We start from the raw sequence: 144179 nt of genomic DNA on the forward strand, positions 1-144179 counted from the left end.
AATCATTACACAGCCTGCAATACCTTTGGCCTCTTAGTAATATTAAAGTTTGTTCTACTTTGAGTTGCACTATAAAAGGGCATCTTCTGTTATCCTACCAAGGTATATTCCTAGCCCAAGGAAAAGGGTGAATATGTGTTCATTTCTTACTAGGACAGCTGCAGTAGCTTTCTAACCTGTCTGCCTGTATCTCATTCTGTGCTCTTCACCCCCACTCCAGCCAATTGTCTTCATCAAAGTTAAGTAATCTTTTCAAAGTATGTATTAGATTATCTCACTCCCTTTGCTTAGAAAACTCCTGGGCGTCCCATTGCAGTTAGAATGAAAATCCAAGGTCTTTACCATGGCTTACCAAGTGGTACTTGACTTGGCCCCCAGCTACCTCTTCCATCTTCTTTCCTACCGTCTCTCATTTATCCACGGGGTTTCAATCACATTGCCCTTCTTTCTGCCCCACATATCCATCTCACTTTTCTCTCTCTCTCTGGATCTTATACTTGGGTCCCTTTGGATATCTTTTCTTTCATATGTTTTCTATGTTTTGGCTTTTCATTCTTTTTTTTTTTTGAGATGGAGTCTTGCTCTGTCACCCGGGCTAGAGTGCAGTGGCGTGATCTCGGCTCACTGCAACCTCCACCTCCCGGGTTCAAGGGATTCTCCTGCCTCAGCCTCCCGAGTAGAGGTTCTACAGGCAGGTGCCACCACGCCCGGCTAATTTTTTATTTTTGGTAGAGACAGGGTTTCACCATCTTGGCCAGGCTGGTCTCAAACTCCTGACCTTGTGATCCACCCGCCTCGGCCTCCCAAAGTCCTGGGATTACAGGCTTGAGCCACCGCGCCTGGCTTGGTTTTTCATTCTTTAGGTACAGCTCAAATGGCTACCCCCTCAGAGATGTCATTCAGACTTCCCAATGTAAAGTATAGCTTATCTGCTCCATCATTTTCTATCACATTACTTTTTATTTCCTTTATAACATTTATCATAATGTAAAATTATTTTATTTATGTGTTTAGTGCCTATCTTTATTCCCTAAATGTGGTATCCTTGAAGGAAGACATTGTATCTATACCTGACATTTCCTGAAACACATTAGGGACTCAATAAATGTGTGTGGCTGGCCCAAAACAGAAGTGAGGAGAGAAAGAAACCATCTTGTCACAGTTGGTTATAGATTTGCTTGATGTCAATATGCATGTCATTTGAGCCATATTTTATAATAAAGAATAAAAGAGTAACTCTACAAACAACTGAAGAAAGGAGTATTTTTTTATTTTATTTTAATGACCTTTAAATTTTTGGTGACTTTTACATTTGGAAAATTACATAAGGTAAATTATTTGTAGAGATTACAAAGTTAGCCATCCTTATGATTGCACTTTTACTATAAGGAGATGCCACACAGTTCTCCGCCCTTGATGACCTCATATTATTTTGCTGCAAGTGAAAGCAAATGACAAAAGATAAATATGAAGAAAATGTTGTATAAATAATTGCCACTCAAAAGTCATTCTTTAATTCCTGACAAATTTTGGATCTAAACTCAATGAGGACAAATTTGTGTAAGGATAAATTTATCAACTTATCACAGATGATGGAGAGTGACTTTAAGCAAATCATTTCTCTTCTCTGGTCTTCAGTTTCTTGATCTGTAAATTGAAAGACTCAGTCTAGTTGGACCTCTGATACTCCTTCTTCACTGCAAGATTGCATGATTTTATGAGGTACATTAATCATTTCACATATAAGTAAAAAATTAATTTACACTGTCGCACATATTCCAGTTTAACAAAATGAAATTATAATTTATATAATAAAAAGTAACTCATTTGATAAATCCCCTATATATGTTCTCATACTTTCAAAATTCATATTTTATTTTCTTTTGATTCTGGAAAACAAATTAAGGTCAATTCTGAATATAATGGTAAAATGAATCACAACTCAGCTATTAAGAAAAATTATATATTAGCCTTCTTTATTTTCTTCTCTCTCTCTATTTTTTTTTTTTTTTTTGAGACAGGGTCTCACTCTGTTGCCCAGGCTGGAGTGCAGTGGTGACGCAATCATAAATCATCACAGCCTCGACCTGCTGGGCTCAAGCAATCCTCCCACCTCAGCCTCCTGAATAGCTGGGACTACAGGTGCACGCCACCATGCCTAGCTAATTTTTGTATTTTTTTGAACACGGATTTAGTCATGTTTCCCAGGCTGCCCTCAAACTACTGGGCTCAAGCAATCCGCCTATCTTGGCCTCCCAAAGTGCTAGGATCATAGGCATAAGGCACTACACCCAGCCTCTTCTTATCTCTTACATTAATTTAAAAGATTAATATATGCAAGGACAGTGTTTTAGATATAACAAAATATTAATAAAGACATTTATATTTTTATATATAATAAAACAATTAGTTTACCAACAATCAAAATAAAAATATCCTGAAGCCACAGATAAGGATAACCTGCAGTTGTCTTTATGTTCCTTTGTATAATTCCTTTTCTTTCAGAGTCCAGTCTTGGATATAATCCAATTGTGATAAGAAGTCACTCGAGTATAGACACCTGGCTTATTCTTTTTACCACATTCATCACCCCAGCTTACTATTCCAACAAGATGCCAGATATTTCTGGAATCAGGGTAAGCTAGTGGTCCACCAGAATCATTCTAGAAGAAGAAAAGAAAAAAATGTTTCTTGTCTTAACAAAAACTTTCCTTTTACCTCTCCTGTGGAGTTGTCAATACCTCCTGGGCACCGAAACCAATTCACTCTCTTTGGGCTTAGAACTCTGAAACCCTTAGGATTTTTTTTTAAACGCAAGACAGCTACAAACCAGAGTATATGGCCTAAAACTGCCAAATGTTGACTTGAGCAAACCAGAGTTTGACTTATATAATGAGTGCAGCTTGAATATGGAGAAGGTGACTTAGCTGCTTGCACTGAGCTTAAGTCTCTATGATGAAGCCTCTGAGGAACGAGTAACATAGGCACATGCCCAGGCTCCTGATGCATTTCTGGATAAAGAGAAGACAACATTCTAGGTCTGCAGGTTGCCCAGAAAGTAGGACAAAATTCGTCTTGCAAACTTCTTCTAAGTATTATTCTTTGTGTGAATTCCTAGATTGGAAACTTCACGAGGGCAGGAGCGTGTTCACCTCCACATCCCTAGCATGTAGGCTAGTGTCTGGTACATAAATGGGATTAACATATTAATAGATTTTAGTGTATTGAAATACAAAACTACTATGTCAATATCATTAACACACAAAAAATATTTTATGTGGATAAAAGCTTCCATTTGATTAACTGTTTGGGAGAAAACAATTGGTTAATGTAACTAGACATACCTGACATGCATCAGCTTCTCCTGACATAAATCCAGCACATAACATTGTATCAGTCACAAAGCCAGAGTATGCATACGGGGCATTGCAAATTTTGTTGTCAATAATCTTCAAAAAGGCTTCTTGAAGTATCACTGGAAATGAACCTAAAAGCAATAAGTACTGCATATTATGCAGATCTTAGACTTTGCTGGGACAAAGAATATCTACAGCATAAAGCAGATTCTCTTGGTCACCAACAGTCAGGCCAGTCCCAGGTTAGATTAGTCTCTTTCAGGTGTTTGTAATTGTTGGCTGCCTAACATAATTTCAATTTTTCCAATTCCTATTCCTAGAGATATTTTAGGAAGTGAAGACAATTTGACATCATGCTTTTTGTCCTACCACTTGGTTTTCTTTTCAGTATATTTACTGATTGATTAATGGCATGAGGGGATGATTGATTGATTAAACAGTTATTCCCATGCAGCTATTATGATTTTATAAAAAAACTTACCATTCATGTTAAGTGTTCCCCATCCTGTAACAACAACACTGTCATTTTCTGAGAGCTTCATTTGGGCTTCAGGAAGACAAATCCTGCGAACGTACTTAGTAAAAGAAACTTCTTCAGCAAGCTGCACAAGGGCAATATCATCATGAAGCCCAGGACTGCTATAATTTTCATGAAAAATAATGTTTTGGACTTTCCGTGTCATATATGGTTTATTTACTACAATTCCAAAGTTGACAGTCCAATCTTTTGAATTATTTTTCCTAGAGGACACAATGTAATTAGAATACACTCAGTTTCTGGGTCACAACAGTGTTCGTAGTGGTGATTATCTCACAAATTTAAGGCATGAGATTTCCAAACAACACTATAACCCACTGAAATTCTATTTGGAAAAATATCTTTGACATGGAGCTGTTGTAAATGTTGCAGTCACATAAAAATAATGCTGAGGACTCTGACTTGTCAGCTTTCTGCAGATCCCTTCAAGTAGAGTCACTGATGTTTTCCCCTGCTTCTTCAGTTCCATCCAGTTTCTGAACATTTAATTTGGTCACGAATCACATGAGCATCCTCAGTCCCATAAGTGAATGGGGTCCAAAATTAGTCTTATTGCCACATACTCTCGGTTTCAATAGCTACTTTTTTGACCCTCACCCTTCTACCACCCTCAAGTAGGCACTAATGTCTATTGTTACCTTCCTTGTATCCATATGTACTCAATGTTTAGCTCTCACTTATAAGGGAGAACTGTGGTATTTAATTTTCTGTTCCAGCATTAATTCATTTAGTCAGGATAATAGCCTGAAACTGCATCCATGTTCCTGTAAAGTCCATGATTTTAGTCTTTTTATGGCTGCATAGTATTCCATGGGGTATATTATCCATATTTTCTTTATCCAGTTCACCATTGCTGGACATCTAGGTTGAATTAATGTTTTTGCTATTGTAAATACAGCTGTGGTGTACATACAAGTGCATATGACTTTTTCGTAGAACAATTTATCTTCCTTTGGATATACTCAATTTTGGGGTCCAGGTTAAATTTTACATCAGATGGATATGCTGTCTTTCTTCTTCAAATTTCCATAGTACTTACTATCTTTGTAATGCATGTCATGTTTACAACACTATGCAGCCTTGTACTTTTAATATATGACATTTAAATTTTTTCAACTAGATTATAAATTTCTGGATGGCAAGACAAGGAAGCACCTAGTAACTGGAGTCAGACATACTTGAATTCACATTCAATTTCTATTATTTAAGAACTAGGCTGGGCACGGCGGCTCATGCCTATAATCCCAGCAATTTGGGAGGCCAAGGCTGGCGGGTCACCCGAGGTCAGGAGTTCAAGACCAGTCTGACTAAAAAAAAAAAAACAAAAACAAAACAAAAACAAAACAAAACAAAAAAGACCAGTCCGACTAACATGGTAAAACCCCAGCTCTACTAAAAATACAAGAATTAGCTGGACACAGTGGCACGTGCCTGTAATCCCAGCTACTCGGGAGGCTGAGGCAGGAGAATCATTTGAACCCACGAGAGAGAGGTTGCAGTGAGCTGAGATCGCGCCATTGCACTCCAGCCTGGGCAACAGAGTGAGACTACATCTCAAAAAACAAACAAACAAACAAATAAACAAAAGAGCTGAGTGATCTTAGCCAAGATTTGTCACCTTTCCTGAGTGAGCCTTGGTTTCCTCGTCTTCAAATAGTTTAAACTATACCTTCCATACAGAATTGAATGTTGTGATTAAATGAAATGATGTTAAGTAAAGCACTTAACGTCAGGCCAAGGTACCTATTTGGAAAATGTTAATACTTCCATTCGATTTTCTCTCCTTTCCCTAATTTAAATGCTTTTCCTGCTCTTTAATTATGCAGGTGATCGTAAATGTTCTATGTGATTGTACATTTCATATGGTCTTGGTGAACCTTGACACATTAAGTTAACCCCTACATACTATCCAAAATACTTTTGCACCCAGCATCCTTCATTTAGTCAAATGTTCAAACTTACTTAGCAAAGCAGTGAGCTGCAGATAATAGCCACCTGCTGCTGATCAGAGAGGCTCCACAGTAGTGATGGCCTTTCCATTGCATGCTGGCCTGCCATGGCCATGCCCCCAACAGGGCATTTTTTCCATTCACAATTCTGTTGTCAGTTATGATACTGTTGGCTAGTTGTCTCCCACAACCTAGAGAAAGGATTAATTTACACAAGAGCAGGTATCTTTGATTATGCATTATAAAAAATATATCATTAAAAATTACTTGAAACCTTCAGTGATTATTCAACATCTTCTAATTGATGATGTTTCTTTCCTATAAGATATTCCTGTGTTGGTTCTGTATTCTATCTTGGTTTGAATGGTTCTTACTTATCCTCTTTTCCAGTCTCAAACATCTTTCAACCACTATCTTTTGTTGTGTCTATGTGTTATAACTCTTGTCTCTAAGCAGATTCTTGAAGGTGGAGACTTTGCCTCATTGGTGTCTACATCTTGCATAGTATATGCACTGCTGTCTGTAAGACACCATGTGAACAAAAGATACTCCATAAATATCCATGGAGTGAATGAATGCATGAATGTATCTTGTGGACAACATGATACTCTAAAGAGAATGTATTTAAAAGATGTAACCAGACAGTGATGTGCTCCCATTAGGCCCAGCTAATTGGGAGGTTGAGGCAGGAGGATTACTTGAGCCCAAGAGTTCCAGGCTGTAGTCCACTATAATTGCACCTGTGAATTGCACTATAGCCCACACAACATAGCAACATCCCACCTCTAAAGCAAAAAATAATAGTAATGTTTAAGATGCAGAACTGTTTTTATCTTTAATAAACATATTTTATATAGCCAGGTTTTATATTTTCTTCTTACCCTAAATTGTCATTTCCTTCAGTCTTTCTCATATTAACATATTTAAATACGATACTTTTCACTTACAATTTTATTATTTGGAATCAATTCTTATTTAACTTTTTATATATGTTTAAATAAATGTTAAAATTAATAGACCAGTGTTTTTCAAAGAGAAATTCTAAGTCAATATCTAGTATATCCAGTAATTCAGAAAGTGTGTTATGGGATTTCCACATGATATATTTCAAATATTTTTAATAGAAAAATAATGAGAAAATACCTGTGAGTTCATCAAATTTATAATAAAGAGGTCCTTAACTTACAGTTGTTGGTAAGCATTTCAGAAGCAGCCTTGCTGATTTCTGAAAGTGAAACACAAAACAAAATATAAAATTGACCAAATACCACCAAGCAATTGACTTCAACCTAAGAACATAAATGCTAACTTTCCTAACCCAATATTGTCCAACATTTAACTATTTGGAGTAGTTCAGGTATTTTCAGCCCCTCTGACTCTTATTTGTTATATTACAGCCATCTCTCCATATCTCTGCTAGGTAGCCTAGAAAAAGAGAAAAAGGAATAAAAAACAAAAATCAGTTTTATGATTATTGAAGTAAAATATTCAGTGCTGTAAGAAGCTGGCACCCTTACAAATATTTTTAAGAGATCTTGGCAGGGATTTCTTCCCCATGATAATTCTTTTTACTCTGAAATGCCGAGAATTATATATATTTTAAGGAAAAATGTCCCAATTAAAATTATACTTCATCGGGCCTATCCTGCTTTTTAGGGAAATCTCCTTACTAAGAATGAATCATGAAATTTTGAGAACTTAAATTTAAATCTTTGTCCTATTGATAAAAGACTTCAGAGAGAAGGAGAAGAGGAGGAAACTAAAGAAACATCAGAAAATGATGACTATACTCTATGGGACACAGAAAGAGAGTAAACAATGTATCCCTCTTTCCCAAAAGCTACTCACAGAAAAATTTTATTGCTCTTTTGAAAAGTTATACCTCAGATTCACTTCTTACTAGTGATTCACTGGTAACGGGATCTTTATTGTGTGGCAAAGGAGCAGTAACTGGCAGATGTTGCTGGCCTTTCAAGTCCTCAAGGACGCTAGGATTAATAGTCTGGCTGCAAGAACCATGAAACTGGACTCTGAAACCACGTGCTTATCACCTAGCTGGCCTTTTAACAATCCAAGTGACAGTTTCAAGACCTTTGCAGAATCTTCACGATCTTTACAAACTTCACTTTCTGTAAGGAGGCAAAATCTTATCATTTTCTTCCCTTGTTTTCTAGGGAATTTTCCAGACAATTTTTTTTCTTTAAAAGTGATATTACTCCAGTTTTCTCACAAGAATCGGTAAGAACTCACATCCCCAACATTGTTCTTACTCCTGCAGTCTCCTTACTGAAACACCAAGAAAGCCCTAAATCTGCTTTCTGTCATGAGATCCTGGCAAAAGTAGGGAGAAGAAAAGAAAAATACTTTGCCTGGGCTCCGTGGCTCACGCCTGTAATCCCAGCACTCTGGGAGGCCGAGGCGAGCGGATCACAAGGTCAAGAGATTGAGACCAGCCTGACTAACAAGATAAAACCCCCTCTCTACCAAAAATAAAAAAAAATTAGCCAGGCATGGTGGCAGACGCCTGTAGTACCAGACTGAGGTGGATAATTGTTTGAACCTGGGAGGCAGAGTTTGCAGGGAGCCGAGATCGTGTCGTTGCACTCCAGCCTGGGCAACAGAGCAAGACTCCATCTCAAAAAAAAAAAAAAAGATACTTCGGTTAGAACCCTTCACCCCCTTTCCCATGCATAATAGCCAAACCCTTCCAAACTTACATCTATGCTTGCAATGTAACCCTCATTCCTATCATTCTTGAGACAATGATTCCTTGGCACTGCCCTTTCCACTACCAAGTCATTGCTAGGGGTGACGGAGTTACGTACGCATATTTTTTTCCCAAATTACTAAAACTCTTAGTTCACTTTTTAGTAGTTTTTTAAAAATAATACAGAAAAAAACCTATGTAATAGAAAATAATGGAAATAAATCAAATACCCTTGAGTTTAATGGAAGCGGGAACTGCGTTCCAGGATGCCATGTCGTTTTTCAACATCTGATGTAATATAGCCTTGATTTGAGTCCTCATGCTAACTCTCTCTGCTGGAGGAAACTTGAATTTCAGCTGTAACTGTACATTTGAACCACTGGCATTAGGCCTAGAAACAACAGAAATTTTTTAATGTACTGTTTCTTGATCTTTTAGAGGTTTTGTGAACACATTAAATTTCACACATTTTAATTGTCACATTTTTTTACATATATTAAAGAAAAATATACAGATACTATCTAAACATGTATAAAATGCAAAGATACCTAAAAAATCTTCTAGTATGTCTAGTTCAGACATACTATTCAAGGAAGAAAATATAGACCACAAACTAAAATCAGAATATTTCAAACACATACAGGAAATGGAATACTGGCCAAGAAATGATTGGCATGAAGTCTTACTATAATACAATAAAAACCAGTGCTCTCATACAGAATTTCTCTAATAACTTCATTTTAGAGAAAGAGATCAATGAGAAAGTAAAGGTAGGGCAGGGAAGCATTCAAAATACAATTTCCAGCATGTGTTTAGAAGCCAGTGCTAAACTTCTTGCCATGGTTTTTTTATACATAACCAGTCTGCCCCCAACAGATCTATGCAATGAGAAAGCTCAGAAAGAGAATTCTAAAGCATGAAGAACATCTTGATTATATATTCAGTAAACTATTTTTATTAATCGGGAAAAGAGATTAATTCATTTTGGAAGACTTTCAAACCAAACCATATCAATCAGAATTTTTGAAAATATCCATAATTTCACTTTCAAATAGTCATGATCAATTATAGGGTCTTTGAAGGTTTTTGTTTGTCTGTAGATAAGTAGGTTGGTTAGATCAGCTGGATTTTTTGTTTGTTTTGTTTTGAGAGTTCAGAATTCCCCAGAATAGATATTAACAATTACCAATTACAAGTGAGCTCTACCCTCATTACTCTTCCCCCATACACCATACCTTCCTCCCTGCATCCCTCCCTACCACCACTATCTTCAGGCATCCTTCATAGGTATGTCTATACAGATGTTATCTTAAAATATTGTCTTTGTTCCACAGTCATTGCAAGAATGAAAATTATTAAGGAAACTAAATAGGATGTTTTTAGGGAAAGTATTGGCTAAAAACAAACCAGTTGAATTATTTGTTTTCCATGGAATTATAATTATCTTTCATCATAACAGTCAGTTAGGACTGACCACCACCAATTAACCTTATAATTCTTTTGCAGGTATGAAGATTAAAGATTTGTATATATCGACTCTTGCCTAGAACAGAAATTTGCTAGATACAGTGACACTTTCATTCATGGAGAACTTGATCTTTCTTTTTCTTTTTCTTTTTTCTGTTTCCTTCATTCCTTCCCTTCTTTCCGTTCCTTTGTTTCTGTTTTTCTTTATGTTTGTTTTTTGGTGTTACCGTTATCTAAAATCAAGGTTGTATGCTATATCACCTACTTTCCTTTCATAAAATCTTGAATGAACTTGTACTTACAGAAGTTTGATGACCTCAGATTTGATATATTCCTTATATATACTGGAATTTTGAAATGCATTTAACATCTGACAAGAGAAAAAAGAGTCACTATATGTATTTCAATCAAATTTATAATAAAATTAACTTTAAAAATCTCTGATTTACCTTAGTCTCAATATCTTTGCTTAGATTTGTGCTGGCTTGTGAAGCTGCGTTTTCACAACTGTCATTGTATGTGACTCCAGAAATATGAAAATCACCTTGATAATAGTAAGTCTTCTCTGCAAAATTCAGAAAAAAAAAAAAAAAAAACCTCAAAGAATTTTAAAGTGGAAAGTGACTTTAAAGCGATCTATATCTCTGCCTCAACATTCAACCCAGCTTTAGAAATAATCCATTTATACCTCTACCTCAACATTTATACCTCTGCCTTAACCATTTATACCTCTACCTCAACATTCAACCCAAGTTTAGAAAAAATCCAAGGGAGGGAGAAAAGTAAAAGGAGAGGAGTGAACAATAGTTTATTCCAGAAATGGCAACTCCGTATCATTCATTCAATGACCCCCCCTTTCCCTTAAAGTGATAATAGACATTACTGTCCTGCCAAGTCCAGATATACCCTCAGCACCCTTCTCAAAACAGCAATGCCCGCAATCACTAACAATCCACCTGAGTATGCACTAGAGATAAAACATCTTTTACATGTATAGTCTAAACTCAGCCTAGCAATTACCCAATTAATCTTTCTAAGCAATTTTAATACAGGAAACATACAAGCATCAGTCATCCTTCACTTTCTGGATGATATACACTGTCTTGCACCCTTTTGCATGCCCTTTGCCTGCTGGCCTGGTTTCTATTCCTTGATGTTATTCCTGGAGGACTTCATGGTGCCATTATCATTATCATTATTATTATTATTATTATTATTATTATATTTTAAATTCTGGGATACATGTGCAGAACGTGCAGATTTGTCACATAGGTTTACACGTGCCATGGTGGTTTGCTGCACCCATCAACCTGTCACATACATTAGGTATTTATCCTAATGCTAGACCCCCACCTCCTGACAGGCCCCAGTGTCTGATGTTCCCCTCCCTGTGTCCATGTGTTTTCATTGTTCAATTCCCACTTATGAGTGAGAACATGCGGTGTTTGATTTTCTGTTCCTGTGTTAGTTTGCTGAGAATGATGGTTTCCAGCTTCATCCATGTCCCTGCAAAGGATATGGACTCATCCTTTTTGTAGCTGACTAGTACTCCATGGTGTATACGTGCCATATTTTCTTTATCCAGTCTATCATTGATGGGCATTTGGGTTGGTTCCAAGCCTTTGCTATTGTGAACAGTGCTGCAATAAACATAAGGGTGCATGTATCTTTATAGGAGAATGATTTATAATCCTTTGGGTATATACCCAGTAATGGGATTGCTGGGTCAAATGGTATTTCTGGTTCTAGATCCTTGAGGAATCACCTCACTGTCTTCCACAATGGTTGAACTAACTTACTCTCCCACCAACAGTGTAAAAGCATGGTGCCCTTTTATTTCTCTACAGCATATGATGGGTGGTGCTTGCTGTGTGTCACAAGGTCTCATATCTCCATCTTTTTCCTTTCCCCAAATATAAACTGCTTCACCTGGTACATTAGGTCACCACAATTTAAAACAGGACAAATCTTTTAAAAATAGGAACTGCCCAGATGCGGTGGATTATACCTATAGTCCTAGCACTTTTTGAAGTCGAGGTGGGAGGATTGCTTGAGTCCAGGAGTTCAAGACCAGCCTGGGCAACATAGTGAGACCCTGTCTCTACAAAAAATTTTAAAAATTACCAGGCATGGTGGCACACGCCTATAGTCATGCTACTGAGGAGGCTAAAGTGGGAGAATTGCTTGAGCCCAGGAGTTCAAGGCTACAGTGAGCTGTGATTGCACCACTGCACTCCAGATTCGGTGACAGAGTGAGACCCCCATCTCAAAAAAAACAGGAACTAATATGAAACAATACCCTGTTTTGTTTAAGTAATTAGCCATTCCTGTATTTTGAGAGCACTTGTGCTTTTGATCCACCTTTACCATACACCACGTAGTCGCTAAGTGACTGAAAATTATGATCTCCTGAGCTGAAATAATTTGTTACCCTGTAAGTTAGAAATAACTTTAAAATAAAATAAAATAAAAACTGGTTTCCTGTATTCCCATTGATTCCTATATTTTTCCTTATGGTAACCAGTACATACAAAAGCCCCAATGCCAAAGTCTGTCTGAGAAGTTTCCTGAAAAGACAAATGCACATGAAGCTAGAGGAGCTAGTTCCAGCCCCATCACAAATCAGCTGTGCTGTCTTGGTGTATTTAACCCACTGGGATTTTCTTTATTAATCATAAAAACTAAATTGCAGCCTGGTGCGGTGGCTCGCGACTGTAATCCCAGAACTTTGGAACGCGAGGCGGAAGGATTACTTGAGGTCAGGAGTCCAAAACCAGCCTAGCCAACATGGTGAAACCCCATCTCTACTAAAAAAAAAAAAAAGAAAAAAAAAGAAAAGAAAAATTAACTGGGAGTGTTGGTGCATGCCTGTAGTCCCAGCTACTTGGGAGGCTGAGGCAGGAGAATCGTTTGAATCTGGGAGGTGGAGGTGGCAGTTAGCTGAGATCGTGCCACTGCATTCCAGCCTTGGCAATAGAGTGAGACTCCATCTCCAAAAAACAAAAAAAACCAAAAACTAAATTACAATAAACTCTAAGACCCTCTTCTTTCTACTATTTTATCATTTTCGTCTGTGAAGTTTGTCACCAAATGAACTAAAGTAAATAATTAGAATCTGCTAACTTTGTGTTACACCCAGAATGCTGAACCAGGGTATTTACAAGTAGTTAGATTAATTTGTCAAAAGTCTCATACATCATGCCCAGATTCCAAGAAACCATTATGTTTAGATTTCTGATTCCAGTTATGATTTTACTGGAGAAATCTATCAGTTCAAGGTACCATTTTACAATTAATTTTCACTTGATTATTATTATGGATTGAATTGTGTCCTCTCCAAAATTTGTATGTTGAAGCCCTAAACACCAATGTAACTGTATTTGGAGACATGATCTTTAAGGGGGAATTATGGTTAAATGACGTCATAAGGTTGAGACATGAATCCAATAGGACTAGTCTCCTTATAAGAAAAGAAAGAGAGACCACATCTCTCTCTCGTGCATGCTCTCTCTCTCTCTCTCTCTCACTCACTCACTTCATGCCATCTCCCAAAATACACACAGAGGAAAGGCCACAGGAAGGCACAGTAAGAATCCAGCTATTTGCAAGCCAGAAAAGAGGTCTCCTCGGAAACCAACCAGCATATTGGTCTTAAAAGTCCAGTCTCCAGGATTGTGAAAAAATGTCTGTTGTTTAACCCAGCCAGTCTGTGGATTTTGATATGGCAGCTTGAGCTAATATAATTATTTAGATAAACTGAATGGAAGTCTATTCCATATTCTATACTGTGGTCAGTGATTTTCAGTTTTACAGACATAGAAACAATAATCTTTACATGGTAAACTGCCTTCCATTTCAAAGTTTATAAAGTCTTTTTTCTTAAGATAGACATTATTTTATTACCTCTCTAAAACACTGTTTTATACTAATAGATTGTAACACCACCTATATATCATAATCACTACAGACTTTCCAAAAGGCATGCATGGGTAGGTCCTGCCCTGGTCCAGCTGAATCAGCTAACCTAAGGGTAGGCCCTAGGGAATAAACACTACTTCAAAAGCGCTTGACAGCTGATTCTGAGAAGAAGGTAGGGTTGGGAACTATTAGATAAACTATCTGAAGAATTATGAAATTGGTTATACATGTGTATATAATCTTTTGGAAATAACATTGTTAAGTAAAACGGTTGAGAAAGAGATGAACCAAAGTCATTCTAGAATAATGATCTTCATGAAATACTTATTTCTGAGTTAATCGAAAAAGTGGAAACTCAAAAGTTTAAAAAAATTGATTGAGAAATAATAGATGTATTTAGACAGGGAAACTAATTTCATACTACTTCAATGAGGGATTACAATAGCTGCCAATCAGCTAATTTCATACCACTTAAATGAAAGATTACAATATCTGTTATCCAGCTTAAGTTGTTCTCAGTATTAACAAATATTATATTCGTTCCTAAGCCAGAGTCCTAGAGCAAAAACCCATCTTTCAAACTGACTTCAAACAACTTTTACCACAGAGCTTGTATCCATTTTTACCTCACAAGGAGTGCAGTTCAAGTAATTCAACTTTAAGCAATTTAAGCTACTCTAGCCTTATATCTGAAATAGTAGGTGGTTGACCATATAGAGGCATTCAAGGGTGAATTCTCGTCCCATGCACCTCCTGTTCCAGCCAGGGTGCTGTAGTTCCCCTTTGCACCACTCCGTGCCATTAAGACACTGCTTCCCCAGGAAAGGGGACCTGTTAAGATGCAAAGTGTATATTGAAAAACTGGATTTATTCACAAGGGCTTGATTTTGAAAACTCAGAGCGCTGTCCTTAAGGAAATTTTGTGAAGAATGTTATTTTTTAATGAGTAGAGGGAAAGAGAGGACAGAAAGATATAGATTATGAAAATTTCATGGATAGATATGGCAGACAGGAGATTGAGCACTCATTATCCTTCTGAAAGACAAGTCTTAAGAGGACTGAGGAGAAACAAAGGAAAAGAAGCCAGGTTGAAAGAAAAAATGTCATTTTTGCTAAGTCAGCCAAAATTTGTCGATATTGCATTATTGTATAGGGTTACATATTTCAGAGATATAAAGCTCAGAAAAATCATGATAAAGTAGTATAATTACTCAAACTATTAAGTATATTAATATGCTACTTAAAAGCCTGTGATATCAAGCAAGTCATTTTACTTTTCTGAGCCCCAGTGTACTGTATGTGAAAATAAGGATAGTAGTAAAATCTGTCATCCCTAGCTCACAAGATTATTGGGAAGATAAAGTGGAACAATGGATGTCAAGTTTATTTTCAAACGTTAAATAACTACACAAGTTTAAGGACTTATTTTTCAGAAAGGTAAAAATAAATTGGAAACTAAGCTTTGTGAGTATACTGTTAATAAAAGTTTTAAAACTAAAACCATGTTTGTGCAAACATTTAGCCATTCAACCATGGTTGACTATCTACTATTAAAAGAGTTATTTGTAGATTTGTAGATTTTTCATTGCTACTTATTCATCATATCTTAATAACCAATAACAGAATTGAGCCAAGAAGAGAAGGAATCTCTAACGTGTGAGATGTATTTACTACAGGATGTAACAATTCAACTACAAGCCTACTACAAGCTCCTTTAATGGCAATGAATATTGACATCAAAGCATTGAACATTTGTCTTGCTCCTACCCCCATAGTTGGTGATATAATTTACAAGGAGGCCTCTGATTCAAAAAATTTTATAAACTTCTGTATTATAATAAACTGTGTTGAAATAAAATAGTAAGTAAATAAGAAAACTCCAAAGAAGAAATTTAATGTTCATATTTTTTTTTTCAATTTTTAAAACTAAAAGATTTATAGCAAGGATGAAAATTGAAAATAATCTATACTGACCAACTGCCAGAAAATGAACAAGAAGACCAATAGTTACTCCCAAGATTGCTGCCACTCCAAGAAAAGTAAAGATCGTAGTCCACAGTGGCCAAGATCTTTGGGAAGATATGCCGTGCCTATGAAAGAGGAAAGAATTGGTTCAAATCAGATAATAACAATCAAAATCTACCTGACTCTCCTTCAACTCATAGTACATGAATTGTAATTTATACATTGGTCCTTTATGTTACTTGAAAACCTAGAAACCTCAAATGCCTCAAAGAGGATAGACCATAATGCTCATTCACTTAACAAATCATTATTGAGCCCAGGTTAGCTACTGGAAATATATCAATAAGCAAAATAGACATGATTTCTGTCCTCATGTTGCCAAAGAGAAATTGACTTGCTTTTTTAAAACACAGAAGCGGGTTACAAAACATTAGTTGTAGTCTGATTGTATTTTTGTAAACTCCAGCCATATCATGCACAGGGACATATAAAGACTTATAGACACAATTAAATACATAATATAACAAGTTTTAATTATAGGTTTGATAAATGCGGATGGAAACACCATGATGTCAACTGCAGTAATCTCTAGGTAATAAAATTATAGATTTTTTGTTTACTGTTAACTATATTTTCTAATTTTTCTTTTTTTATTTTCTTTTTTTTCTTTTCTTTTCTTTTCTTTTTTTTTTTGAGACGGAGTCTCGCTCTGTCGCCCAGGCTGGAGTGCAGTGGCCGGATCTCAGCTCACTGCAAGCTCCGCCTCCCGGGTTCACGCCATTCTCCTGCCTCAGCCTCCCGAGTAGCTGGGACTACAGGCGCCGGCCACCTTGCCCGGCTAGTTTTTTGTATTTTTTAGTAGAGACGGGGTTTCACCGGGTTAGCCAGGATAGTCTCGATCTCCTGACCTCGTGATCCGCCCATCTCGGCCTCCCAAAGTGCTGGGATTACAGGCTTGAGCCACTGCGCCCAGCCTTTTTTTTTTTTTTCTTTTTTGAGACAGAGCCTCACTCTGTCACCCAGGCTGGAGTGCAGTAGTACAATCTCAGCTCACTGCAACCTCTGCCCCACTGGGTTCAAGTGATCCTCCCTCCTCAGCCTCCTGAGTATCTGGAACCACAGGGGTGCACCACCCTACCCAGCTATTTTTTTGTATCTTTTTAATAGAGTCAGTGGTCTCACCATGTTGCCCAGGCTAGTCTCAAACTGCTGAGCTCAAGTGATCTGCCCATCTTGGCCTCCCAAAGTGTTGGAATTACAAGCATGAGCCACCACCCCTGGCCTATTTTCTATAATGTTTCTCCAACAAATGTAAATTATTTGCATAATATAAATTAGTAGATCAGTTAGTTGTTTTATCATCAAAGCCAATCAATTAGATGAAAGAGAATTAGAAAATATGGTGGTTCTGCATCATACAGATAAAGCAGTGTATGGTTACAGTTACATTGTAAGGCCACACTAAGCTTAATCTACATGAAGTTTGAACCCTAGTTATTTTTCATATCTTGAGAGATTATGTCATATAATTGTCCATTGGAGGAAAGGCTGTAACATAAACATTCATGATTTCAAATTCAAAACATCCTCAGCTGCTTCTTCAATCTCTATTCTGTATCATTATAAATAAACCTTGCAAAAGAGAAGAGTTTGTAATCAGGGAACATATTTGGTGAATTACATATTTTCTGTGAATATGTGAACCTTTTCATTCTCATCCCATCCAGGACCAACTGACTTTTAGGTAGATACATCTTTGTTTCTGTTTTGTTAGCATTACCTTATACAACTGTGCAACTCCACCTAAACTTGTTTCCTCTTCACTCTGTTCTACATTCTTAATCCTACCTCTTCCTTATACGTCTTTGTCTCTTTTGATGACTTGTTAATTAGTGTTTCGCAGAACCAACATTGTCAAAGCTCTTCAAAGAAACTCCTTCTTTCAGACACATTTCATGTAGTTTTTCATACCAGAATTCTGTTGTTTAATATCAGCCTCAGATTAAAAAGCCTACTCAGGCATAGCATTTTTAATACAGTATTTATAACTTTATTAATATTTGATAACATGTTTCTTTTAATGACTATAAAAGTGCACTGTGACAGTAAGGTCTTAAGTTTGTTTTGGATTAGCTAGTTATAACAGTCTGGTAGCTCAGGCTTTCTGAGACATGCGTATTAGTCTAAGAGACTAAACATTAGGTAGACTAAAAAATTGTTCTAAGTTCTGAAATGGTTTCAGAATAATCACTGCTTTACCCAGCTTAAAAGAGATTTTTCTCTAAAAACCTGTTTTGGATGCTCTGAAAATTTCTGAAGAGTACATATTATTGACTATAGTTCTGATATGACTTTTTCCCCCTCCCATGGCTTTCTCTTTCAAAAATAATTTAAAATATTATTTTATATCTAAAAGAATACAGTAAGTTTGTGATTAACTCAACCCTTCCTCTAATAAATGTAGCCTCTAAGAATTTATTATTTTTGAAAAATAACTGCACTTTTAAAAATTATGTTCTAAATATCAAAAAATGTCCATTCATGAAATAATTTACTCTAATTTACCAAATTAATTTTTGGCAACAGATTTTTTCTAAAGGTAGGCATTTGCATTACAAGATGAATCCCTCATTTAACAAAGAAAATAGGTTAAAAATTAATCTTCAATGAATGTACCCAACTTCATGTACTTAACTAAACTATGATTGCCTCACTTTTAGAATGAATCTACTTCAAATAAGAGTTCATTGCTGGCTGCGCACAGTGACTCATGCCTGTAATCTCAGCACTTTGGGAGGCCAAGGCAGGAGGTTCACTTGAGGTCAGGGGTTTGAGACTAGCCTGGCCAACATGGTAAAACCCCATTTCTACCAAAAAATACAAAAATCGGCTGGGCGTGGTGGCGAGCACCTGTAACCCCAGCTACTCGGGAGGCTGAGGCATGAGAATCGCTTGAACCCAGCTCCATCACAGGGGAAAAGAATAAAAGAAAGCTCATTGCCATTGTGGCATAACCATTTGCCTTAGTCAACTTGCAATAATCATGTTAATCAAAATCATAGTAAGTACATTACTTACAATTTTAAAACATCAGTCTTGTTGTAATTGTACCCTTACAGTCCATGCCAAATATCAATTCCTAGGTTAGATTTCCTTTTAACCACTTTTGGGCATTGCTTTAGGAGTTAAACAGCAAAGCATTAAAAAATATATAGTTTTCATTTATTAGAACTTCATTTATAGACCATTTGAATTAGATGCACCTGAATTATCTCATATAATGAAATGTGTTAAAGCACAATTGTGGTGCAAAATTCTTCAAATTCTATAAAAATAAATCTTTTTCCATAGAAAACTTTAAATCATTAGGGTGAGAATTGTGCATAAGGAGCAGAGAAGTGTAATGATCAAACGGGTAATGGCCTCTATCTTCACTTTCTCCTGGAACTTTGGAAAAAAGAGAGTCTACAAAAGGAAGTCATTTGAAAATTTATGAAGTTTTGAGAACCTGCAGTTTGCTGGTTGCTAATTCAAAATCTATATTGGAAAGTACATTATTCCAAAATCTATAATGGCATTCATATTTTTCATTATTCCTAAGAAAACCTTTTAATATTAGAAAATTTGATTTCAATTACATTACTAGAGAACAAAAATGGTAGTGTTTATATGAGTGATTATAAAAGAAATCTTATGCCTCATTTCCTTAAGATTTCAGGTCAATTATATATTTATATTCTTTCCCAGTAAGCAAAATTTTGCTGAATTATTATTTTTCTTTTTAACTTTTGAAAACTTTCCCAGAGATGTCAAAGGGCCTGTAGACCTCAGACAATAGCGTGTTTCTTGACAGTGTCCAGAAATAAAAACTGAATTCTAAAAAGCAATCAATTAACAAAAAACTAGAACCCACTTAATGGCAACTTGCTAAACTTTGCAGACTTACTCTCCCCAGTGAAATCCCCTTTACCTGTACATAATGTTCTGATGTTGTGGCAGTATCAGGTATAATGGTGGTAATGATGATGATGATGATAACGATAACAGTGATGATGCTGGTAATAGTGATGATAAAAGTTAGAACCTTCTAATGTAGCTTTTGACTTATGTGCTACATCCAGTGTTGCAGCTTGGTTTTTATGGGCTGGGAAAGATGTAGCGAACAACTAAGATGAAACTTGTCTGACTAGTCTTAATGACAGTCATATTTCTATAGTTTTAAGATAGGAGTCACCCCAAGAATGACAAATTTCCTTGACTTGGCGATTTAGAAAAAATTACAGTCCAGTTTGGTCACCTAAGATGTACAACCAGGAAATAGCTTTGGAGTATATAGGGGTAATCCTAACTCTGTATTTTACTAATTCCATTATACTACTTGTCCCTTCTCAATTGAAACTATAACTAGTTAAAAGTTTCCAATAAATGTCTTTCTACAATATGTCAATTTTAATATGGCAAATATTGCCATCATTCTCATGCAGATGAAATTCTATTTCATTGTGGTTTGCATTTGCTTTTCATTAATTACCTGTGAGAATAGTCATTTCACATATTTTGAGGGAATTTGGATTTTCACTTTTGAGAATCCTGTTCATAAGTTTAGCTTTTCGTCAACAGGCAGCAGATGGTAAGGAAAAACAAAATGGGTTGCTAATCTTTTTTTCTTATACTTATAAGTTATATGTGATTTCATATAACTCACATATAACATTATAGTTATATGTGAGTTCCTTATATGATCTGGATATTAATGTATTATTATACTGGATATTAACCAGTTATGTTCACCTATTTATTAATTACCTGTCCCCAGGGTGCAGCTTGACATTTCATTATGTAAAGAGATTTCAGTTCTTTAAAAACTTTAAGAATCAATTTACTTTTGTAATGTCATGAAATGATAATTTAATTTTATATTGTATTAATTTGGAATTATTTTTTCTTACTAATGACCTGTTTTCCAAGACTTTTTTATGGCAGAGTTCTTCTTTTCTCTACAGATGTGTAAGGCCTCCTATGCCATATACAAAATCTGCATGTTTCTTAACTCTCTATTCTGTTCTATTGGTCTATTTACCTTATCTTCTGTCAATACTAAACAGTTTTAGTTACTATAGATCAGGAGTCAGCAAGCATTTTGTGTAAAGCACTAGACAGTAAATGTTTGAGGCTCTGTAGGCCATATGGTCTTCATTGCAACTGTTAAATTTTGCCACTGCAGCACAAAAACAGCCAAAAATGCTAAGTAAAAAAAAATGCAGGCCGGGCACAGTGGTTCACGCCTGTAATCCCAGCGCTTTGGGAGGCCGAGGCGGGTGGATCACGAAGTCAGGGGATCGAGACCATCCTGGTTAACACGGCGAAACCCCGTCTCTACTAAAAATACAAAAAATTAGCCGGGCGTGGTGGCCGGCGCCTGTAGTCCCAGCTACTCTTGAGGCTGGGGCGGGAGAATGGCGTGAACCCGGGAGGCGGAGCTTGCAGTGAGCTGAGATCCGGCCACTGCACTCCAGCCTGGGCCACAGAGCGAGACTCCATCTCAAAAAAAAAAAAAAGGCATGCAGGCATGGCTGTTTTCCAGTATTTACTTATGAAAGCAAGTGGTGAGCCAGGTCCATGCGTTGTAGTTTTCCAACCCCTGCTACAGATTACAGTAGGTCATGATTTCTGAGAGCATATGTTTTCTCAAACACTTCTTCAAATTTATATTGGTAATTCTTCACCTTCTATTCTGCCATATGCTTACTGGATCAGCTTATTAATTCCCATTATTAAGTCCCAAGAAGATATTTTGAGATTTTGAGATTTTAAGATTTCGATAGAAATTCTGTTTATCTCACAGAATAGTTTGGAAAGATTCAACATCTTATATTGTTAACCGTTTATCAGCATGACACATCTTTCTATTTATTCATTAATTTTGTTTTGTCATTTTACTCATAAAGTGATATAAGGCACATCTTTTTATATTTATTCCTCTGTTTGAAGTTTTTCTCATAGTCATTAATATTTTTCCTATTAAATTTTCTGATTATTTATTGCTAGTGTATAGGAACGTTACTGATTGGTATTAGTAGGTAGCATGCCCAGCAAATTTTAGTTACTTTTAAAATTAATAGCTGTCTTTAGATTCTTTGAATTTTCTATATGGATGATTATGTTGTCTATAAATATTAAGATTTCCAAATATCATTCAGCACAGTACCTTCCTTTCTTGGATTGGCTTTCCTTCAGTTTCTGATATTTTTTGTCACTCTCCACTGCCTTCATATGGTTAATTTTTATATTATTTTCCTAAGTTTATAATTATTAACTCTAGAAGGCCTCAATGTAAGGTAGTTTGCCATTACCGGAATGCTTTAACAGTAACTTTTAAAGAATGGAATTTATTAATTTTAATTTAAAATTTATCAATCTTTGCTTCTAAGTTTAGTGTTTTATGTATACCTGTAGGTGGTCTAAGAATTCTTTGCTTTTCACAAAGACATTCTCTCATGCTTTGTTCTAGAAACTTTAATGAGTTACCATTTGCACTTAGATTAATAATTCACATAGAATTTACTTTTGTGTACATGATGAAGTGGGAGTAAAGGTGTACTTATTTTTATTGGCTTTTAATTTTGCCATTATTTTGCCATATCACACTGCTTTAATTATTGAAGTTACAAAAGGTCTTGATGACTGGTAATATAAGTCCATATTTATTTTCCTTGTTCAATGTTGTCTTGGCTATTTTCAGTTCATTGCATCTACTTATAAACCTTAACACTATCTGATCAATTTCTAAAGAGAAATCTCTAGAATTTTGTTGATATTGCACTGAATGTACAGATAAATTAGAGGATAATTGGCTTCTTAAAATAGTAAAGTTTCTATCCATGAACTTGGTATACATTCGTTCATTTAGATTTTCTTTAATTTTTCTCAATATCTGGATAGAAGTCATATATGTTTCCCTAGAATAAATTTATGGGCTTCATGTTTTTCTGTCCTATTATAAATAGTATTATTCCTTGAATTTTGTGTTACATTTGTTGCCAGCATATTGAGATACAATTGATTTTTATATAACAATTGAAAATGGATTAATTTATTAATTTTTTTGTTTGGACATCTTTTCAAATTTTTCGTATACATGTACATCATCTTGTCATCTGCATAAAAACAGTGTTACTTCTTTTCCATTGTTTATATTTTTTATTTTGTTTTGTTTGATTAAATGATTTTTTTTTTTTTTTTTTTTTTGCTTATGGCATAGAATTCCAGTTCACTATTGAATAGAATGGTGATAGCAGGGATTCTTTTCTATTTTCCCAATTTCAGAGAAAGACTTTTAGTATTTCACAACTAAGTAGAATGTTTTCAGTCACTTTATCAAATTAAGGAAATTCTCTTGTTTTTTGTTTGCTAAGTTTTTATAATAAATAGAGTTTGAATTTGACCAAATCCTTTTGTCTGCATTTATAGTGATAATCATGTCTACTTTTATCTTATGAATGTCATGATCTACGTTGACTCATATTCAAATGTTAAACCAACCTCGCATTTCTGGAATAACCTCAAGTTGATTGCAATTTATGACACATTTTATATACCACTGGGTTTCAGATGCTAATATTTTGTTTAAGATTTTTTGATATATACTTCTGAGAGATAATGACATATAGTTTTCCTGTCTTTTATTTTCATTGTTAAGTTTCACAGTTGAGATTATGTTAGCCTTATAAAACAAACTGGAAAGTAACTATTTTATTGCAAATTATTTGAAAATGTACATATATATTAAAAAAAGTCAGGTTGCCAAAACTAATATGGTGCCATTATAAGGAGAGCTACCCGCCCTTCAGGGATACCACATTTTGGACTTTGCATAAACTTGAAATAAACTTTTCTTTTACAAGCCCATCAAGATTTGAGAATTTATCTGTTGAAACAGATAATACAAATATCTATAACTAATAAAGATCCTATTTGATGTTTATAGTCAATTAACTTTTTTAAACACCTTAAAAAAAACTTAAATATTTTAAACTGATATATAATGTGTTTGTATTAAATCTCAATCATTTCACACACATTCATTCTTCCTTTTGATTTGCTCTAATATCAGAAATAGCCACTGTGGACTGATGAGGTTCTCTAACTTTCCACGGGCGAGCAGGGTTGCTGCTGAAACAGGATGATTCTTTCTTCCGTCTTGAACAAAGCCTAAAATGTCAGTGTTTATGCCATTTTCTCCCCATGGCTTCGTAGCCACAAAAGATTTGTCAGTTATGAAGGAGAAGCACATACATCATGTTATGCTTATGGTCTCATTGAATCATCATTCTTTAAATGAGTGAGTTAGTAAACATACATTTGTTCCAAGGACACTCCCACAGACTGCATGTCTCAGTTTCAATTGAACCTGAAGTCTCGATGTCAGCTTGGGTAAGAATTAATCAAATGCTCTGTAGCAACTGGGATTATCCACCTCATGACAGCACTTCCTCTTCCTGGGTTTCTGTTTCTTTAAAAGCTTTACCATGTCATTCACATGTAGATATACTTCAAAATTATTCAAACCAACCTTAAGACTTACAACTGAATCTTCTACAGTAACCCTGGCCCACATCCATTTTATAGTTTCTGAGATCAAATTGCATATATCTCATAATAACTAATTATTACATATTCTTCTACTTGTGTCATATTTGTTTCCCCAAATAGATTATAAACTCTTGGAGTGTAGGGTTTATGTTTTATACTAGTTTCCATACCTTCCATGTTCTTAGTAAGCAGTGACAGGTTAATTATTCAATCTTTACAACATGGAAGAGAAAGAAAGACCCCTTCTCCTCCCCTGTTCATTTCTACATAGTATTTGGTTCTTATTAGCATTATTTTCTTTTCATTTGCAATAATATTTTGAGTTAGATTGGCTGGCAAAGTAACAGAAGCCTTTTTTCATCCTCAGACATCTTTTACTTATTTATTTATTTGCTTATTTATTCATTATATATAATAGACTTCATTGTGTAAAGCGGTTTTAGGTTCACTGCAAAGTTAAGTGGTAGATACAAAGATTTTCCATACATGCCCTCTGCCCCCACACATGCTTAGCCTCTCCGTTTATCAACATCCCCCATCAGAGTGGTACATTTTTTACAACTAATGAACCTAAATTGACATATCATTATCACCCATACTCCATAATTTACATTAAGGTTCACTCTTGGTATTGTACATTCTATGAGTTTGGACAAATGTATAATGGCATGTATCTACCATTATAGTATCATACGGAGTAGTTTCACTGCCTTAATAAATAACCAAGAGGCCGTTTTTACTACACTGTTCCTTGGTACACTCACTTCTAATAGGATCTACTTCTCAAAAGATCAAAATCAGAAGCTCAAACTTATCGGTACTGTTTATCATGACCCAGCTCTAGGGAATTACTTCACATTTTTCAGACTCATGAGACATATCTTGCTAACCAAGATGTCGTTTAGTTAAAATGGGAGGTACCTATTTCCTGCTTATGGAATGCATGATACATAAGAAGAAAACTCTCCAGGAACCTGGGTTTCCTTCTCAATAAGCATGAGATGTTACAAGTAATACATATATATCAAATCCAAGTATTCTGAAATGTAACTTCCCAATTCTATAATCCTTTTAGATTAAAACATCATTTTTACACATTGGTAATTTTTGTTACTGAAAATATAACTTGAATATATAATTTTTTTCTTTTTTTTACCAGTCACTTTAGCTTCAGATGATTGTATAAACTGCTCGTACTAAGGAAATTGAGGGAAGATTGACATGCTTTGAGAATCCTTGTAAATATAATGAACATTAATAAAAATCTTTTGATTGTAAGAGACTAAGTTGCTGTTTCATGAGTTTCAGTCTCTTTGTAAAATTAATTACCTCCTAAGGTACTAAGAATATTTACAAATGAAACTGCTGAAGTATTACAACTGTTTACAGAATTTTGATGATTATTTAAATGAGAGAAATATGAGAATGGAGATAATACTTTATTTTTTAACTTGGAAAAGTTAGTATTGAAAACCATAGGCCGGGCAAGGTGGCTCACACCTGTAATCCCAGCACTTTGGAAGGCCAAGGGGGATAGATCACCTGAGGTCAGAAGTTCGAGATCAGCCTGGTCAACATGGCGAAACCCCATCTCTACTAAAAATTTAAAAAAAATTAGCTGGGCATGGTGGCAGGTGGCTGTAATCCCAGCAACTTGTGAGGCTGAGGCAGAAGAAATGCTTGAATCTGGGAGGTGGAGGTTGCAGTGAGCCGAGATTGCGCCATTGCACTCCAGCCTGGGCAACAAGAGAGAAATTCCGTCTCAAAAAAAAAAAAAAAGAAAGAAAGAAAGAAAGAAAACCATTTGACACTGAGCCTGATATCGATTTTGAGGGGGAAAAAAGCCACAATAAATTCCTAAAAGTATGGCTGGGCAAATCTAAAAAGACTAAAAAAAAATCTAAAAAGACTGCAATTATTACTTTGAGCCAACATTGGTTCACTTAATAATTATTGTTTAAATAGATATCCTAATAACCTCTCAGAATTACCTCACTTAAAGCAGCAGGTTTTTCCTGGTTTAAGCTCTGATTTCCACATTAGTAGCACCATCGAGAATCCTACCTATATATTTTCCTATGGAAAGAGTCAATTTTTCATGGCACAAATGGAATTTATATAGTACTGCCTTCATATTTATTTTTAAATATAGAACTACTTTGTATAGAGAGTATCATTAATTTTAAAAAAATCAAAATAAAACAAAACTACTAAATTCATAGGGTATATATAAGTACTTACAATTGCAAAAGAACTTATTCTTTCCCATATAGTTTTAGTAAGGATTTGACTGAGTTTATCTGGATATTTTCCTACTTTGGTTCCTACATGCCTATATGCCTGGGAAGCTTCCCACCCTTCTTCCTGACATCCTACTCTCACAGAACCCCCACCACAACTTGCCTTGGAGGCCTTCAGGACAAATCCCATTTTGCCCTTTTTCTCTGTTCATATCACTTACCTCAGGAACCTCTACACTCCCACTTCATGGTAGTCCCATTCTTCAATATGAGACCTTCTCACTCCTTTCACTAGCTCTCTAAACCCTACTATATGACGGTCTCTGGAAGTCACAGTATGCTTTCTGCAACTTCTTTAGGACTTCAGTCTCTTCTCCAAACATCCACTCCATATTCTTGTTCAAACTAGAACCTGCCTTTCCTCCAGTATGCAGATTTCATCATCGCCCTCTTATAAGTTGCCTACTATTTACCCACCACTCCTTTTATTGCTGTCCCTATAGGTGGAGTGCATGCACTCCTCAGTCCTCAGTGCCACTTCCAGACCTCTGCTCTCTAAAATCAGATTGTACACTACTATGCCTTCACCTGGTGGGGTGTATTTTGGATTCACATGGAAGGTGTAGTATGCTACAAAAAAATTGGCCACCTATAGATACCCGGTCTTAATCCCTAGAACCTGTGTTATATATATATTTTTAAAAATCTTTGAAAATATGATTATGAATGTTGATGTAAAGAGAATTTTTTTAAAAATTTTAAATACAAGAGTACACATGCAGGTTTGTTACATGAGTATATTGAACCCAGGTAGTGAGCATAGTACCCAATAGGTAGTTTTTCAACCCACCATACCATCCTGCCCCCTCTAGTAGTCCACAGTGTCTATTGTTCCCATATTTATGTCTGTGTGTGCTCAATGTTTAGCTTCTACTTAAAAGTGAGAACATGGGGTATTTGGTTTTCTGTTCTTGTGTTAATTCACTTAAGATTTATGGCCTCCAGCTCCATCAATATTGCTTCAAATGACATGATTTCATTCTTTTTATGGCTGCATAGTATTCCATGATGTATATGTATCACGTTTTCTTTATCCAATCTACCACTGATGGGCACCTAGATTGATTCTATATCTTTGTTATCGTGAATACTGTGTATGTGCATCTTTTTGGTGTAATGATCAATTTTCCTTTGAATATATAACCAGTAGTGAGATTGCTGGGTCGAATGGTAGCTCTATTTAAGTTCTTTGTGAAATCTCCACACTGCTTTCTATAGAGGCTGAATAATTTATATTCCCACCAGCAACGTATTAGATTTCCTTTTTCTTCACATTCTTGTAAGCATCTGTCATCTAGACTTTTTAAAAATGGCCATTCTGACTGGTGTGAGATGGCATCTCATTGTAGTTTTGACAAAAGCAAGCAATGGGGAAAGGACTTCCTATTCAATAAATGACCCTGGGATAGCTGGCTAGCCATATGCAGAAGATTGAAGCTGGATCCTTACCTTTCACCACACAAAAATTAACTCAAAGTGATTATTCTTGATTGTTCTGGTAGGCTCTAAATCCAATCACAAGTGTCTTTATAAAGGAGAGGTAAAGAGACAATAAATAGATACTCAAAAGAGGAGCAGGCAGTGTAAACACAGAGATCGGAGTGATGTGACCACGGTACTTTAGTTTTGTTTAAGTTTTAAATTTTCTGTGTACATAGTAGTATATACTTATGGGGTATAAGAGATACTTCAATAGAAGCATACAACGCATAATAATCACATCAGGGTAAATGGGATATATCCATCACAGCAAGCATTTATCCTTTCTTTGTGTTACAAACAATCCAATTATCATCTTTTAGTTATTTGGAAATGCACAATAAACAATTCTTTTTTTTTTTTTTTTGAAACAGGGTCTCACACCTGTTACTCAGGCTGGAATGCAGTGGCGTGATCACAGCTTACTGCAGCCTCAATTTCCCAGGTTCAAGCTATCCTAGTCTGTCAACCACCTGAGTAGCTTGGACTACAGGCACACACCACCACACCCAGCTAATTTTTGTATTTTTTTGTAGAGACAGGTTTTTGCTATTTTGCCCAGGCTGGTCTTGAACTCCCGAGCTCAAGTGATTCTCCTGCCTTGGTCTCCCAAAATGCTGAGATTCAGGCATGAGCCACCATGTCTAACATATTTCCCACACTTTTGAAGTTCTGTTTGAAGGTGACTTTGTAGGAAGCCCTACTCAGGACAGATATGTTAATTGAGAAATGAGAGAACCCAAAAAATGCACTGTGAATAAGGTGTTGCAGGCCTAAGGGAAAAAGTATTTACTTTTACTTCACATAATATGATTGTGAACCATCATTTTCTAGATTTGCTTTTATCTGTACTTATAGCAGCTAACAGATAGTTCTCAAGTACCTTGTCTATTGGCTGGTGGTATAATATTTATCACCACAAGTTATTTATCACTAGAAAATATTCTGATACTTTCTTCAGTAAGCAAAACTTTTGTTTTTCCTCATAGGAGATAATTATATGTATAATTTCTCTAACATGTAAGTAAAAAATGCATTCAGTATGAGATCAGCAATTGATGACATGATTTCAAATTTAAAGGTTAAAGCTGAAAGATCAAATCTAGGTGGGACACTGTAGAAGGCCAACACAGGTGGATCACTTGAGCCCAGGAGTTTGAGACCAGCCTGGCAACATGACAAAACCCTGTGTCTACAAAAAAATACAAGAATTAGCTGGGCATGGTGTCATGCACTGGCAGTCCTGCGTACTCAGGAGGCTGAGGCAGGAGGATGGCTTGAGCCTGTGAGGTCGAGACTGCAGTGAACCATGATCATACCACTGCACTCCAGCCTGGGCAAGACCCTGTCTCAAAAAAAGAAGAAACAAAACAAAACAAAAACAGATTAATTGTAGAGTGTGGTACTTATTCTCAAGAGTCTAAATGCTGCCAGTCTAATGACATCCAGATAAAAGGTAGTGGGCACTAGAGCCAAAATCAAGTCAGGGAAAATAAGTGAAGTTTTAAAATGGTAAAATTTAACTTTAATAACTTGCTTCTATTTTAAGTCATTTTCATGCATCATTTTCTTTCTTAGTCTTTTTAATGTTTTAATTGCTTAACTGTTTCACTCTTTCAACTATTTTATTAGTTGTAATGCACTTGTCCACTTTCTCTTTGTCCAGATACTTTCTTCCTCAATTTTCTTAAGAACACATCTCTGGCAGCCATGAAGAAGAATTAGTTCATGTGCTTTGCAGGGACATGGATGAAGCTGGAAACCATCATTCTCAGCAAACTAACACAGGAACAGAAAACCAAACACCGCATGTTCTCACTCATAAGTGGGAGTCGATCGATGAGAACACATGGACACAGGGAGGGGAACATCACACACTGGCGCCAGTTGGGGGGCGGAGGACAAGGGGAGGGAGTGCATTAGGACAAGTACCTAATGCATGTGGGGCTTAAAACCCAGATGATGAGTTGATAGGTGCAGCAAACCACCATGGCACATGTATACCTATGTTACAAACTTACACGTTCCGCACATGTATCCCAGAACTTAAAATAAAATAAAAATAATAATAATACTAAAGAACACACCTATGGTCACTTCTTAATCTCCTTTACTTTTTCAAAAGAACTTTAAATTTTGTAGTTTTTAGGTTTAGTCCAGAGTTTTCTCTCTTCTCGCTGTACCATCTCTCTCTGCTGGAGCTTATCCGCTCACCCAGCTTAAAATACCACCTATATGGTAACAATAATAAAATGTATATCTTAAGATCAAACTGCAGTTCTTGGTACCAGATTTACTTGTTCAACTCCCCCTACTCACCTGCTGCTTTCACATTCTTCATGGACATCTCAAGCATATATCCAAGAGTAAGCTCATGATCTCTTCCCCAAAACAAGCCCTTCCTCTTTATTCATCTTTTCCTATCTCAGTAAACGGCTCCTTAGGGGTTTCATTTTGCATATCAGAAATGAGGGTCCATTCTTAAAGACTCCTCACTCATCCACTCCCATGAGCCACCAGTTGTCTGCATGGCCAAATTTTCTTGCTGAGTATTTTTAAAATTCATCTGCTTCCTTTTATTACCTCTACTACTACTCCTGTTGATATCACCATCATTTACTACCTGAACTTCTGCAAAAGGTTTGTACCTGAGCTCTCCACATCACACTTGGCGGCCCTGCATGTAACATCTCTTCTCTAGACAGGGTAGGATCCCTGAAACACAACCCTGACTGGGTCCTTCCCTTAATTCCAGTGGCCGTCAGGTTTAGGATGAAAGAATCCTCAACACAACCTACCAGGCCTAACAGAACCTAGTCCCTGACAACTTCTCAGTCTTATCTCAGGCTGTTGTTTCTCACTCTCCAAGCTAAAGTCACTGTGGCCTTCCTCACAATTTTCCTATGGTTAAGTTATGCACTTCTGGGCCTTCTCACATGCTAATCTCATAAGCTAATCTCTTGACCAGAACATTCTTCCCTTCATATCTCATCTTAAAGGCCACTTCTTCAGGGCCACTTCTTCCCTATATTCCAAGCTACGTTAAGTCCCCTTAGAGACCTTCTTTGCTTCAATTATGAGTTCAACAGTAATTTTATTCATGTGGTTTTTTTATTATTCAATGTCTGTCTTCCTTGCTAGATTGTAGGCAGGGAAGACAGAGAGATGTCTTATTTTTTTTTTTTTTTAAGTAGCTAGATTAGAGTACCTTCGTACCTGTTTGATCAATATATATTGAATGACTTAGGATATGTCACTTTTTCCTTGACTTATTTGGATTTTCTTTTTGGTATTTATTTGTATTTACTTTTTAAGTTACAATTTTTTTTCTTCTCTCTGACTTCTGATAGGCTATGATCCATTATGAGCAAAGAGTACTTCCCATCTTCTTCCTCCAATGTCACACTTTCTAAGCTATGTAACTTAAGAGATTCATAGGCCAACTTCTTATTTTGAGGATAATACTATGTTTTAACTTATATTAATACAACATTTGAACTACTAGATTGTGACCATCTTTTCAAGTATAAACCTTCTCACCTGTCCACAAAGATGACGTAATACCAACCCTTGGTCATTCTAAAAGACTCTTTAGGTCAGTATTTATTTCTCTGCCAATTACTCCTTTAAAATAAGTCAAAACAAAAATGTAGTATTTATTAAGCAGTCCAGAAATGTTTGGAGTACCAGAGTTTCTTGAGAAAGGATGCTTTCTAATTCTCTAGTGGTTAAAGAACGTGGCATGTAAGATTTCTCCTCTAGGGGATCAATTATAATTTTCTCAATGACTTATACCTGGCCCATTTTTGTTTTAGTGTGGCTCTCATGAACAGAATCTGGCTGTTTTGTTTTTTTTTTAAATCACAATCTCAGAGTGTACTGGATACTGTGATGTACTGCCCAGATTCCCCTTCAAGATCAAAGCAGTCATTCCTCTAGTTGCCAGGAATTGTACTAGGTAGTAGTTTACAGCTCATTCTCTACACAAAAATTGCACTCAACCAAAGCAACAGCCATCATTCAATGACTAATTACTGGGGAGGCAGGAAGTTGGTTATAAAACCTGAATGTCAAGTGAAATAACTCAGAAACTAAGTCGAATACCGCATATTCTCACTTATAAATTGGAGCTAAACAAGGACAATACAGAGCGGAATAATAAACACTGAAGACTACAAAAGGTGGGAGTGTAGGAGAGGCATAAGGGTTGAAAAATTACCTATTGGGTACAACATTCACTATTGAGGTGACGGGTATAATAAAAGCCCAGGCTTCACCACTGTACAATATATGCATGCAATAAAGCTGCACTTGTATCCTCTGAATACACAAAAAGTAAAAATTAAATTTTTTAAAGCTAGGGTCTTTGATTAGATTCCAGACATGTCTGAGAGGCCATCTCAGCTTCAGAGTTCTGTACGATATTGATTGAGGCCCTTGTGGCAACTTCTTCCTTTTCCAAATTTTGCTTCCTCACCTTTTTCTAGGTATTATTCCTGTGAGCATTGTTCAATAAACCCCTATATGCAAATGTCTTTCACAGAGTCTATTTGCTGGTAATTTATGACAGATTATCTCTGGCTTTTAAATGAATCTAACTCATTTATGTTTATTATGACTATACATATATTTAGACTTGTTTCTACCATTTATTTTATGACATGTTGATTTGTTTTTATTGTTATTTTCTTCTTTATAATGAATTAAAGATATTTCTTTATTTTTTTGTAATCTCTGGCAGTTGAAAAATTGCATATTCTTTCAATTTATATAATGATAACAATGTAATTATCTTATTTCAATGTATGCCTTCAGTTTCTACCAAAACTTTAAACATATTTGTCTATCATTATCTAGAGCTAATAGTATCTACAAGAGAAGAACTTTAGCATCCATTCCCTTCTTCTATTAAAATAATCTGGCATTTTAACTTTAGAATTTTTGTTTGTTTTCATGTTCTATGGGAAATATAATTGCAAGGTAAAAGTTTTTCTGGTACATTTTAATTTTTCTTACTTTGGTCTCAGGTATAGTTTTTCTAAAGTACATTAATTATTTTTAAACTACATATTTTTAACACTTGAATGCTAAATGTAAGCCACACTCACATCACAAATAATTTCCAAAAGCTAAGCATTAAAAACATAAAATAATATAAAGAATAGAAAAGAATGTTGAAAGCTTTTTATACATTATTGAGTGTGGACGAATTAGGACACAAAACCTATCAGTTTGACAACTTAAAAAATGTAAAACTGCAATATGATAAATGTCATTGATATAATGTTAAAAGCAAGTGACTAATTAGGGGGAAAAACTTACTAAATATGTAAGAGGATTAATATTAATAATATATAAAGAGACCCAACACATCAATATGAAAAAGAATTCTTCCTAGAAGAAATTCGTATGACTAATTCAAATTAGTCTTTACTGAGAAAAGAAAAATAGCTCAGAGTAGTCTGGGCTTTGTGAGGTCTGCAAAATATACTGAGATCAGAAAGACATGAGCATAGCAATTGTTTAAGGCATTTTGTTTCTGACTAACTGCCTCATCCATTATCTTCATGTTCTTGGAATTTGTGATACAAAGAGCAATATATAGCCACTCTGTAGCTTATATTAATGTAATATAAATTCTTAGTAAACAACTTAGGAACATCTTCTTTTTCTTTAAAAATCCACTTGTAACTGCTGCTAATCACAATGTATATTCAAGGCAACTTGAATCTATGTTCCCAGGTTGCAGTCCCCAAACTTTGTCCAAATAAAGTCCCTATTTATATTAAATTTGTCTCAGCTTTTTCCTTTGGACAGAGAGTACCATGGCATTCAGCACGTTATGAAAGCTTTGTCTTACTTTCTGGATGAGTTTACATTAGATTTCAGTATTATTAACCTTCATTTGTAGAGTTATCACTCTTCTGCTCAAAAGTTCCTCAGCTGCTGTGCCTATGGAGTAAGCATTCTTTTATTCCTTTACTTTCTTAAAAAACGTGCTTTCCCTTTAGTTTATGGATTTGCTCTGAATCCTTTCTTGCATGAGATCCAAGAACCCTCTCTTGAAATCTGGATTGGCACCCCTTCCTGGTAACACCTTCCTGGTGAACCGTGAAGAGACTACTCAGAGGAGACCCCCAACCCAAAGGAAATAGACTGCAGCACTAATTGGCTGATTTTGGGTAAGTGGGGTGCATATACCTGGGTAAAGGATGGATTAGGTTAGAGGCCCAACTTAGAGGAGTTAGAGTCCCTCCTAAGACAGAGAGTGTTAAAGGCCCTACTTAATAAAAGGCAAGTACGCTTGACTGAACTTAGGTTTGAGGCCCAACTTAGGAAGGTTAGAGTCCTTCCTAAGGCTTACGGGATTAAACGCCCATCTCAGTACAGTCCCTCCTGGCTAAGAATGACAGGAGCCATCTGGGGGAATGTTGGAGTCATGCCAGTTTGACATTGGGTGGTAAGCAGGGTGGCTACTGTAGCAAATCTGGTGTACCTTGTGCCATAAATTTGTCTTTCTGTATTGTTCTGTCATAAAGAGGGGTACCTTAGGATAGAACACGGGGCTGGGACCTTATACACCTGCTGTTCAAATTAACCCGGTAAACTGGTCAGTTACAAACTTTGCTGCAAATCCCTGGACAAAAAAAAAAAAATTGAATAAAGTTTTCATCTCATTTTGTTTCATGTCCTTAGAAGCTTGACCTTGTAAATACGTGGTGGTACTTTCTCTTGGTTTCCACTATCCAGCAGACAGGAATTTTGGAATTCATGTCATAGTTAGCCCTAAAAACTATCTTGAGCAGTTAAAAGCCTTTGCAAGCTCAAAACTGGCCACTCTAGGCTCCTTTTAGGAAGGGCAATGGGAACTGCCCAGTGCTGTAGCTTAGTAACTAAGGCTTTGTGTTTTCACAATGGCGGCACGTGTTCAGGGTTCGATTCCTGACTTAAAGCATGAGTCTTTTCTGTTTGATATCTGTGTGAACTTTGCCATTTATTTATTCTCTTCCCTTCCATGAACTATCTTGCTTTTTTTTTTTTTGCACTTGGGAGGATACCTTTGGAAAAGTTCAAAAGCCAGAAATGTTGGCAGTTTGGTGTGGCTAACCATGGGTAATAAAGAAATTCAAAAGCATTTATTTTCTTTAAAGAACACTGTATTAGCCTATTATCATGCTGCTATAAAAGAACTCATTTCTTACGTGGTGGCAGCCAAGAGGGCATGTGCAGGGGAACTTCCCTTTATAAAACCATCAGATCCCATGAGACTTATTCACTATCACAAGAACAGTGTGAGGGAAACTGCCCCCATGATTCAATAATCTTCACCTGGCCCTGTCCTTGACATGTAGGGATTATTACAATTCAAGGTGAGCTTTGGGTGGGGACACAGCCAAACTATATCAAGAACTTTGGTTAAAAGTCAGTTTAATTAAAAGTAGATAGATGCCTCTCAAAATGTAAGGCTCTGTTTTGCATTGCGTTATATGATGGTTTTTACTCTTGGGGGTATCTGAAACCACTTTGCATTTTGTTTAATAACTTTGATGTGTAATAACTAGGTAGAAAAAATAGTTTTGGAGATCCTCAGCTCTTTGCATGTTTGGATCAGAGAAGCATGCTCTTGGCTACCTGGAAGGTATGAAGATGTCCCAAATCCCCAATGAGAGAAAAGACTCCCATGTAGGATGGGCTAATCACAGAATGGGCTGATTGGATTTTGTTTCCTTTGCAATAAAATCATTGCACTGTATTGTTCTGTAGAGTTTCTCTGTTTTGGGATTTAAGTTATGATATAAAAAATGGGATCCTTAATTTTGGGAGATATGTTTTAACTTCCAGTTGTGCCTGCTTATAAGGCCATAGAAACTTCATGCTTTCCTGGCCCTGTTCCTCCAAGGGCTCCACCCTGAAGTCAATAATCCAGTTAAAGAACTAGGAAATGAAAGATCTTAAAACTACTTAAAACTACTGAATCTTCTTCTGTCTGTGTATTTATATGTCGTGTATGTGACATGAAAGGGCTTTGATTAATTGGTTTTAAAATAATAAGAGCTTAAATCAAATACTCTATCAGAAAATAAAAACTGTAAAATCTTTTAGTTCACAAGGCTTTAGCAATCTTTTGGAAATAAAAACAGTTTTACATGTAACATGTGTAAGGAAAGTAATATATACTTTTGGTACATATACGGTTCCTTTTTCAGGAAATCAAGGACAGTATTTTTCCACCACCCTGAATAGAGTGACCATATTTTCCATGGTTACTGGGACCCTTCCCTGTTTTGACAGGTCTACATCTAAGGTTCCTTTTTCAGGAGAGCAAAGACAGAATTTTACCACTGCCCTAAATAGAGTGGCCATATTTTCCATGGGCACTTGAATCATTCCCTGTTTTAACCGGAGTTTAATATAGAAAAGATAGGTATAATTTTTATACTCCGTGTGACCAATAGTTAACCCGGACCACACACAGACTACTCACCAGTCTTCAGGGAGTTGAACACGGGTATCTATGGACCATACCAATGCTGTTTCTCCACACCTACCAAAGGGAATCAGGTTCCCACATGCACTTAGGAAAAAAGAAAGAGCATGTTCGTGCCAGATATCGGGGAACCCCACCCCCGATATTTAACATGGGTTCTTTTCTATTCCCTAAGCGTCTCTGCTGGTTTGAAAAATAAAGGAAAAGAGTACAAAAGAGAGAAATTTTAAAGCTAGGTATCCGGGGTAGACATCACATGTAGGCAGGTTCCATGATGCTCCCTGAGCCGTAAAACCAGCAAGTCTTTATTAGCGATTTTCAAAAGGGGAGGGAGTGCACGAATAGGGTGTGGGTCACAGAGATCACATACTTCACAAGGTAATAAAATATCACAAAGCAAGTGGAGGCAGGGTGAGATTACAGGACCACAGGATGGGGTGAAATTAAAATTGCTGGTGAAGTTTCGGGCACGCATTGTCATTGATAACATCTTATCAGAAGACAGGGTTTGAGAGCAGGTAACCTGTCTGACCACAATTTATTAGGCAGGAATTTCCTCGTCCTAATAAACCTGGGAGCACTATGGGAGACTGGGGCTTATTGCATCCTTTCGGCTTTGACCGTAAAAGATGCCGCCCCAACAGGGGCTGTTCATAGGTCTACTCTCAGGGGTACATTCTCTTTCTCAGGGATGTTTCTTGCTGAGGAAAAGAATTCAGTGATATTTCTCCTATTTGCCTTTGAAAGAAAAGAAATATGGCTCTGTTCCTTCCAACTCACCAGCAGTCAGACTCCAAAGTCTTATCTCCCTTGTTCCCTGAAGATTGCTGTTCTCCTGTTCTTTTTTCAAGGTGCCCAGATTTCATATTGTTCAAACACACATGCTCTACAAACAATATGTGCAGTTAATGCAATCATCACGGAGTCGTGAGGCAACATACATCCTCCTCAGCTTAGGAAGATGACGGGATTAAGAGATTAAAGTAAAGACAGGCATAGGAAATCACAAGGGTATTGATTGGAGAACTGATAAGTGTCCATGAAATTTCCACAATTTATGTTCAGAGATTTCAGTAAAGACAGGCATAAGAAATTATAAAAGAAGATTTCATGGACATTTATTAGTTCCCCCAAATTAATACTTTATTAATACTTTATTAATTTGGGAAACTAATAAATGTCCATGAAATCTTTACAATTTATGTTCTACTGCCACAGCTTCAGCTGGTCCCTCCGTTCAGGGTCCCTGACTTCCTGCAACATATTGTAAGTCAAGAATGTCACTTTCTCACAGGCTCAGAAGCCCCATGTTACCTTGGGACCTCAAGAGGAGAGGAATTTACCTAACTCATGGGTATTTGAGGGTACAAACCCATGGCTGGGCTCGGTTTTAAAAGTCTTATCTGAGGTTACGTCTATGGAACAGATTTCCATCAAAGCAAATTTTTAAAAGCCTATGTAAAAAAAAAAAAGTATTTAGTGAACTTTATACAAATAATCAGGCCAAGGCCAGGCGCAGTGGCTCGCACCTGTAATCCTAGCACTTTGGGAGGCCGAGGTGGGAGGATCACGAGGTCAGGAGATTGAGACCATCCCTGGTTAACACGGTGAAACCCCATCTCTACTAAAAAAAAAATACAAAAACTTAGCTGGGCATGGTGGCGGGCACCTGTAGTCCCAGCTACTCAGGAGGCTGAGGCAGGAGAATGGCATGAACCCGGGAGGCAGAGCTTGCAATGAGCTGAGATGGTGCCACTGCACTCCAGCCTAGGCAACAGAGCCAGACTCCATCTCAAATAAATAAATAAATAAATAATCAGGCCAAGTATAATAAAGCAAATCAGTCTTACCGTGATGTGTCTTTAGTAAAAATGGGAAACTGGAGAGATAAAAAAATCATGTTTCAAAAATTGTGGTACATCTGTTACTAGATCCTAGTCTCATAAGTTGTTTTGGAGTTTTTCTTCTGAGATTTAAACTGACCCTACTTTTTCCTGTGAACCAACCAGTAATCTCTGGCGGCTGCTCAGGAGAAACAGGAGAGATGCATAATGTAAAAATCTGGATCAGTGTTCTAATTCCGGGCAGTTGGAATCAGCTAGCAACCCATATCAACTTGGTTTCAACAATTGCCCAGTTCATGAGAAGCCTTCTTATTTTATTTACTTGGGATAAGTTTACTTATTTTGCTTTACTATTGTGGAATATACTGCTGTTCTACTCTCTGTGTAGGAATGCAGGATAAGCCCACCAAATGTTTTCTTAAACTAAACACTTATTAATCTTCCAGATATCACCTTTTGTTAGAACTCAAGAGTTATGAGTGGCCCTTAACATACTGATGTTTTCTAGCTGAGTTGGTCTCTACCCTGAATACAAGAGACCTTAGTAGTTAGGTAGGAATATCATTGCCCCTGTTCACCGTGAAGAAGTTACAGAAGGTGAATCTTCATCCCTCTGCAACCCTTAGTATTAAGGATTCCCTTGTAAAAGGGAAGGGGGGAAATATGTCAGAGACATTTGAACCAGAGCAACTTCATCTTGAATAGGAGCTGTGTAAAATAAGGCTAAGAGACTTACTGGGCTGCATTCCCAGGAGGTTAAGACGTTCTAAGTCTCAGAATGAGATAGGAGGTCTGCTCAAGATACAGGTCATAAAGACTTTGCTGATAAAACAGGTTGCAATAAAGAAGCCAGCCAAAACCCACCAAAACCAAGATGGCAACGAGAGTGACCTCTGGTCATCCTCACTGCTCATTATACACATATGATAATGCATTGACATGCTAAAAGACACTCCCACCAGTGCCATGACAATTTCCAAATGTCATGGCAATATCAGGAAGTTACCCTATATGGTCTAAAAAGGGGAGAAAACCTCAATTCTGGGAATTGCCTACCTCTTTCTCAGAAAACTCACTAATAATACACCCCTTGTTTAGCAAATAATCAAGAAATAACTGTAAGTATCCTTAGTCTAATATCCCAAACTTCTGCTCTATGAAGTAGACATTCTTTTATTCCTTTACTTTCTTAATAAACTAGCTTTCACTTAAAAAAAGTTCCTCATATTCCAGAGGGTAAATGCATTAGGATAGCATTCAAGGTTCTCCATAACTGTCTACAACCTGCTTTATCTATCATGTTTATTAGTAGTTCTCCAACAAAAACCTACTTTACTTCATTAAAAGATGATATTTTTATTTAATGTCCCTAAGACATATGATACCGTTATTCTCCTTCACTTACTTTATATTTTACTTCTCATTGTTATAAGTTCTTATTATTTTTCTGTTAACAAGAAAATCAAACTCTAAAATATTTTAAAGAGGTTTATTCTGAGGTAATTTGAGTGACCATGAGCCCAGAGAAAACACAATCTCAAGAAGTCCTGAGAAAGTGCACCCAAGGTGGTTAAAGTTTGGTTTCATACATATTCAGGAAGCAGGAGTTACAGGCAAAGATATTAATCAATACATGGAAGGTATTCATTGGTTTCACCTAAAAATGGTGGGACATCTTGAAGGAGGAGCAGCTTACAGTTTATAGGTGGATTCAAAGATTCTTTAATTTGCAATTGATTAAAGGAGTAAGGCTCTGTCTAAAACTTAAAGTCAGCAGAACAGAGTGTTTTAAATGTTTTAAGTCAAGATAAAGATGTAGCAAGATAAGGATATGGCAAGACTGATGGCCTGCGGGTGAGGCTTCACACTTGCCTTGCATGGCGTTTGGTCTTGTTTATAATTTACTATCTTACTGCAGCAAAGTGTCTGTTATGTCAGTCTTAAGATCTCTATTATAACATTAATGCTAGTCAATTGTTACGCCTAAACTCCAAAAGGGAGAGAGTATAAGGTGGCATGTCTGACCTTCCTTCACGTCATAACCAGGAATTCAGTTTTGTCTTTTTTTTGTTTTGTTTTGTTTTGTTTTGATATTGGGATGGAGTCTCACTCTGTTGCCCAGGCTGGAGTGCAATGGTGTGATCTCGGCTCACTGCAACCTCCACCTCCTGGGTTCTAGCAATTCTCCTGCCTCAGCCTCCCAAGTAGCTGGGATTATAGGCTCCCGCCACCACACCTGGCTAATTTTTGTATTTTTAGTAGAGACAGGGTTTCACCTTGTTACCCAGGCTAGTCTCGAACTGTTGACCTCGTGATCCACCTGTGGAATTACAGGCATGAGTCACTGAGTCAGGCTAGGAATTCAGCTTTTAAGGTTTTCTTCCCCTCGGCCAAGGGAGTGGCTTAGGATATTACTTTTAGTTTACAGTTCTCATAAAACACCCTATTTTTTTCCTGCCAATGAATCCTACCCATTTTTCAAGATCTAGCTCAGATTTTAGCTTTTTAGAGAAACCTTTTTAAGCACCTTAACTTCCTGTGATTCTTCCATATATCAACTCAATTCTCACAGCAACCCTATGAGGTAGGTATTATTACCTGTTATTTTATAGATTGTTAAACTGAAGCATGAAGAGGTTAAATAACTTGCCAAGCATTTCATGATTAGTATGTGACAGGTGAAATTCAGACCCAGAAGATCTGCTCCAGAGTCCTTGCCATTGCCTGCTCTACTATTGTAATTATTCTAAATTCCTAGAGAAGAAGAAAATATGGTAAATTGGAAGAAGATACACTTTGAAAATCTGGTTGCAAATCTGAGCTGGGTTGTTTACATTCTATATGACCTTGAGCAAATTAAACTCTCAGAGTCTCGTTTTTCATTTTTAAAAAATAGACAATTGTGAGGATGAAGTTAAAAAGATATATCTAAATTTCCAGGCACATAAGTGTTACGTATTGTGTATTCAAAGAGAGCCAACAGCTTTTGCATAGATTATAATGGTGAGAAAATTATGACAGTGAAAGAAATCTAATCTAACTGACTCCATCTTGCCTGTAACCTCCAAGCTGCCTTTGTTCATTCTTGGGCATAGGCCAAACTAACTCTGGGAGGAATTTAGTTTATAATTTAACTTTGGAGCAAAGGTGATAATAGCGCTTCCCTAAACAAATTCCCTTCTTGCTCGGGGGACCAGACTGCCTTCATAAAGCAGACACAAGATTCATAAAATGAGACACAAGATAAGAAATTATGACTCAGAATTCATGCAGCTAGAGGCTACAAGATTCCTAACCTCCCCAGTTGTTCCTATAAATAACATAACTATTGTAAAACCGAACATTGGTGTTCAAGATATTTTTTAGACCCTATGTTCTGATAGATCAGCTGGCACCACCCAGACTGGTAAACTGGCTCATGTGATCTTGTGGCCCCTACCCAGGAACTGACTCAGCACAAGAGGACATCCCCAACCCAACTAATCAACATTCCCCATTTCTTAGTTCCTGCCTGCCAAAGTATCTGTAAAAAACCCTAGCATCTGAATTTGAGGGGAGGCTGATTTGAGTAATAAGAAAATTCTGCTCTCCTATTTAGCTGGCTCTATGTGTATTAAACTCTTTCTCTATTGCAATTCCCCTGTCTTGATAAATCAACTTTATCTGGGAAACAGGGAAGAAAAACCCACTGGGTGGTTACATCTTTACCTTCCTTCATCTTTTTTATAAAAACAAGTCAACATGTTTTATCTGCTCTTCCATTAAGAGGTCATTTGTGGAGGCCAAGACGGGCGGATCACGAGGTCAGGAGATCGAGCCCATCCTGGCTAACACGGTGAAACCCCGTCTCTACTAAAAAAATACAAAAAACTAGCCGGGCGAGGTAGTGGGTGCCTGTAGTCCCAGCTACTCGGGAGGCTGAGGCAGGAGAATGGCGTGAACCCGGGAGGCGGAGCTTGCAGTGAGCGGAGATCGCGCCACTGCACTCCAGCCTGGGCAACAGAGCGAGACTCCGTCTCAAAAAAAAAAAAAAAAAGAGGTCATTTGTGAATTTCATTTAACTCTAATTAACATTTAGCCTTTTAGCTTTAATACAACAGACAGAACTGGTTTGGGTTGACTACTGTTTAGGTTAATACTCAATGTTTCTGAACTTGAGCCAAGCTTATAAATTTACTCAAGAAAACAAGAAGCTACATTCACCAGCCACTGCCTGCTGATCAGAGAGGCTCCACAGTAGTGTTGGCTTCTTGGTCATATATTGGCCTGCCATGGCCATGGGCCCTGTACAGAACTCCTCCCAGTCAAAAGTCAGTCAGGTTTTCCAAAATTGGTGTCTGATGATGACTGTCACCTACAGGCTGGCAAAAAAAGTGGTTAGCTTGTCAACTCCAAGAGCAGACTTATCTATTTATATTACATATTCATGACTGCAAATCAGCACTTACATTAATAATGCAAAGTACTCTGATTAACATTTATATTAACCATAACTACTTGTGAGGTTTCTTCTGTTCAAATTTGGCCAAAGTCCCAAAAGCTGAGAGAACATTACAATAAATATTAGCCCCATATCCTAGTGTAAGGTGTGTAAGGACAAATAATAATTAAAAATAAGAGGCTTAATTCTCCCTGGAAAATGAAGAAATTTCCCTTTCTTCCTCTTTCAGCATTTATTTTAGAAAAACAGTAATTGTAAGTATTTTCATCTTTCTTTGAAATGTATGTAATCTTTATGAAGACTAAATAGCCGGGAATGTCTTTCTCAAGACCTGGGAGCCACCTCTTTGAAATGTAATTAATGGGAGATAGTGCCCCTGTCTCCCAATTTCTGTGCAAGGACATGAGCTTAACCTCAGTTGATACCTTGCTACAAGTTACAAAACTACCTCCTACCATAAAGGTGTGAGAAGTTTGATTTTTGTCTGAGTAAATCCAATTAGCTAAAACAGGTGCTCATATAATTACCAGGTAAAGTTAGAATGAACTAGGGTGGTGTCAAGTCCTCTTACTTGAGGATTAATCCTGAAAACTTGTATGCATGGGTTGTACCAGTTTGGCTCTATAAGACAGTGAAGTTCCTTTTTGTCTTTGAAACCTCTTAATGGTTGCCAACTCCTTAGTGATTGCTTGTGATACATGTCACATTCAATTTAATGCTAATTCAATTATAAAAATGTTTTCTTTCTCTGTTACCTTTGTGGAGAGATTTCTTGGTTGAGAGACAATTTGTTTTCTAATTATATTTCCCCAACATTTCTGGCAGACAGGATAGACTGAGATTGTCAGTTCCTGAACTGAGCAGACAACTAAAGGTCTGCAATTACCATGTGACATTAGGATGAACTATGCATAATAAACGGTGGTGTTAAGTTTACTTACTTCAGAACTAGTTACTATTTATCTTTAAAACTTGTATGTAATGGGTTGTATCAATTATATTAAACATTGAGATTTCTCTTGGTCTTTGCAACTTCTTAATTGATTGCCTGTGATGTGCATCACATTCTGGTTTAATACTTTTTAAATTTAAAAAAGTGTTTATTTATTTATTTATTTGTTTTTTTTGAGACAAAGTCTCGCTCTGTCACCCACACTGGGGTGCAGTGGCATGATCTGGGCTCACTGCAACCTCCACCTCCCAGGTTCAAGCAATTCTCCTGCCTCAGTCTCCCAAGTAGGTGGGACTACAGGTGCATGCCACCACACCCAGCTAATTTTTTGTATTTTTAGTAGAGACAGGGTTTCACCATGTTAGACAGGACTGTCTTGATCTCCTGGTCTTGTGATTCACCTGCCTTGGCCTCCCAAAGTGCTGGGAATACAGGCATGATCCACCGTGCCCAGCCTACTTTCTCTACTGCCTTTGTGGAGAGAATTTCTGGGCTGGGAGAGTTTTGTTGTTAGATTTCTTAAGCAGGTGCTACCTTTGCAATACGCTGAGTTGTTAACAACCAATTATTTTATCTTTCCTGATAGATTAATAATGTATTTAAGATTGGGGGCTTTATGCTATTCTGCTCGGTACCCCTATTTAGTGGTACACTAAGTAAGAATTACACATAGTACACATAGTGTCTTACACATAGTACAAATTGAGATGAATATATATCATGAGCAACATGATATTGTATAGGTAATTCATTATAAAATTACTAGTTTATTTTATTCTTTCTATAAAGAAAAGATTAGTTTTTATTTTCTTTGACTTCTCAATTCCTCTTTTGTTTCCTTATTTTATTTTATTCAGATATGACAGCTCTCACTTCTACTTCTCTTAACCATTGCTTTGTTTCTGTGTTATATGGAACAGTAACTGACTAAAGGATTCCAGAAATGTCTGTTGCACTATTTTAAAAGATATATGTATGTATTAGTCCATTTCACACTACTATAAAGAACTACCCAAGACTGAGTAATTTATAAACAAAAGAGGCTTAATTGACTTACAGTTCCACATGGCTGTGGAGGCCTCAAGAAATGTACAATCTTGGTGGAAGGAGAAGAGGAAGCAAGGCACATCTTACATGGTGTCAGGAGAGAGAGAGCATGCAGGGGAAACTGCCACTTTTAAACCATCAGATCTCTTGAGAACTCCCTCACTATCACAAGAACAGCATGGGGAAACTGACTCCATTAGCCAGTCACCTCCCATGAGGTTGCTCCCTTGACACGTGGGGATTACAATTTAAGATGAGATTTGGATGGGGACACAGAGCCAAACCATATCATTCTGACCCTGTCCCCCCACCAAATCTCATGTCCTCACATTTGAAAACTAATCATGCCTTCCCAACAGTCCCCCAAGTCTTAGCTCATTCCAGCATTAACTCAAAAGTCTAAGTTCAAAGTCTCATCTGAGACAAGGCAAGTCCCTTTCACCTATAATCCTATAAAATCAAAAGTAAGCTAGTTACTTCTAAGACACAATGGGGATACAGGCATTGGGTAAATGTTCCCGTTCCAAATGGGATAAATTGGCCAAAACAAAGAGGCCACAGGCCCCATGCTAGTCTGAAACCCAACTGGGCACTCATTAAATCTTAAAGCTCCAAAATCCCTTTTGACTCCATATTTCATATCCAGGGCACACTGGTGCAAGGGGTGAGCTCCCAGGGCCTTGAGTGGTGCTGGAGGGTACAGCTCCTGTGCCTGCTTTCACAGGCTGGTGTTGAGTGCCTGTGGTTTTTCCAAATGCACAATGCAAGTTGTCAGTGGATCTATCAGTCTGGGGTCTAGAGGACAGTGGCCTTCTTCTCACAGCTCCACTAGTCAGTGCCCCAGTGGGGACCCTGTGTGAGGGTTCCAACCCCATGTTTCCCCTCAGCATTGCATTAGTCGAGGTTCTCTATGAGGCCTCCGCCCCTGCAACAGACTTATGCATGGACATCCAGGTGTTTTCACACATTCTCTGAAATCTAGATGGAGGTTCCCAAACCTTGACTCTTGTCTTCTGTGCACCCACAGGCCCAACATCACATAGAAGCCACTAAGTCTTGGGGCCTGCACCCTCTCCAGCAATGGCCCAAGCTATATGATGGCTGGAGCAGCCGAGATCCAGGGCACTGTGTCCCAAGGCTGCACAGAGCAGTGGGACCCTAAGCCCAGTTCACATGAAACCATTTTCCTTCCTAGGCCTCCAGGCCTATGATGGAAGGGGCTGCTGTGAGGATCTTTGACATGCCCTGGAGACATTTTCCTCATTGTCTTGGCTCTTAACATTCAACTCCTTGTTACTTATGCAAATGTCTTCAGCCAGCTTAAACTCTTTCCCAGAAAATGGATTTTTCTTATCTACTTCATGGTCAGGCTGCAAATTTTTCAAACCTTTATGCTCTGCTTCCCTTTTAAAAATAGGTTCCAATTTCAAACCATCTCTTTGTGAACTCATATGACTGAACGCTTTCAGAATCAGCCAGGTCACATCTTGAATGCTTTGCTGCTTAGAAGTTTCTTCTGCCGGGTACCCTAAATCATCTCTCTCAAGTTCGAAGTTCCATAGATCTTTAGGGCAGGGACAAAATGCCACCTGTCTCTTTGCTAAAAAAAAAATAGTATGAGTGACCTGTGCTCCAGTTCCCAATATGCTTCTCATCTCCATCTGAGACCACCTTAAGCTTGGCTTTATTATCCATATCACTATCAACATTTTGGTTAAAACCATTCAACAAGTCTCGAGGAAGTTCCAGACTTTCCCACATCTTCCTATCTTCTTCTGACCCCTCCAAACTGTTCCAGCCTCTCCCCCTTACCCAGTTCCAAAGTTGCTTTCACATTTGCAAATATCTTTATAGTAGTACCTCACTCTTGGTACCAATTCTCTGTATTCATCCGTTTTCACACTGATATAAAGAACTACCTAAGATAAAGAAAAGAGGTTTAATTGACTCACAGTTCTTCCAGGAAACTACAATCCTGGTTGAAGGGAATCAAAACACGTCTCACATGGTGTCAGGAGAGACAGAGCATGCAGTGGAAACCCACTTTTAAACCATGAGATCTTGTGAGAACTCTCTCACAATCATGAGCACAGCATAGGGGAAACTGCCCCATGATCCAATCACCTCCACCAGGTTCTTCCCACCTCATGGGATTACAATTAGAGATGGGATTTGGGTAGGGACACAGAGCCAAACTATATCATTCTGCGCCTGTGCCCTCCCAAATCTCGTGTCCTTTTCACATTTCAAAACCAATCTTGCCTTCCCAACAGTCCGCCAGTGTCTTAACTCATTAACTCATTAACTCAAAAGTCCAAATCCATAAGTAAAGTCATGTGAACTAAAAGGTATTACAGTTTTTTTTTCTGAAAAATATTTTATTTAAACTTATTATTTTAAAACCAATTAATCAATGTACTATCATCTTTAGCAAAGGATGCACCTTGAGAAAATATTAGAGGATGTGTTACATTCATTACAAATTTCTCATTGTTGATTAAAATGTCAGCATTCCTCTCATTATGAAATTTGGGGAAAAAAGGGAACATATTTTAATCCAAACTAAGTAACTAATGGTCAGTTGTAAAAGCTTATTTGGATTATTTCATTACTCAAAAACTGGCTCACTGACGATTCAGGACTTTTTGCTCTTACCACTTACATTTTAGTCATTACCCCATGTATCCACTAGATGGTGTGTAAGGACAGAAAAAAAATAAATCAAAAAAAAAAAAAAAAAAAGAATTTAGAGGGATATGACTACAGTGTTTAAGTGAAGAGCTGAGAATTTTCTCTGGATTTTAACATTTGTAATTCCAGTTACTCTAAAACAACTGAGAAAGATCTATACTAAAGAAAACCTTTTTAATGTCATCCAGGCCAACATGGTGAAACCCCGTCTCTATTAAAAATACGCAAATTAGCTGGGCGTGATGGCGCACGCCTTTAGTCCCAGCTACTAGGGATGCTGAGGCAGTAGAATCTGAACCCGGGAGGCGGAGGTTGCAAAGAGCCGAGATCGCGACAGTGCACTCCAGCCTGGCAACAAAGCGAGACTCCATCTCAAAAAAGAAAAGAAAGAAAAAAAAAAAAATTATGGCATTTGCCTACCAAAATTACTTTTTGAAAAAGTTTTCGAGTCATTGAACATAAATGTCTTTTCTGTCAGAGGCATGCATAGAAATAGAGATGAGAAGGCAAAAGGAAGCAACACTAGCAACCTCTGAGAAAACTCTTGTGGGCAGACAGGGAAGAAAATGTGGGCTGCTGTTTTGACTAGCAACCATCTACAGAGGAATTTTATTGCTCTTTGAGAAACACTCAGTCCCTTCTAGGTCATGGCTCGCTGATGGCTGTGTCTGCCTTAAATGACAAAACGGTAAGGAACAGCTAGCTGTCGGTCATTCTACTCTTTGGAACTACCAGGATTCAGCTTCCACAAAATAGAGGTAGAAACAATGTAGGTGGTATTTGCTTGATATACTTATGCTGTTAATGCTTTTGGATCGTGTCACCTAACAAGAATTTTACTGACTTAACTGAGATGACTCTGTAATTGATTTTTGCAAAACTCCCTCGCTCAAAAAGTAAAACAAACAAACTGAGAGTTAGTATTTTATTTTCTTAGTTCCCCTGGGAATTCTAGAAACTTGTTTTTGCAGGAGTGGCATCTCCATATGCCCATATGGAATTTGTGCACCAAAGGAGGTTAAGGTTAACTATTGATATGTATTTGCATAGTACTTTATAAATGAATGGGGGCGAAAAGGGAAGATAAAGGGAAGATACAAACACTTTGGTGCTGTACTGACTGGGTAACTAAGGTCACTCAAATTACTCAGCCTCAGGAATCTAAGGAGCTCATTATGAATAACAAAAGAAACTTCTGTCACTCAGAAAATTCCAAGGGTTTTAAGAGCTTTTGTGCCTGGAACCAGAATGCCAAATATATTTCTTATTCTAACACAGCCAGATAAACTAGAATCTTTCAGTGTATCAGAGATTCATCAACAGAGAACAAAAATGAGCTTACATTGTCAGCCGTGGTGGTAACCTCATTTCAAAGCTATGTATACTTTTGAGTGATATAGATATGAATATAACAAAATTCTGATTTACAAGAATCTCAGTACATTTGCTCAGAGCTGTGCTAGGCTGTGATAGTTCTTTTTCACAACTACCATTGTAGGTGAATGCCAGATATATAATAATCACCTTCATACTAGTAAATTTTCTTTATGAAAAAATTTCAAAGAATTTTGTGTCAGTAAAGGGTTGTGACTTGAGAAATAAAAATAAAATTCTAAGCCCCCACGACTGACTGAATGGATTTCCTCTCGACCAAGGGAACCACAGAGAAAACCTGCATTCACAACCATAACGGGATGGGAGCTCAGTCATGCCTCATCATAACCCCTCCCTTGCTAACTGTCATTAGGTTTTCTTCCCTAAGTGTCACCAATAAATTCGGTAGTCCCCAAAGTGGGATCTTTCCTTGTTTGGTATTGCAGAGCCAATTCATGAAACCAAAAATGAGAACAAGCGGATCTAGCTTTATTTGATGGCCAAGGAAAGGAGAAACAGGAACATAGCTCACAGATCAATTTCTCACCTACTGAGAGATGAGATGTTAAAATGTAGGGTCTCTTTAAGGAAAGGCTTGGACGTTAAAAGTGAGGGGAGGAATATTCATATCCTTTCTGGAAATGGGCAGTGATATCAGAACCAGAGTCCAACATTGTTCTTGCTCTTTTATGGTTTCTTCTGGTCATTGTCATGGTGATTGTTAACTATCATGACTCTGCTGCAAGTGTCACTTAGCATGAAAATTGGATTATAATGAAGTCTGAGATCTCTTTAAGGCCACTCAGTCAGCCATCTTGATTCTAACTGGTTTTTGACTAATTCTCCTGAGGAGGAACTTCTGTCTGCATGCCTTCCTGTTTCTAAAAATAAGCAAAGTTACAGCAAGGTAGAAGTTCAGCTATGTCACAAAGGCATTATACTGGGTAATAAATCAACTAAAGAGAAATCAGCCTTTTCAAAAGATTGCTAACTCGTCTTCCCAGGTATAGAACAAAGGTAAGATGAGATTAATAATTCCTTCACCTTTCCCTGAGACATCTGCTCCCTCTATTCCCTTTTTTCCTCAAATGTTCACCTATCTTATGTGAACTGTTCATTTACTGGGCACTAAATAATGTCTCTCAAGTGTGTAATCATTTGTCTCACTGCCACTGTCATGCGTGTCCGTGTGCAGAGACCACCAAACAGGCTTTGTGTGAGCAACAAGGCTGTTTATTTCACCTGGGTGCAGGTGGGCTGAGTCCGAAAAAGGAGTCAGCGAAGGGAGATAGGGGTGGGGCCGTTTTACAGGATTTGGGTAGGTAGTGGAAAATTAAATCAAAGGGGGTTGTTCTCTGGTGGGCAGGGGCGGGGAGTCACAAGGTGCTCAGTGGGGGAGCTTCTGAGCCAAGAGATGGAATTTCACAAGGTAATGTCATCAGGTAAGGCAGAAACCCGCCATTTTCACTTCTTTTGTGATTCTTCAGTTACTTCAGGCCATCTGGATGTATAAGTGCAGGCTTAGGCTCAGAGGCCTGACCTTCACCATCCTTCCTTTTTTGAAGGAAAATTCATAAATACTAAACCTCCCAAGAACTTCTTTGGAAATGATTGATTTCTGTCAAATGTACTTCTCAGGTTATGTTTAACAGAGTAATCCACTAGCAAATGATTATTTAAAACAAAGAATCCAAGCTCCCCCCAGACCAATGTATTCGAGTCTGGGAATGGTGCCCAAGACATCGTATTTTTGACAGAATTATCAAATTCTGATAAATTTTACAAATATCACAGCTTGGAAACAATTTTTCTCTCTTCTTTTTCTCTCTCCTTTTTTTTTTTTTTTTTTTTTTTTTTTGAGACAGGGTCTTGTTTTATTGCCCAGGATGAAGTGTAGTGGCATAATCATTGCATAGCCTACTGCAGCCTCCACCTTCTGGACTCAAGCAATTCTTTTGTCTCAGCCTCCTGAGTAGCAGGGACTGCCGGCGTGTGCTACCATGCCCACCAAATTTTTTTTTCTTTTTTTTTTGAGATGGAGTCTCACTTTGTCGCCCAGGCTGGAGTGCAGTGGCGCGATCTTGGCTCACTGCAACCCCCACCTCCCGGTTCAAGCAATTCTCCTGCCTCAGCCTCCTGAGTAGTTGGGATTACAGGCACATGCCACCATGCCCGGCTAATTTTTTGCTATTTTAGTAGAGACAGTTTCACCATGTTAGCCAAGATCATCTCGATCTCCTGACCGTCCTCGATCATGGTCTCGATCCACCTGCCTCAAACTCCCAATATTTTGTTTTATTTTTTGTAGAAACAGGGTCTCCCTATGTTGCCCAAGCTGGTCTGAAACTCCTGGCCTCAAGCGATTCTCCTGCCTCAGCTTCTCAAAATGCTAGGATTGGCCAGGCTCGGTGACTCACGTCTGTAATCTCAGCACTTTGGGAGGCCGAGGCAAGCGGATCATGAGGGCAGCAGATCAAGACTATCCTGGCTAACATGGTGAAAACCTGTCTCTACTAAAAAAAAAAAAAAGAAAAAAAAAAAGAAAAAAAAAAAAGAAACAAAATAGCTGGGCATAGTAGTAGGCACCTGTAATCCCAGCTACTCCAGAGGCTGAGGCAGGAGAATGGCATGAACCCGGGGACCGAAGCTTTCACTGAGCCAAGATCGTGCCACTGTACTCCAGTCGGGGTGACAGAGTGAGACTCCATCTCAAAAAAAAAGAAAAAAAAAAAGTGCTAGGATTGCAGCTGTGAGCCATCACATCCAGGCATACACTATTTCTCTAGGAGTTCTGTTTTTTGTTTGTTTGTTTTTGCTTTGTATTGTTGCTGCTATTGTTCTTGTTTGAGACAGAGTCTCTCTATATCCCCCAGGCTGGAGTGCAGTGGCATGATCTTGGCTCACCGCAACCTCCACCTCCCAGGTTCCAGTGATTCTCCTGCCTCAGCTTCCCAAGTACCTGGGACTACAGGCACACTCCACCACACCTGTCTAATTTTCACATTTTTTAGTGGAGATGGAGTTTCATCATGTTGGCCAGGCTGGTCTCGGACTCCTGACCTCAAGTGATCCACCCACCTCGTCTTCCCAAAGTGCTAGGATTACAGGCATCAGCTTAGTTTTAGTAAAAGTAAACTCTAGGATGTAAAGAATAAGTGTCTTTCTTTTAAAACTTTAAAGAATTCTAATCCTCAAAGGATGAGATCAGTGGGTTTGGCCTATGTTGAAAATAGTGAAAGAAATTATTAGTACACCCTTGCATATCCAAGCACCAGATTTTTAATATTTCACATAAGTCCTACATTTTAATTACTAATATTGTACTAATGCTAATTTGCTGTTCTCAGTAACTATTCCATGGTTATACGAAACGTTTGTGTTAGAGGAAGTGGGGGGAAAAATATAAGGAAACCCCTTTTACTATTTTTGCAACATTTGTATAAGTCTGAAATTAGTTCAAAATAAGTTTTTTTAAGCTGCTTAAGTCTTTGAAAAATCCTTATTAGATCTTGTTGCAAATATAGTAAAATAGCCCAGTGTTTTGAACACCGTGACTTATGTTCTAGTTTCAGCTATATTATCTAACAACATTTTTCCTTATGGTGAAAGGAATCAAACACATTCCTCCATATAGCTCTCAACTTCCTGAGCCCAGCACAAACACATTCCTCCATATTTCTCTCAAACTTCAGAAAAACACCACCTGGGAAATCTCCGATAAGGGCACAGTGGGAACCAATAAAAAATGCTAAATGTGCTGTAACCGAGAGAATTACCTTGTTCCCCTGTAACTTTACATATCCTGTTTACATCGGGCTATAAAAAGCAAGCACTCGCATTGTTCGAGGCCCTCTTATATGCTGTGGAATGGAGGGACCAAGTTCGAACTTGTAGTAAAGATCCTTGCCGCTTGGCTTTGACTCTGGACTCTGGTGGTCTTCTTTGGGGAACAAACGGTCTGGGCATAACAATGGCTCAAAAGATTGGACTAAACTAGAGCTAGATCCACTATGACATTGCTTCTATCCCTAACATTATGTAATTCTATGATTCCAATTTATATATTCTGGATATAATATCCTCATCCAGTGTATATACTGCAAATATATATTTCCAGACTGTGGCCTTCTTTTTCATTCTCTTAACAGTGTCATTTCATAAACAGAAGTTCTTAATTTTAAGGAAGGCCAATTGTCACACTTCTCTTGAGGGTGAGTGCTTTTTATGTCCTGTTTAAGAAATGTTTGCCTACTACAAGGCCATGAAGCTATTCTCCTATGTTCTTATCCTCATGCTCATTGTTGATACGGTTTGGCTTTGTGTCCCCACCCAAATCTCATCTTGAATTGTAATCCCCAGGTGTTAAGGGAGGAACCTGGTAGCAGGTGATTGGATCATGGGGGCAGTGTTCTCCCCATGGTGTTTTCATGATAGTGAGTGAGTTCTCATGAGGTCTGATGGTTTTCTAAGTGTCAGTTTCCTCTACTCTCTCTTTTTCTGCCACTTTGTGAAGCAGATACTTGTTTCTCCTTTGCCTTCCACCATGATTGTAAGTTTTCTGAGGTCTCCCCAGCCATGTGGAACTGTGAGTCAATTAAACCTCTTTCCTTTACAAATTATCCAAATCATGGGTATTTCTTTATAATAGTGTGGAAATGAAATAATACAGGGAAGTGATACCAGGAGTGGGGCACTGCTATAAAGATAACTTAAATGTGGAAGCAACTTTGGAACTGGATATTGGGAAGAGTTTGGAACAGTTTGGAGGGATCAAAAGAAGACAGGAAGATATGAGAAAGTTTGGAACTTCCTAGAGACTTGTTGAGTGGTTTTAACCAAACTGCTGATAGTGATATGAACAATGAAGTCCACGCTGAGGTGGTCTTCAATGGAGATGAAGAAACCATTGGGAACAGGAGTAAAGATCACTCGTGCTATGCTTCGACAAACAGACAGGCAGCATTTGCCTTTGCCCTGGAGATCTGTGAAACTTTGAACTTCAGAGAGATAATTTAGGGCATCTGGCCGAAGAAATTTCTAAGCAGCAGGCATTCAAAAGGTGAACTGAATATTCCTGAAAGTGTACAGTTATATGCATTCACAAAGAGATGATTTGAAATTGGAACTTATGTTTATTAATACAAGGGAAGTAGAGCATCAAAGTTTGGAAACTTTGGAGCCTTACATTGAGGTAGAAAAGAAAAACCCATTTTCTAGGGAGAAATTCAAGCTGGCCACAGAAATTTGCATAAGTAATGAAGAACAAAATGTTAATAGCCAAGACAATAGGGAAAATACATCCAGGACGTGTCAGAGATCTTCACAGCAGCCCCTCCCATCACAGGCCCAGAGGCATAGCAGGGCAAAAAAAAATGGTTTCGTGGGCCAGGCTGAGGGCCCTGCTGCTCTGTGTAGCCTTAGGACTTGGTGCCCTGCATCCCAGCTGCACCAGCTCCAGCCATGTCTTAGAGGTGCCAAAATACAGCTTGGGCCACTGCTTCAGAGGGTGCAAGCCCCAAGCCTTGGCAGCTTCTATGTGGCATTGGGCCTATGGGTGCACAGAATATAAGAATTGAGGTTTGGGAACCTCTGCCTAGATTCCAGAGGATGTAAGGAAATGCCTGGATGTCCAGGCAGAAGACTGCTTTACAGGCAGAGTTTTTCCATAAGGAAACTGGAAAGGGGAAATGTGAAGTTGGAGCCCCCACACAGTCCGCACTAGAGTACTGCCTAGTGGAGCTGTGAGAAGAAGGCTACCATTCTCCAGACCCCAGAATGGAATATCACCAATAGCTTGCATTGTACACCGGAAAAAAACCACAGGTACTCAATGCCAGCCCATGAAGGAGACCACCATTTCATCCGTGTGCCCTGGTTGTTAGACATGGAGTCAAAGGAGATCTTTCCAGAGCTTTAAGATTTAATGACTGCTCCACTGTACTTTGGACTTGCATGATGCCTGTGACTCCCTAGTTTTTGTCAATTACTCCCACTGGAGTGGGAATATTTACCCAATGTCTGTACCCCCATTGTGTCTCGGAAGTAACTAACTTGCTTTTGTATTTACAGGCTCATAGAGGGAAGGAAGGGACTTGCCTTGACTCAGTTGTGACTTTGAACTTGGACCTTTGGGTTAATGCTGGAATAAGTTAAGACTTTGGGGGACTATTGAGAAGGCATGATACATTTTGAAATGTGAAAGGGACATTTGGGAGGGGCTAGGAACAGAATGATATGGTTTCGTTCTGTGTCCCCACCCAACTCTCATCTCCAATTATAATCCCCAGGTGTTGAGGGATTACAACTGGAGATGAGAGTTGGGTGGGGACACAGAATCAAACCATATCATCTCCCTCCTGGTGGGAGGTGACTGGTTCATAGGGGCAGCTTTTCCCCTGCTGTTCTTATGAAACAGAGTGAGTTCTCATGAGATCTGATGGTTTTACCAGTGGTAGTTTTTTCCTGCTTTCTCTCTTTTTCTGCGGCCTTATGAAGAAGATACTTGTTTCTCTTTCACCTTCTGCCATGAGTGTAAGTTTCCTGAGGCCTCCTCAGCCATGCAGAACTGTGAGTCAATTAAACCTCTTTCCTTTATAAATTACCCAATTTGGGTTAGTTCTTTATAGCAGTGTAAAAAGAGACTAATGCAATTATTTTGCCTTTCATAGTTAATTACCTACTGTAACCTGAATTGATTATACTGTATGATATAAGAAAGATAGGCCAAGTTTCACATTTTTCCATATGAATTATGAAAAAAAAAAATCTCAGAATTTCAAACTCACTATGCTAAAGGGAAAATTAATCTTGGCAACTGAGTCATGCAAAAATCACAAAAAGCAAAAAGACAGGAAAAAAACCCTACTTGCCTTTTGTTCCGAAACAGACAACTGTAATTTCATAGGCTTACTTTATCTTATGTAAAATGTAGATTTACTGAATAAAAGTCAAATAATTGACCTTTCCCCCACAGTCTTCCTTCCAAATGTAAAATGTATATTCACTAAGCATTAATCTGAGCTTCACAAGAATGTAACCCCTTGACTCATTGCCTATCCTCCCTCCTTTTTTTTTTCCTTCCCCTCCTGCTTGTTCTTTTCCCTTTAAATATTGAAGTTCCCAAAACCCTGTTTGAAAAAACTCAGGCCATAGATCCTACTGTAACTTGTATTTCTTTTTCCCAGGCATGTCCTCCACCTTTGTAAAATAGATCTCTGAATCCACTGAAATCTGCCTCAGTCACTTTTTGGATTGCAGGTGTATTAGTCTGTTTTCACACTGCTATAAAGAACTGCTGGGGACAGGGTAATTATAAACAAAAAAGGTTTAATTGACTCACATTTCCTCACGGCTGGGGAAGCCTCAGGAAACTTACAATCCTGGTGGAAGGTGAAGAAGAAGCAAGCACCTTCTTCACAAGGCAGCAGGAGAGAGAAAGGGAGAGAGGATGAACTGCCAAATACTTTTAAACCATCAGATCTCATGAGAACTCACTGAGTATCATAAGAACAGCATGGAGAAACTGCCCCCATGATCCAATCACCTCCCAGCAGATCCCTCTCTAGACATGCAGGAATTACAATTCAAGATGAGATTTGAGTGGGGATTCAGAGGCAAACCATATTAATAGGATATCCTATTAACTCGGAATCACTTGTTGAAAAACAAAGTTGTTTGCCCAATAAATTGTAGTTGTGTAGTTGTCATAATAAAATTAGGTGACTAGATGTATGTGTCAGTTTCTGGTCTCCACCCTCTTTTCTATAGATATATCTGTCTATCCTAAAAGTAATACCGCTGTAGTCTAGATGTCTGGAAGTATAACTTCCAGGTTTGACTTTCTTCAAGACTAATACAAGGTTCAAAAACAGTATCAAAATCCAGATGTAGAAGGCAAGTCTATGATGAGGTGCAGGGCCACATCCAAATAAGGCTGATCAGGAGTTGGTACTGACCAGGATTTGATGTTGACCTTATAACAGTGAATTAAGGTTTAAATATATGAAGGTGGGTTGTCTTGTTTTTTTTTTTATTGTCTCTGTTCCTCAGTTTTTTTAAGTGTAACATATAGGAAAAGTACCTTTCTTATTTGATTGTTGTGAGCAATAATATATTGATTCATAAAATACTTAAAATTATTCTTATTATATAGTAGAGTTCTATTATATAGTAGACTCTCACTTAATGTTTGGTATTGTAATTATTGTTTTTCTTGTTAGTATTCTTATTTTAGCATCTGTAAAGTGCTCAACATTTTACTTTGAGGCATTACAGTTGCATCTCTTTCTACTATTGAAATGACTATGGACTAACAGATAAGGAAAACAGGTGTATATAGGGATATGGCTTGCAAACATTGAACCCCAAAATGCTATAGCATGGCACTATAGCAATACCAATGGAGATCATTTCCTCTTATTTAAAAAACAGAGTGGGAGAACTGGGTTTTTGAGAATGGGTATTAATTCTGTTATATTTTTATAATTTAATGGGGAAATGAAGAAATTACTTAATACATTAAAAAACTAGTACAATATCTTTCATATTATAAATATTCAATATGTATCAGCTAGTAAAGAAATTATCAGCTGGTCATGGTGGCTCAGGCCTGTAATCCCGGCATTTTGGAAGGCCAAAGTGGGCAGATTACTTGTGTTCAGTAGTTGGAGACCAGCCTGAGCAACATGGCAAAACCTGTCTCTACAAAATTAAAAAATAATAAAACTTATTGTGACGTATGGCATGTGCCTGTAGTCTGAGCTACTCAGGAGGCTGGGGCGGGAAGATCGCTTGAGCCTAGGAGGCAGAGGTTGCAGTGAGCTGAGACTGCACCATTGCACTCCAGCTCGGGCAACAGAGAGAAAACTTGTCTCAAAAAAAATTATCTTCATTTTTGTATGCCAGCATTAGATTTATTAAAAAGCAACAAGTGTAGAAAGACATCTATGCTAAAGAGATGTACTTTTACATTAAACCACTAATTGAAAGATATATTTTTTTCTGAAAAACAAAAATAAAACATGCTTCTCATGGTACTCAGTAGGATGAACATCAGTTGTGCTAAAATTAAAGTAACATAGCTTTAAAAATATTTCATGTTCAGTGTATTATTATTGCCAATATATCCTCAAATAGAATGTTGTATTTTTATGTAGGTCATTATAAAACAGAAGGAAAATATATATATAACAATAAGATTAAAAATAATAATAGCAATATTATAACTCAAATTAATGTATATACTGAATAATTTGGAAACAAAATATTTTTGGTTTCAGAAATTTTGCCTTTTAACCAGGAAAATTCCAACTTATCTCTTCCAAGTAAAATACTTCTTAATTTTATAATTCTTCCAAATAAGACAAAAAACAACCACAACCAAAAGAGCTAAGAATATGCCTACATTTATAAGCAGTATCCTCTTTTTTCAATAGTTTTATTTGGGTAAATTTGAAATCCCTGGTTGTTTATTGCTTATCATTGAAGGAATCAAAATATTCACACAGGAGGTTCAGGATGCATCAAATGTAATGGGAATTAGTGATTGATTATGTTGTGTTCCTTTACTGGAACCTAAACCACTTTAGAAGACTTTAAAATATTTGGAAAGCTTTCATGCTGAAAGAAAATGATAACTCTGCAGATTAATAATTATAATATTCATGGTTCCCTTCTTCAACTTTGTTCTCAATGCTTTCTTGTAATCATTTAGTGACCAACTTCAGTGATTCCTCTCATTCTGCCTGTAACTATTTCAAAATTTGTCCACTATCCCTAAACCTCTTACAAATTTTTTCACTAAAACCACTGGAAAAAAACTTACTGACAAAAATTAAGCAAATTTGTACTAGTTACTGTATTCATTTTCAGCGATACCATTGCCACATTGGCCTTCCTGTAAAATATGTAAATAGAGTAAAAAAATTATAGTCATGAAGGGTTATATATGACTGTCTTCTGTATATCGAGCAGATCTGTACTTGACTTTGTGCTCAAGTCCAATATAACAGCTGCTCCCTTGGCCTTCATGTGAGCAATGTTATCCTGTTGGTCCACAAACAAAGGAATGTCCATGGAGGGACTCCATGGTAGGTCATCTCATATATGCTGTTGTTCCACCATAAGTTATAAAAGCTTTGGTTTGGAAATGATCTAGGATTGGGTGAGTTTTAGCAAGATTACTAATTGTATGTCTGAGGAATAAGATGAGAAATGCACAATTAAGGCAATGAAAGATAAAGTGTTTTCTATGTAACAGGGTATTGCATTCATGAAGCTGCCCTGAAATTGCTTTCAGATCTCAGAGGAAGAAGCACCTAAGCCCACTGGGGAGGTAAATGAAGACTACATGAAAAAGGTACTGTGTGACATGAGACTTGAGACTTGAAAAATGATGCTAGAAGGAGAAAATGAAAGAGCACATTCACAATAAATAAAGAGCAAGTGTGAGAAAGGGAGAGGGAAGCAAAATAAAAATGCATTATCTTAAAGAAACACTGATGTCACACTGAACGTGATATGTAGAGCAGGGCTACATGGAGTTGAGTGGGTATGCTGGAATCAGAGGAAGGACAGGCCACACTTTATCATGAAATATGTTACCATTTCATAATAAAGTTGTGAAGTATTTTCTCATAGAAAATGCAGTCACTCATAATAAAAGAGGTGTTGTTATTTTTCAGAGGCAGTAGGAGAGATAGGTGTAAGATTGCAGAACAAAGGACAATGTGACAATCCAGGAAGTTAGTGAAAACTCCTCTGTGAGATATAACTGCATTTGAAATAAGGTACTTTGGTTCTGGCCATAAAGAATGTGACTCTGGGTTAAAAAGTACCAACCCAGTCTGAGCACAGTGGTTCATTTCTGGAATCCCAATGCTTTGGGAGTCTGAGCCTAGATGATCTCTTGAGGCCTGGAGTTCAAGACCAGCCTGGGCAACATAGTGAGACCCTGTTACTACAAGAAAACTAGCCGGGCATGGTGGTGTGCACCTGTAGTCCCAGCCACTGGGGAGGCTGAGAAAGGAGGCTCGCTATAGTGATCTATGATTGTACTACTGTGCTTCAGCCTGGGCTACAGAGCAAGACCTTATCTCAAGAAACAACAACTACAACCCCTTAAAGTGTTTTTTTTTTTTTTTTTTTTGAGACGGAGTCTCGCTCTGTTGCCCAGGCTGGAGTGCAGTGGCTGGATCTCGGCTCCGGGTTCACGCCATTCTCCTGCCTCAGCCTCCCGAGTAGCTGGGACTACAGGCACCTGCCACCTGGCCCGGCTAGTTTTTTTTTTTTTAATTTTTTAGTAGAGACGGGGTTTCACCGGGTTAGCCAGGATGGTCTCGATCTCCTGACCTCGTGATCCGCCCGTCTCGGCCTCCCAAAGTGCTGGGATTACAGGCTTGAGCCACCGCATCCGGCCAAGTGTATCTTTTTCTCCCTAAAACTAGAAAATAAATATGAAGAAGTTAATTTTATTTTTAAATTTTTTATTAATAAGTGTTTAAAAAATTATTTCCTGTTTGACTACTATCACTCTGGCTGTTACTCATGCTTTCAGTATTTATTTTTTCACGTCTTATCAAGACATTCATTCTGTTGGATCCACCTATGCCAGTGAGTATTGGATCCTAAGGTATTTGGTTTCCTTCCAAAAATACCTTACTGAAAATACCTTATAGCATGCAGGAACTCTAAAGAAATTAAGAGATCGCATAGTTAAACACCTTTCATATGACAGACAAGGAAATGGGGACGAGAGAGGGTGAGTAATGAGAAGTATTAAAACACTGATGTAAATATAAATATTCACATTTCTTGTACGTACTTTTATATTCAATTAAGATATGAAATGTAACCTTGATGTTTCATAAATGGTGTCTTAAACAAATGAGATTATCAATGACAAATTTAAATATTTAAGAAAGAGTTAAACATCATTATAATTACAATGCAAAGAATTATAGCAAATTTCTAATGAGCTACACTTGTTTTATGTATCTGTTTTTTTATATTAGTCTCATTTTCCAACTTAATATAACCTCTTAATTTTGTTGAGTTGTGTTGAAGGGAATTGCAATGGTTTCTTAGATATGACACCAAAAGGAGAAACAACCAAATTAAAATGAACAAATTGGACTTCATAAAAATTAAAACTTATGTGCATCAAAGAATACCATCAAGAAAGTGAAATGAGGAGCCACAAAATTGGAGAATATATTTGCAAAGCATATATCTGATAAGTTACTTTTATCAAGAAAATGTAAAGAAAGCTTAAAATTCAAGAAGAAAACAACACAATAAAGAAGTGAGTTGAATTATTACTTTAGCTTTGAAAGTTATGGAAATGACGAGTTAATGGGTGCAGCACACCAGCATGGCACATATATACTTATGTAACAAACCTGTACGTTGTGCACATGTACCCTAGAACTTAAAGTATAATAATAAAAAAGAAAGAAAGTTATGGAAAAATGCTATTGTGGCCAATGAAATATAATCAATGGAGCAATTTAAAGACACTACCGAATGAACTTGCCTGGATAGTTGATGAGGATAGTTCATGAGGTTCTGACACCTTCCTGTTTCATTATCCTTGATCTCAATAAACTATTACTAAATTTGAAATTTTTCCTACATCTTATACTAGAGTTGAACTGGAATTTTTTTTTACAAAATGGGTCAGGAAATGGGTGTATAATTTGCCAAAAGACACATATTGAGCATATTTTCCATTACTGCAAAAATGTTTGGGGGTGAATGTTCTGATTACTTTGAAAAGCTCTATAGAGATGCAGTTCTGAACAAGAAACTTACACGACAAAACTACAAAAATCAAGGTTTGACATATACTATGGTTTAAATGTGTCCCCTTCAAAATTCAAAATGTTGAATTTCCATTTCAAAATTCAAATGTTGCCAATGTGATAGTATTGAGGTAGACCTTTTAAGAGGAGATTAGGCCATGAGGGCTTCTTCCTTGTGAATGGGACTAGGTGTCCTTATAACAGAACTTGACAGGGACAGTTTGCCCCTTTTTGCCTTTATGTCTTTTTTTTTTTTTTTTTTTGGAGACAGAGTCTCGCTCTGTCGCCCAAACTGGAGTGCAGTGGCCGGATCTCAGCTCACTGCAAGCTCCGCCCTTCAGGTTTACGCCATTCTTCTGCCTCAGCCTCCCGAGTAGCTGGAACTACAGGCGACCGCCACCTCGCCTGGCCAGTTTTCCGTATTTTTTAGTAGAGACGGGGTTTCACCGGGTTAGCCAGGATGGTCTCGATCTCCTGACCTCGTGATCCGCCCGTCTCGGCCTCCCAAAGTGCTGGGATCACAGGCTTGAGCCACCGCGCACGGCCGTCTTTATGTCTTTATGCCTTCTGCCAAGAGTGGACACAGCATTCTTCCCCTCCAGAAGACTCGATGTTCCAGGAGCCATCTTGGAAGCAGAGACCAGAGAGATCCTCACCAGACAATGAACCTGCTAGCCCCTTGATCTTGAACTTTCCAGCCTCCAGAACTGTGTGAAGCAAATTTCTGTTCTTTATAAATTATCCACTCTCAGGTATTTTGTTATAGCAGTGCAAATGGACTAAGACAATGTCCTTCTTGGAGATGCCAGCGGTCCCTGTGGTGAGTTGCTGTCTGAGATACTTGAAAAATGTCCTTTGTGTATAGTCTCTGCTTCTCTCTTGGCCATACATTGAAAAAATATGGGTGAGGACTTTGATTCCTTCCTTCCTATATATCTGTTGTTATACCTGAATTAAGTGGTCAAATTAAATTTATGGAGAAGGTAAAAATACAATATATGTGCTTTACTTTGACTTTTGGTTCCAAACGTTTTATGAAAAGAAATGAGATCAGTTTTACAGAGAAGCACTAAGTATGCTATGTTTTTTTGTTTTTGTTTTTTTTTTTTTTTTTTTTTTTATTTTTTTTGAGACGGAGTCTCGCGCTGTGTCACCCAGGCTGGAGTGCAGTGGCGCGATCTCGGCTCACTGCAAGCTCCGCCTCCCAGGTTCACGCCATTCTCCTGCCTCAGCCTCCGAGTAGCTGGGACTACAGGCGCCCGCCACCACGCCCGGCTAGTTTTTTTTTTTTTTGTATTTTTAGTAGAGACGGGGTTTCACCATGTTAGCCAGGATGGTCTCGATCTCCTGACCTCATGATCCACCCGCCTCGGCCTCCCAAAGTGCTGGGATTACAGGCTTGAGCCACCGCGCCCGGCCGCTATGTTTTTATATGGTAGCATAAACATTCCATTTTCTTTGTGCATTTGAAGGTGAGCTTCCATGAATATAAAAATCAAAGAAAGTTTTCTTTTATAGGTAAATAAGGAAATGAAAATATGGAATGATCTATCAATCTCATAAATATTCTGAAGGGGCTTACATTATAGGGTCAGTTAGAACCCTGTGGCCATCACTCATACAAGACACTCTAAGAAATCATGACTCTGAAACTTGAAGCACTTCAGATTTCTTTCAGAAATTACAGATTCATTTAATTATAGTTTTAGTTTTATCTCTAGATGAACGTAGATGCATTATTGAATTACAAACATATTTCTAGCACAACTGTCTATATAGTAATAAGATAATTGTTTTCTATCTCCCTATTTAGAAATAATAAATATCAAACACACAACACATAGAAGTATACAGACAGACAAAAAAGATCTAGTAATTGTAAGATTTATCATTTGCCAGTTTGTAAGTTTCTCTTTAAAGAATGCAGTTTCTAGTACCTAATAAGCAGGCACAGCTGGAAGGCAAAACAGATCCCCCAAAATTAAGGGTCCTATTTTTATACCAAAACTTGGATCCCCAAAAAGAGGGAATCAGTCCATCTCCCATAAGACTCTTGTCTCTCAGTGTGGGGTGAGGATATTTACATGCCTTCTAGGTGGCCAAGAGCATGCTTCTCTGATTTAAACGTGCAAAGAGTCATGTATTCTCAGATAATGGCTATTGCCTTTTCCCAAAAGGATATTTCCTACCTATTTATAAAACACCAAAGCTCTCTCATAATGTGAAGTAATGTCTTTTTTTTTTTTTTTTTTTTTTTGAGACGAAGTCTCGCTCTGTCGCCCAGGCTGGAGTCCAGTGGCCGGATCTCAGCTCACTGCAAGCTCCTCCTCCCGGGTTTGCGCCATTCTCCTGCCTCAGCCTCACCAGTAGCTGGGACTACAGGCGCCCGCCACCTCACCCGGCTAGTTTTTTGTATTTTTTAGTAGAGATGGGGTTTCACCGTGTTAGCCAGGATGGTCTCGATCTCCTGACCTCGTGATCCGCCCGTCTCGGCCTCCCAAAGTGCTGGGATTACAGGCTTGAGCCACCGCGCCCGGCGTATAATGTGAAGTAATTTCTGATACCCTCAAAAGTCAAAACTGTCAAATAATGCAATGTAAAGAGAGCAGAACCTTAGATTTTGAATGGAATCTATCCACTTCTAATTCCTGGGGTTTCATGAGGAAAAAAGAGATCTTTTTCCAAAGAGGGTCTTTGGTTCCTCCTCTGTTTTTCCCAAGGAGTCCTAGGCTGTTAGAGCTAGAATAAACTGACTTTTAGTCCTTTTAAATCTCTGATTACCAGATGTTAGCCATGCCAAATCACCAATATTTCTGGCTTTTAAATTTTACCAAAAGTAACCTCCCAGGTGCTCAGAGAAAAAACATTCAAGATGGTTCGTGGAGGGAAAGAGAATTAATGAATAGTAAAGGTCACACAGATAGCAACCCAGAAAGCACTCATTCCCTAAGCCAGGAATTGAACCCTGAACCCAGGCCACCACTGTGAAAAGACAAAGCCTTAGCTGCTGACTACAGCATTGGGTGGTTTCCATTGTCCTTCCCTAAAGGAACCTTTAGCAGCCAATTTTGAGCTTGCAGTGGCTTTTAATTGCACAAGATAGTTTTTAGGGCTAACTATGACATGAACCCCAAAATTACTGTTCCCTGGAAGGCGGAGACCAAGAGAAAGTATCGCCATGTGGCTACAAAGTCAAGCTCCCAAGGACATTTCCAACATGTGGTCTTTGGGCAAGATGAAGTGGTGGACTGTTGCCCCAAGTAACAGAAAAAAACAGAAAAAAGAAAGGGAGAAAAGCATTGGCTATGGCAAGGTGGGGAAGATGAGACACTCAGAGAGGCCAGAGGAAGACCCACCCACAGCAGTGTCACTGCATCTAAAGTTCAGGCGGACCTTGTCAGTAGTGAACGGATCTTTTCCAGTACTCCCATCAGCTCTGAAGTTTCTGCTTTTAGGGAGAAAAACCTCCCCATGTCTTTTGATCCGGCACATGCCTAATCCTGTCACCCACAGCCATCAGCAAAGAGTGCAAGACAGATTAATCCAAACAGAATAGTGGTTAACATCCCATAGTACCAAACCTGTTCTCAGCCAAGAGGGACTTTATCAAGAGAGGGGCCTCTAAACCTCTAAATCTTAGGAAGGACTCTAACCTTCCTAACTTGGGCCTCAAACCCAAGTTCGGTCAAGGCATCCTTGCCATTTATTAAGTGGGATCTTTAACCCTCTCTGTCTTAGGAGAAACTCTAACACCCCTAAGTTGGGCCTGTAACCCAGTCCCATCCTCTACCTGGGTAAATGCACCCCATTCATTCAAAGTTGGCCAATCGGTGCTGCAGTCTATTCCTTTGGGTTGGGGGATCTCCTCAGTATGGTCCCTTCATGGTTCGCCAGAAAGGGGTCCTGATCCAGACCCCAAGAGAAGGTTCTTGGCTCTCGCGCAAGGAAGAATTTGGGGTGAGTCCACACAGTAAGTGAAAACAAATGTATTGTGCAAGTAAGGGAATAAAGAATGGCTACTCCATAGGAGGAGCAGCCCTACACTTTTCCTTTTCTTTTCAACTTTTATTTTAGGTTCAAGCGTTACATGCTCAGGTTTGTTACATGGGTAAATTGTGTGTTGCGGTGGTTTGGTGTACAGATAATTTTGCCACTCGGGTAATATGCATAGTACCCAACAGATTGGTTTTTGATCCTCACCCTCCTCCGGCCCTCCACCCTCAAATAGGCCCCAGTGTCTGTTGTTCTCTTCTTTGTGTCCATGTGGATTCAATATTTAGTTCCCACTTATAAGTGAGAATATGCAGTATTTGATTTTTGCTTCTGGGTTAATTTGCTTAGGAAAATGGCCTTTAGCTCCATCCGTGTTGCTGCAAAGGATGTGATCTCATTCTTTTTTATGGCTGCATAGTGTTCCATAGTGTATATGTACCACATTTTCTTTATCCAGTCCACCATTGATGGGCATCTAGGTTTATTCTATGTCTTTGCTGTTGTGAATAGTGCTGCGATGAACATACATGAGCATGTGATTTTACAGTATAAAAATTATATTTCTTTGGGTATGTGCCCAGTGAGATTGCTGGGTTGAATGGTAGTTCTATTTTCAACTCTTTGAGAAATCTTCAGAATGCTTTCCACAGTGGCTGAGATGATTTACATTCCTACCACACTGGATAAGCATTCCCTTTTCTCTGCAATCTCCCCAGCATCTCTTATTTTTTGACTTTTTATAATAGCCATTCTGACTGGTGTGAGATGGTCTCTTATTACGGTTTTGATTTGCATTTTCATAATGATTAGTGATACTGAGCATTTTTATATGCTTCTAGGCCACATGTATTTCTTCTCTTGAGAAGTGTGTGTTCATGTCCTTTGCCCATTTTTTAAGGGGGTTGTTTTTTGTTAATTTGTTTAAGTTCCTTATAGATTCTGGATATTAAACCTTTGTCAGATGCTTAGTTTGCAAATATTTTCTTCCATTCTGTTGTTTGTCTGTTTACTCTGTTGATAGTTTTTTTTTTGCAGTGCAGAAGCTCTTTAGTTTAATTTGGTCCCATTGTCAATTTTTGTTTTTGTTGCAATTGCTTTTGGAGTCTTTGTCATGAAGTCTTTCCCAGGGCCTACGTCCATAATGGTATTTCCTAGGTTTGCTTCAAGAGTTTTAGTTTTAGGTTTTACACTTAAGTCTTTAATCCATCTTGAGTCAATTTTTGTATATGGTGAAAGGTAGGTGTCCAGTTTTAATCTACATATCACTAGCCAGTTATCTCAGCACTGTTTTTGTCAGTGTTATCAAAAATTAGATAGTTTTAGGTGTGCAGCTTTATTTCTATTTGGGCTTTTTTTGTTGTTGTTCCAAATGAATATTAGAATTTTTTTTCTAATTCTGTGAAAAATGTCATTGGTACTTTGATAGGAATAGCATTGAATCTGTAAATTGCTTTGGGCAATATGACCGACCATTTTAACAATATTACTTTTTCCTATCCATGATCATGGAATGTTTTTCCATTCGTTTGTGACACATCTAATTGGAAACACATCTTAAGTATTTCCTGAACTGAAACACTTAATATTTTATTAATGACAATACTGCCCCAAATGATATATAAATTCAATGCAATTCTTACAAAAACCACAGCTGACTTCATAGCATAAATTGACAAGATGATCCTAAAATTTATATTAGATATTTAAGGGGCCTAGAAATAACAAAACGGTCTTAAAAAGAACAAAGTTGGGGACTTATATGTCCTGATTTTGAAGTCAACTGCAAACCTACAGTAATAAAGAAAATGTGGCATAGGCCTACAGATAGATGTATAGATTGATGGAATAGGTTTTAGAATCCTGAAATATACCATATGTTAATGGTCAACTGATATTCGACAAGAGTGCCAAAACAGTTCAATAGGGAAAGAGCCTAGTAAACAAATGTTGTTTGTTTTGACAATTAATAACACGTGTTGTCAAGGATGTGGAGGAATTGGAATGCTCATACATTGCTAATGAGACTGGAAAATGGTATGACCACTTTGGAAAACAGTCTAGTAAGTCTTTAAAAGTTAAACATAAAGCTAATATGTGACCCAGCAATTCCATCTCTAGGTATATACCCAAGAGAAATGAAAATATGTCTACACAAAACTTGTACATGAACATTAATAAATAACATTATTCATGATAGCCAAAAATTGGAAAAAATTCAAATGTCCATTAACTGATGAATAATAAACAAAATGTGGTATATCCATACTACACAACGTTATTTGGAAATAAACATGAATGAAATATTGGTACTTTAAATAACATGAATGAGTCTTTAAAATATTATGAAAAGTGAAAGCCAGCCATAAAAGACCACATATTGTATGATTTCATTAGTGTGAAATATCCAGAAAAGGAAAACAAATAGAGACAGATAGTAGATTAGTGTGTGGTTGCCTAGGACTCTAGAGATGCAGAAATTGCACAGGGTGGGGGTTGACAGCGAATGGTAAAGTACTTCTTTTCGGGAGATGAACCTGTTCTAAAATTATTTTCTGATTTTACAAGTCTGTTAATATACAACAAAACATTCAATTGTACACTGATATGGTTTGGCTATGTCTCCACCCAAATCTCACCTTGAATTGTAATAATCCTCACGTTTCAAGGATGGGGCCAGGTGGAGATAATTGAATCATGGGGGTCGTTTCCTCCATACTGTTCTTGTGGTAGTGAATAAGTCACATGAGATATGATGGTTTTATAAATGGGAGTTCCCCTGCACAAGCTCTCTGTCTTGCCTGTTGCCATGGTTGTGAGGCCTCCCCAGCCATGTGGAACTGAGTCAATTAAACCTCTTTCCTTTATAAACTACCCAGTCTTGGATATGTCTTTACCAGCAGCATGAGAACAGACTAATATACATATATTAGATTGGTGAATTGCATAGCATGTGAATTATATGTCAAAAAATCATGACTAAAGTGTTTTTATAAAAATACTCTAAAAAATGCTGATTCATCCATATAATTATTTTATCTCTAGTTGTGTGTCAAGGAGACTGAAGACAAAAGAGCCTCTCTATTGCCACTACTTTTGGTAGTAGTCTAAAATATATTACATAAATGTGATGACGTGTTCATGCAAAATCATTGATCTCAGCTGGATGAAAGCACTTAAAAACATAAAGAGACATTAAATACATTTGTGTAAACACAGGGTCATCTACATTTTGTTTTTCCATTTGCCATTGACATGTTCAGACTACTTATATAATGTATTTACTTCAAGGGATAAGAATTATATTTTAACTTCCGGATTGATTTATCCTTGCATAAAAACAAAACGTAAGAATGGCAGAGGGAACAACAATTTTAAAAAAGGCATTGTATTTTATCAAGATGGCTATGAAATGGACTTCAGCTCTTCTACTGATACAGCTGAGCTATTACTCTAGCTCTGGGAGTTGTGGAAATGTGCTGGTGTGGCCCACAGAATATAGTCATTGGATGAATATAAAGACAATCCTGGATAAACTTATGCAGAGAGGTCATGAAGTGACTGTTCTAACATTGTCAGCTTCTATTCTTGTTTATCCCAACATAACATCCGTTACTAAATTTGAGGTTAATTCTATACCTGTAATTAAAGATTATTTTGCAGGGTTTTTCTCACACAACAGATTACTAAATGGATACATGACTTCCAAAACATATATTTTGAACATATTTTTCACTAATGCAAGAACTTCTTTGGGAATATTCTGGTTACACTGAGAAGTTCTTCAAAGATGTAGTTTTGAAAAAGAAACTTATGACAAACCTACAATAATCAAGATCTGATGTCGTTCATGCAAATACCATTGGTTCCCGTGGAGAGCTGCTGGCTGAGCTATTAAAAATATCTCCACGGGGACCAATGGCATTTGCATGTCGCTTCCTAAATTGTAGAAACTAGACTGAATACTCTGGAAAAACATGGCTATGGCTATGGTTGGATTAAGTGATGGTGGAGTACAAAGAGTTTTTAAATTTATAATGGTTACTTTTATATTTTAGAGAGAAAAACAAATCTATGTTTAATTCTACAGTGACTTGTGTTAATAATCATTCATGATTATGTATATACTAATGTGACATTAGAGTCTACCCACTTTATTTACATATGTATGAACAACATCTATAAAATATATAAATTATGTATAATATGCACATTTATATTTGCTTTAGCAAGACATAAACAATTTTGGCTACATTATTTCCAATGATTTTAGAAAATTACCTGGCATATTCATGTGACAATTTTATTTCTTTTGCCTTCCCCCTGCCCCGCTTCAGGAAAATGCACTACAATTATCTGAGATCATGGGAAAAGCTGAAATGTGGCTCATTCAAAACTACTGGTGTTTGGAATTTCCTCACCCACCCTTACCTAATTTTGAATTTGCTGTAGGACCCTACTGCAAACCTGTCAAACCCCTGTCTAAGGTAAACCTATTCCTAGTTGTTTTATTCTGTTTGCTTTGCATTTTCAGGGGGAATGACTGTATTCTTCGTTCAGAGTGTTTGTCTCATAGTGAGACCCATATGGAAAGTGGGGAAAGTGAACTGCCAATTAGAAACTGGTATATTTGTTTTCAGTACCATCATAAGTATGCGAATTGCATTACCATTACAGAATAACCTGAGATACCTGGGAGACTTTGAGAATACAGTCAGTTAACTTAAGGTCTTATTATTCAACACGTAAGAATCAATTTTTCATTTAAAGAATATAGTGACTAAAATATACCAGAAGTGCCAGATTTGCAAAGAAACAAAGTAGACATGGCTTCTGCACCCTATACATCTTATCTTCTACTGTGAAAGATAAAATATAAGCAAGTAATAAAAACTGCATGAAAAGTGTCATCTTAAGGAAAGACTACAATGCTAACGAAGCATTTAGAGGAGAGTACAGCAAGTATCTCTGAGTCATTAATAATTAACGTGAGCCCTAAACAAGGTGAAGGGATGAGAGGGAGAGGAAGAAACATAAAGAAAAGCAGGTAGAAAAGTAAGGACAGTTCCCAGAGACCCAAAGTTTAGTTCTGTAGGAAGAGGTTGAGTAATGAAGCAGATGATGCTGGTGAGGTAGTATAGAGCCAGATAATTATAGGAGTTTGAACATATGTTAAGGGCATGCTGAAGACAGTGAAAAAGAGTTAAACAAAAAAGGGATATTATCAGATTTCCTTTTTAAAAAAAATCTCAAGGTTTAGTAACTGGGTTGATTGTAGCGGGGCAGGACTATAGAAAGGGGAATCACGCTAAAGAGAACTTTTGTAAGAATGTTCTTGCAAGAATTCAGGCAACAAGTGACAGAAAACTAGACTAGAATGTTCAAAGAGGCAAGACGCAATGGCTTACATGTATAATTCCAGCACTTTGGGAGGGGGAGGCGGGAGGCAGGTTTGAGCCCAGGAGTTTGAGACCATCATGGGCAAAAACATGAGCCCTTGTTTCTAGAAAAAAAATGTTTAAAAGTCAGCTGGGTATGGTGGTACATGCCTGTGGTCCCAGCTACATGGGAGGCTGTGGCAGGAGAATCACTTCAGCCCACGAGATCAAGGCTGCAGTGAGTCATAATCATGCCACTGTATCCCAGCCTGGGCAACAGATGGAGACCCTGTCTTAAAAAAAAAAAAAAAAGAATGTTGATAGATATGACTATGCCTACTCATACAATAATAGGCCAACCTCATATTGTGTTGTGTGTGTGGAAAAAAATAGTTAATATAGATAAAACACTTGAAATATCTCTAGTACATAGTGATCCAGAGTAATATTGACTCTTGTCATTATTACTGTTTTGTTTATATTACTAATACTATTAACTAATTTGTGCCAGACACTTTAGATATTATTCCTCATTTTATAGAAACTGGTCTTCTTTTTTTTTTTTTTTTTTTTGAGACGGAGTCTCGCTCTGTCGCCCAGGCTGGAGTGCAGTGGCCGGATCTCAGCTCACGGCAAGCTCCGCCTCTCGGGTTTACGCCATTCTCCTGCCTCAGCCTCCCGAGTAGCTGGGACTACAGGCGCCCGCCACGTCGCCCGGCTAGTTTTTTGTATTTTTTTAGTAGAGACGGGGTTTCAACGTGTTAGCCAGGATGGTCTCGATCTCCTGACCTCGAGATCCGCCCGTCTCGGCCTCCCAAAGTGCTGGGATTACAGGCTTGAGCCACCGCGCCCGGCCAAATCTACTTTATAAAAGTCCGTAATACAATTTTATTAACTATAGTCCTCATCTTATACATTAGATCTCTAAACTTGTTCATTCTACATGTTTGCTAATTTGTATACTTTGACCTACATCTTCCCATTTCCTCTCACCGCCCACCACCCCTGTTGGTGGCGACCACTGTTTTGTTCTCTGTGTATCTGAGATCTTTTTAAAAATATATGTTCCACATGTAAGGGAAATCATGCAGTATTTTTGTTTCTATCTCCGGCTTATTTATCCTAGCATGAAGTCCTCTCTGTCCATCTGTGTGGTGGCAAATGTTAACATCTCCATCTTTTTAAGGCTGAATAATATTACACACACACACACACACAAATACATACATATATATATAAATATATATATACACACACACATTTTTAAATCCACTCATCAGTCAAAGGACACAAGTTGTTTCCCTATCTTGGCTATTGTGAATACTGTTGCAATGAACATGGGAGTGCAGCTGTCTTTACAAAGTGGTGATTTTCATTTTTTGTTTTATACCCATAAGAGAGATTGCTGAGTCACATGGTAGTTCTATTTTTAATTTCTTTAGGAACCTCCGTACTGTTTTTCATAATGATTGCACCATTCTGCACTCTTACAAATAGCGAACTAGGGTTCACTATTTTCTCCACACTCTCACCAGCATTTTTTGTTTCTTGTCTTTTTGATAACAGCTATTCTTATGGATATGAGATGATATCTCATAGTGGTTTCATTTGTATTTCCCTGATGATTAGTGATGCTGAGCAATTTTTAATATGCCTATTGGCTACTTTTGTTTCCTTTAGAGAAATTTCTGGTCGGGTTCTTTCCCCATTTTTTAATAGGGTTATTCTTTTTTTTTTTTTGGTATTGAGTTATAAGAGTTCTTTACAAATTTGGAGTATTAATCCCTTATCAGATATGTAATTTGCAAATATTTTTCCCAGTCTGGAGGCTGCGTTTTTATTTTGTTGACTGTTTCCTTTGCTGTGAAGAAACATTTTAATTTGATGTAATCCCATTTATATATTTTGCTTTTGTAATCTGAACTATTAGTATGATATCCAAAAAATCACTGCCAAGGCCAATGTTGAAGAGATTTTCCCTTATGTTTTCCTCTAGGAGTTTTATGGCTTCAGGTCTTACATTTAGGTGTTTTATTCATTTTGAGTTGATTTTTGTTGCGTATCTCACATGTATAGTGTGAGATAAGAGTTCATTTTCATTCTTTTGCAGGTAGAAATACAGTTTTCCTAGCGCTGTTTATTGGAGACTATATTTTCCCTTTCGTGTCCACTTGGTGCCCTGCTCAAAATTTAGTTGACCATATATGTTGCATTTATTTCTGTGCTTTCTATTGTCTTCCATTAGTCCATGTTTCTGTTTGTTACCAGTATAATTCTGTTTATTACACCTTTGTAACATAAGTTTAAATCAGGAAGTATGATGTCCCCAACTTTATCTTTCTCAGTATTTCTTTAGCTGTTCAGTTTGTGTGTGTGCGTTTGTCTATATGTATATGTGAGGTTCCATAAAAATTTTAGGATTTTTGTTCCTATTTCTGTAAAAAACGCCATTAAACTTTTGGTACAGATAGTGTTGAATCCATGTGTTGCCCTGTGTAGTATGGACATTTAAAAAATATTAATCCTATCAATAAATAAGATATATCATTCCATTTATTTGTGTCTTCAATTTCTTTCATCTGTATTTTGTAGTTTTCCTTGTACAAATCTTTTACCTTCTTGGTTAAATGTATTCTTTTGTTTTTGTGTGTGCTGTTATAAATGGGGTTGTTTTCTTGATTCCTTTTTTAGCTAGGTGATTATTTGTCTATAGAAATGTTACTTTTGTTTCTCTGTTGATTTGGTATCCTGCAAGTTTTCTGATTTACTCCAACAGTGTTTTTTAAGCATCTTTAAGCATTTTCAACATATAGGATCATATCATCTGCAAATAGGGATAGTTTTACCTCTGATTTAGATGTCCTTTATTTCACTTATTTAATTGCTCTTGCTAATATTTCAAGTACAATGTTTAATAGAAGTGATTAGCGTGAGAATCCTCACCTTATACCAGATCTTACTGGAAAAACTTTCAGTCATTCTCCACTGATATATTACCTGTGTGTGTTTTTTATAAATGACTTTTATTATTTTGAGAAACTTTACTTCTATACCTGAAAGTCTTTATTGGGAAAGATGCAGAACTTTATTAACTTCTTTTCCTGCATCATTTGAAAGGAACATGTGGTTTTTAATCTTTCATTCTGATAATTCATGTGTCACATTGGTTTGTATATGATAAACCAGTCTTGCATGCCAGGGTTAAACCTCACTTGCTCATGATGTACGTCCTTTTTGATGTGTGGTTTAGTTGTTTGTTAATATTTTATTAAAGAATTTTGTATAAATATTCATTAGAAATATTGTCCTATAGCTATCTTTTCTTACAGTGTCTTTGTCTGCCTTGGACATGAAGGGGATTCTGATGCCATAAAATGTTTGGAAGTATCTTCTCTATTTCTATTTTTTGACAGAGTTTAAGAAGTATTGATAAAAATTCTTTTTTGAACATTTGGTATAATTTGGCCATGAAACCTTCTGGTCCTGGGCTATTCTTGGTTGGAAGGGTTTTAATGACTTCTTCAACTGATTTGTCAAGGATTGGTTCAAGTTTTCTACTACTTCCTAACTCAATCTTCGTAGGTTATATTTTTCTAGGAATTTATCATTTTTTTTCTAGATTATCTAATTTGTTGCATTTATTTATTTATTTATTTTATTTATTTTGAGACAGAGTCTTGCTCTGTCCCCAGGCTGGAGTGGCATGATCTCGGCTCACTGCAAGCTCCACCTCCCGGGTTCACACCATTCTCCCGCCTCAGCCTCCCAAGGAGCTGGGACTACAGGCGCCTGCCACCACGTCCGGCTAATCTTTCGTATCTTTTAGTAGAGACGGGGTTTCACCGTGTTAGCCAGGACAGTCTCGATCTCCTGACCTCATGATCCACCCGCCTGGGCCTCCCAGTGCTGGGATTACAGGCGTGAGCCACCACGCCCGGCCTGTTGCATATATTTATAATAGGCCTTCATAATACTTTACTTCTGAGGCATCTGGTGTAATGTCTCCATTTTCTTGTTTTATTTATTTGAGTCTTCCCTCTTTTTGTCATAGTCTAGCTAGTGTTTTGCTGATCTTATTTTTTCAAAGATTACTTTTTGGCTTTTATTTTTTCTGTGTTTCTGTTCTCTATTTTACTGATTTGTATTATTTTCCTCCTTTTGCTAACTTTGGCTTTAGTTCTTTTTCTAGCTTTTTGAGGCATAATGTGGTATGTGCACTAGAAAAGAAATGTATACTCTGCTGCTCTTGGATTGTAAGTTCTATATGTCTGTTAGGTTCATTTGGTGTAGAATGCAGTTCAAATCCAGTATTTGCTTAATTTTCCGTTTAGTTGAGCTATTCAGTGTTTAATGCGGGCTATTAAGATCACTGAATATTATAGTATTGCTATCTATTTTTTTTCTTCATGTACATTAAATTATTATTTTGAGATGGAGTCTCACTGCTGCCCAGGCTGGAGTGCAATGGTGTGATCTCAGCTCACTGCAACCTCCGCATCCCGGGTTTAAGAGATTCTCCTGTCTTAGCCTCCTGAGTAGTTACAGGTGCCCACCACCAAGCCCAGCTAATTTTTGTTTTTAGTAGAGATGGGGTTTTGCCATGTTGGTCAGGCTGGTCTCGAACTCCTCACCTCAGGTGATCTGTCTGCCTCGGCCTCCCAAAGTGTTGAGATTACAGGAATGAGCCTTCGCGCCTGGCCAATACTTTCTATATCTATTTAGGTGCTCTGTTGTTGGGTGCATATATAATTCTTATGTCATCTTGATGAATTGGCCACTTTATCATTAATGACCATCTTTGTTTTTGTAACAGTTTTTACCTTGAAGTTTCTTTTATCTATTGTACATTATGCCACACCTGCTCTCTTTTGGTTACTATTTGTATGGAATATATTTTTCCATTCTTATACTTTCAACTTTTGTGTGTTCTGGAAGCTGAAGTGCGTCTCTTTTAGGCAGCCCGTAGTTATATTGTTTTTTAATCCATTCAATCACTGTTTATTGGATAATTTAATTCATTTACAATCAAGGTTATTACTGACAGGTAAAGACTTATTTTGCCATTTTAAAATTGTTTTGTTTTGTAGATTCTTTGTTCATTTCTTCCTCTGTTTACCTTTGTGATATGGTAATTTTCTGTAGTGCTAATAAGCTTTGTCCTTTATCGTTGTTTGTGTATCTGCTGTAATTTTTTGCTTTGTGGTTACCATGGGCTTACATAAAACATGTTATAGTTCTAATACACTATTTTAAGCTAGCAACAACACAGATCATATAGAATTATTCCAGATTTTTACCCTCTTCCCAATGTATATTTTTGTTGCCATAACTTTTTTTTTTTCTTTTTTTTTTAAGGACGACTTTGTCGCCCAGGCTGGAGGGCAATGGCACAATTTTGGCTCACTGCAACATCTGCCTCCTGGGTTCAAGCGATTTTCCTGCCTCAGCCTCGCGAGTAGGTGGGATTACAGGCATGCACCACCATGACTCACTAATTTTTGTATTTTTAGTACAGGAGTGGTGTCACCATGTTGGCCAGGCTGGTCTTGAATGCCTGACCTCAGGTGATCCACTCACCTCAGCCTCCCAAAGTGTTGGGATTACAGGCGTGAGCCACTGCACCCAGCCTGACATTTTTTTATGTTGTATATTCCTTAGCTTTTCAGAGCTATTATTTTTTTACTATCTTTCAAATCTCTAGTCAATAATCTACATTTAAGACACGGAAGAAACTGAAAGGGAAAGAAAAAGTGTAAGATTTAGAAACAAGAGAATCCCCACCCCAAAAAATTAGAGATTAAATGATCCATATGATAGATAACAGAATACTATGCATGGATTGCTTATACTCTAAGGATTCCTATTCCTACTATAAGGAACTTGCGGACTAAACTTGAGCCAGTTCTTTTCTATGTGCTTCAATGTTAGTATGTTTCAAACTGCATTTGGAATGTTTCCTATCCAAATAACAAAATCTTAAAACATCAGGATAAAATTATCCATGTGTGTCACAGTCACCTTTACATTGGGTCAGGGAACTAGCTTGGTCAGTTAAGTGCTGGCAACAGTTCCTTCTTCCTTTCAATTCCATACCCCTGACATGCCTGAGGACTCAATGTTTAACATTATAACAAGACAGGATGTACGTGACCCTCAGAAAGACCACGACATTCTACAGCAGAATACTGTAGGTATCTCCACGGGCAAGAGGCCAATACTCTGAAAAGTCAGACATTCAAGTGTTATAACTTGTATGAGATCCTGATTTAATGGACATCTGCTAGATTTTCTCTGTCCATGTGTTTTGGAAACTGTCCTTCCTGATGTAATCCTCACAGAGGTGACCATATCATCTGCCTCTCTTGCTTCCCATGCTGGGAGTCAAAGGACCCCATTTCCCTGGAAATACAGATTGGTTTAGGGCTTGCTCCAGGACCAACATGGCTGTTCAGTCCTTTGGGGGAATTGTCATGGACACTGGGAGGAAAATGGTCTCTCTCCTGCCACTGAAACTACATGGATAATGGAAGCTTGGAGATAATGGCCATTTTCTAAAAAATTAGACCATGCTTGATAAAAAGCCATTATGGGGGAAATCAAATCCAAAAATTACATGCTTGAATTGTTACTCCTTTGAACTATTACTCCAGCCAATAAAATCCTTGACTGGATTTCTAAACTCTGAATGACTGAATTTTCTGTTTTTCACCTGAACACATCATACTAATGTAGATTTTTAGAATCACAGCACTGTACAGTACATGAAAGAAACCATGTCTCCCATGGTGACAAAAAGCTGTCATAAATGTGTACGATTAAATAAAAAATTCTGATTTTTATATACTCTCCTGTATCTTGCATTTTTTATACAATGTTCCTGTAACTTTATTTAAAAAAAAAAGTCAGGAAAGGATAAAACAGTGATGATTACATGAGCCAACACAACTAAGAGTAACGCCAGACACCTGGTAAAAACTTGATGGCTTTTTAAAATAGATTGACTCAATACTAAGCTCTTTAACACTCAACACACAAAGCATAACTTAACATCTAACTGGATGGCACTTTAGAAAAACCCTCTGCTGCAAATTAAGCCTGAAGGAAATATTAATGTTTAAAAATCTCAGGCCAGGTGCAGTGGCTCACGCCTGTAATCTCAACACTTTGGGAGGTTGTGGTGGGTGGGTCACTTGAGGTAGAGTTCAAGTCGAGCCTGGCCAACATGGTGGAACCCTGTCTCTACTAAAATTACAAAAATAGCCGGGTGTGGTGGTGAGCACCTGTAGTCTTAGCTATTTGGGAGTCTGAGACAGGAGAACTGCTTGAACCTGGGAGGCGGAGGTTGTAGTGAGCCGAGATCGTGCCACTGCCCTCTAGCCTGGGCGACAGAGACTCCATCTCAATGATGCATATTTATATGCTATTTTTTCAAAAGTGATGAGGTGGCTTTAGAAACACCAAATAAAAACATAGATAAAATCTTGGCCCATCAATTATTACCTTTCTGATCTTTGGCAAGTTTACTAGCCTCTCTGAGCCCATTTAAATGAGTCTGTATATAAAAGCACAAAGTGTCTATTGCATACAAAGTGCTCAGTATTTATTATTATTTCAGGAAAATACCTTTAATATTACCTACCAGTTTTGTGTAACTGGTTACAGAAATTCTTAAAAAACTGTAGATATCATCTTGACTAGCTTACTGATGAATACAAAATGCCAATGAAGTGACTTACCGTATATCATCAACAGGTTTAATTAAAGACAATGACAAAACTAGAACACAGGTTTCCTTAAAAGTATTTTTTCCTCTCTACCACAATGCAGATTTAAAACAAATCCTTAGGCTTTAGTTTTGTCACTGTAAATAAAACTAGTGTGAATGCAGGGAAGATACTACATGCTGGTATGAATATGAATGCAGTAAAACTATAGTTTTAAATATCCTTTAAGAGTAAAGTGCCTGTGTTCTTCTTTTCAGGTCAATATAAATATAAAACAGTGCAAATTTGATACTATAAAAAAATTAGTCAAACATTCAAATATTCCTAATGTTTATAAAGGCCAAATTCCAAAGGCCAAAACTCCAGGTATAACTCAAGATTCAAAAAATTATTTCATAGATTGTTTTCTTGAGCGGCTCTATTTCTATGTTATAGCTGGTTACCACTGGAAGAGCTGGACAGTTAACTTAAAATACAGAACTAATATAAGAGGGTTAAAAGTCTATTTATGAAGTAAAGTAGAAAGCACGTACAAAGTAGTTCACTTACAGAAGACTAAAACAACAAATACAAAACCTAAATAAACGATTCTGTGATCTGAGTAGACTCAAAAATGTTATCAGGTGTATAAATACTTAACTACTAACATTACTCTGTGTATGTTAGAAATAGAAGGAAGTTTTTAATACAATAGGCCTAGGTCAATCATTTCTGCTAAAATGTGCCTCAAAAAAGGCAAATGGGGTTCCTAAAATTCCTCAACAAAAAGTATTTTTATGTCCATTATTGCATAATAAAACAAACCAGTAACTGGATAAGAAAAAAATACAAAAGATAACTGTCAATCTTTACCAATTTATTTTATACAAAACAGTAGCAATGTAGAATATGGGAATCGTCTTCCGCTGCCACGCACGCAAGTTGTGAACATTCCAAGCCAATGTATACAATTTGGAGGGGAAGGCTAAATAGCATCAACCACGCTACTGAACATAGGAATTTTTCATTTAAAAAGATTAAAAATTAGATAGCAATGTCTTCTTAATATTGCTCTCATCATTGAAGACTGAGGAAAAATAAAAAGTGACTTTATAAGTTTTTTAAAAAAGAGGCAATGGGGAAAAAAACAAGAGGCTGCTACAACACTGCCATACAGTCAAACCATCATACTTCAACATTTGCATACTTGATAGCAGCATTATTTTTACTGAACCGTGTGCAACTACATGTAGAAACACATCAAAGCAAAATATCATGGCAGTTATCAATCAAGATCCAAAAAGAAAAAAACAAACAAAAAAATAACTCTAGGATGAACACACTATAAGAACATTTATGGAGAAAGAATCAATATCTACATTCTTGGACTGTTCCATTCTGCCCCAATAAAAGTGTCAATTCAACTGTCAACTGTGGATTTTTGGCGGATTTGAGTTTTTCCAGTTCTTATGATACTGCATGCTTGGAACAAAGGGGGTCATAATAAATCCTTCTACACAATGAACTTTATAGGTAGACAGCTGAAAATAAATTTACTACTTGTAAACACACACAAAAAAAAATACAAGATTTTTTGTATCTTTAAACAATCAGTGCTTCCAAAAGCCCATTATCTTCTATATCGACCTCTCTCCCCTCGGTCTCTGTCTCGATCACATAATCGCTCTCTTTCTCTTTCTCTATCACGTCCTCTATCTCGCTCTCTGTCTCGTCTATTATCTCTAGGGCGGTCTCGCTCTCGTTCCCGATCTCTTTCACGGGGTCTACTTCTCCGGCCACTGACAACAGCTTGTGTGCGACGAAGGAAATCATCCACCCTCATATCATAATCATGCTAGAAAAGGGAAGAAATGTGTTAGGTACGTCAAAAATGCAAATAGTATAAGTGGATCCCTGATTTGGAAAAAAAAATTTATATAAACAATTTTAAAATACAAAAAAAGAAAAAAGTCTCTATATTATAATTGGCGGAGAGAACAATCTAAGGAAATGCAATAATAAATTAATTCACAGAAGGTTAATATGCTGACATGGTTTAGAAAAAGGATGATGTCTCATTAGACATCTACAACAGATTACTCAAATCTCTTTATGCAGTTTTCTACTTAACTTTAATGACTTTTCCATCTGATCCTTTCACAATAAGATTTAGGCCAAAGAAATTAGTGATGACTTTCAACTATTATCTATATATACTGCCAATTATGCTAAATGTCATCAATGTTTTTCTGGCACAGGCTAGCTCGACATTTTTTCCTCCAATTCTACCAACTTCAATTTTACAAACTGAGAGTATTATGTTCCAGATTTTCTTTCAAACTAAATTGTTACAACTAAGTGATGTGCAAGAAAAGTTGTGGCTGCTCCTAAACTTGGCCTCTGCTCTACTTTAAACTTCCTGCTCTTAGTTCTCAGCTCGTCTTACTGATTTTGGTCTTTTCTCAAAATTTAGCTGAAATAGGATTCGAAAACACAATCCCACATTACCTTTTATATATGTGATTATATAAGCAGAGAATATGTATACTAACCAAAAAATCACTACATAAAGATCCATAAAATAGAACTTGTTAAAAAGGATAAATACAGTTCAGAAAAACAAATTAAAAAAAATCTTAGACTTCCTATTTTAAAAGTCATGTGATCAGTTATGGGAATTTTTAAGACACCACAACCCATCTAGTTAACTAAGATTTCATTATAGATAGACTGTGTATTTCTTTCTTGTATGCCTAACTGAAAATAAACTACTAAAGTTTGTGAATCAGTTAACTAGTACCCTCAAATTATTTTACACAATGTTAAAGGTCATGATATGACTTGATTTAGAGAAAATTACTATCTTTATGAGGATAAGGAAATTACTGACAACACATAAAAATGTCTCAAAGGCCAGAAAGCTACTCTGATTCTCACAAATAGGCCCACTCGTCATCTTAAGCTGGAAAATAAAAATATCTTTATTTGGCCCCATACACACTCATCACCATAAGTAGAGAGTGGAAAAAAAATTCTAACTTGCATATCTTACTTAGTTTAACAACAAAACTACCTCTCTAAGGCTATCAATCTTATATGCATATGAATTATGCTTCCAACACCTGCCAGAAGACAATTCCACTTTTTAAAATAAAAGTACTATTAGGGGAAAAAAAAAAAAGCATTTAATAAACTCAGCCCCACTAGTTAAAAACCCAGACAACTCAAACTAGAGTCTTTTTTTCATTGGTCCTGTTTTGAAGCCATCAAAAAAAGCTTTCACATCAATCTTATCAAATAATTAACAGAATCAATGAATAAAGGACATACCTGCTACATATCGTAACATCCGGTTATTCTTTGTTAACATCACAATAACCAGAGGTAAAACAATTCATTAGTTACTAGCTTTAACACTTGGTAAAAATAAAAACAAATGACTAAATGAGATTACAGCTTACCAGCTAACTTAATATACACTATCTATCCTACAAAAATTGAATCAGAATACACAAAAAGTTCAGAAATACCTATTAACAATATTAATTACACAGCATAATTAAGGTCTCAATATGGAAAGAACATAGCCTAGGTACTGCCTAAAAGGGGTTCTATTTGTAGGTGTTTGCCTTAAGCAGTTTGTGATCTGATCAGTAAAATAAATATATTCTACCTATATAATCCAAAGGGGCATAATCAGGCATTTTTAATAAAAACAAACTAGGAATTACTCCAAAATAGTCTGCAGTTTAAGAATATGCAATGGTCTGTCATTCACCACACTGTGGTCTCCCCATATTTAAATTACCTACAGAATTCTAAGTAGTTCCCTCACACCTTTGCCTCCTTGTGCACTTACTACTCGTTTATCTCTGTATCTTGCTTCATGTGGTACTGGATGATGTCCTGAGTAAGGGGGATGAGCTTGAGGAGGTGGAGCATGGTGCTGATAGTAAGGATGGTGTGGAGGTTGTTCCATTCCTGGGTAAGGGGGCTAAAAAAGGAAAACCATTCCCATTAAGAATCTACCAAATACCCTTGTAAACAAGCCATTCTTAGAAACCTTCATCCAAAATGCCAATCCCAAAAAAGTGAATCTGTACTAGACATTTATTTTATGGCATTAAGGTGTTTCAAAATATCCTTTTTGTTTGTTGAAAATTACACATCTTCTAAGATACAACATGTTTCTACTTTTCTACTCCTATCATATAAATACTAAGGGAAATAGCAAACCCTCACATGGTGTTTACTGTGAGCCAGGCATTGTTCTAAGCACTTTACTAGTCTCATTTAATTCTCACAACCTTATGAGATAAATACTATTTTCCCAGTTTACAAAAGGGAAAACTGAGGCAACAAGGAGTTAAGCAACCTGCTTATAGTCACACTACTGTTAAGTGGTGAAGCAGACATATGGCATCAGGCATCCTAAGTTCTACAACTGGTAAACTGGTTAACCACTTTGTATGTATCTACTCTTAAAAACTTCAACAGGCCCGGTGTGGTGGCTCATGCCCACATCCCAATGCTTTGGGAGGCTGAGGGAAAAGAATCCCTTAAGCCAGGAGTTGGAGACTAACTTGGGAAACAGAGTGAGATCCTGTCTCTATAAAAAATTAGCCAGGCACAGTGGCATGTGCTGTAGTCCCACCTACTCAGGAAACTGAGGCAGCAGGACCACTTGTGCCCATGAGTTCAAGACTGCACAGAGCTATGATCACACCACTGCATTCCAGCCTGGGAGACCAAATGATACCCTGTCTCTTAAAAAAAAAAAAAAAAAAAAAATCCAGGAGCAAATTAACTTTTAAATGCCATTAAAAAATGAATAGAGGGTAAATTAAAGATTACTTTCACAGTTACTATCAAGATCACATATTAAATTTTTTAAATTTCCCAGAATATAAAGGGAAAAAGTCTCATAATCATCTACATACAATAGTATAAAACTGTATACCTTAAAGAGACACAAAAGTCAGATGAAGAGGCTATGTAACATATAGCATTTAAAATAAAGAGATAAATTAAAATGTAAGAAAACAGTAGAAGCTAAACTTCCAGGTTTTTATTTCTTGAAAATTAATGCTTCAGCTATCTTCAATATCTTAAAATATACTCTAAGAAGACAAGTTTTCTTAAAGGAAATAGTTAAAAAGCAGGAATAATCAGAGTTTAATTAATCTTATTTTACACAGAAAATTTAGTGAATATTAGATCAGGCACTATGCTAAACTTAACATGTACTTTGTAAATTTATCTTCTTGACAATGAGAATGACACTACTACATTAAATGTTAAGCTATACCAGGACAATCACGATGTCAATTTCATTCACCATGACATAATCAGAACAAGCACAGTGCCTTCCACAGAGTAAGTACTAAATATTATATTTGATAAGCCAACTACGGAATTTTACACATGAGGAAAACTAAGAGTTGTATTAAGAAATTTACCCAAGGTCACAGAGATGGGAAGAAAAAGAAATATATCTGAACCCAAGCAGATTTTGCACTACTAATCACTACCATAATACGCTATTACAGTTCTGAAGCCTGTACTATTAACACAAATGAGCTTTTGGTCTTTAGTTTGAAAGACAGCATACAATTATTTATCACCAAAAATCTGTATTTTAAGTCTTTTTGAGATGGAGTCTCCCTCTGTTGCCCAGGCTGGAGTGCAGTGGCACTGTCTCAGCTCACTACAACCTCTGCCTCCTGGATTGCAAGCAATTCTCCTGCCTCAGCCTCCCTGAGTAGCTGGGACTATGGGCACGCGCCACCACACCCAGCTAATGATTTTTGTATTTTTAGTAGAGACGAGGTTTCACCATGTTGGCCAGGCTGGTCTCGAACTCTTGACCTCAGGTCATCTGCCCGCCTCAGCCTCCCAAAGTGCTAGGATTGCAGGTGTGAGCCACAGTGCCCAGCCAGTTTAAGTCTCTTTAATGAGCAACTATAACAATCATATTCTGAGTAAGCACCTGAAATATTAGAACGGTAAATGAAGTTATGTAACTTATAAAAATAGAATAATACAAACCATTCCTTGCCAAGGTGGTGGTGGTCCCATGTTATGAAATTCCCTCACATAATCATTGTAGGACTAAAATGAAAGATGATAATGTCAATATAATTAAAAATTATCACAGAACTGCAAAATAAATCAGAGCCTGATTTTATCTACATTAAATAGATAAAATGAAATGCTTACCCCATTTAAAAACACATCTCGGCGAACTCCTGAAAATCGTCTGTTGGGAATAAGATTTGTGAAACTAAATTCAGGTAATTCATAAACTAGTTCCAAGAATGTAATTCAAAGCTAGGCAAGAGTGAACCCGACTTACCTGTCTACTTCCTGGTATCGTGGATCCTTTAAATACCCTGTTCAAACATCAAGCATTTTAGTAAATCAAATTTATATTTTTCTATTATGGCATTATAATTAAACCTTCCTTACCACTCGTTTCAATTCTTTCCATGAAATATGTACTTTAAGTGATGTTACTATTATCCCATTTTCAAATTTTCTTCTCAGATTACATGATAATCTAGAAAATAACTAATTATATCATAGAATTGTAAACTGCTAGAGAAGCTTTCATATACGTATCTTCTACGTTCACAGTCCAAATCTTGCTAATCAGAAAATTTCTTCATTCTGCATCACAGAGAAGGTAAGGGCACAGGAACTATCTTGAACACAGTATGACAGGACTTCCTTAAATGTTTACTTTCCAGCTTGGGTATATGTAGGCCTTACCAAGTAAACCAGTAAGCTTTTTAAAATGTAAACTTAAGGGGGAGGGAAAAAATTGCAAAAGTTGCAAAAATGAAGATGTATACACTGAAAATGAAAAATCGATGGTGATTAGAAAAATATTCCTTCCCCTGCTTCTTTTAGTAAGGACCCAACAAATTAAAATGTAGAAACATTTGAGTGGTCATGTTACTGGGGAAAAACTATTTTCACTTTCTACAACAGGACATCCTATTTTGGAAGAATGAGGCTAATCAAGCCACCTGTTACATAATAGTGCTACAACGATCACTAACATCAATCTCCTAACTGCCTAAGTTTCACAAGTGCATCACTGACTCTGTTCTAAATACATGATATCCCTTCTTGAATATAGTTTGCTCTCTCAAACTCCAGTAAGGGATAGATTAATTGAAAAGCTACATTTAGAGATTACGTATCAAATATTTCCCATTCCTCTCCAAAGACATAAAGATTTTTATGAAAAAGCCTGATAGAATATAAGGTAATTGCTTTTCATAACTACATTTAATCTTAAACACATGTGCAGATAAGTTTCCATTTTTGCAAAATTGGCAATTTCAGGTAATAGGATATGATGAGCTACACTGGAATAGACTGGACAAAAAGGGAAGAATTACACTAATGAGAACTACTAAAATTTCCCAAGATTTAAATAGTCAGGTCCTGAATTTTTTTCACTTTTAAAACTGCAGGATTGTGAGGGTTGTTTATAATTTTTTTATTTTATTTTTTTTCCAATAATTTGAAATCAAATATCTGCAGGATTATAAAATATTAACCTGGTCTCTGGTGAAACTCAGGGGGATAGTCAATCCTTGGTTTCTTTCTGCTGTTATGAATATCATAATCTTCTGGTCGACGCCTACACAAATTAGACACATTAGAAATTAAACCAAAAACTGCTGGGAGAACAAATAGTAAAGTAAGAGTTTCTGACAGAGATAAGTACAAAACATAACCCATTATGTACTTTAACATCTTAATTTTTAGTTTTAAAATTCCTGCATTTTGATTCTCAAATTAATTCCTATAAACCAAACCTTAAATGTATGCTGGAAGTAGATATTCTCTGCCATCTCATGCTATGATGAGAAAATTGCAGGCTAATCCAATCAAAACATGTAAATCACATTTTAGTAGTCTAAACAAAAGTAAACAGAGCCATTCTCAAACTAAATACCAGTTTAACAATTAAAAACACTTTCCCAAATAAAGTCTCCATTCAGTTGAAAAATAAAAATTAGAAAAACCTATCATCATTGTACAATATGTAACTCTAAAATCTATATATTTAAAACTTATGTCATTTTAGGTTAAGTCTAAACAAAATTAAGAATTTATTTTTCCTCTGCTTTGCACAAAATTATGATTTTTACATGATCATACAGAAAATTTGATACTTATTAAAAGCAACTTTACAGGAAAGTTTTTAAAATCTTAATAGTTTAAAAAACTAATTTCTTAATATTCCTTAATAACATTTAGTTTTTCTTTCTACATTTAATGACATTTAAGAATTAAGGGAATTTTTTTTTCCAGAGACAATGCCTTGAAATAAAACTGGCTTTTTATAAATCGGCAAGTAATGGGTCAGAATTTTAACAGAGTTCATAAAACTAGTTCAAAATATATTCTTTAGAAGGTGAAATTTTACTGACTACAGAGGGCTGTTCTTTACTGTCTTCCATAAATTGGGTTTACTTAACACATCATTAAATACACTTCAATTTACTTAGCAGCTAATAAAAGTTAAACAAAAAAAAAAGTCCAAAATATTTAGAAAATAAATCTTTTTACCCTTAATGTCAAATAAAAACTTGATAACAACCTGGCATTCACTAGTTTTCAGCTATTTGTCTGAATACCAACTACTTTCATTAACTTTTTCAACACAGTTCATTCAAACTGCAAAGTTAAGTGCAATAATCCCAAGCCCCCCCAACAGAATAAAAACAGTTGCATCTACAATAAATAATACTAAGAAAATTAAAAGCTGGTTTAAAAAATAAACATACCGCTTTCCTGTAGTTTGGGGAGTGCATTTACGACCGGTATAAAACATGATAGTAACAGTTCATATAGTAGTCCAACTACTGACTTTAAGCTGTAAGCCACATACATAAATGGAGGCCCTGGCAGGCTTGAGAGAAGGTGTAGTGGTGTAATAAGTATAGTTTGCAGTCCATTGCAAAACTGAGGTAAAAACTTCACTTGTATATACTGTATTGCACTGGAAACCTCTTAGTTTAAAACTTCAAAAGACATCTTGGTGCTCAGTCCTTTTAGGCCAAAAATAAGGGGCTCTGCCAGGTTTCCTCCTACCTACTCGACAGTGTCCTTTTTAAGCTCAAAGAAATGGGGACTCTTGTTGGATTATCTGTACCTACCACAAGATGTTTCCACCAAAAGGAAATTTAACCAAAGGTTTCAGCCCATCAACCATACATCCAATAGTCTTTAGCAGAATATTTTAGATTTAGCTGTATGCAAATCTACACAGGGGAAGGTGTTGGGTAGAAGGGCTTAAATCAGTCCTTTGCAAAGACTTCTCCAATTCTGTAACAAGTTAAACCCCCTTTTTCTGGAAAATGCTGTTTAGTTCATAAAGTAGTGATCAATAACCATGGCGATCCTCTAAAAAACACTTTAAGTCCACAGGTACTGCCAGCATCTGGAAAAGTTGTAAACAGACACAGCAACAGCCCTTCTTTTTGGTTTGTTGCCGGGTCTCCCAGGGCCACTTGATCCCCTTTGGAAAGAACCTATTGTTTTCAGAAGCTCAGCAAGATGTGTGAATTCACTGGGTACATGTTAGAGAATATTTGGCAATAGGATTAACACATCACGGTGATAAAATCTGAAATAGTCCCAATAATGCTCCTCTTGAGTATCAAAATAACTTAAAATATTTTATCCTCTAAATGAGGCGTCATCTTCTGAAAAAATATTAGTGATCCTTTATAAAAGTCCCATATCTGATAAGGCTTATCCAGAGACATACCTGAAAGAAAAGGCTTTTTAAAAAATATTAACAATTTTTGCAAATAAAGACTTCCTCCTCTTCCTCCTTTCTAGCCTGTTCTTAGCAACAAATGCCTACACCTCATTTCAATTGTATACATTGTATTATCAGAGTATTATCTAATCTAAACTGGTTATCACTGGTTATACTTTTTTCAGAATAAGGAAAGATCCCCATTTTCCTCTTGAAAAATGACTGAGACCAAGGTGACCATGTGAAATCCTCAATGAAGCCACAAACTAGTCCATGCAGCTTGATTTGAGGATTTTCTCTTTCTTCTTTACCGCAGGACAAACTTTTGACGAATCATATTCCTCCATCATGTTATTCTGATACATGTGCCTATTATCAGTCCAAAGAACGTTTCTAACCTTCCCACATCCCGGACTGGTTCTCGACGGGATGGACGTCCTCGTGATCTGGGCTGAGAATGCATTCTTCTCTTGTGACGCATTTTATGAATGACCTGATACAAGTCAATACTTTCATCGGGGGGAAACAGAAGACAAAGCTGGGTTCCACATTCAAGTTCAATTTCCTAGAATAGGAAAGCAGTAATTTATAAAACAAAAACAGACCCTTTCAACAGACTTGCACTTTCCTGATGTACCAGAACAAAAACTGACTTGGAGGTTTTGTTCCCAAGTTGATGATCATATGCAATTCCAGTAAGATTTCCAGATTTATGAAACATTTCAAAAGTGTTTTGTGTATTTATATAAAGGGTAAAAATTGAAAGTGTAGAATCGCCAAAATTAAATACACAAATGCAGTTGCTTAAAATTCTGTGACAATCACCCTCTGAAAAGAAGGGACTATTTCTTTGTGCAAAATACAAAAATACCAGGACAAAGTCATTTAATACAATGGAGAAAAAACACATTAGTGTGTGTACCAACAACTTTGATAATTATGATCTAAGCACACTGAAATACATTAGATTTACCACAAAGGCAGACCAATCTATGGGCTCTTTAAAATTAAATCATTTTCAGTTATTTGTAATTGAAAAAGTGAAAACATTTTTACTTATGAGCAATAAAATGTCATATTGCTTTTGTGTGGCCAGGCACAGTGGCTCATGCCTATAACTCCAGCACTTTGGAAGCCCCAGGCAGGTGGATGACTTGAGGCCAGGAGTTTGAGATCAGCCTTGCAAAATGGTGAAACCCGTCTTGACCAAAAATACAAAAATTTGCCACTCTCATAACCTGGTCTCCAAAAAAATTAAAATTAAAAAATAAAATAAAACAAAACTTCTGGTTCAGAATTACATGTGACAATTACAAGGGTCAAAGGTTTTGGTTTTCAATTACTCTACATTTTCAATTCCATTTGTAGACTTGAAAACCTGAGTACATATATTTAATCTTTTCAGAAAGCTGCTTTCTACTCAGAAAACTTTAGCACATATACTAAATGGCAATTCTAAAATGTATTACAGAAACTGAAGAATCTGTTAAACAGTGATAATATAGTTAAAAAATTTTTTTAATCTGGCAAATTCTCTTTAGAAATATTTCTTCAATTATATCAAATGAAAGTACCATACAAAGCTGCCTATATTTCAACATTAATGGATGTCTTATTAGTCTTAATCAGTTATTATAAACTTCAGATAAGACTATTTTTTCAAATTCTCACATGATCTCAGATGGTTAAAACAAATACATCAATGAAGACCTCTAAAAGGGTCGATTAAATGTGCTTCTTAAAGAATCAATCAAAACCACAAACCTGTCCATCACGTCCGATCTTTACTGGTTTATGTTCATTCCAAGGATTGGTGAGATGAGCCGACTTAGTGAAGGGTAATTCACGCCTAAACACAAAGTAATATCAATTACATTCTTCTGCAGAATCCTTTAAGGACCTTATACTACTTCTAGCAGTGAATTCCTGTATTAATTGTAACTTAAATATGACTAAAATTTTAAAAATCACTTACAGTGGTTGAGTTTATTCCCTACAGAAAGCCTCTTCAGAGACTTTTTCCATATTCTCCGGTTTTCTAAAAAAAACTTAAGAGCAAGGGCTTGAGAACCAAGATAACTCGGGGCTTAAACCCCAGCCTGCTCTCTTCTCTGAGCCTGAATCTATTCCTTTGATAAAAAAGAATATCACCATCTACTTTATAGTTGTTTTACGCAGTTTGCAAATGAAATGACACATAAAATATTCAGCATATCCCTTTCCTCTACGACCTCAAAAAACTTAAAACTGACCAAAAAGAAGCTGTACCTTAACCCAGCTATTAAAACCAAATGAAAATAGAAGTGTCCCCTATTCTCAGTTGGAGGTTGGAGGCTGCTTTCCCTGTTCAAGTGTACTCCCTCATTCAATATGGCAATATTCTTCACCACCCATAGAATGGCTTGAGTTGTGCAATAAATTATTTATAAATGCATATATTTATATTAATTATGCCCTTTACTGAAACTCAAAGGCAGTATCTACATAATTTAAATATTAAAAACCTGGTTTTAAGATCTCTGAGCCATAGGACAAAATGGTCTCACCAAACTTAAAAAGATACCTTGTATTTTTATAGTGCTTTGTCAACCTAACACAATGTCACATGAATACAAAGATGACACAAAATCAACAGTTGTTAGCTGCCAAGATATAATTGTAAATTAACAGTATTTAAGGTTTTATCTGCCTGTGCATAAAACAAATAATGCCAAAATAAATAAATACTTTAAAGAACTATTCACTGTACCTACAACACAAATGAAACTGTTCAGCCAAAGGACATACAAAGACGAGAAAGATAAAAGAGTTTATATCCCTAACCTTTCCTCCATAGCCATCAAAGAAAAAAAAAAAAAAACAAGCACACACAATTTTCAAAGAGAATGGGTACTATGTGCACAATACAGAAGATTTGTTTTGTTTTTAATAAGAATGGTCATATCTATTTTCAAAGAAAGAAAAATAATCACAAAATGCTTCATGAAAGAAGTGGTAGATGAGTTAAGCTTGAAAGAAAAATAACCCAGGTAAAGCTTTATGTAGAGAACTAAGGCAGGAATACATCTGAAACAAAGAGAATGGCTAGAACAGAGGTATAATAGAAAAAGGAAAACATAAGTAACTTTACCCAGTGAATATGCCACATAACCTTACATGAATTTTCTTGAAAGTGAATACTGACTGCTCAGATCTTTCTTTAAATTTAATTTTTTAGAGATTGGATCTCACTATTTTGCCTTGGCTGGTTGCAAACAAATGGGCTCAAGCAATCCTCCCACCTCAGCCTCCCAAAATGCTAGGATTACAGGTGTGAGCCACCACACCTGGCCTGAATGCTCAGATCTTATATAACTTTTTTTAAACCTCAGGAAAAACTTTGACATTTTCCAGAGCAACAGAAGTATTTTAGAGTTAAACTAACAAGGTGGTATGTTCTGTGATGGTAGTGATATATATATACATGGAAGAGTGGTCAGTAAGTAATGAAAATACCCACTAAGTATCACTTAAAAGCTTGGTTTCTTTTTCTAATATACACCTTACTTCATCCATCAAGAGTGAGTCAAAAATACTGAATTTTTTTTTTCCCCTTTTCAGGATGTCAGAAGCAGAAAGACTAGAACAAGTCCACACCAAAGCTTGACTATCCAGAGGCAGATATCTAGTTTTCTTTGTATTCTGTTCAATAATTAAAATTTTTCTTCTAATTGCCAGTTTAAAACAGTTATAGGAAAGGAATAAATGAAAATCTACAGCCAACAAAATACAAGAAGGTTATAAATTAATGGGATTATGACTGTTATTTAAATATCAGCAAGTAAATACCCATAATCCAAGTAGAAGTAAAAGCATAGGCCAAGCTAGATGTATCATTTGGGGTTGAGATTCTTTGGTGGCACTGGTTCCAACTATATTCAAGAGACATCTGTGCACTGTTTCAACACAGTTAATCTCAGCCAGAACATCACAGAAAACTGTGAAGTCTGAGGCAAAACAGGGCTCAGAATTAAGAAAATGGAAGGGTCTGTGATCCATGTATCCTTCTTTCTTTATCCTTTCTTCTCAGATCGCAATCATGGAACAACCAAACAGTTACCTTCTGAGCAGCTATGTTATGAAGCATACAGATACAACTTATCTTTACTGTGAGTTCTTTGAGAACACGTAAGGGACTCTCTGACCTAAGTGGTTCTGCAAATACGGCAAATTTAACAAAACAATGTAAAATTGTGCACAGTTTTTTGTTTTGTTTTGAGACAGTCTCACTCTGTTACCCAGGCTGGAGTGCAGCAGCATGATCTCGGCTTGCTGCAACCTCCACCTCCTGAGTTCAAGCGATTCTCATGCCTTAGCCTCCCATGTAGCTGAGACTACAGGCATGCGTCACCACATCTGGCTAATTTTTGCATTTTTAGTAGAGATGGGGTTTCACCTTTTTGGCCATGATGGTCTTGAACTCCTGGCCTCAAGTGATCCACTCACCTCAGCCTCCCAAAGTGCTGGGATTACAGGCATGAAGCACTGTGCCCAGCCATGCAGAGGCTCTTATAGGCTGGACAGTAGTTTGCTGATTAATGCTAAAAAGAAAAACGGACGCCGGGTGCGGTGGCTCATGCTTGTAATCCCAGCACTTTGGGAGGCTGAGGTGGGCGGATCACCTGAGGTCAGGAGTTCGAGACCAACCTGACCAATATGGAAAAACCCCGTCTCTACTAAAAATACAAAATTAGTTGGGCGTGGTGACACAGGCCTGTAATCCCAGCTATTAGGGAGGCTGAGGCAGGAGAATCACTTGAACCAGGGAGGCTGAGGTTGCGGTGAGCCAAGATCGTGCCATTGCGCTCCAGCCTGGGCAACAAGAGTGAAACTCCATCTCACAAAAAAAAAAAAAAAAGAAAAAGAAAAATGGAGAGACTCTAAATGAAAAGAGAAATGGGTTATTTGGAATGGACATGAAAGGAATATAACATCTAGTCAGTAAATGTAACTCTGGATGAACAGTATTTCATAGATTATGCCTTATTTTGAGCTAATTACAGGTGGCAACCTTAGGAAGTCACTTTTTATGCCTCCCTCTCTTTATCAGCTAAAATGACACTTAATCTGGTCACAATCTTCCATGTGCCTACCAACTACCTGAACCATCAGGAATTTAACAGGTTTGAGGTGGGTCTCAAGATTCTGCATTTTAACAATCAGATGCTACTGATACAAGTGATCCAGTGATCACAGGTAAACAAGCTTAAGTCTAGTTACTATTATATCCAATTTAAATAGAAACCTAGTAACTATTATATTGAAAAAGAAAAATATATTAACAGCAGTTAGTTATTGATAGCAAAGCCCTTAGCATTTGTATTTATTAAATTTAAATCGTTTTAATTTTGAGGCTCAAACGTAACTCTCAGTATACATAGAGAATTTAAACTCAGAGTTCAAATGACTTATCTAAGGAAAATATCAATGTTAGAAATATCACATGCCCTCCAGAACTGTAAAGTATTGCAAAATTACTCTTGAATAGAACTTACGAGTATTAAAATTAAAACTACAGTTTTATTATGTAAAAATACTATTTCTAGGTAAACCCATAAACTTACTTTAAAATAATAAAAGCCCTTTACTGCCCATAATTTCACATCTCATGTTAGTAGGATAGACAATTTGAGTCTGTCTACCTCTTCAGTTGCTTGATACATTTCAAACAAGTCAGTAGAATAGTCAGTAAGTCAATGAAGAATATGAAGAATGAATAAGCCATGAAAAATTAAATTCATCTTAAGAAACAAATTTCCTTATCAATAATGTAAAAATGAAGGTTAACAGAACAAATAACATTCAAAACAAAATCTGCTGCAACCCACGTAAAAATGGGCAATTATTTTCTCTCCTGTTCTCAAGAAAGCAACACCTGCAAATATGTTACATTACAATGTTTCCTCTAGCCTTTACAGAGCAGTCACATACACACACAAAATAAAAATAAATAAAAATGTGCATCTCTCTGCTGAAAAATAATCACTCCCTTTCCCTATAAATTGTCACCAGATTTTCAACTTTAATTTTGATTTCAAAAAAACTATTAAATTTATATTTTAAAATCCCTGGGGGTAATAGAGAGGAGGTGGGAGATAGTACTAACAGTCTCACCACCTAACACTGCATTCCAATACCGTAATTATGGATTTTTTCATGTTATACCTTTCTATGCTGATATGTGCAAGATTACTTCCACATATATTTAACAGACAAACTATAATCTGTTTAACTAATTTTCTATTTCAAAGAATTTAGATGATTTCCAACTCTTCCCCACAGAAAGTAATAATGGGATGAGTATTTTTTCTGCACATAGCTTTTTGCTATGCTATTATCAACCTAATACAATTATGTGTCACTTAATGACAGGGATACACTCATCAGGTGATTTCATTGTGTGAACATCACAGAACATACTTACACAAACCTAAATGGTATAGTCTACTACATACCTGGGATATATGGTATGACCTATTTCTCCTAGCCTACAAATCTGCACAGCATGTTACTGTATTTAATAGCATAGGTAACTGTAACACAATGAAAATACTTGTGTATCTAAACATAGAAAAGGTACAGTAAAATATGGTATTATAGGTACCTCTTACAAATCCTACAGTCTTATGGGACAAGATTCTTCCTTGATGGATATGTCACTACGCAGCAAGTGACTGTATGCTATTTGTAATATATCACCCCTCTATCTTCACAGCTCCTCACTATCCTACAATAAACGTTTAGGCTGACTCACATTCATTCATTCTTATCCATCTTTGCCCTTTGTTTTTCTCTTTTCCTAACCATCTCCTTCATAAAAAAAGGTAGCTCCCTATCCCACTCACACAACCACATGCCCTCCCCACCCGCCCCGCCCATAGTTTGTTTCCATGCTCTTCTTGACTTAGGCTGCTTTCTTTCATATGCATAGCATTTTTCTTTTTTTTCATCCAAGTCCTTCATGCTCATCAAGATCTAATACCCAAAAACAACTTAAAACTCACAAAGTAACCATCTCCTTTCAGACACTTTTTAACTAAAATAAATTTTATAGGTAACAGATTTGTGTATGCCACATAAAGATCACTTAAATAATGAGCCTCTTGTGTACAATAATTCAGTATGCAGTAAGGACCTAAAAATAGTGACAACTCAGTGTTCAAAATAAGCCTGATTATTTTTCTAATAAATATAGTTAAATCTTAATTCAGTTCTAAAAGATCACAATGGCAACTAAACATCATTTGCTAACCTCCTTAAAAAATACTGTCCACAACTAAACTAGTTACGTCCGAAATTGTTAGCCAAGTCAGAGTACTTATTCCACAATAGCTAAGTGACATGTTAAATCACTAAAATTATACAGATATGCCTGACAACATTTCAAGCAAATGTCCAATTCATTTACTGCTGTATTACTAATATACAAAACAAATCAAATACATAAAACTTCAGACTTAATATACCTTTGTTGGGTCCCACATTAGATAAAGATACTGAATAAGGTAAGATATGCATATGATGATGTTTTTACTTTAACACATTATTCTAAACTGGCAGCGTTTTCAAAACTTCAGTTATCTATACTCAAGTGTTAATTTACCTGCAAATCCAGTCAATTTTAAAGACACCTCCCAGCATTTTAGCACTCATTCCTGCTGGAAGCACCCAGTGTATAGGAGATCCTCCGTGATGTGATTCTGAAGAAAGTCTTGCAAACCCTAAGAGAATCATATCATAATATGTAGATGCTAATATAATTAATGTTTTTATATGTCCAAATTATTTTTATTCTTACCTTGAAATTTTCCACTCTCTCTGACAGAAAATATTAAGATAACACTCCTTGCAGATCTAAATGCAAGATTTAATTTCTTCTCATTTACAGGGAGCGTGGACCATACACCCTATATAAATAACATAAAGATCACAAAGTGAAATTAATTACAACTCTTTTGTGTTTCCAGTTATGTTTGCGAAAAACAAACAACCAAAAAAACTACATATTTTGGTGTGCTTTCAATTTAAGTAAGCTATAATGAAGAAAGATTTTATTTATCAGCTGTCAAAATAATAAAAACCTAAGGGAACAAATGTAGACAATTACCAATTTTACAAAATTATTAAAGCAACTAGGAAACACATGGAGACGAGGTTCAAATCTAACGGACTAGAATTCTACATACTGAAACCAACCACCTACAATTATTTTAATATTACAACGATTTACTGTGGTAAATACATCCTGTTTGAAGGTGAACTGCAACTTAGAAGTTTGTCTTCTTGAAAAACTGTGCCTAATTAAAAATTACTGTATTAGTCAAGAATCTAGCATTTTTCTATTTAACTTCGTTTTTTTAAAGCAGTTTTTAAGTTCAAATTTTTATGTATCAATAGTTTGACTGAAAAGGCCTATGTTCTACCTAGAGCTGGAAGATATTTGTTAATTTCTAAAGCATTTTAACCAATTATTCATTCATAAAAGATAAAAAGAAATGGAATAATAAGGCAGATGCTATCATTCAGCTCACACCAATCTGCTCATACAAATGACATCTCATTCAAACTAAGTGCTTACAGTTGTTCCTCAGTCTCTGTTGGGGACTGGTTCCAGGACCCATGCAGATACCAAAATCTGAGGATGCTGAAGTCCCTTATATAAGATGGCATAGTATTTGCATATAACCTATGCATACACTTCCATATACTTTAAATCACCTCTAGAATACTTATACCTAATACAATGTAAATGCTATGTGAACAGTTGCTATACTGTGTTTAAGTCTGTATTTTCTGTTGTGTTATTTCTCAATCCTTTTTCTCCTATTATTTCAATCCAGTTAGTTAAATCGAAAGATGGGGAATCCTGTGGATACCGAGGGCTAAGTGTACTTCTGCCTAAATCCACAAGCTAGAGAGCAGAATAAGGCTATTTGGTGTACCGTTTCCTTCTGTTTGTAAAGTTTTATGGGTAGTCCTTAAGTTAGAAATATAGAATATTGACAAAAATATCGTTAGAAAAATGTCTAACTTTAGTTTTAAGTTTCTGAAAATCAGTTGAAACTATACAGTTACTCAATTTAAACCAAGAATAGCAAAACATTATAACAGCTAGTATAACACACAAATGTATTTTTGTAGCCAAACATAAAAAGAAAATTACTATCTTACAACATCCTACAGCAACTATGCATATCCTTTTTGCAAAGTCTGGAGTGGGCCTTTAAACTAATTCTTCCTTTTTCTTCTAAACACCAATGATCTTAATTTAAAAAAATAAAACTCTCCATAAAAGAATGATTTCAAAAGAACTTCAAAGTATTCATCAACCATCAACATAAAACAGTAATTGGTTAACTAGAGGTACTTTTAGAAGTGTTAGCACAATAAACGAGCCACTGAGGAAGTACAAAAACAAAAATCAACAGAAACAGGATCTTTTACTGCAAAAAGTTAAACTGTATAGCCTTCAACATTTAATATTCTGACTCCTAAAATCATCTTAAAAAAAAAGAAAACTCAAATTACAAGTAGGCTGCCTGACTACAACCCAGATCCTGACTACAACCCAGATCCTAAGTGGTAATTGCAATGTAGACCTTTAAAGCCGTAATGAAAACTGTAATACCTATGCTACTTGATACAATACAAGTCTACTTTCCCATTTAAAAATTTTAATATTAGGATAGTTTCAACAGAACTGATGCTAATACCTTAGCTTTGGCAAGAGACACATTCTCATGGTTGTTACTCTTTATGAGGAAAAATCTTGCATCCTGAAGCACATATTTGAGTTTACTGGTTTGATCTGAAAAAAAGAAACCCAAATCAATTAACCACAGGCCATTATCACACAAAGGGATCAAAACTGTACTAATTGAAATTAGCCCTCCACAACCCAGCTAAACTTTTAAAACAATCACCCATTCAACCTGGAAAGCTAAGCCACGACATGTAATAAAGCAAAGCTAAGAAAAGACAACCAGCATACTGCAAGAAAGTAAACCTAACCTAGTGATGTTCCGATATATCAAATCCATATTTAAGTATGAAAATGGTTACCAAGTTTTACAGATTTTCTTACTCAGATTCAACAGTAATAGACCATTATATACATACATAAATATACACACACATCTATATATAACACATACACACATATACACACATACACCCATCCCATTTTGTCCAAAACTAAAATATCCTGAAATGTTTGGCATTATTCTAAAAGATACGCAGTAAGAAGCAGACAGAGAGCTTTCAATGTAAGATATTATTTTTTGCTTCATGTAATATATCGGAACATTACTACATTAAAAGCAGCTATTAATGGAGAACCAATAAGGCAAAATAATAACTGCGCAGCATGCAATGAAAACAATTTCAAATTTAAATGATACCTTTTCGGACAGCACGAACGGAAGATGATAATTTCTCATGCTTCTTTTCTGAACCTGTATTTAGCCAAAGTACATTTGTTCAGATTGAGCTTTAATAGAGATAAGACAAAATTTCTACAGTCTTGTCACATAAAATTCTCATTCAAGACAAATTATTCTTCCTGGCGCACCCACACACACAAAAAAACTTCTCAATGTGTACGAGTGTTTTGCTTTTTGGGTTGTTTGGATTTTTTTAAAAGTATGTGTCTGAACAGTTTCCCACTCAGAAAACTAGTCACTGAATCATCATCTTCCAAGAAAAAAAAAGTGAAAATTCCACTTAAGCAGTAACAGAACAGGATTAAAATAATAAGAAAAAGCTTAGTTTTCTCTAGAATTATTACACTGAACATGCCAAAAATCAGTACTAATGGACATCAACAAGTTCACACTAAACTACAGCCTCCACACGCTTTCTAAAGCAGATTACATTAGAATCAAGTCAGATATGATCACAAAATGAGAATACCTGCATATGACTCTGATGCAGAGCTTCCACTTCTATCAAAAACAATTGGAGATATGCCTCTAGCTCTCTTCCTTTCCTTCTTTTTCTCATCTAAAAAGAACAAGAGTTTTTTTTTTTTAATCACAATATAGAAACGAAGAGAAGTAATCAAACAAGAATGTATCATTACATGTCTAGTTTTTGCATAGCCCTTATATTAGTCTGTGCTCCTCTCCTGATCCCTCAATTTCCTAAGAATGTTTTATTTTAAAAATACTGTTTTAAAAGTACAGGCATCTTATTTCTCTCATTAGTTTCAAGCAAATAAAAACAAATGAAATAACTACAAAGTCAGGGCCTTTACTGGCATATATAGGTGACCGTGAATACAGTTTTCCAAGAGGGGGAAAAATTTGCAAAGCAAAAACAATTTCTTTCAAAACTGTGTCCTTTCTACACACCAAGTAACACTGTCTTAAGTCCTTATTTTTTAAAACTCCACTACCATTCTTCATCACAATTCCAATTCTGATTCTATCTTAAGAGATGTGATAAACCCCTGAACCCAAAGCTTTACAAATGGAAAAAATATATATACCATAATTAGTGATTCCCTTCTGGTTGTCACTGCTTGTTTTTGTGTCTTCTATTTCATTCTCCTTAGCCATTTCCTCCCTGGATTACTGCTCTTATTTTCAAATTCAATTTAAAATTTACCCCTACAATTTTAATGGTAGCCTGTGTATCTCTGTAACAGAGCTGAAAATCTTCAATAAATAGAAAAGGTTTGGATTATCTGTCATGTAAGAACCAGTCCCAAGCTTAGTTTGGAACTTTATAAGCATATACATGAGGACTTGAAATGGAATACAGCTCTCCTATCTGTTTATTTTTATCTTAATTTTACCATGATAAGCTCCTTTTACTTTTCAGCTTAGAGATAAGGGAATAAGAAGAAAAAAAATGCATGTTTATTTTTATACAAACAATAGAGAGCTGAAAAAGAATAATCAGTGATCATGTATATAATAACCCACTACATAATGACAGCTATTTAAAAAGCTTTAAGTACTTATCTCCTTTAATTCTCAGAACAAGTTTACAAGATATTCTCATTACAGATGAAGAAACCTTGGATTAGACAAGTGGTTAGGCAACTAGACTAGGGTCCCACAGTTCCTGGGTGGCAGAACCTAGACTCAAGGGCAGGTCTTCTGGCTTGGGCAAGTAGAAAGGATGTTTTATAACTATTTCTGAAAGGGGATTACAGGTTTACCTGGTCTGGGGGGCTTTTTTCATTGTTCCTTTCAAAAGCTCTGACATGTTCTAATTTTTCCTCCATGGTTATTTCTTTCAGGAGTCTAAGCATTATGAATGGATCAGATTTAGTGTAATTTATCTCTTGTTGCTATTAAAAAAGAATTACTTTATGGTCCAAAGTACCAAAAAGGGCCTGGCGCATGCCTATAATCCCAGCACTTTGGTCTAGGCAGACGGATCACTTGACCTCAAGAGTTCGAGCCCAGCCTCGGCAACATAGCAAGACCCTCTTTATATAAAGACAAAACAATAATTAAAAAATTACTAAAAAGATCTGAGATAATGCAGGGAAAATAACAGAAGAAGATCCTACTCAATTGTTTTTATATAATGCTAAATCTAGCATTAGCATTAGAAATCTCCAAGGAATTTTCATCATTTTTGTATGAATAACTCCCAATGCTCTTAAGTTTATGGCCCTCTCCGCCAACTGTTACTCTTAGGTCAAAAGAACAATGAAAATCATCTAATAAATAAAGCATTATCCATCAGCCTGTTGCTTTTATAAACTTACCAAAAATTCTGAGAATAAGGTAAAATGAACTGGAATCTAGAAAATTCATGACACAGAAACTAAATTGTGATCACTTTTATTTAAAAACTGATGTCTCCTAATGAAGAAGTTCCAAAACCACTCCATTCTCTTTCATAAACTATTGTATAAAAAAAAATTTCCTGCTTATTAATATAGTACCTAATGCATGTTCCACATAAGAGATTTTCCTTTAATAAGGAAAATAAAAATTTCAGGTATCTCTTTTAGAATAAACCTAATCTAGTAACAGAGTTTTGATATCAAGATTTGTTATAAAACTACAGTTACCATTTAATTTGAAATGTCTTCTCCACAAAAACAAAGTATATCAATCAAGTTACCTTACTATGTATCATCTAGGAGCCTGTTACAATTGCAGATTTCTGGTCCTACCATTTAAGTAAGTTCCCTTTGTTTAATGTAAACAATACAAACATTAAAGTCTAAGAAATAACACAGATACAAAAAAGATTCCTACAACAAAATGTTCCCTACCCACGGGAGTGGTTTCACACATTCTCCACAATAAATGAACATTCAACACATAATGCTAATGAAATTTTTCTTATTATCTTAAATTATAAAAAATACATCCTATCAGTTTGCAAAAGGCATGATGGAAGCACAGAATTAAAGATTCCACAAGTTTTTACAACAAATCCAACTACTCATCCATTCCGTTTATCTCTACCTCCCTTGAAAAGCCTATCTTAACTCCCAAACCCAGAATTCTAGCGAACAAAAGGTTGAAAGCACTTCAGTTGCCAATCACTAGAAAATAACTGGCCATCTGTTCTACCTATACTGTATATAGTATAGATATAAACCATCTATATAGTATAAATATGTAATATATATAGTATAGATATGTACTATCTATATGTAGTATAGGTAGAGCAGATGGCCAGTTATCTTCTAGTGATTGGCAATTGAAGTACTTTTCTATACTATATATATATAAAATGTACTATTATAAATGATCAAATTCTATAATAATGAAACTGTAAATGTATTTCAAAAAATAGGAATTTTCTTATGTTTAGTACATTTTGCTTATGTAGCAATCTGGTAGCATCTTTACATAAGACAGTCATACAGTGCTCTGTAAGTACCCTGACCTCTCCTTGCTGTACCCTCCCCCCAGGAAAGGTTCCCCTAAGCCTAGTGCCTCCAACTACCTAACAGTCATACATTTTTGTCTCATAGGTATAGAGAGGCAAGATAGACAGCATTGAAGAAATGACTCAAGACAGCTCTTACCTGATTTTTCCACAAGAATTTTATTTATAGTCTTCGTCTCCATCTTATACCTTACACCCCAGCCCTCCTGTCGACCCTGTCTCAGCCAGTCAACTGACAGACACAGAATTAGAAGAAAAGTCTGTGCTCCCAGGGAAAAAAGAAATAATTTGTTTTGATTCTGAAGCCATAAGATGGAAATCCAGGGATATTTTACCAAAGAAATACTGTAATACCCAGTGGACAGGTTTCATATGAATATACTTCAAGTACATCAGTGTTTAAATAAACTGCTGACTGGTATGAAAATCTAAGAATTTACAGAAATCTGAAATACGTTTCCTTATACTGAATCAAATGGACTTGTGCTCATTTACAACACAACCAATCTGTAGCTAGGAAATGCCTTTACTAAAATATGCAAATCTTATCCAAGATTATTCAAATGTATTTATAACATTCAACGGCATATAATTATAAAAGATCACAAGACAATCCTATTAATATCCCCCATCTCCTCAACAATTTTATAATTTAAACATTTTCAAGACCGAAACCTATCAAGTTTTTTTAAAGACAAACTTTTACAAATAAAAAGTAGTACCTGATCCATCTGTGCCTGAACCAGATCTGACGGACCCATCTGTGAAGGAAACAGATTCAGAACCAGAGTCACTGGCCTCACTTCGAGTGTCATAATCATTTCCCTCCTCTTTCTGGTCTCTCTCATCCTGTTCATATTCTTCTTCTTCCTCCTCCTCCTCCTCTTCTTCCTCTTCCTCCTCCTCTTCCTCCTCCTCCTCTCCATCTTCATCTACCTCTTCATCTTCTTCTGCATCTTCTTCTACCTCTTCATCTTCCTCCACATCTTCTTCCACTCCTTCCTCCTCATTCTCAGTGTTGTTGCCTTGCTCATCAGAAGAACCACTGCTGCCAGTCTCATGATCAGAGCCATATTCTTCAGAGTTCACTTCTTCCTTAGAAGACTGGCTGGATCTGCTTGCACGTCTATCCACTTCAAGCCCAATTCTCTGATGTTTAAAGAAAAAGGGAATCAGCAGTCATATAAAAGACAAGGTCAGGGTGAATAAACAGTTCTAAAGCCTCAAAAAGAATGGCTTTCTGTTTTATATCTGCAATAATATTTACTACCTCAGAACCGTCTGGCGTAGGAGATTTGGCCCTCCTTTCAGGATCCCTTTTCCGGACACAGGTTTTTTCAGGTTGATTCTTGTAAGGTTCTCTCGAGGCACTACTTGATAGACGAATTTTCCGATCAGCATCTAGACGCTTGTTTCTTTCAGATCTTTGATATTCCTCATTTTTATACTCTGTGACTGACTTTCCTTTTGTACTAACTATTCTTTTGTTATTGCTAACAGATGAGCTCAGTGGCTTAGAAACCAGTTGTCTTGAATGGACAGAAGGCTTTTGTCGTTTGGTATCAGTAGATTCCATTCGATCACTTTTTCTTTTTGATCCTTTAAAATACAAAAAAAAAAAAAAAAAAAAAAACAGTAGTAGTAGTATTTGTAGTATTCCATTTATTTCACCAAAGATTGACAATAATATACATCAGGAAGGGGGGAAAAGGCCTCATTTCTTTAAAAGTCTTCTGAAAGATTTCTGCTCCAGAGTTAATCTAAAAGAAAACACAGCTTTCAACTACAGGAATAAATCCATATATTTGAAAAGTTTCATATATTAGAAAAAAAAAAAAAGATTATCCCCATTCATATGGATATCAGTTTGCTATGTACATTTAGTGTTAACTGCCTCAAGGAACAAGTACAAAAAAGCACTTAAGTCATTTTCTTAAGAAATTGAATCTCCTCTATTTATACTGTTATTTCAAAAATAATAGAACTCTTACATACCCTTTTTCTCGTTTTTATCTTGTTCACTCTCTGGATTATACAGTTCATCATCTTGTTCTGGTACTTCAGTCAAAATATCATCTAGAACATTAAGTTCTCCATCTGCAAATAAAAAATTAATAGGGAAAAATCACTATCATTAAGCACGTACTTTTGAGTACTTACTAAGCGTGAGGTCACAAGGGCCCAGGGAGCTTTTACTTCACTTTTACATAAAAAAGCATTACTTTTATTTCAGAATCAAGACACAAGATTAATTTCTATAAAACAATAGAGGGTAATGAATTGGCCAGTCATGGTGGCTCATGCCTGTAATCCCAGCACTTTGGGAGGCTGAGGCAGGCCAATTACTTGAGGCCAGGAGCTCGAGACCAGCCTGGCCAACATGGTAAAACTCTGCTCTGCTAAAAATATAAAACTTAGCAGGGCGTGGTAGTACATGCCTTTAACCCCGGCTACTTGGAAGGCTGAGGCACAAGAATCACTTGAACCTGGGAGGCAGAGGCTGCAGTAAGCCAAGATCGCGCCACTGCACTCCAGCCTGGACGGTAAGAGTGAGTGTCTCAAAATATATATACATACATACACACACACACACACACACACACACACACAGAGAAGTCTGGGCTATCTGGTCTTCAAAGCCAGGAGTATACATCTCAGAAGGCATGAAAAGATATATCGGAGCATAAAAAGAAAATATAAGAATGTCTCTATTTTTACCTCATTCTTAAATTTCTAAAATTTCTGATGGCTTTAAAATGTGTACAATAAATTAGTATAGAAATACATATGTGCAACCTATAAATACACATTTACCAAAAATGTGCACTCCACAATTACAAAGGGAAAACAACTTTGCAGTGGAGAAATGTCGCACAGGCCAAATTAACCAGATAATTAAAGTTAACATCACCAGTAATGAGACAAATCAACATCATGGACCTCCTGTTACAATGCTCTGAGAACAGAACTATGCTTTTGTAATGTTCTATGCAAAATGGGAAAGCTGAACCTACATGAGGAAAAATCAGACAAACCTAAATTAAAGCGTATCCAAATATGTCACTGTCATGAAACAAAGAGTAAGAACTATTACATATCAAAGCAGACTAGAGAAGCATGAAAACTGAACACAGCCCACAATATTGGATAACTGGAAAAACTGGTGAAATCTGAATAGTTTATATCAACGTAAATGTATCCCATTTAACGTGTTTATCAAAGTTATTTGGTGAACTCGAACATCTGCACGTCTATTTCTTCATCTACTAAGTAATGAATGATTAAACATGTCTTATTCTATATGATTTGTATATATATTTTTAAAATAATAAAATTTTAAAGTGTCAAAATATTTTTAAGAAGTAGTAAGCATTGGTTAATATTTGTTGTCTTGAAAAAGGTTGTAAATATCAACGTTATTTTTCTAATTTTGACTGTACTACGGTTAAGTCAAAGAAAGTCCTTATAAGACATATTTAAGCATTCAGGGACAAAGCTGTATTATGTCTAAAACTTACAAATGGTTCAGGAAAAAATGTGCACACACGCACGTACACACACACACACAGACACACAGAAAGAGATAAACGTGACAAAATGCTAACATTCGCAGAATGTGGCTGGAGACTAAAAGAAAATTCTTCACACTGCACTTGTAGCTATTATGTTTATGTGAAATTATGTCAAAAAGGAAGTAAAACGAAAAAATTATCAATGCGCTATATAATAAAAAAAGTTTAGAGCCTGCTGGTGTGGACTGTAAAAGCATAAAACTTATTCAGACAAGGGAACTATGACTATATTGGCATATTCAATGATCATGAAAGCATAAAACTCAGTTTTGTCCCCACTTCCACCTCGTCCAACAAGACAAACCTTAGAAATACACACAAATACCATTTTAAATTTTAAAATAATGTACTAATGCTAATAGTAAATGTTTAAACATTATTCCAATACCAAAAAAATTTTCCAAATTTAAGTTGTGCCAAAGAGGAAGTATAAAGCAATGAAAACGGATGAGACAGAACAATTATATTTGTGGCTTCAGGGAAAAAACAAAGCCCACTTGAATTACAGCAAGGTCTATTAATTAACCTGGGGGCTATAAACAGGTTAAAGGGGATTCAAATTTTCCACAAAGTGGGAAAGAAATCAGTGACTGAAGAGAAAAGTTAATACAAATGATAAGAAGGTTACACGGGAAATGGAAAAGATAACATTTTCCTTTATATTTGAAGACAGACACAGTCTAAAGATATCTGTAAACTACTATGTCTGGAATAGCAAAATTGATTATTTTGGGTGGTACCAATGCTGATATGTACTTTCTATCATTTTTCTAAAATGAAAACAGGTTACATGGGTTTTCATTTTTGTTTACTTTTTAAAAATCTTATTTAAAATCCAGACATGTCAAACAAAAAAGCTTCTCTCATCATCTAGATTCATGTTTTTGGTAAGACAAAATTCCTTCAAGATCTGAACGGTGGCAAACACCATTTTTGGACTCTACATCATAAATTTAAAAAAATAGTTTGACAGAAGTAAATCCACGTTTTACAGATGTTTAATAAGTACTGGATCGAAGTTCACTAATCAATAAAAAAGTAGATCCAACAGGTCTTCACAGAATCAAATACATTTGCAGAAAACAAAAAGAAAAAATTTAAGACTATCAAATGAAATAGGCAAATATAATGCTATACAAATCTTTTCATAAAATCACTAGATCTTATTTGGAAATATCACCCCTGAACCCTGAACATTTATATATTATACACTTTAAACATGCTAAATTTAATACAGAATGAATTTTGCAGAACGTTAATTTAAATTAATTTAAGTTTCAAAGACACTTAAAGCCTGGTTTTCCTATAAAAGGGGGTATTACTGTTTTAAAAAGTTTTAATGAATTCAAATTCAGACATTGGTTGCAGTTTTAGAAAGCACCTATAACCTTTTTCAAGACAACAAATATTAACCAATCCTTACTACTTTTTAAAAATACTTTGTCACTTTAAAATCTTATCGTTTTTAAAATATATATACAAATCATATAAAATAAGGCATGTTTAATCATTCATTACTTAGCAGATAAAGAAACAGAAGCACAAATGTTCTAGTTCACCAAATACACTTGTCTAATAACAAACAGATTAGTATGAAGTTCTGGCTTTACAAATCTACAGTTAAATTAGATGGGGAACAATAAAAGCACCTTTAACCAACGTATAAAGAACACAAATGCAAAATATTAAAAGGACATATATACTAGAACATAAATTTCAAATTAGTGCACCAGAAAGCTCTATATCTTTAACATTACAACATTTAAAATCTACTGAAATATTCAAAATCAACTATAACATCCTCACTTAAATGATGTACACACTTTTATCCATATTACAGTCCATAACATCAATAAACTGTGTGGTTTTACCACAAACTGGCAAACTAAAACCTACAGGATAAACGTGGCCCACTGCCTGTTTAGAATGGTCTGCAAGAATGGTTTTTACATTTTCAAGGTGCTTACTAACAAGGAAAAAAAAAAAAAAAGCAAAGAATATGTCAGAAAACACTTACAGCCCACAAAGCCTATCTGGCCCTTTACAAAGAGTTTTGCCAACCCCTGACAAAATACAAATGACCAAATTTTAAGTTACTTTTCTCCATCATTGAAACTCCTTATATATATACTGGAATATGATATACAAGGGAAAAAGTCTTGGAGGTTAAGAAAATACAGGTTATAGCTTACATTTAGTTATCAGGAAATTCCAGTCTTTCTGAGTTCAAGATTCTTCACCTCTGTCAAGAGGCACTTAAAAAAGATCAGTTTTGGGGACAGGAAAAGGAGGACATTTGAATCTTCTATGAGTTTTCAACCTTTAAGACTCACCTTCCTTATCACTATCGGACTTTAAGAGGTTGCCTGCCCCAATCCTCTTGCTAATGGGCTACATGATATATATAAAACCTGGTCCAGAACACAAAACAAAATCCCTTCTTCAACAAAACAGGTATGGTATATACATACATGTTCCAATTATCTACTGCTGTGTAAGATGATCACCCTAAAACTTGACTTAAAACAGTAACATTTTTCATTATGGTTCATGGTTCCGGGGCTCGACCTGGGTCTCCCACGTGGCTGCTGTTAAATGGGGCTAGGGCTGGGGCTGAAATCATCTGAAGCCTTGTTCATTGACAAGTCTGGCTGATGTCTAGGCTGGGAAGATTCAAAGCTGGAGCCTCTCCAATTCTCTCTGTGTGATTACTCATTACTATGGCAGCCACAAGTAGGCAGACCTCTTACATGGTGGTTTAGGACATTCGTGTCCCAATAGAGAAAGGACCAGGGAGAAATCCAGCAACACTATCACAGTATTTATTCATCCCAAAAGCTTACCTAGGTTCAAAGGGAGGGGACACATACTCTAATCACTGTTGACAGAAGTGTCATATGTAATACATGACAGATGTTTCCAAAATGACGATAGTTTTAAGGATAAATATTTTAATTATATACGTGAAGTGCATTTTTAGTAACAAAAAAATTCATTTAAATAGGTCAGTGTTAACGCTTACAGTCTCTGGCCATAACCTTCACTGACTTGAAAAAGTACACTTTCCATACATTTTAATTATTTTTTTTAATGTAGAATGAATTACAAAAGCAGAAACATTTTAATACTCTCACAAGTTACTGCTATTAAAGACTATAATCATCACTGGCATATCCATTTTTAAGAAGAATTATCTCTTTAAGATATAAAGTAATATCCACTAGTTCTAGGTTGACTTTCTTTAACCTACCTGAACAAATGTTTTTAACCATTTCCTTTGTCCTGAAATTTATTATTGATATTCTATATAAATAGAAATATGTATGCTTTCAATTACTTCACAATAGTTTGATAGTAGCATCCCAACCCAAGAATAATAACAGTAAACAAAGATTAGAAATGCCAGGTTACGAAAAGGTCTATAAACATACAATTCATGCACTACAAAAATCCTAATTTCTATGACACAAAGCACTTCACATTGAAAGTTTTTTTTAGAGGTCTATATAGAGAACTATGCAGACATTAAAAATAACTTTTTTTTTTTTTTTTTTGTAGACGGAGTCTCGCTCTGTTACCCAGGCTAGAGTGCAATGGCACAATCTGGGATCACTGCAACCTCCACCTCCAAGGTTCAAGTGATTCTCCTGCCTCAGCCTCCCGAGTAGCTAGGATTACAGGCGCCCACCACACCATGCCTAGCTAATTTTTGTTATTTTTAGTAGAGACAGGGTTTTGCCATGTTGTCCAGGCTGGTCTTGAACTCCTGACCTCAGGTGATCCACTTGCCTTGGCCTCCCAAAGTGTTGGGATTATAGGCATGAGCCACCGTGCCTGGCCTTTAAAAAAAATCACTTTAATTCTCTTAAAAAAAAAAAAATTTTTTTTTTTTTGAGACAGACTTGCTCTGTTGCCTAGGCTGGAGTGCAGTGATATGATCTCAACTCACTGCAACCTCCACCTCCCAGGTTCAATCAATTCTCCCTGCCTCAGCCTCCCAAGCAGCTGGGATTACAGGAACCGCCACCAGGCCCAGCCAAATTTCTGTATTTTTAGTAGAGAAGGGTTTTTGCCATGTTGGCCAGGCTACTCTCGAACTCCCGACCTCAGGTTAAAATCTATAAAATTTTGTTCCAAAATTAAGATGTCACAAAAAGATGGATTTTTTTTTTTATAATGTGCCAGTGCAACAAATAAGCTTAATAAAACAATCCTACATTAAACAGTATTTACATTTAGAGCTAAAATTCAAATCCATCCAAAAGTTTTATACTAGCAGTCTATAGAACAAACTCAGCTCTTGAATGCTGTTTTAAAAAAATTCTAAGGATTTAATATGAAAACCTGCTTAAAAAAATACTACTTGATTATTAGGGGCCCAGATTCTCACCTGAAAACAACCAGCTGGAGTAGTCTAGTCTTCTGTTAAGACACAGAGAAGGTAACATATGTCAAAGATTTGCATTAGACAATCTGGGTTTGTATCTGGTGAATCAGTGTATTTACTATCACTACCTGAACAAAGAGCATGCTGGCTTTTTAAAAAAAGACAAAACAAAAAACCCATGATACTATTACCTAATGTATTAAGCAAGTACTTTATCTGCCAGATTCTGGCATGCACACATATCTGCAAACCCTGCATAACACTGATCTTAAACTTCAAAAAAACTCAAGGCTCAGTTTAATATACTAAGGCACAGGAACAACAAACTAGTTTTAGTATACAGTATATAATACTTGGGAAAGAGGAGGAAAGCTAAAGGGGACAATCCTACTCAACTGCAGATTAACTTCCCTGACAGTTGCAAGCACTGTGTTGCCAGATCTTCCACATTTTCAAGAGGACTCTGAAACCCAGATTTTTATTTGGAATTGCATGACTTTTAAGTGCTGCCTCAATTAAAAACGAAACAGTTGGCTGCTAGATTCCATAGTTGGCTGCTAGATTCCTCTGTGAAAGTATAATCATGTGTGAATGTTTTGTATTAATATTATAATCAGAAACTATTAGCAAAATGAGTTTTGAGGTAAAGGTATAGATTCCCAGGATATAGGAAGTAAACAAGGACATAAAAAGAGTAACAGGTCGGGCATGGTGGTTCACACTTGTAATTCCAGCATTTTGGGAGGCCAAGGCAGGTGTACAGCTTCAGCTCAGGAGCATGAAATCAGCTTGGGCAACATGACGAAACCCCATCTCTACAAAAAACACAAAAATTACTGGTGCGCCTGGTGCGCACCGCACCTGTACTATCAGCTACTCAGGAAGCTGAAGTGGGAGAATCACCAGAGTCTGGGAGGTCGCGGATGCAGTGAGCCCTGATCGCACTACTATACTTCAGCCTGGACAACAGAATAAGACCCTGTCCCCCTACAACTAAAAAAAAAATCATCATTATTTTTAAAGCCTGTTCAAAAACTGACAAGATGTTAGAAATAACAAAGCTAGCTGTTTGTTGCTTGGCTGGGGGATTTTTGTTTTAGGTAAACATGGAAACTTAAAATTTACCATAATCTTTACATTCTTGTCCAGGAAGGTCACAAACCTTAACTCCAGGGATACCAGGGTAGAAAATTAACCTTTATCTGGGACAGTCATTTTTTACTGCAGAAGCTTCTGGGTCAGAAGACTGCACTATTTATTAAGATGTGAGGTTCCAGCATCAGACTAAGATTTAGTATTTAAAGAAAGTTAAATATTAAATATATTACACATTTTTTTTTCTAACACAAGGTACCAAAATAAATTATATTTTAACTCATTTAATATAATTTTAGTGGGATTTGGCAATGAAGTAAGATTACTAGAACCTCCCCCTTCTATATCTTGTAATGTACATTGTACGTTTAGACTAGTTTCTCAGTTTCTGTCATTCAAAATTCTCAATTCTCCAAATGAAGTTTAAAAACTTGGATTTCCCATCCAAAATTGCTGTCTTCTAAAAAATATACAATTTAAGTGCAAAAAAGCATTTACAATTTTCTACCTTACTTCTCCTATAGATAAAATGAATATATTGGAATATCAATTACATACTCTATGCTTTACACAGCCCAAACTAAAGTGAACCAGGAAAGGCAATTTTATCCTAAGAAATTACTATAGCGAGAGCCATAGTATATACACAGTCATCATGTGCCACAACATTTTGATCAATGATGAAATGCATATACAAATGACAGTGGTTCCCTTAAGATTATAATGCCTCATCTTTACCATTTTGATGTTCAGATACACAAATACTTCCCATTGTGTTACTACCGCCTACAGTAGCATGCTGTACAGATTTGTTGCCTAGGGACAATAGGCTATACCATACAGCCTAGATATACCACCGAAGTTTGTGTAAACACACTATGATAACACAACGAAACCACCTAACAATGCCCACCTTCACTGATGACACATAACTATGTGTATGCACAAGACTCTGTGTGTGTGTATACATATTTGTATACGCCTGCATGTAACCGTGTGTGTAACAGCTGGGCATGGTGGCTCACGCCTGCAATTCCAGCACTTTGGAAGGCTAAGGCGGGCAGATTGCTTAAGCCTAGGAGTTCAAGATAATCCTGGGCAACATAGGAAGACCTCGTCTCCACTAAAAATAAAAAATTAGCTGGGCATGCTGGTACACACCTATAGTCCCAGCTACTAGAGAGGCTGAGATGGGAGGATCACTTGAGCCCTGGGAGGTTGAGGCTGCAGTGAGCCATGACTGCCCCCACTGCACTCTGGCCGAGGCGATAGAGGCTGTCTGAAAACAACAACTGTGTGTATATATACAGTAGTCCCTCACTTATCCAAGGTTTTGCTTTTGAGGGGTTTGTTACCCCTAGTCAACTGAGTCAATCACTGTCCAAAAATACAAAAATGGAAAATTCCAGAAATAAATAATTTATAAGTTTTAAACTGTGTGCTAAGTAGTGTGATGAAGTTATGCACCGTCCCACTCTGTACTGCCTGGGAAGTGAATCATCCCTTTGGTCAACAAATATTTGCATTACATATGTTACCTGCCGTTAGTCATTTAGCTAACTGTCTCGGGTAGATCAACTGTCCACATATGGCAGTGCTAGTGTTCAAAGTAACCCTTATTTTACTTAATAATAGGCCTAAAGCACAAGAGTAGTGATGGTGGCATACTGTAATGACTGTTCTACTTTATTATTGTTGTGGTTGATCTCTTACAGTCCCTAACTTATAAACTTCATCATAAACATGTACATATAGAAAAAAACACAGTATATACCGGATTTAGTAATATCCATTGTTTCAGGTATCCACTGTGGGTCTTAGAACATATTTATCAGGAATAAGGCTGGTAGAGGTTGGGGGTGGGGGGAAAAGTGTTGTATAACTTAAACTGAGAAACTCTTAGCTTTGGTTATCACACTGCACATGTCATATAACCAATCAGTTAACGAAGTCCAACCTGGTAAATATTCAAGGTACTGAAACACAATTACTGTATACAAGGAACCCAGTGAACAAGACAGATGTACTCTGAGCCCTCAGCGAGCTTCCAGTTGGGTAATGTAGAAAACATGTTATTTTTAATGCAGTAACTCATTACACATTACTCATACACGTTTTGGATAGATTATTTTTTAACTGTTCTTTGTAGGAAACTTTGTAAAAGCTTAATAAAATTTATACAAGGTGTCTGCAATAACAGAAAAGATGCGTATTTCCTCCTTATATAGAAAAATAGCATTTAATATTAGTTAACACCAACATTGTAACACTTTTCAAATCCAGTTTATTGGGCAAATTATCACCACAGGAATGACAGGGAGCTAGCAATCTGCCCAGTTATATGGGTTTCAGCTTCTAGGTATGAGTATTATAGAAGCATAATTATAGATTATAGAAATTAATGTCTTTATTACCCAGATAGGTGCAAAACCCTTAATTCAAGAACTCTACGAACAGGAGTCTTTTCACTGTTCTGTGATTAATATAATTGCCAATTTCTGCAACTTAGACTCATTCGTTATCAAGATCTTAAACCATTTATGGAATCATTTGAGAAGGAACTTAACGTTTGTGACATGACTGAGATTTTTAGAGGGTTTATACTTATAATTTCCTGTTTCATGTTAGGCAATAAAGCACTTAGAGTACCATTTTTCCTTAAGAGAGGAAGAGCCAAGTATTGATTCTAACTATAAAGCTAGGCATGCAATGATGATCAAGTAAATGATACAACCTGTAGGTTACCTAAAACTCTCCCAAAAACAAATAAACAATTCCAGTAGGTAGGTGCTAGTTCTCCATGTAGCCCAGAAGCAATCTTTGTTCTAAACTATAAAGATAAAGCACTTATATAAACTTTTTAAATAAAGTTGTTATGAAAATTAAATTTAAAAAAAAAACTAAGCAAATGTGAGGCAAAGAACCTTCTCAAAAGTGGGGAGACGTATCCTATGTATAGACAACAGGTGACATCACTACTTCCCAATAATAGCTATACAGTTTATGTATTTGTATTGCATTATCACCACTAAATCATTTCTAAAGCAAAAGTTTTAAAATCATCTACTTTTCTTCTTCAATGTGCATTACTGCGTCTACTCTATCAATGACTTGTAAATATTTTCACCTTAGACAACGAATTCTTGAGAAGTACTGAATTTCACTCATGTTTGTGTTTGGTTCATTTCGCCCACCACAACCACTACAGACTCCCATATCCACAGCTCATAAATTACAATCAGATGTTTGCTGAATACTTACTAATTAAGAGTATGTATTTTTAATAACTGAGTTAACTAAGTAAAAGCAGTTTCTTTTACTAACACCATGTAATCCTATGTTCACATTCCTTCTCGATTTCTCAGAAAAAAACAAAACACAAAAAACAATACACAAACCCAGGGAGATTTTTTAGCATTTAGTTTAAGGATGGAACATCAAATTGCTATAACCTAATCAAAGAACTACTTTAGGATAAGGGCAGTATCTTAAACATATTCCCACCCACTCCACTTTCCAAGCTTGTCCCTATCCTAGGGCAGTTCACTGAAGCATGAAGACTCTCCTGATGTAGAAACCAGAAAAATTAAGAAAAAAGGATCACAGGCCTAAGTAACTTGACTCTAGAGCCCACTTAACAAACCCCCACAAAAATCTCCCAAATCAGTTAGGCACACAGAAGAGATGTGTGACACACAGAGCAGCGACCGTGTCATATTATTAACTAAAATCTTTCCAAGACTATTATGTTAATCTTAGGGTTGAAAAAGATCTTAAAGCAGCATTTAATCTAAACCACTCTCCAGACAGATATTGATGTAGGACCTACATTAACATCTCTAGGGCTTGGGAACTTAGTATATCCTTCCATTATAGCAACATCAGTTCTCCCTACATTTCACTGAAATTTATCCCTCCAACTCTCTATAACTTGCATCCATCTGTTTCTGACTGTACCCTCTGGGACCTACACACGTTTTTCTAGCATAATAGACCTAGGATTTCTTTGTCAGCCTAAGTCACATAGTTATCTTTCCAAACTAAGTATTCATTTTTCCAAGTACTATGTTTTTCCAAAATGAGTATTCGAGGAACAAAACGGCTAGTTCCCTTTGCCTATTGAACAGGAACAGCCAGAAGTTATTTGCAGATATTTCTCAAGATTAATAATCTGCCAGTGCCACTTCTTAAACATGCTCATTTACCACACTACCAGTGTTGATCGCGGCATTAGGGGTTCTCAAATTTTAGTCTAACAGAAATGGTTGTCCTGAAAATACGCATTACATCCGCATGATCCTACCAGGAAATAAACCTAGGAGCTTGCAACTCAGAAAGGCCCCCTCTCAGCCCAAGACAGCTAAACGGAAAATCAAGCCTGAAATCCGGATCAAAGAAAAACCCTACCGAGATGAAGTGTTAGGCCATATGGAGACCGAGGACGAAAGGGCAGGCCTGGTCTCCGCCAATGAGTCCAAGTGTCTCGGTGGGGGCGACCGGCTCCTCACGAGGCAAGCTAACCTCCCCAACCCCCACTCCCGCCCCGCAACGACGACCACTGCTCCATCACTCCACTCCCAAGCCCCAGCCTCGCCTCCGCCCGTCACCTTTCTCCGCACTAACCTTTCTCCTCCCGAATGTCGGCCGCCATTGCTCCCCTTCGGTTTCCGCCGCTGCCGCCGCCGCCGCCGCCGCCGCTTAGACGCGACTCGCGCGGGGGCCGCAGCCGCGGCAGAAGCACGGGCCCGTCCGTCAGTCCGTCCGCCCAGCTGCGCGCGTCGCACTTGGCCTCTTTAACACTCAGCCTTCTCGACTCTTCCCTCTTTTTCCCTTTCTCCCTTCCTTTCACTCTAGCTTCCAGCCGCCTAGGCCCAGCCTTCTCGTTAGGGCTCAGACTCGAGCGAGGGTATGGGGGAGGGAAGGGAAACAGATGGCGACGGCGGGCGGCGCTAAAATGGAGCCTGCTTCCTGCGCGAAACAATCCCGCTCCCGAAATGCCGTGCGCTGTTTACGCTTCGTTCCTCTCTGGGAACGTCACAGTACGGAGAGGGGCGGGGAGGCGGGACGTGCAAAAGAACGTGACGTGACGTCAGCGCGTCACCCCGCTGCCCTCAGCCCGCTGGTACCTGGAAGGAGTCTTACGCAGAGATTAGGTTGCCCAGGCTGTTCATGGAGTTCCGGCTGTGCTGGCTATACCCGGATGGCGTAATTTTCCAACCTGAAACTCTTAGTGGGGTCCCTGCCAGGCCTTTTTAGCTAGAGTCTCTCTAAAGGACTCCTGATTCAGTTCGGGAAATCGGAGTCTTATTTAGGACAAGTCTGGGTGAATCCTTTATGTTTACCAGATGTGCTTTCTTAGTTGGGGTTCCACTCTTACCCAAAGGCAATGCAACATGCAACCAGCTCTTTTGTAGTCACAAAAGCCTACTAGTTTTTGTTTGTTTTGAGACGGATTCTCGCTCTGTCGCTAGGCTGGAGTGTAGCGGCGCCATCTCCGCTCACTGCAACCTCTGCCTCCCGGGTTCAAGCGATTCTCCTGGCTCTGACTCCCAAGTATCTGGGATTACAGGTGCCCGCCACCATGCCCAACTAATTTTTTTTATTTATAGTAGAGACGGAGTTTCACCATGTTGGCCAGGATGGTCTCGATCGCTTGACTTCAGGATCCACCCACCTCGGCTTCCCAAAGTGCTGGGCTCACAGGCGTGAGCCACCACGCCCGTCCTAGGTTTGTTTTTAATTGGGGAAAGAATTGTATCGTAATATGTCTTTGTAATTAACAACTAATTTAAACATGTATCAAGGCCCTGGGGCACAAAATTGATTAAAGCAGACCATCCAGGAATCGAAACTACAGAAGAAATGACCAATAGATACATAACTACATAGTGTGGTAAAATCTGCAAGAGAAACTTGCTTAAGATTCATTATCCAATGGAAAGAAAATCTAATTTTGCTTCCCTGAACTATAACTGAATTATAAGGGTAAGAAAAATCTGCAAAAAGGTAACTAAGTAACTTTGTGATATGAAGACAAACTGGCAAACTAATTTCATATTCAGAGAAAGACAAGTAGTCTAGAAGTCTAGAATGTAGTACCTCTTTTTTTTTTTTCTTGAGACTTGGTCTCACTGTCACACAGGCTGGAGTGCAGTGGTGTGATCGTGGCTCACTGCAACCTTGGACTCAAGTGATCCTCCCACCTTAGCCTCCCCGGTAGATGGAACTACAGTCATGCTCCACCACACCCGGCAAATTTTTTGCATTTTTTGTGGAGATGGTGTTAGCCATGTTGCCCAGGCTAGTCTCTAACTCCTGGGCTCCAGCAGGCTTCCCACCTCGGCCTCCCAAAGTGCTGGGATTACAGGTGTGGAGCCACCAGGACTGGTCCTGTTTCTAGGACCTTAATTGGACATTAATTTGAATATATGAACATGCACACACCACAAACACACACACGATAAATAATATCTGATGATCCTGAGGAATTGCTATCTGTATTTTTAGTTGTAATAAGTTTTTTTTTTTTAAAGAATTTCTTACAATTTCATGATTCATATGAAAATATTTGCAGGCCAGGTGCAATGGCTCACACCTGTAATCCCAGCACTTTGGGAGGCTGAGGTGGGCAGATCACCTGAGGTCAGGAATTTGAGACTAGCCTGACCAACATGGTGAAACCCCGTCTCTACTAAAAATACAAAAATTAGCCGGGCGTGGTGGCGTGCGCCTGTAGTCCCAGCTACTTGGGAGGCTAAGGCAGAAGAATTGATTGAACAAGGGAGGTGGAAGTAGCAGTGAGCTGAGATTGTGCCACTTTCACCACAGCCAGGACAACAGAGCTAGACTGTGTCTCAAAATAGTAATAATAAATATTTGCAAATGAAATTATATGGTATCTGGGATTTATCAAAATAAACTGGTGGCAGGTGTAGGAAAGTGGGTGGGAGAATAGATTAAACAAGTCTACCCATGAGTTAATAATTGTTGAAGCTGGGAGATACACATGTGAAAGGAAAATCTTCCCCAAATCACTAAGCCAAAGGAAGAAGTCAAGCTGGTGATTGATGTCTCACGTATCCCTAAAATGTGTAAAATGAAGCTGTGCACGAACACGTTGGGCACATGTCATCAGGACAACTTGAGGCTGTCGTGGGCTCTTGCTTAACCTTGGCAAAATAAACTTTCTAAATTGATTGAGACTTGCCTCAGATACCTTTTGATTTACACATACATTAGTAGATATTATAGTCTCTTCTCTACTTTTGGCAATTTGAGTTTTCTTTAATAATTTTTATAAGGAAGAGCAAAAGAAAACAGCCCAGTAATTTAGAAGATATCAAAATGCCATTTTCCGTGATTCTACATTTGTCCTATTAGAACTAAGGAGTAATTTTTAATGTAAATAGAATTCCATATGTGCATCTTTGTTATTAAAATAAGTTTATGGGGCCAGCTGCAGTGGCACGTGCCTGTAATTCCAGCCCTTTGAGAGACCGAGGCAGGTGGATTGCTTGGGCTCAGGAGTTTTAAGACCAGCTTGGGCAACCTGGCGAAACCACGTCGTGCACACCTGTAGTCCCAACTTCTCTAGGGGCCGAAGTGGGAGGATTGCTTGAGCCGGTGAGGTTAAGGCTGCAGTGAGACATGACTACACTCCTGCACTCCAACCTGGGCAACAGAGTGAGACCTTGTCTCAAAAAATAAACTGAAGTAAGTTTATGTTAAACTAAGAGCACAGCTGTAAAAAAAAAAAAGTAGTTTTTAATTCAGTCATGTTAGTAAATAGGAAAAGTTGTTGAGGTTATAAAGAGTGAACTCTAGATATGTTGAACATTGGTCTGAAGGTATTGTATAGTGATTAAGAGAGTAAGCTTTGCAGTCATAGTGACCTGGGTACAAATTCCAGCTCTGTCTCTCAATAGCATGAGACCTTAGAGGAATTAATTTCTAATCTTTAGTGTCTTCATAAATGGGAATTTAGAAATAATTTCTGAAGGATTGTTATAATGTTTCAAATGATTTTTTTTAAAGGCAGTTAAGTGATCAATAAGCTAGAGCTATTGTTATTTTTATTGTTCCTGTAGTTCAGGAAAGGTGGATTTTTCTAACAATTATTGTTGGTGAACTTAAACAGAAAATGTAATATTGAGGGACTCAGATTTTTGGCCTAGCTATGGGTGGAAATAACTTTCTGGGTAAAGATGCTAAACTAAAAACGTACAGCCGAAAATCCTCTTCAGACCTGAGGGATCATCACAATATTATTGTAAAAATATAACAATGAACATGGGAGTACAGATATCTCTTTTGAGATCCTGATTTCAATTGTTTTGGATATATACACAGAAATAGAATTGCTAGATCATATGGTAGTTCTATTTTTGAGGAACTTCCATACTCTTTTTTTTTTTTTTTTAATAGTCACTGCATCGTTTTACATTCCTGCTATGGTGTATAAGTATTCCAATTTCTCCATATCCTTGCCAAAACTTGGTATCTTTTGAAACAACTTACACGTATGTTGAAAGATGAATGGGTTAAAAAATATATGGTTTATACAATAGTATTCAATTGAATACTATTCAGTCTTAAAAAAGAAGGAAATCGGCCAGGCACAGTGGCTCATGCCTGTAATCCCAGCACTTTGGGAGGCCAAGGCAAGCCAATCACTAGAGGCTAGGAGTTCAAGATTAGCCTGGCATATGTGGTGAAACCCTGTCTCTACTAAAAATACGAAAATTAGCCTGGCGTGGTAGCTCACACCTGTAATCCCAGCTACTCAGGAGGCTGACAGGAGAATCGGTTGAGCCCGGGAGGCAGAGGCTGTAGTGAGCCGCGATCGCACCACTCACTACACTCCAGCCTAGGCCATGGAGGAGAGACTGTGTCTCAAATTTAAAAAAAAAAATTGAAAAAAGGAAATCTTGCTGTATGTAACAACGTGAATGACCCTGGAGGATGTTATGCTAAGTGAAATAAATCAGTCGGAGAAGGACAAATACTGTACTACATGATTCCACTTTTATGAAGTATCTAAAATATTCACATTAATGGAAACAGTAAGATGGTGGTTGCCAGGGACTAGGGGGGAAGGGAAATGGGGAGTTGCTGTTCAACAAGTATAAAGTTTTAGTTCTGCAAGACGAATAAGTTATAGAGAGCTGGTATACAATATTGTGCCTACTGTTAATGTTACTGTATTCTGCACTTAACATTTTGTTGAGGGTAATTTCATGTTCAAGGTTCTTACTATAATAAAATGTTTTTTAAAAACCTCAATAATTACCAAAAAAGTATTTCAATATGTAGTAAAAAGAAATATAATGCTTCTGAAGGCAGTTCCTTTTATACTGATAACGAATTGTGAATTGAGATGAGTGGAATTTAGCAATAAAAAGTGTCGAGAGCATTGGGCAATATTGATGTCAATTCTACCTAATTTCATCTATAGATTCAAAACAATCCCAATCAAAACCTCGGTGTGCTTTTTAACAGAAATTCACAATGCGAATTGAAATTTACAAGGAAATGTCATGGATACAGGATAGCCAGAACAATTTTGGAAAACAATAACAGTTTTGGAGGACTAGCATTACCTGATTTCAGGACTTATTATAAACTTATGGTATCAAAACAGTGTGGTATTTATGTAAAGTAAGACAAATATATCAACAGATCAGAATGCAGTGTCCAAAAGTAGAGTCACAAATATTATGGTCAATTGAATTTGACAAAGGCACCAACATAACTGAAATGTGTAGAAGGATAGTCTTTTTGACAAATAGTGTTGGGGCAATTAGACATACACATGGAAATAAAATGACCATGACCCCTACCTTACATAATACACAAAAATTAATTCAAAATGGATGATAGGTCTAAATATAAAAGTTGTTGTAAAACTTATAGAAGAAAACATGGGAGAAAATTTTTACCACCTTGGAGTAGGATAAGATTTCTCATATAAAATAATCACGAGTCCTAACATTTTTAAAAATTAATACAATTGCAGCTCAAAAAATTAAAATGTTACGGTCTTTAAAGGATGGTAAATGAATAAATAAGTGAATAAGGCACATCACAGACTAGGAGAAAATAGTTACAAAACATTTGTCCAACAAAAGACTCATAGGATATATAGAGAGGACTTGCTACTCAATAAAAAGACAAATATCCCTATTTGAAAAAATACACAAAAGACTTCATCATAGAAGATGTGTTGAACAGGCAATTATCACATCATTGTCATCAGGAAATTAAGCCATAATGAAATATCACTTCAATCCCACTGGAATGGCTAAAATTAATAAGATTGGAAATAGCAAGTGTTGCCCAGGCATGGTAGCTCACACCTGTAATCCTAGCACTTTGGGAGCCTGAGGTGGGAAGATTGTTTGGGCTTGGAGTTTGAGACCAGCCTGGGCAACATAGTGAGACGTCTCTACAAAAAATTTTAAAAATTAGCAGGGCATGGTGGCACATGCCTGTAGTCCCAGCTATTTGGGAGGCTGAGGTGGGAAGAACTCCTGAGCCTAGGTGAGCCCTGATTACACCACTGCACTCCATCCTGGGTGACAGAGTAAGACCCTATGTCAATAAATAAATACATAATAAAAAAAGAAAATAGCAAGTGTTGGCAAGGATCTGAAGCAATTAGAGCATTTATGCTTTGCTAGTAGGAATATAAAATGGTACAACCACTTTGGAAAACAGTGGTAATATTTATTATGAATCTAAACAAGTTCTTATCATAGAACCCAATATTTCCCCTCCTAACAAAAACAAATTGTGTCATATTTATCTATCGATCAAAATACTGCTCAGCAATAAAACAAACTACACATGATGACATGGATGAATCTCACATGTATGTTGAGTGAAAGATGCTGGACACAATATGATTGAGACAACATTAGTCATTAAGAAATAAATCACATTTGTGGTTCCCAGGTATAAGATTGTTGGGGGGAAGTTTAATGGCAAAGGAGCATGAAAAACCTTCTAGGGAGATGGAAATGCTCTATATCTTGATTGTTTTGGTGGTTACATGGATGAATACAAAGACTCCTTGACCAAACTTTAGTCAGGCTCCTCTGATCCCTTTTGTCAACTGGACCTTGACCTTAGGCTTCCATGTCTATATTTGTCCGGTTTAGCTAGAATTCTGCTAAGTCACTTTAATAAGAGTCTCTTGCTCTTGATAGCTGATCACCTTCAATATCTGATCAAATTCATCATTCTCTACCTTCCCCCAGATGATATCTGATCACCCTAACCTGCCTTTAGAAAGAATACTATCAAATCAGTTTAGCAAGAACCTCCTCTTACCCCTTGCTATGATTTGAATGTTTGTCCCCTCCAAAATCATGTTGAAATTTAATTGCCATTGTAACACTATTAAGAAGCGGGGGAGGGGGGAAGGATTGCATTGGGAGTTATACCTGATGTAAATGATGAGTTCATGGGTGCTAACGAGTTGATGGGTGCAGCACACCAACATGGCGCAAGTATACATGTGTAACAAACCTGCACATTATGCACATGTACCCTAGAACTTAAAGTATAATTAAAAAAAAAAAAAAAGAAGCGAGACCCTTGAGAGGTGATTAGGCAATAAAGGCTCCACCCTCATAAGTGGGATTGATATTAAGAAAAGGAGACTTCAATCCTCTGTCAGCCTTTTTGCCTTCCACCATGGAATGATGCTGCAAGAAGGCTCTTACCAGATGCCAGCACCTTGATATTGAACTTCCCAGCTTTCTGCACTATGAGCCAATAAATTTCTATTCATTATAAATTACCCAGTCTCTTGGGCCAGGCGCAGTGGCTCATGCCTGCAATCCCAGCACTTTGGGAGGCCAAGGCGGGTGGATCACATGAGATCAGGAGTTTGAGACCAGCCTTATCAACATGGAGAAACCCCATCTCTACTAAAAATACAAAATTATCCTGGCGTGGTGGTGCATGCCTGTAATCCCAGCTACTTGGGAGGCTGAGACAGGAGAATCGCTTGAACCCGGGAGGCAGAGATTTCAGTGAGCCGAGATTGCACCACTGCACTCCAGCCTGGGCATGCAGAGCAAGACTCTGTCTCAAAAAAAAGAAAATAAATAAATAAATAACCCAGTCTCAGGTATTCTTTTACGGCAGCACAAAATGGACAAAGACACCCTAATGTTTTCTCTTAGTAATTTTCAATCCGCTGACCCCACCCTGTTCATTGGCTATAAATCTCCCCTTGTTCATGCTGTATTCAGAATTGAGCCCAATTCCATACTGAAGTTTATTTTCCTACATTGCAATAATTACTAAATAAAATTTGTTTTTTCTGCTCTAGCTACTATTCAACTGTGGTTTTCTTTAACAGTGTAATGCAGCAGAGTCGTTTTTGTTGTGCCAAGTTCCTGCCTGTACAATTTAGCATATGTTGTAGTTTTAAAATAACTAACATTTTACCAATACATTTACTTGTAACTTCTTTTTCACATATATTATCTTATTTAACATTCCGAAAAAGCTTCTGATTTAATTACAATAACAGCAATTATATTTTTAATTGAAAAATAAATAAAAGGAATATTTAAATATCACTGGGTATTCTTACATTTGGAAATGTATTAATCTTCAGATTTAAGACCAGGTATCTAAGCCTTTTCTTCCACACCAGGATGTCAACGTTAAATTTTCATTTAGCTTTTACATGTACCACAGAATGCAGCCTTGAATCCTTTAATAGCAATTATATTGGTTTATTGAGTCTCATAACAGGAAATAGACTATGAAAATGTAAGTACTTCCAAAAAAGGATAGAATTTTACAAAGCCCTTTTTTGGAAAACTTAGTTAATTATCCCTGAGATATTTATAGAATTCTGGAATTCTGAAGTTGTTCTGCTTACTTTTGAGTAATATTGGTAGCTGACATTTTCTGAGTACTGACTGTGCCCAATCTGCTCCATGTGCTGCCTATATTTTACCTCACTTCATTCCTATAAGAGTCTTATAAGGGATTATTGTTACCTTTTTTTTTTTTTCTTTTTTTTTGGGACAGAGTCTCTCCTATGTGGCCCAGGCTGGAGTACGGTTGTGCGATCTTGCTCACTGCAACCTCTGTTTCCTGGGTTCAAACAATTCTCCTTCCTCAGCCTCCCAAGTAGCTGGGACTATAGGCAAGCACCACCAAGCCTGGCTAATTTTTGTATTTTTAGTAAAGGTGGGTTTTTGCCATGTTGGCCAGTCTGGTCTTGAACTCCTGACCTCGGCCTCCCAAAGTGCTGGGATTACAGGCATGAGCCACAGCACCTGATTTGTTCTCTTTATTAGGAACTAAGTTTCTTCTGAGTAAACATTCAGTCTTTTTGTTATTGTTGTTGAGACAGGGTCTTGCTCTCTTGTCTAGGCTGGAGTGCAGAGGCGTGATATCGGCTCACTGCAACCGCCTCCTCCTGGGTTCAAGCATTCTCCTGCCTCATCCTCCCAAGTAGCTGGGATTACAGGCATGTGGCACCATGCCTGGCTGATTTTTTGTTGTTTTAGTAGAGATGGGGTTTCACTGTGTTGGCCAGGCTGGTCTCAAACTCCTCGCCTCAAGTGATCCGCCTACCTCGGTCTCCCAAAGTGGTGGGATTACAGTTGCGAGCCATCATGCCGGCTTCTTAGTGGCATCTTGATACAGGGTGTGCTGGATATCTCTGGCCCCCCATCAGTTTTCCACCTTGCTCTGTACCTTAAGAATCTCATCCATAGGGACTACACAATAATTGTTTATCTTCTCTTAGTTGAGTTCAGGCAATTGAAGATAGGAAGAAAGTAAGGGTTTTGAACTATTTATTTTCATGGCTCCCTCTATGTAGGATTAACATAGGTGGCTCTGTCTCTCTATCCATGACCTCAATTCCTTGTCAACCCTATCTATACATCTATTCTATTTGGGTTCTGGTAACTCTGCCCTCCACTTGCCCATCCAGGCCTAGGGTAGTGCTATGGAATGAACTCTATTGACCCCAAATTCATATGTTGAAGCCCTATTCCCCAATGTGACTACATTAGAAAATAAGACCTTAAGGAGGTTATTAAACTTAAATGAGTTCATAAGGGTGTGGTCCTGATCCAGTTGGGTTAATGTACTTATTAAAAGAGACAGAAAGCTTGCTTTCTGTTCTCATTCAGGCACCAAGGAAAGGCCATGTGAGGACAAAGCAGCTGTCTGTAAGCCAGGAAGGCAGCCCTCACCGCATATTGTATGCTGCTAGAATGCACCTTGATCTTGGACTGTCCAGTCTCTAAAACTGTAAGAAAATTAATTTCTGTTGTTTAAGCCATCCAGTCTGTGGTATTTTGTTGTGGAAGCCCAAGCTGACTAATTGGGGTAGTAAGGCACTATCTTATAGTTTCTTAACACTCTGCCCACACTTTTGTAAAGAGTCCCTTTATTAAAACTCCCCCTAATTGGCATTCATGCTAATTGTGTTGTGATAGGATCCTGATTCATACAAAGGAGACAATCAGAGAACATTACCCAAGCTAAGAAGAGTGCCTGACCCAAATATTCTCCTTCTCTCCTGGAACTTGAAGGCATAATAAGAGTGCAACTTATTTCTCTTGGTGATTAGGCTTCAGTTTCTGTTTTGAAGTATATGAGACTGCTGTAACTCATGCTCTGTTCTTTTGGCCCATCCAATGTATGGCAATTTCTTATAAGGATCACAACCCACCATCTCCCCAGGCTGACCAGATTCTTCACTTCAGCTCTTGCTGGTACTGTGGATTTTTCAAGACTCACTCATGTGCATACTCCATTTGACCCCAGCACTGGCCTTTGCAGTGGTGACTCCTTGGGGAAAAACTCAGTCCATGGTTAACTTGCACACACCTCCAGAGTTACGTGGGCATTTCTGGTTCTCTTCACATCTTGGGAAACCAAGAGACAATCTCCTAGGCTCCCCCTGCTTAAACATGCTACTTAACCATTTTAACCCTACTGTGGCCTTCACATTGGCTCTAGGCACTCTGCTTCCAAAATTCCAAACAGGAAGTGGGGTGCAAGTCCTATGTACTTTCACTTAATGTCTCTGCAGACATTCAGACGCACATTTCCACCCAATTTCCCTCTGACCCTCTTCTTGGACAAAGTGTTTGTGATACCACTTTGATGATAAAGAATCTAGTGAGGCCTCAAGGTACAACCTAAGAAAGAAGGTCAAAAACTGCGAACTAGAAAGAATATTTAGATTTCTACAACTTTTGTAATTTCTTGTGTATGTGATGTTTGTGTCCTTATACCACAGAGATTACCAAAACAAGCACCAAAGCGAAAAAAAAGATGATTACCACCACCACCACCATTTAGTAAATAATGTGTTTAGCATAACTTCAGGATGAAAAAAGAAAGTTAGAGCTGGTGGGACAGTTCTAAGACTTCTAAGAGGTGATTTCCAGGATGACTACTCCAAAGAGAAGAGGCAAGTAAACTGCAGTCCTCAGGACCTGTTGTAAGAAGAAAAGAAAGTCTCAAGAGTCAATTCAGATCTGAAAAATGTTGGACTGGGTCTTAACTCTGTGAATTCCCAAAACACACTTGAAAATATAATCTGTCATACATTTTCTCATTGCTTAGGAGTATGGGCTTGGGCATAAGATTAGCATTTTAGCAAACATTTACTGCTTAGAAGCTACGTGAACTTGGAGAAGCATAACATAGAGGTGAAGAGCCTTGGCTCCAGAGTTAGGGATGTGGCTTGAATCCTCGCTCTGCTACCCAGAGCAAATTATTTACCTCTTTGAACCTCATTTTGTTTTCTTTAACTAGGATAGCTAATCTAATAGTTTTTCTTCATCAAGTGATATGTGAAGTACTTATCACTAACCTGTTGTGTGTATGCATATTAGTACTAAGTACTTTAGTAATTGATCATCATTATTATCAAGCTGAGAAAATTCACTTTACTCTTGTGAAAGGAAAATAAATCTCAGGACCCAAGAATCACTAAGCAAAAGGAAAGTCAAGCTGGGAACTGCAACGGGCACACCTGCCTCCCATTCTATTCCTAAATAAAATAGCTACAAAGATAAAAAAAAAGCTACATACCTCCCTCCCAGTTTTCCCACAAGGAAATTCCTTGTGAACAAGAGATAGACATAACTCAGAGTCATCCTGTGCTCACGTGAGTCAGAGTCCAGACTGGGCAGCACAGTGAGGCCCTATCTCTACAAAAATTTAAAAGCTTAGCTGAGTGTGATTGTGTGGCTGGCTCATGCCTGTAGTTCCAATTACTTGGGAGGCTGAGGTGGGGGGATTGCTTCAGCCAGGTTGCTCAACGCTGCAGTGAGGTGTAACACTGCCACTGCATGTCAGCCTGGAAGATAGAGCCAGATCCTATCTCTGGAAAAAAAAAAAAAATGCTTGTAGAATGTAAACATGAGGCCCTGTCTCTACAAAAAGTCGCTTAGGTGTGGTTGAGCCCAGGAATTTGAGGTTGCAGTGAGCTATGATTGTGCCATTGCATTCCAGCCTGGATAAGAGAGATACTGTCTGAAACAGGAAAAAGAAACAAAACGACGTTTGTATGTGGGTATGTTTTATTTCAGGGGGGCTGCTATAACAAAGGATTACAGATTGTGTCTTCATATTTTGGAAGGGGAAAACAGGCTCATTGGGGCCTCTTTTATAAGGGCACTAATCCCATTTGTGAGGACTCTCCTGTCACAATCCAATCACCATCCAAAATCCCAGCCTCTTAATACCAACACCTTGGGGGTTACAATTTCAACAAACAGATTTTGGAGGCAGAGGACATGAACCCTCTGATAGCAGGGCTTTTTAGAAGTGTCATGAATAATTAAATTGTAATCATGCTAGCCAAGTCATGTATCAGCTTTCTTATAACTTAATTAGAATGCCAAATACTGTAGAAGAAACAATTATATTGCAAACAAATGTGTTATTGTTACTTTGAAGGAAGTTATCTTCTAGTATAGTAGAAGTAGTAGATATTGTAGTGGGGTAAAAGGTATTTTTTGACAATGACTCCTTTTACCAGTAGTGAACTGGTAAATGTTTAACAACCAGCTCTCCAGAAAAACAAAACAAAACTTATTTGTAATGTTTGTCAATTTCTGTGGTGTTATTACTCCTACTGTGACCAATTTCAAACTATCAATGTGACATCATATCACTGAACACAGGAAGAAATGAGAAGTAACACAATTTTATAGTATTTTCACCATACAGATGCAATAATTATAAATGTAAATAACCTTAAGAACAAATATTATTAAGTTATAGTTGAAAGAATCAGTAAGTGGTAAATTTTGAATATTTATTACTTTTGTATTTAATATAATTTAGTTAATATTAGTAATTCTGTATAATATATCTTTTAATAATCCCTATGTTTAACAACCAATCTACAAAAATTTTAAAAATTTAACAACTGGCTCTTATAAGTCATTACAAGCAAGCTTCAGCACACCACTATGCTTAACTGCCCCTCAGATACACGGCACTCATAGCCATATATGTATGATGTTATAGTATATCCTGGCCACAGCTGATGAGAGTAAATAGGGATAGGAATAGATTCAATGTCACTTCTCCCAGAATTTGGAAAGAGAATCAGACTGGAAATCATCCTGTTTGTATGACTGAAACTATAACTCATGAATATTTGAAGTTACAGGCAGTCACTTTTTGACCATCATGTGGACTGAGTAGCAAATAGGATTTATCTTCCAGTACAGAAGCATAAAAATATGCAAAGGGAAACCAGAAATGGGGAAATACATTTCGTTTGTCTTAAAGCATTCTAGATTTCAGCGGCTGTTCTTGAGACCTGGTTGCATTCCACCCTTAGATTTGGACAGACAAATTTACCCTCACAGTAATTTTCCTTTTCCTCTAATATAACTTGAATTGCTTTTTGTTATTTGCAAACAAAAAGATGAACATGAAGGAAAAATGAAATACCAAAATATGCATAATAATAAGCATAGTATAATACAGGGTGAAAAATGTTCAATTGCTCTATAGCTCATAGATCAAAATAGAGAACTTTGCCCTAACTCTATTCATAGATAATGAACATTAGGATAAATATTTCAACTCTCTTTTTTGAGAAAACCACAATCTAAATACAGCTACCTTTCTCTGTAGATTCTACTGTAATGTGTGCTTGGATTTAACTGCCTCTCATTGTAAACAAGATTGTTTTGAGGCAGCTGAAAGGTAAAGAGCTTTCCTTTGGCAAGCTCAACAACTCCTGTGGCTTAATCATCATCTATACAAGAATGATTACTTCAGCCAAACTTCTCACCTGATGTCAGTTGTTTCCTTGACATCTTTTCTTAGATGTCTCATGATTAACTCAATTTTAAAAAGCTCAACAGTACCCCCTTGATCCACCACTACCCCCAGTGTCCGCTAACTTACTCATGCTAGGGATCTGGGAATTAGCCTTCTCCTCACCTCACATCTCCAACATTTGCAGTACAGTCGGGAAGTGAGGGTGAAGGGGAAAGGGAGCTAAGGTACAGACAATGGCTAATTTACATCTCTTGGTGGCAAGTGTTACAACAGGAGTAGTATAAAATACTACGGAGACATACAATGAGAATAAATCCATGAATTAGTCATATGCTCCTTTCTAGACTGTTCTCTGGGTACTCACTGCCTCAAAAACATGGTTTTTTTCTTACAGGTTCCAGCTATTTCTGCCTCTCACCAAGTTTCCCCCATGCTGTTCTCATGATAGTGACTGAGTTCTCACCAGATCTGATGGTTTAAAAGTGTGTGGCGGTTCCCCCTTCATGCTGTCTCTCTCCTGCTACGTTGTGAGGAAGGTGCTTGCTTCTCTTTCACCTTCCACCATGATTGTAAATTTCCTCAGTCTTCCCCAACCATGCAGAACTGTGAGTCAATTAAACCTTTTTAAAAAATAAGTTACCCAGTCTCAGGTAGTTATTTGTAGCAGTGTGAAAATGAACTGATACAACCCTGTTTCCACTTTCTACTTAGTCTTTTAGTAATGACAATATAGCCTTTTACCATCCCCTTCTCCAGACACTCCCTACAGGGTAAGTTCATCTATGAGCTCTAAGATGGAACTCTCTTTGAGAGTTAACAGTCGATTTATAGACCAAATCATGCCTGCTATGGAACTCTCACCCACCAGAGGGTTGCTTCAAGAGATAACAATTGAAAAACATGTCCACTACTCTCTCCCAGCTAGGGAGTTTTTAGCATAGTCCTGCCCACAAAGATGCCAGAAGTCACCAGCTTGACCTCCTGGTAGATAAGAGACCAAACTAACATGCAGACCTCTCACCTTGCTCATTTCCTCTCCTGCCTTTTAAAAGTGCCTGCTTTAGGTTCTCAATCATAAGTAGGAGTTGAACAATGAAACCACAAGGACACAGGGAGGGGAACAACACACACCACGACCTTTTGGGACATTGGGGGCGATGGGAAGGAACTTAGAGGACGGGTCCGTAGGTACAACAAACCACCATGGCACACATATACCTATGTAACAAACCTGCACATTCTGTACATGTATCCCAGAACTTGAAGTAAAATAAAAAATAAAAAAAGAAGAAGAAAAAAAGAAAATGAAAAAAAAAAGTCCCTGCTTTTGCTCTACAAACCAAGTAGTACATTTAAAGTCAAGACTCCTGTGCTTCTTCCCCTAAGCTAGATTGGGAAATAAATCACTTTTTCTATACCAGACCTTGCTTTTGTTAATTGGGCTCTGCAAGCAGTGAGTGACTAACCTGCATTTATTAGTTACATTCCCACTGCATTTGTACTTGTCTCCATCACAACAATTATAGATAAATTTAAAGCTGCTGTGGAGCCCCAGCAGACTGCCTGTCACATCAAAAGTATCAAACAAGTATTTAGTAAAGAGAAGGAAAAAAAGAATAAACAGAAGGTATCAAGAGCTCTGGATTCTGCCAGTGACCAGCATTCAATTAACTCTATATACATTATTCTCTCTCTTCCTATATTTTTTCCTTTGTCCAGTAAGAAATTGTACTTGTGGCCAGATGCAGTGGTTCATGCCTGTAATCCCAGCACTTTGGGAGGCTCAGGTGAGTGGATCACTTGAGCCCAGGTGTTCTGAGACCAACTGGGGCAAAACGGGGAAATCCCATTGTGGGGGTTCAGTCAGGCAGGTGGGAAAAATTTTAGTTGGAATAGCCACATACCCTCTTGGAAGGCCTGAGAGTTTGCATAACTTCAGTAATAGATCTAGCTGAAGGCAGCCTAGTCCCTTTACCTTTAGTTAAATAGGTTAAAGTAGATACAAAGGAATGCAGTGGTCGGGGGATTATCTAACTAGCTCGTTTACTCATGTGGTCCTAAAACTCATCTTAGGGTGCTTAATTGCTTTCTACTCGAGAGATCCACAATGTCAGTTACCCTCTAGTGGTGTTCACTCAAGTCTCTGTCAATTAATCTTTTTTTCTTTTTTTCTTCTTCCTGATCTCGGCTCACTGCAAGCTCAGCCTCCTGGGTTCACGCCATTCTCCTGCCTCAGCTCCCCTGGTAGCTAGGACTACAGGCGCGTGCCACCACCCCCGGCTAATTTTTTCTATTTTTTTTTTTAGTAGAGATGGGGTTTCACTGTGTTGGTCAGGATGGTCTTGATCTCCTGACCTGGTGATCCGCCCACCTCGGCCTCCCAAAGTTCTGGGATTACAGACATGAGCCACTGCACCCGGCCAACTAATCTTTACTGAATGAATGTGAGTCTTGCTGACTGGTTGAGGCTGGTGGTTGCAACTATTTACAGCACTCTTCTTGGCATCTGTAAGTGGGTCAGACACTCAGCTGGACTGGCAAAGCAGAATGTATGTGTCAGTGCACGTTATTCATCCATCATTGGGTCAGGGTCTGTAGGACAGACCCCTGCACCCCATCTCTACAAAAAACACGCCCACAAAATTGCCTGGGCATGGTGGCACATGCCTGTAGACCCAGCTACTTGGAAGACTGAAGCGGGAGGATTCCCTGAGTCTGGTAGGTGTAGTCTAATACGAGCCGGGATCGTATCATTGCACTTCAGCCTGGGTAATAGAATGAGACCCTGTCTAAAAAGAATTAAAAATAAATAGATAAATAAAGGAAAAAAAAGAAAAACGAAATGGAACTTGAACTTTCCTTGACTTTGGGCAAGTCACATCGCTTAGATATCTTTGTCCATAAAATGTTAACCACAGAGTTATTGTGAAGATCAAATGAGCGGTGCATGTGAAAGTACATTTACAAGCATTAAATGCTATAAAAATTTTAAGCATGGCTCTTAGTAGTTTTATCTCTAATTTTCTATTATTCTAAATAGTGTAACATGGTAGAAGCATATATCACTGTTTTTTCTTTTTTCCTTTTTGACCAGTGGTGGGGATAAGGGGAACGAAGTGGTTGAAAAATCAAAAGGGAACTTCTCACTTGGGTAAGTTTGGACTTAATTGTGCCAAACTTTCTAAAGCAGCTTCCAGGACAAATTTCCAGGAATATTTTAAAAATTGGGCTAACTGGAACACAGATGTGCAGCCACTTTTTTTGTGCACGTGTGACTATGTGTGCCTCTGGAAGATTTCAACACAAACATGCTCTCATCTAAATTAATGCTTTCCTTTGAACTGACTCATTTGACCAGTACAACCAGTTTGCATGCCAGTGCAAGCAGAGAAAGTTGTAATAAAAAGAAAAGAATGAAAGGCATTTAAAAATTGAGTGGTTACATGTACACTTAGTTAATCATTGTATTTGTTTTTCAAGGGCTTCCTAACCTTTTGGAGAAAGAAAAATAAGGCAGAAAGCTGACTGAAGTTTGAAATTATTGTGAGCAAAATGTCTGTAGAGGATCTAGTCTATCCTCCTTTCCTTCATCTTAAAACTTAATTTTATCCAAAAATTAAGTAGCCTGATTAGTTACCCTTGCTTCCTTCTCTTCCTGACTCCGTGGGTTTTTTCCCACATGTATTTGTTGAACATCTATTACAAAGCAGGCACTGCCCACGATATTGTTTTCAATGTACAAATAGGAAGTTTGAAATTCATCCTTTTGATCAGAAATTCTCAAACTATACAGTGTATATGATTCACAAAGAAAATTTGTCAAAAGTGCAGATTTCTAGTCTTAATCCCAGATATCAGATTTGAGGCTCTTCGTAGGGCCTGGCAATCTGCCATTTTAACAAGTGTCTGGGAGAGCTGTGGCTCATGCCTATTATGCCAGCACTTTGGAAGGATGATGCAAGAGGATTGATTCGAATTCGTGACCAGCCTAGGCAATGCTGCATGACTCTGTCTCCACAAAAATTTTAAAAATTAGCCAGGTGCGGTGTTACATGCCTGTAGTCCCAGCTATTTGGGAGGCTGAGGTGAGAGGATGGAGTGAGCTGTGATCGTGCCACTGCACTCCAGCCTGGGTGACAGAGGTGAGACCTTGCCTCAGGAGACAACAACAGGGCCGAATGCGGTGGCTCACGCCTGCAATCCCAGCACTTTGGGAGGCTGAGGCAGGCAGATCACCTGAGGTTGGAAGATTAAGACCAGCCTAACATGGAGAAACCCCATCTCTACTAAAAAATACAAAATTAGTCAGGCGTGGTGGTGCATGCCTGTAATCCTAGGTGAGGCAGGAGAATCGCTTGTACCCGGGAGGTGGAGGTTGTGGTGAGCCAAGATGGCACTATTGCACTCCAGCCTGGGCAACAAAACTCTGTCTCAAAAAAAAAAAAAAGGACAACAACAATGGCTGGGTGCGGTGGCTCACGTGTGTAATTCCAGCACTTTGGAAAGCTGAGGAGAATGGATTATCCGAGGTCAGGAGTTCGAGACCAGTCTGGCCAACATGGTGAAACCCTGTCTCTACTAAAAATACAAAAATTAGCCAGGCGTGGTGGCGGACACCTATAATCCCAGCTACTTAGGAGGCTAAGACAGGAAAATCGCTTGAACCCGGGAGGCAGAGTATGCAGTAAGCCGAGATCGCACCACTGCACTCCAGCCTGCGTAACAGACAGAGATTCCGTCTCTCTCATACACACACACACACACACATAAACAAAAGACAGCAGGAACAAACAAGTGTTAAGCAATTCAAGGAACTCCATTACCCTCTATGAAATTAATAAAACATTTAGTGATTAGGTTAGGTTGATGGGCAGCTGAACTCTTCGAGATTTTATCTATATCTCTTTAAGAACTTCAGAATCAGGGCTCTCTGTTCGAATCCAGACCCTGCCACTTAGGAGCTATTCAGTTGATTGTATTAATCAAGTTAACCTCTTTGTACTCTGTGTCCTCCTCTGTGACAGTACATGGGAATCAAACTATCTACCTCAGAGAGTCACTGGGCAGATTTAGCAAGTAAATCATGAGTGTTATCTGGCATATAGCAGTAAGTACAAAAAAGTAGCTACAATAATAAGAACATAACATATAAATTAATATAATACAATAAACATTGTTACTATTATTGGCAGTAGTTTTACTGTGGCCCTATTTTTTAGAGAGAAGAGAGATAGGACACAAAGTTTTGCCCACAATACATGGTCAGGTCTTGGAACATGACTAGATGATTGCTTCAAAAGAGAAAAGTGTTCTAACTGCTTGTATTATGTCTTCTGAGGTGGAAATTGTTGTTAGTAACAACCATTTTATTTTATATTTTCTATGTATTATTAAATCCCTGAGTAGTAGGTAATATTATTGCTATTCTGACATTTTCTTCTCATGGCTTAATTTAAAAGAATCAAAATTATACCCAGCTCAATGAAGTAAATAACAAATGCTCTCAACAAGCATCTAAAGCCGGGCGCGGTGGCTCACGCCTGTAATCCCAGGACTTTTGCGAGGCTGACGTGGGTGGATCACAAGGTTCGGAGTTCACAACCAGCCTGAACAATACAGTGAAACCCCATCTCTACTAAAAATACAAAAATTAGCCGGACGTGGTGGTTGGAGCCTATAATCCCAGCTGCTTGGGAGGCTGTGGTAGGGAACTCCTTGAAGCAGGGAGGTGGAGGTTGCAGTGAGCTGAAATTTGCACCACTGCACTCCAGCCTGGATGACAGACTGAGACTCCATTTCAAAAAAAAAAAGAAGCATCTAAAACAGGGGTCCCCAACTCCCATGACACAGACAGATTCTGGTCCATGGTCTTTAGGAACTGGGTTGCATAGTAGGAGGTGAGCAGCAGGCAAGCAAATGAGCATTACCACCTGAGTGCCACCTCCTGTTGGATTAGTGATGGCATTAGATTCTCATAGTATTGAGAACTCTGCATGTGAAGGAGCTACGTTGTGAGCTCCTGATGAGAATCTAACTAATGCCTGATGATCTGAGGTGGAATAGTTTCATCTGGAAACCATTCCTCTCTCTTGTCCAAGGGAAAATTGTCTTCCATGAAACTGGTCCCTGGTGCCAAAAAGGTTGGGGACTGCTAATCTAAAAGATGTCCTCATCATAATCACAGATAAGGAATATAGAATACTCAGTATTGGAAGGAAGATAAAAGGTTCAGTTTGGGTCAATTTCTTCACCATTTACATATACTTAGGGCCTTATACTCTTACTAAATGCTAAATGCTAAAATTTAAATGCATGTATTCACTCATTTAATCTTTATAATAGCCCTATAAGTCAATTACTATTATAATCCCTATTTGTTTATTTATACAGTTCTCTGAGATGGACTCTCTCTTTGTTCACCAGGCTGGAGTGCAGTGGCATGATCTTGGCTCACTGCAACCTCCACATCCCAGGTTTAAGTGACTCTCCCACCTCAGCCTCTCAAGTAGCTGGGACTACAGGTGTGCACCACTACACCATGCTAATTTTTAAAATATTTTTTTAGTAGAGATGGGGTTTCACCATGTTGGCCAGGTTGGCCTTGAACTCCTGAACTCAGGTAATCGGCCCACCTTGACCTCCCAGAATGCTGGGATTACAGGCATGAGCTACTGCGCCTGGCGTATAATCTCATTTTAAAAGATGCCTTTATAAGACATCTTTAAAAATGAAATTTATTCTCTGAAGTGTCAACATAATAAGAAAAAAAAAAAAGACACTTAGGCTAACTAAAGTAATGAAGGAACTCAAACTTGAACCAAGAGCTATGTGATCTTAAATCTCACTTTAGTCTGCATATCAAACTGCCTCCCAGACACTTTGCGGCTCAGGGGTCTGAAGTGGGTGTAGTGGCATCCTGGGAAGATTTAATAGGACAACAAAGGTAAGTCACACAATGAGCTCTAAATTCTAGTCTATCCAAAGCATACTCCTTTCTAAAATTATATTCTAAAATGTTGAGAAAAAATACAAAAAGGGCATTTTCAGAAAATGTTTTATAGTCCTTCCTCTGAATGACTAACCTTACCCTTTTTCTGCATTGCATATTCTTTATCTCAAACATATGCAGAACATGTTGGTGTGTTCTCTGATTACAAAGTGTTTTCAAATGATAATGTAATGACTCTGTAGACTTGTGAAATGCAGGCAGAAAAAAATCATTTAAAACCAAAATTGATGGTGCTGCCTCTACCTGCTAAGGGAAGTGGTCTAATTCACATCAGAAGGGTAAGAGGCAGAGTTCCCTTCCCCTTTTGTAAAAGAAAAATGGGGACAGCAAGCCAAAAAACCACTCAATTGTTAGGAAAAGAATCTAAGCCACCCTCTTCACCTTCCTTCTCTTTCCCAAGAATTGGTTGCACTACTGAAACCAGAGGAATGCAGGAATTCCACTATTTTTGTAAAATAAGTTTGAGCCAAATTTGCTTGAATTTTTAAGACAGGCTATTTTGGTTGATACATGGATTAAACCTAAAAATAAAACCTATTGAGAGAAATTGGGTAGTACAGTCACAGAATCGCAGCCGAGTCAAGGAGGGAAATCCTTTTGGTATTGTGTTTAAAAATCATTTTTAATTTTCCCTACAACGAGGCAAAACTACTCACATGTGTTTAATTACTCTCTGAAAGACTACCCAGGCCCTTTAAGAAAATAGTTTTTGGCATGAGTGGTGATCTAGTTATAAATCAGTGAAAAATAAATTGTGTTCATAAAAAAGTTACAGAATTTACTCTTGTGTCACTAAATATTAGTTAACAATGCGGTTTTAAATTGATTTGCCATATTCTACCACATCAATATTGTATTTGATATGGTTCAGTCGCAGACTGCTCTTCCAGAAGAAATAGGCAGACAGAAATTTATCACTGGCTGCAAACCATTAGATGGCTTACAAACTGTTTGGAATTGTAGGAGCAGGCGCCCTGTGAGCGTTTAGGAACAGCTTCCATTCTCCAGAAATCGCATAGGTAAGTAGTCCTGCGATCCAAAGGCAGCACTGTCAGGTGGAAGGCCTAGAAGCCCGAGGCTGCGGCTGGCAGAACAAAGCAGTTTCGGGCCTGAGTTGGCAGGATCCAGAAGTACCGCAGCCACCCTGCCAGTGCACACGGGTCCAATGTATCTGACTGGCAGAACCCAAACCCTTTCGCAGCCCTCCCTGAGAAGATATCTGGGAAACGTAGTTTTTACCTTCCAACCTCTAAGGCACGGAAAGCTTATTCGATGCTGATTGTAATGGAAATAGAACAATGTATTAGGGTTTGTTTAACCATCCCTTGAGTTTTACGTTTTTTGGTCGTTACGTAATTTTCTCTATAAAAAAATAAATAAAATAAATTCCCTAGTTAAACAATATGAATACTTTTCAAATTTTTGATAATGATTGCAAAATTGCTCTCTTGAAAAGTTGTACCAGTTTATACTCCTTCCAGCGATCCTTGTTCCATATTGTCAATCATGATTAATACATTTGTCAATGCTTTTGAAAAGGAAAGTGACATATTAAAAAACTTTGAATTTCTTTAGCTAGTGAGTTTGAAGATTTTAATTCTCACCACAAGTGAATTATGATTAAATATTTTAATTCTCACCACAAGTGAATTATGATTAAATCTTTTTGTTTGTTTGTTTTTTGAGATGGAGTCTCACTCTGTCACCCAGGCTGGAGTGTAGTGGCCAATCTCTGCTCACCAGCAACCTCCACCTCCCGGGTTCAAGAGATTCTCATGCCTCAGCCTCCAGAGTAGCTGGGATTTGAGGTGTAGGCCACCACACTTGGCTAATTTTTGTATTTTTAGTAGAGACGGGGTTTTTGCCCTGTTGGCCAGGCTGGTCTCAAACTCCTGACCTCAGGTGATCCGCTGGCTTTGGCCTCCCAAATTGTTGGGATTACAGGCGTTAGCCACTGCGCCTGGCCACAATTAAGTCTTTAGACGATCTGTTTCCCCAGTATTTCCTAGCAATGTATTTATGAATCATCTCACATCTCACATGGTGAGGAACTTAACATGATTGTTCAACCATGTAAAATTATTACTAGTGAAATAAATAATGTCTAATGACCTCTTACTGTAGCTCTGTATTGGTAGATAGATACTTATTTTTTGATCTTTCAAGTATATAATAAAGAAATGTTCTTTTTACTGTTTTCAATTCTTTTTTTTTTTTTTTTTTTTGAGATGGAGTCTCAACCACGCCTGGCTAATTTTTGTATTTTCTTTAAATTAGACACAAGGTTTCACCATGTTGGCCAGGCTGGTCTCGAACTCCTGACCTCAAATGATCTGCCCTCCTCAGACTCCCAGAGTGCTGGGATTACAGGCATGACACACCACACCTGGCTAATTTTCCATATTTTTAGTAGAGACGGGGTTTCACCAAGTTGGCCAAGCTGGTCCCAAACTCCTGACCTCAAGTGATCCACCTGCCTCGGCTTCCCAAAGTGCCGGGATTATAGGCGTGCACCACCGCGCCTAGCCTTGTTTTCAAAATTAAACTTAGTTGAAGCCTGTAAGACTTAAAAGGAAAGCAAGATTATGTGACTTGATTATGATGCAGCCAAATGAATTTAGGTGCAAATGCTAGACTTGAAATGTAAGTGTATGAATATACAGCAGTATAATTTTATGAGGTCTGGGGGTTACTTGTGCATGGGTCCAGGATTTAGATGTCTGGCTACCCACAGTAAGATCCATGGAAGGAAATAAATTCTGTAAGGAAGTCCTGTATAACTCAAAGAAACTAGAGAGGCCCAAATGTCCAAAGCTGCCATTTCGCTTGCTGGAATTTGCTGGTGGAATAACTACCCTTCCCTGATTTAATGAGGCTAAATGAATTCCTGGGGAGCCCTCAGGCTGTCAGTGCAACACCTCCCAGATCTTTTTTCTCTAGCAGGTGGCATCTACAGCACCAGCCTGAAATGGTGATAACTTTATTATTATTATTATCACTATTCATGGGACTAACCATCTTTTTCTTCCCAAATAAGTATATGGAGTTTTAGCACAGCCATTAAAGAAGACTCGTCAGGCATAATGTCTTAAGTCTGTAATCCCAGCTACTGTGGAGGCTGAGGTGGGAACCTAGGAGTTCAAGGCTACAGTGAGCTATGATCATGCCACTGCACTACAGCCTGAGCCACAGAATGAGACCCCGTCTCTAAAAAAAATTTGAAGAGAGAAAGATAGAGAAAGAGAGAGACAGAAAGAGAGAGAGAAGTCTTATTTCAGTGACCTAGAGGAGAAAAGATGTTATAAGTTTGCTTTTGAAAGTGGAACATTAATTTTTCACCAGATTAAGACAAGACCCTGTATATACACATTAAACCTAAACAGCTATCTTTAAAGGCTGTTGAATGCAAGATGGTAAAATTACGCCTATCTAGTGGCAGGTGTCACCCTCCATCTAGCGGCATCGCTCTCCATCTAGTGGCAAGATAGGCTAACTGAAAGCAAGTGCCAAAGAAGAAATATTCTGATACTGAAATGCTGGATAAAAGTTTAAAAAGAGAACAGTATTAAAGTAACAGATAAACTTAACCACTGTTTTATTAAATTTTAATATAAATAAACTATGTAAAATAATCCATGGTTCTACCAGATGATTTAATTTGGAAATAAAAAGAATACTCTTGATGGATGGTAAACAGACTATTACTAGCATCAGGTCTTTTCTTGGAAGTATTTTATCTTAGTCCTTATCTAGAAGGACTTAAGAAGTGACAAATAGTGCTAAAAAACTGAGAGAAAAGTTAAGATATAGTGATAAAATTTTGCAGGACGAAAGAGTGATATGAGTACAGTTTTTCTTATGCTAAACCTTTGTGATCTTAAAAATCTTATCTTTAAATCTTAAGAAGCTGTTGGATTATATTTTAATCATTTCAGGGAAAAGATTTAGAAATTATGTTGTCAACCAGTTTCGATCAAATCAACATCAGAACTGGGTCATTAGGAGGAGATTTTTGGTACAATAACTTTGTAATCTGAGGATACTAATCAGGGTATGATAGTACACTGAAGTAGTATGATTAGCTGATAGTCTCAAATTAGGATGACAGTCATTGAGCCTATGTCAGGTAGTTACAGTGAGCATCTATCTGTTCTAATATGTTCAGCATTCTGTTAGGATTAGTTGGTGTCCATGCTGTCCTTGTTATTAAATCATTTGAATATTATCCAAGACCATAAGGGACTGTATGTTCACAGGAAAAAAATAACAAAATCACAAAATGTGAAGAATATATGTACTATGAAAAGAAGGTAGGCAAACAGATATCTTTAAAAGAGGAAGCTAAAAAAATAAAAATAAAAGAGGAAGCCAAATGACTGGATCAGATAGAAAAAAAATTTCAAAAGTGTAAGAATTTTTTAAAAAGGACAATAAATGTTTTCAGAGAGCCAAAGGAGGAAATTGGATACTTGAATCAGAAAAATTGTTATGAAGGACCAATTGGAGATATTCAGCATGAAAAACCTAATAACTGAAATAACTCAGTAAGTATAGTATTAGATAAACCTAATAGATGTTTTTTAGATACTGCTTTTCAGAGTGAACACACTTGAAATACAAATCAGTGAGCTGAAAGGTCAGGTCAATCAACTCTTCTAGAAGGACTCAGGAAGTGACAAAGCAGTGCTAAAAAACTGAGAGAAAAGTTAAGACATAGTGACACAATTTTGCAGGATGAAAGAGTGATATTAGTACAGTCTTTCTTCAGTATCTTCAAGGATTGGTTCAAGGACCCACTACCTTCATAGTAAAATCCAGGAATGCTCAATTCCCTTATATAAAATGGTATATTTGCTCATAATCTACCTACATCCTCCTGTATACATTCAATTATCTCTATATTACATATGATACCTAATACAATGTGAATGTTATGTAAATAGTTGTTATGCTGTAATGGTTTTTATTTGTATTTTTTTAATTGTTAATTTGTTTTTTCTTGAATATTTTCGGCCCCAGGTTGGTTGAATCTGCAAATGCAGAACCTGAGGATACATAGGGCTGAGTGTATTTAGATAGAAGGAGGACAGAGAAATTGTTGAAATAAGAGAAATTTGAAGCTAGGATGCTATATCCAATTAATTCAATGTAAGGCTGAAATAAGTTATTGTAAGGTACACAAGGCCTCAGAAGGCTGACAAAAATTCTGTTTGAAAACACTTTGGGAGGATGTGCTCAAGTAAGATAAGGAACGAATCCAGAAGTTAACTAAGAGATGTGAAAAGTGTGGAACAAGTAAAGCTTCGTAATGTGTTTAGATAAAAAACTGCCAGAGGCATCTTTAATACAAACAGCTTCAGGAAGAGAGACACACTGTACTGCTTTCCTTATCCCAGACATTTCAGAGTGTGTACGTAGGTGTCATGCATGTCATATGTATATGTGTGTATTTGCTGGAGGAACAAAACCCCCACCCCAACAAAATCCCATGAGTTTATTTACAAATTGTACATGAGAATATGCACTATTTCCTATCATCAGAGGTGATGTTTAAAATATATAAAAATTAGTACAACATAGGGCACTGACCTATCAGAGCAGACACCAGCCAAACCGCTGGAGCAGGTTCCTGGATGCTGTACCCTTCATGTCAGGATTATGAGTACATCTGGTGGGCTGGGGCAGAGGCATGGGGCAGAGGCTCAAGGTAGCTTCTATTTACCATGTATATAGGATTGTTTCAATATTTTAACAACTTGTATGGTCATGTATACTGACTGAATAGCAACTCTGCTGTAAGACATAAGACATGTTTGATGACTTCATGCAATTTTCTGAAACATACTTTTTTTTAAAAAATAAACCTTGGGCAGATGTTATGTTAAGACACTCTCTGTTGTAAAATAATTTGCCATATTGGAGAGGCTTATCATCTTTACAATGAAAGTCAGAAAATATGAGTAAAACATATTAAGTTGTACTAAAGCAGAGAGAATAATCAAATATAATCTTACTCAAGATGTTTTCATAACAACTCAACTTACAAGATGTTTTCCTAGGCTTACTGGGTCATAAATGTTTGGTATCATTTTCTTTCCTATATCTTAAAGAAAAGGAATTTAGAACACATAAACTATAAAGTTAAGTTTAAAAAAATCTAAACAATAGTTTCCTCTCATTGCAGACCTCAACCAAATTGCAGGCTGGAGTCACGCCCAATGGGCCTCTTCAGAGTCACAGCTACCCACAGGTAGGTGGGCACCTGATGGTGAGGAAAAAAGTTTGTTGTTATAAGTCATTGAGTTGTCCAGTTGTTTGTTATATAGCAAATGACATTCCTTTTTTACTCATTCATCATTCATTCACTATATTCTAAACATATAACTATGAACTATCAAAACCCAAAACTGATTTTTCTTTTAAAAGATTGACTAGACAAATTTAGGTTAAAACTAATCAGGAAAGGAATGGAGATGCAGATAAATAATAGCACCTATGAAGTTTGCATTCTACTATTGAAACAGAAAATACACAGATCGACTGGGAATCCCAAATGGTTGATAAACAAATGAAGAGTGACTTACCCTTATTCTGTAATCAGAGAACTGCAAATTAAAACAATTAGAAAGTCTGAGAACATCATGTAGTGGTGAGGACGATGGGAAATAAGAAACCTCCCAAACAACTTAAGGGAAAGTAAACTGTTGCAACCATTCCAGGGAGCAACCTGAAAGTACTTGGTAAATTAACTATGTTTATACTTTCTCGATGATGTAGCAATTACATTTCTAGGTCTCTTGCACATGTCCCTAGGAATATTTTTTATAGCAATGCTTGTGGTAGTAAGAATGGAGAAAGTCTAGATGTCTATCGACAGAGGAATGGGAAATAAAATAAGAGATAGACACACAATAAAGTTATATTCAGCATTCAGAAATAATGTTCTAGATTAATATTTATCTGGATGACTCTTAAAATATTATAACAAATTGGGGAAAAACAATATGAGATTTATAAAATAATAACTTTCAAGGATATTACATGCATATGCCCAGAAACACCAAATTCGTCTTTAAAGATACATATATATCTAAATGAATATAGCAATGATATACTGGTAGGGTATAAATTAAATATGTAAG

At 37.2% G+C, this 144179-nt stretch overlaps 2 protein-coding genes and 1 long non-coding RNA gene across 7 annotated transcripts; 1 reads left to right on the plus strand and 2 right to left on the minus strand.

Annotated features, from left to right (window-relative positions):
- Nucleotides 1–744: 744 nt before the first annotated feature.
- Nucleotides 745–31849, minus strand: TMPRSS11B (transmembrane serine protease 11B). The gene is made up of 10 exons (XM_021939068.2): nucleotides 31812–31849; nucleotides 15910–16025; nucleotides 10467–10582; nucleotides 10320–10387; nucleotides 8781–8941; nucleotides 7030–7068; nucleotides 5857–6034; nucleotides 3838–4097; nucleotides 3345–3487; nucleotides 745–2663 (listed from the first exon to the last, which is right to left on the minus strand). Exons 1-10 carry the CDS (start codon nucleotides 31847–31849, stop codon nucleotides 2502–2504), a joined length of 1281 nt encoding a protein of 426 aa, XP_021794760.2. The 3' UTR covers nucleotides 745–2501.
- A 16247-nt stretch (nucleotides 31850–48096) lies between these two features.
- Nucleotides 48097–92896, plus strand: LOC116274181. The gene is made up of 4 exons (XR_004182775.1): nucleotides 48097–50125; nucleotides 59406–59465; nucleotides 70236–70385; nucleotides 92836–92896. It is a non-coding gene; the product is annotated as an uncharacterized LOC116274181 (long non-coding RNA).
- YTHDC1 (YTH domain containing 1) lies at nucleotides 79836–116737 on the minus strand. 5 transcript variants are annotated; one of them, XM_003898829.5, is made up of 17 exons: nucleotides 116349–116737; nucleotides 104667–104768; nucleotides 103942–104270; nucleotides 103394–103820; nucleotides 99717–99806; nucleotides 99206–99259; nucleotides 98519–98613; nucleotides 96604–96712; nucleotides 96409–96526; nucleotides 90531–90615; nucleotides 89165–89331; nucleotides 86551–86633; nucleotides 85335–85371; nucleotides 85199–85238; nucleotides 85028–85090; nucleotides 82839–82973; nucleotides 79836–80834 (listed from the first exon to the last, which is right to left on the minus strand). In XM_003898829.5, the coding sequence occupies exons 1-17, from the start codon at nucleotides 116374–116376 to the stop codon at nucleotides 80610–80612; spliced, it is 2187 nt and encodes a 728-aa protein (XP_003898878.1). In that variant the 5' UTR covers nucleotides 116377–116737; the 3' UTR covers nucleotides 79836–80609. The 5 variants fall into 5 exon arrangements, with proteins under 5 accessions (XP_003898878.1, XP_009205272.1, XP_009205274.1 ...); XM_009207008.4 differs by having other exon boundaries at nucleotides 85199–85262; XM_009207010.4 differs by having other exon boundaries at nucleotides 85199–85262; nucleotides 103942–104431; nucleotides 116349–116732.
- Nucleotides 116738–144179: the final 27442 nt, after the last annotated feature.

The sequence above is a fragment of the Papio anubis genome, chromosome 3 (genome assembly GCF_008728515.1).
Source record: "Papio anubis isolate 15944 chromosome 3, Panubis1.0, whole genome shotgun sequence".
Classification (NCBI taxonomy): domain Eukaryota; kingdom Metazoa; phylum Chordata; class Mammalia; order Primates; family Cercopithecidae; genus Papio; species Papio anubis.

What these genes read in the sequence shown, in the direction of transcription:
- TMPRSS11B (XM_021939068.2), bottom strand. Translation starts at nt 31,849, where the DNA reads ATGACCAAGGGTTGGTATTACGTCATCTTTGTGGACAG. An exon ending in TGTTCATTTTCTGGCAGTTG is followed by an intron (nt 10,583 to 15,909) that starts GTCAGTATAGAT and finishes TGAATTTTGCAG; the next exon opens with AGAAGACTTACTATTATCAA. An exon ending in GCAAAGATATTGAGACTAAG is followed by an intron (nt 10,388 to 10,466) that starts GTAAATCAGAGA and finishes TTCTCTTGTCAG; the next exon opens with ATGTTAAATGCATTTCAAAA.
- YTHDC1 (XM_009207008.4), bottom strand. Translation starts at nt 116,376, where the DNA reads ATGGCGGCCGACATTCGGGAGGAGAAAG. An exon ending in AAAATTGACTGGATTTGCAG is followed by an intron (nt 90,616 to 96,408) that starts GTAAATTAACAC and finishes CTTTGTGTTTAG; the next exon opens with GCGTGAATTACCCTTCACTA. An exon ending in CGATACCAGGAAGTAGACAG is followed by an intron (nt 85,263 to 85,334) that starts GTAAGTCGGGTT and finishes ACCTGAATTTAG; the next exon opens with TTTCACAAATCTTATTCCCA.